At 35.4% G+C, this 144,179-nt stretch overlaps 6 protein-coding genes and 2 long non-coding RNA genes across 9 annotated transcripts; 6 read left to right on the top strand and 2 right to left on the bottom strand.

Annotated features, from left to right (window-relative positions):
* The first annotated feature begins 63,954 nt into the window (after window positions 1-63,954).
* LOC111983118 (protein SOB FIVE-LIKE 5) lies at window positions 63,955-65,712 on the top strand. The gene is made up of 4 exons (XM_065768163.1): window positions 63,955-64,836; window positions 64,964-65,041; window positions 65,142-65,215; window positions 65,353-65,712. The coding sequence occupies exons 1-4, from the start codon at window positions 64,411-64,413 to the stop codon at window positions 65,384-65,386; spliced, it is 612 nt and encodes a 203-aa protein (XP_065624235.1). The 5' UTR covers window positions 63,955-64,410; the 3' UTR covers window positions 65,387-65,712.
* Window positions 65,713-90,310: 24,598 nt separating this feature from the next.
* On the bottom strand, window positions 90,311-91,228 carry LOC112026443 (uncharacterized). Its single transcript, XM_024059130.2, has 3 exons — window positions 90,929-91,228; window positions 90,755-90,801; window positions 90,311-90,657 (listed from the first exon to the last, which is right to left on the bottom strand). Exons 1-3 carry the CDS (start codon window positions 91,143-91,145, stop codon window positions 90,523-90,525), a joined length of 399 nt encoding a protein of 132 aa, XP_023914898.1. The 5' UTR covers window positions 91,146-91,228; the 3' UTR covers window positions 90,311-90,522.
* Window positions 91,229-105,754: 14,526 nt separating this feature from the next.
* LOC112015653 (putative disease resistance RPP13-like protein 1) lies at window positions 105,755-106,677 on the top strand. Its single transcript, XM_024048087.2, has one exon. The coding sequence runs from the start codon at window positions 105,793-105,795 to the stop codon at window positions 106,675-106,677; it is 885 nt and encodes a 294-aa protein (XP_023903855.1). The 5' UTR covers window positions 105,755-105,792.
* Window positions 106,678-109,644: 2,967 nt separating this feature from the next.
* LOC112015654 (putative disease resistance protein At3g14460) lies at window positions 109,645-111,411 on the top strand. The gene has a single exon (XM_024048089.2). It carries the CDS (start codon window positions 109,645-109,647, stop codon window positions 111,409-111,411), a length of 1,767 nt encoding a protein of 588 aa, XP_023903857.2.
* A 3,617-nt stretch (window positions 111,412-115,028) lies between these two features.
* Window positions 115,029-117,406, top strand: LOC112015667 (uncharacterized). Of its 2 annotated transcripts, XR_010626878.1 has the most exons (7): window positions 115,029-115,241; window positions 115,444-115,549; window positions 115,632-115,909; window positions 116,056-116,171; window positions 116,267-116,330; window positions 116,563-116,620; window positions 117,263-117,406. It is a non-coding gene; the product is annotated as an uncharacterized LOC112015667 (long non-coding RNA). The 2 variants fall into 2 exon arrangements; XR_010626877.1 differs by lacking the exon at window positions 116,056-116,171 and having other exon boundaries at window positions 116,230-116,330.
* Window positions 117,407-119,385: 1,979 nt separating this feature from the next.
* LOC112015650 (thylakoid lumenal 19 kDa protein, chloroplastic) lies at window positions 119,386-120,114 on the bottom strand. The gene has a single exon (XM_024048085.2). It carries the CDS (start codon window positions 120,040-120,042, stop codon window positions 119,518-119,520), a length of 525 nt encoding a protein of 174 aa, XP_023903853.1. The 5' UTR covers window positions 120,043-120,114; the 3' UTR covers window positions 119,386-119,517.
* A 4,476-nt stretch (window positions 120,115-124,590) lies between these two features.
* On the top strand, window positions 124,591-127,975 carry LOC112015656 (putative disease resistance RPP13-like protein 1). Its single transcript, XM_024048091.1, has 3 exons — window positions 124,591-124,664; window positions 124,952-125,699; window positions 126,158-127,975. The coding sequence occupies exons 1-3, from the start codon at window positions 124,591-124,593 to the stop codon at window positions 127,973-127,975; spliced, it is 2,640 nt and encodes an 879-aa protein (XP_023903859.1).
* Window positions 127,976-130,820: 2,845 nt separating this feature from the next.
* LOC112015649 (uncharacterized) lies at window positions 130,821-131,728 on the top strand. Its single transcript, XR_002883244.2, has 2 exons — window positions 130,821-130,908; window positions 131,438-131,728. It is a non-coding gene; the product is annotated as an uncharacterized LOC112015649 (long non-coding RNA).
* The last annotated feature ends 12,451 nt before the right edge of the window (window positions 131,729-144,179 follow it).

Raw genomic sequence — 144,179 nt, 5'->3', positions numbered from 1 at the left:
GTTACCAACCTTTTTTCTTTTTTCATTCTCTTCATCTCCCTCATCTCTTCACATTCTCTCCAACTCTCCAATTTCCATCTTTTCTCTCTACAAAACTCCCTACCTCTCTCTCATTTCCTCACCATTTGTCCATGACACCTAAGTCCAAGAAAACTTCCTATGTGGTCTCTAGTGATGCCTTCAACCTCACACGCTGGAATGGAGTAGTGAGGCTGAATGAGTTCCCTCCGTTGACATATAGGCCATAAAATCATCTTTTAAAAGGTGCAAGGATTGGATTGGTAAGTTTTTCAAACTTTTCTCATTTTCCTTTGATCTTCTATTTTAATATGTTTTTGGACATGTAAATGCTTGGGTTTTGCTGTTGTCAACATCTCGCGGCTCCTTAACCACCCATTGCGGTGACGTTCGCGTGCCTACTTGGTCTTGGTGAGAGAGTATGATGGTATGGAGGTGTGCTATACCTCAAGTGTGTGATTGGAATTTGAGTCGATTTTAAGGAAATTACCAAGGGTAAGTGATGTTGCCATCAATCATTGGGTTTTTCTAAAGTGTGATTAGTCACTTGACTCTATTTGATTTTATTACTGATCTCAGGCTAAGAAAAAGATCGTTTTTTTCCTAATCTAATGTAGATGGGTAAAAAATCTTGATTCTTGAGTTCGAAAATTTGGTTACATGTGGGGAAGGTGTTATGTACCCCACAATGCTTGTTCGTAGATAGTCCTTTATTTTGACAAAATCATAATTTAAGGACACTAGTAGTTGAAAACAGGCTATTGGCATTAGCTTTCTGGGTTTTAAATGTATTGGGCTTTAAGGTTTGGCTTTGAAATGGGTGTGGTCTTGATCGATGCTTTCCAAGTGTGTTTGGAATTGTTGCCTAATTTCTATGGTGAAAATCCGGTAGCATTTTGCTTTATTTTGTGGCGAAAATCCAATAGCGCTTCGCCCCAGATGCATTATAGCACACAAAACACTATTCTCACCAAGCTTTCGATGTGAGAATACGGCAATAGGGATGCCCCATTTTCACGGTGAAAATCCGGTAGAGTTTCGTGTTTGGTGCGCTATGGCGCACTAGCAGGGTTTCGCGTCTGTGTATATGGTGCTTATCGACATGCTTGTATTGTGACAAGCTGAAGCTCTTTAAAGCATCAAGCATGTTGATGCGTGTTGTATACACATGGAAACTAATGTCACTAGGTGACATGGACTGGGAAAATTACACCGTGATGATTGTGCACACAATATAACATGAATATGCACCTATGACAATCGCCTTAAGCACTTACCCACACTATAAGGTCAAGAGCTCTTATGACTAGAGAGGGTTACTCCATCATACAAAGTGCACAATCATCCATACACAAGTAGATATAGATATACATAAATCATGCATAATGCTATCACACAGAGTAGGAAAGTAAAACAGACATTGCCAATGTTCCAAGGGTATAGCCTAGCAAGGTACAAGAAATGTAAAATAGACATTTCCATACCTAAGGAACATGACCCAAGCAAAAAGTAGGAAAAGTAAAGGGTACAAGGAGAGGGGGAATCCTAATATATGCTCTAGAGAAGAGGCTTAGGGAGGGAGATTGGACATAACCACTCGAGGAGGCTAGGCCTCTAATCTGCTGAACATTGGACTCTTTGGGGCTTGCGTGCCCTTTTGCTCACACCTAGGAGGTCGTGCCTTCGCTCCAAGTGTCCTTGCTCCATGTGTGTACATGCAAAGAAAAAAGAGACAAACCAGCAGATAAGCAAAGAAAGAAATAAAGGAGAAAGGAGAGCATGCTCAGAACGCACTAAAAAAGAGAGTCAAACGGGGGCAAACAAAGCATGCTAAGCATGTGAAAGGAGCAAACAAACGTGTTATCAAACAAAAGAGGGTGTCCTAGGAGGACAAATGTAGGTTGGGATTGACTGTCCATAGTTTCAGTGGATTGGAGTATGGATGATGACACACAAACTCATGTATGAACATGTAGGCAAACGTGCAAAGATGCATAGAAGCAAGGAAAGCCAAACGGGTGGCACAAAGTAAACGAGGCAAGCATTTTAACATCGCATGGAGTGGAAAAAAGTGTGTATCAAGCACACCAACACCACAGAGGTGTCTCTCATAAGTGGTTATATCCAAACAAGCCCTAGGAGGGACAGATGCAACCACACAAAGTAAGCGGCCCTAAGGACCGACAAGCATAAGCCCACGGAGGGTGCAAAGCATGGCAAAGCCTAGATTTAGAGAGGCTAACATGGAGATAAAGCATAGAAGCAAACAAGCAAACATGGATATGCATAAAGAAAATGATCTAAACCTTTTGATATATGCCTAGGTGTGCAGATGTAGGCCTAGACCACAGGGTCTAGATCTACACCCCACCAATAAGGGCCAAAACACAAGAAAGAGAGACATTAAGGGACAAAAGGGCTATAGAAGCACACAACATAGCAACCAACATAGATCTAAGCATGTAAGCATGGAACAGAGCACATAAACACATAGATCTAAGAATAAGGATGTGGATCTAAGCATAAACATGTAGATTTAGGAATAAACATAGCAAAGAACACACAGGCATGTCGATCTAAGCATAAACATGGCAAGGAGCCTAAAATCATGTGGATCTAAGCACAAACATTAAATTTAGACTTATCATAGCCCAAGAAGGCTAGGCCAACAACATCAAAGCGATAAATCATGACATAAGTAAGGAAACATGCTAGAAAAACTATAAAAACATGCTAGGAAGCAAGAACATGTTAGAAAAAGCAATAAAAACATATTATTAAGCAAGATATGGCTGCTATAAAAAGGAAAGGGTGTGGATTGTAGCTAAAAAGCTACATCCACACCCGTAAACCTCAAATCCAAGGTATGGAACTAAAGAGAAGAGGATTAGGTGCAAGAACACTACCTTGATGATTGTAGAGAAAAGAGTAGAATCAAAGGTGTTTGAATGTGTTTGGATGTGTTTGGGAAATAAATTATAGAGAGGAGAGAGAGAATGTGTTTGGATTTTTTTTTTTTTTTAATTTTTGCAAAATGAGGGGTCTGGGGGTATTTATATTGGAAAAATGACCCTGGGCTTCTAGCGCACCTTGTAGGGCCATTGGCCACCTTATTGACATTAGTAGTTTTAGCTTTTTCTTGGTCTAGGTTCTGATGTGTATTTGAAGGTCTTTCTAGACTCAGATTGAGCTGATCTTGTTGTCCTTGGAAAGCTCTAGATGTCTAATTTCTAGACCACTAAAGAAATTGAAATTCTGATTGTCAAATCGAAAGTTATGGCCATAGGAAGCGTGTTATCGTGCTTTGCATAGTTTTTTGGATATCTCAACCGTTTTAACTCTGATTTCAACCAATGAATAGTTCTTGGAAAGGGAATTTAATAATCTTTGCAATGACATTGGTCCTAACCCATTATGATGGTCAGATCAAAATTAGAGTTTTTGGTGCTCCTGAGTGTCAACCTTGGGTCAAACTTGGTTAAAGTTGACAAAAATCATCAAGTAGCTCGAGTTTGATGTAGAAACATGAAAAATGTTATTTTGGGATGATTTTGACCAACTTTGACTTTCAGTCAACCCAGGGTTGACTAGGGCCATTTTGGTCAATTTGACTTGAAATGGCACTTCAAGTGCTCTGTTGCTCGTATGGGTTACGCCACGTCAATCTAGATGTTTTTGTGGCTTTGTGTAGAAAAAAATTATATTTTTGAAATTTTTAGAGTCTTCTCAGGATCAGATTGAGTTGATCTTGGTGTCCTTGGAAAGCTTTAGATGTCTAGTTTCTAGAATACTAAAGAAATTGAAAATCTGACGTTCGGATCAAAAGTTATGGCATCAGGAAGTGTGTTGACATTAGCAGTTTTGGCTTTTTCTTGGTCTAGCTTTTGATGTGTATTTGAAGGTCTTTCTTGACTCGGATTGAGTTGATCTTGGTGTCCTTGGAAAGCTCTAGATGTTTAGTTTCTAAAACACTAAAGAAATTGAAAATCCAACTATTAAATCAAAAGTTATGGCCTTGGGAAATGTGTTGAGGTGCTTTGCACGATTTTCTAGATATCTCAACTGTTTTAACTCAGATTTCAACCCATGAATAGTTGTTGGAAAGAGAATTTGATAATATTTGTAATGGCGCTAGTTCCAACCTGTTCTGATTGTCAAATCAATCAGAGTATCTAGTGCCCTTGGGAGTCAACCTCTGGTTAAACTTGGTCAAACTTGGTTAAAGCTGACAAAAATCACCAAGTAGCTTAAGTTTGATGTAGAAATATGAAAAATGTTATTTTGGGATGATTTTGACCGACTTTGACTATTGATCAACCTAGGGTTGACTAAGGGCATTTTGGTTAATTTGACCTGAAATGGCACTTTGAGGTCAATCTAGATGTTTCCGTGGCCCGTAGAGAAAAGATTATATTTCTGGAATTTTCGAGGTCCAACACGCAAATCAAGGGTGGAAAAAATATGGCGTCTATAGCTGTGGGATGGGTTTAGATGAAAACCTGATATCTTAGGAGGGGTAGGAGCATGTTTAGGATGAGTTTTGATCGAAGTATGATTGAAAATATCGAAGAATGACCCACTATTTGTGCTCATGCATACTTAGACTCAAGCCTACATACATAGCTTTCGTTTATATGTGTGTGGCCAGTCTTCATGCATATGTGGGCCTGTTCATGCGTATGTGTATTTGTTCTTGAGTTCACACGTATGTGGTTTCCAACTTGCGTACGTGTACCTAGTGCCTGCGTACACAGACACGGACTTGCATGCCTATTTTAACTTCTGGTTCATCTGTTTATTATCCAGATGCAAATCTAACACCTTTTGTTCATCATTGTGCAGACTTTGCCCCCATTTTTAGGTAGCGGAAGAAAAAATTGTGTGGCAACATGGTATAGGGTCCTTAGTACAAAAATAAGGGCCCATATTCATGCAGTAGGCTTTGAGTCGATCATCCGCCTATTACTGGTGAGATCCGCCAGCCCCATTCTGGTGCAAACTTTGGTTGAAAGGTGGTGGGACACTACCCACACCTTCCACATTGTTGATAGGGAGATGACTATGGCTTCCTATGACTTCCACCGCATGACCAATCTTAGATGCGATGGGTGTGGGCGTAAGGGAAGGGAAATAAAAATGGATCACCACTTAGTTATATGGTCTAGAAACCATGAATATAGTGTCCTTTCGAGGAAGGACATTTGATCTTACTACTAGAGTTTAGGTTCGGAGTCTAGGTACGCTCTTAGAAAGGTGTTAGGCACCCAAGATCGCCCAAGATCGCCCAATCTTAAGGTTGGCCTCCCTTAATTGTGACATATATCCTAACCCTATTAACAACCATTTAAATACTGTTAGGACATATGTGAATCATTGTTAGGAACATATATCAATATAGAATTGGCTAATCTTTTGACAAAATGCACTTTACTTGTAATTGGGTAGATCTAGGATGTGTTTAATGCTTCAAGGAACAAGATTTCAAGTAAAAGTGTTAAAGTCATGAAAGTCTATCCAAGAAACAAGTGAAGAAGTGCTGGATTTTAAAGCTCAACAGCTAGTATCTATTGAGGTTTAAAAGGCTGCTAAAGCCCGTTTCTCAATAGTTAACTTGACAGATAAGCTATCTATTGAGGTTTATGAAAATCATTTTTTCAGAGTTGATTTCAATCCAATCCATGAATAGACGTTTGGGCTTTCTTTTCTCACAACCCTAAACATATATAAGGATTGTTTTAGGGGCCGTCACAGCAGATGAAACTCAATGCAAAAGTTTTTCATAAGCATATTGTGAACCGAAGACATACGCCTTAGTTCATCTTCCTATATAAGAAGCTGTTGTGTTTGTACACCGTAGGGTTTTGTAACTAAGGAGTTTCGTGATCTTCATCGTGTGATGAATTGAAGAACTTTACAGCTAACATCTTTCTCAAGTTAGTGAGTAAGCCGCGTACTAGGATCCGCGCATCGAATTGGTTGGTCACGTACTAGGAGTCGTGCATTGAAAATGAGAGATTGTTATTACAGAACAAGTCCAATTGGGTATTGGGGTAAGGGTTCAACTGTAGGTTGGTATAAGGTACTTAGATTCCTTTACTTGTAACCGTTTGTTGTGATAATAGTGAATTCTCGGGAGTGGTGACCTTAAAATCACTTGGTGGGGTTTTTGCCATGTAGGATTTTTCCATTCGTAAACAAATCACCGTGTCAATTAATTTTCCACTGCACTTTAACTTAGTTGGTGATTTGTTTGTGCTACCACACGTATTGCATGCTAATTGAATTAATTAATTAACTTGGCTAATTAATTTGTTAATTCATCACAAAGGGTCAATACATTCTTGACTTATCAAATACTTGTATTCTAGACTCACACACACACATACACACACTAACATGCATCTAGCAAACAAGATGGCATCTTTAACCCTAAACACATACTTATCAATCTATCCAAACAAAAGAGATCCAAACATGTAAAAGAAAACCCTAGCATTCATCTAAAACAAAACAGCAACTTAAACATGGCAGCAAGCATATCATCCAAATATATATATATCAAAAACAAAATGTTAACATATTAGAAACCCTAATCATACATCTAGAAACCCTAACACAAATGCATGAACATTGCTAATGCATGACTTACCCTTTACTTACCTTTCAGCGATGTAGCACCTATGGCATCAATGCATGAACATGTGAGTGAATGGCATAGCATTAAATCTAAGAAAACCTTAACTTAAACCCTAATCCAATCATGTGATAACAACCAACATGTTAAAAAGGTAAGAAAACATTTTTATGGGGGTTAAAAACATGTGAAAAAGAGGCTATGCAGACAAACATGTGAAGGCAGAACAAAACAAACAAAGAATTATGGTTTTCTGGGTAACAGCATCACACACACTGGAATAGGTTTGTGTACGCATAAGTTCAGCCTGCGTGCACAAGCTAGATCATGGGTACGTAGATCCTTACCCAGAAACCTTAATCAACACAGAAACAAAGCAAAAATGAAAAACATGAAATCTAGCAACCTATCATGCTTGAAGACAGAAAGAAAACCTAAAACTAACCTAAACAAACAAATGTAAACATAAACTAAGCAACAGAAATAGATTAAAACAAAGCTTAAGGCGGAAAAGAAAAAGAAAAGTTTTTAAAACATACCTTAAAGCAAAAGCTCCTAGGCTTGATTTTTGAGCATTCACCTCAGTCAAATCTATCATAATTCAATGAAATAGTGATTAGTAATCTTAAACTCCAAGGATTGAGACCAAATAAGGACCCAATCAAATGAAAAGATACTTGAGGGTGTTTTGTGAAAAAAATCCCTTTTAATTCGCTATTTCCTAGAAAATCTTAGGTTTTTCCCGTGGGATTTTTGTGTGTTTTAAAAACGTATCATGTAAGGCTTTTTATAGTGGAAAAAATGGGTTTTGGAACAGCTCCTAGACGATGTGGGATTCATTCCAAACCTCAGCCATTATTGCAAAAAACTTGTCTTTCTTATGCTTCTAAAACCCTAGATGTGTAAGCAAGAATGTGCTTGTGTATGCATGCTTTAGCGTGCGTACGTAGGCCGAAGGCGACTTTGGTCATTTAATTTTCTAAAAATAATTTTTTGCTCATTTAAAAGGTTATATTTTTCATTTTAACACTACTCAAGTCAACTTAATATATGATTGGGCTCTAAATTGGCCTTGGCCCTTAGAGTTTGAGCATCATTGGGGAACAGGTGCCCAAGTTGTATGGGGTACAAAATACGATGTCTACAATGGGGCTTTCATAAACTTGGAGGGTGAATCGGGCATTTGGTTGGGCATTGACTTGCTCTAGAGGAGGTACATTACCGAGACAATCCACTATTTTGACATCGAGGCGGATTATAGGCCTCTCTCACAGGTGATGGCTGAAGACTATGCCAAGATGGCTAAGGCCTTCTTACTGTACCTTCTAGGGGCATATCTCTTGGCCAATGAAGGGTAGACGGTGTCTCTAAGGTGGTTAGCCTTCTTTTGCGACTTTGGGGAAGGTTAGGAGGCCAATTGGGGGCAAAAGTGTCTTGCCTACTGATAGGCCAAAAATGAATTGACCCCTTATGATGAATTAATTGATTAATTAGCCAAGTTTAATTAATTAATCAAATTAACATGCAAATGCGTGGTAGCACAATAAATCACCAATTAAACTAAGTATGCAATGGAAAATAAATTGACACGGTGATTTTTTTATGAATAGGGAAAACCAATACGGCAAAAACCCCACCGGGTGATTTTAAGGTCACCACTCTTGAAATTCCACTATTATCATAACAAGTAGTTACAAGTAAAGGAATTCCAGTACCTTATACCAACCTACAGTTGAACCCTTACCCCAATACCCAATTGGACTTGTTTTGTAGTGACAATTTCTCCTTTTGATGCATGGCTCCCAGTATGTGACTAACCAATTGCACGAATCGCAGTACGCGACTTCAATCACTAACTAGAGAAGGTTGTTGGCTGCAAAGTTCTTTAAACTCTTGAAAAACTTTGCAAGAAGAGAGTTTATGGCAAGTAGACTTTGACAACCTATATTTCTAAAACACTTTTAAACAAAATTGATCAAGGCATCTTAGTGTGAAATAGAAATAATAGATTGCATACACGTAATAAGAAGCATGTGCATAAAGAGAGTAAAGAAACAACACATGTAAGGGTAGGTGAAAAAAACATACATCAACATATAAAGAAAATAAGTAAAATGTATGTCACTAATGGTCACAAGACCCAATGTACAAGAATAAATGTATCCAAAGTAGAGAAAAGAAAAGATACAAGTAATCCTCACTACATCCCTCAAGATCCCCCTAAGAATGACTACTCTCATATCCAAAACTACTTCCCCTTTTTGTCATGAGTGACAAAGGGTAAAAGTGTTAAGTAGACATCTCATCAGTAGAGCTAGCATCTCCATCATCATCAGAAGCATCATCGTCATCACCATCATCATCATCATCCTCAGCCTCAACCTCAGAATTAAAAGCCACTGGAGGAGGTGGAGAAGAAGCCCCAGAAGCGAAGCCACCCATGATCGCCTGCCGTTATTTAATACAACCAACACGAACATTCATTTGATACAGCTCTGTAGAAAGTGTATCAAGGCGAGTATCCATGCGGTAAAGCTGTGCCATGATGTCTCCGAGTGACACATCGCTTGTAGATGAGGAAGGAACGAATGTGGATGGAGCAGATCGAGATGGAGCCAAACAGGAGGGAGGACCTGCTGAATCCGACTATCGTGCCCTAAACTGCGCAACGCTACGTTTAATGGTAGCGGCGTCTATAGCACACATGATAAAGAAGTGATCGAAAGAGGGAAAGGAACAGAAAAATGGCATAAAATCCATGTGATAGCCGAAGGGATAATGAGCTTATCATGGGTAGCCATATCCCTAAACACATCTATAATAGAAAGAATAAAATGTGAAGGAAAATCTATAATGGGGTGCTTTAACAAAAAAAGCAAAAATTGAGTACGAGGCTCTGTGATGGAGTTATAGTGAGAAAGTGGGTGCAATACAAAAGTCATCACCATGTTCATGAATCTAGGACCTTTAGTAAAGGGCTTACATGGTGTAAACTGACGATCACCCCAATCAAATAGGCACTTGCAGAAAGTAGACATCATCTCGCTTTTTGGACACAGTCCCCAGACGCTCATAACTGGGGTAGTCAGGATGCTCCACCCTTGGGACACAGAGCACATCCACAACAAGCTGCAGTGTGACAGCAATGTGCGTACCTCGAATGCAAGTATGAAAGAGAGGTACTAAAGAATCAAGTCCATCTCCTGGATCAGCATAGAAGGACATGTCGGGAAGTCACATAGTGACTCCCAACCTCGACTGTGAATGACATCAATAGGTTAGTGTCAGTAAAGTTCGCCAAAATGACTCGGCGTTCCAAATGAACACCTCGCCAAGAAAAGTTCTCTGAGAAGTCCTTTCAATCATCCTCATCACAGAACTGAATATGAGAAGGAGTAGGATCCGATGAAGATGATGCCCCAAAACAAGGAGGGTTCCGAGACGGAGCAGACTTACGTTTAGGTGTCATAAACACAACTAACGTAAACAGAAAAGAGAGGGAGAGAGAAAGACAATCAGAAAAGTCCTAAGCAATTCAAATATATAAAAATATATTGAAAAGAGAGTACGTCTGCATGGGAAATGCATGAACATGTGACATGCAATATAAAATTCATCATGGGCTCAGCCCAATCCAATCCTACTAGCACACAAAAAATTTGCACACATCTAAATGCATGATAATACTGTTATAATGCTAATGTGATGCAATGCATGAGATTTTAAACTTATTTAAGCAAAATCCCATCCCAAAATTGCAACAATAACTCATCAATTTTGAAAAACCCAAAAAATTTTCAGAAACCCCAAAACCTAGGTTCAAAACATGAAATGCATGTAAAGGAGAGAAAAGAAACTTACCAAGTGAAAGAAAAATCTTGAAAATCACTTGGAATTAAGGTTTGCAGTGAGAGAAAGTGATTTGGGAGGTGAGGAGACAAAGCTATCGAGAGAAATGAAGTCCGAATTGCACAGAACCTATTTATAGAACCTCAGTAAATCTCGATAGATAGAGGTGTCGAGACATTTGTCGAGGATGGTGTTGAGAAAACAAAATGTCGACAAATGTAGCTGTCGAGGGACAAATCAACAAAAAGCTAAAAAGAAGCTCAATTGATCCACCAGTTATTGAGAAGCTATCAAGGAGACAGAAGCTTTCTCGATCGATCCACCAGCTGTTGAGAAGGATTTGAGATTGCGATAAGAATTAGCTTAAGAGCTCGACAGATATCTAGGTGTCGAGAAGCTGTCAAGGTTGCTTAAAAACAGTTTTTCAAGAAGGGAAAAACACAAATATGAAATGCAATCAAGCATGCAACACAACCAAAGATCCAAACAACATTTTAAGCTCTCTAATTCATTTCTCAACAACAATTTTAAGCACAAAGATTCCAAAAACACACACACACACACAACATGTCTAACCAATTTTATATTTCAAAAATAAGTCAAGATAGTTTAGTGAGCATACATTAACACATGTAAACCTTGTGATGGCCAAATCACATTGTACCTGCACATGTATCAAGAGTAGCAAAGAATATTACGTGTTGTGTGTGAAAAAAATCGCAAGATTGCATAAGTGTATACATGTTATGACGATTTGAGATATGAGAAAATCACTTTAACTCACATATAATCATAACTGTTTGAGAAAGACTATCACCTTCAAGGTACGTCCTATAACTCCCACATCTCCTATAATACACACTTGCAATCATATATAAAGCACTTTTATTCTTTTTGCTTTTTATTTTTCTTTGTATATTTTTCTTTTTAAGCAAATCTTGCATAGGCATATAAGAGATAGAAAAGAAATACATAATTATATTAAGCATTTGACATTCCAATTTTGCTATGCTGAAGTACACAAATATCATTGACATTGCACTTTTGCTATGCCGAAGCATACAGGTGTCATTTCATGATTGGCGGGCAACGATGGTGAGATGGTTATTTATGCCTTTCTCTTAGAATTTTCTAGTCTTTCCCGTCAAAAAGAGTGATACGAGTGTTAAGTACAAGAGATAACTTAATCTTACTCATCAAAAACAAGAGCCACAAAGCTCACTTGCTTAGTTGTGCATAGAGATGCTCATCTAAGTTACAAAAGATACAAAATTTAGAAAACTTTGTTTTAATGGCCATCCAAGGTATACAAGTACCAAATTACACAAAACACACACTGCTTTTATAATTTTTTGATTTTTATTTATTTATTTTATTTATTTTTATATCAAAAACAAAATAAACAAAACTGAAAACAAACAAACAAAAACATGTTAAACAAAGCAAAGCATAAAACTAGACTAACTCAAAATAAAAGCAAAAGGCACAAGTTATCCGAAAAACTAAAACACGAAGAGAGAGAAGAAAGTGATAGAATTACTTGGAGTCCTTTTCCTTCCACACCTTGGAAGAACCATTCCGTCTAGCAAATCCTTGATCCAGTGGTGAGGGAGAAGAATTGAAACGGTTCAAGTTCAAAAGGAACACAAAGGCTTTGAGAAGATATCCAAGAGGAGCAAGAGAGGATTGAATTTGATTCTGGCTTCTAGATGCTATCATGCCATTGGTCTGTTGAGTAGCTAACCACTTATAGCAATTTGGTTGAGTATGACTGGCAACTCCACAATGATGATAGAGATGTTGCTTCTTCTGCTTAGGCTTTTCAGCCCTAGGGTTTTTAACTTCTTTCTTATCCTGCTTAGGGGATGCTCCTAAGATAGATTTACCCTTGTCTATTTTATCACTAGATAAAACAGTTTTAACATCATTGTTCTCAATTTCAACATTATTACTAAGGGGAATAAAAACAGTCATACTAGTAGAAGAAATATTAGAAGAAGAGAGACCATACCCTAAACCTATTTAATCAGAAGCAGATTTCTAAAGACTGAGCATCTTATCAAGCTTTGCACTTAAAGTCCTTTCCAATTGAGCTTTGACTTGATATAGTTCTGCTTCAAGCTTCTTGGTCTTTTCAATAAAGAAATTGTTTTTAAACCTCAGTGCTCCAATTGTCTGATTGGCTTCATCAAATTTTGTGGAAAGCTCTTCATGATCAAGTTCCACGTCATTGAGCTTCTTGGTGGCCAGCCTATAAAGTTTCTCATGCTTTTCAGACACTTTGTACAATTTCTCACTGACTGTATGGATAACATCTTGATCATCCATCTTCTCAAACTTAGACTCCACCAAGTCCTCTTCTTTGTCTACGTCTTTAGTAATTCCCTCAGTAGGATTAATAGTGGCAGTGAAGGCATTCAAGATTCTATCATCCTAATTGTCGGAATCATCCTCAAGCTTGGTCTCACTTAAGGTAGCAGCAAGTGCCTTGCTCTTCCTAATGCTCTTGAGATATGTAGGACACTCTTGTTTCATGTGATCGAAGCCTTGACACCCAAAGCGCTTAGGTCCTATGGGAATAGTGTACTGACCGTCATCCCTAGCATCCTTCTTTCCTTTGTCTTAGCTCTTGAATTGTGAAGAATTGGAGCCTACGGTCCTTGTCAAAGTCTTTCCCATTGGCATTCCTCATGAAATTCTTGAATTGCCTTGTAATGTAGGACTTCATTTTAGAATCCTCATCATCTGAAGACTCATCAATGTCATTGCTCTTGGCCTTCAATGCCATGCTCTTGCCCTTACCCGACTTGCTAATTCTTGTTAACCCTAGCTCTTAGGTCTGCAAATTACCAACCAGCTTTGTCAAAGGAATCTTGTCAATATCCTTTGATTCCTCGATTTCTGTAATCTTGGCATGGAATCTCTCGGGTCGAGATCTGAGCACTTTCCTCACAATCTTGGGTTCAGGAATGGTTTCCCCAAGATTGAAAGCTGAGTTCACTATGTCCTTGAGCTTGGCATAAAACTCATCAAACGACTCATCCTCCTCCATCTTGATTTCTTCAAAGCTTGTAGTGAGCCTCTGAAACTTTGAATCTTTGACAGCCTTGGTTCCCTCAAAGGTTGTCTAGAGAATGGTCCATGCCTCCTTAGCAGTTTCAGTAGAGGATATCTTCTTGAACTCCTCATTAGTGACCGCACTGAATAAAGCATTCAATGCCCTGCTGTTGAAGTTTTTTGCCTTGATCTTTGCATCATCCCAATTGGATGGCGCTTCCTTCGGCTTGGTCTAGCCAATCTTTACAGCTTGCCACAATTTCTCATCTAAAGACTGCAAGAAAGTTTTCATGCGTACTTTTCAATATGCATAGTTAGTGCCATTAAATAAAGGAGATATAATTAAAGACTATCCTCTATCCATGAAAAATAGGGGTCAATGGATCAACACAATAAAGATTAACCCTAATCAGAGTGTGTCTGCTCTGATACCACTTGATAGGTCAAAAACGAATTGATTCCTTGTGATGAATTAGTTGATTAATTAGCCAAGTTTAATTAATTAATCAAATTAACATACAAACGTGTGGTATTACAAACAAATCACCAATTAAACTAAGTATGTAGCGGAAAATAAATTGACACAGTGATTTGTTTACAAATGGGGAAAACCAATACGGCAAAAACCCCATCGGGTGACTTTAAGGTCACCACTCTTGAAATTCCACTATTATCACAATAAGTGTTTATAAGTAAAGGAATCCCAGTACCTTATACCAACTTATAGTTGAACCTTTACCCCAATACCCAATTGGACTTGTTTTGTAGTGACAATTTCTTCTTTTGATGCACGGCTCCTAGTACGTGACTAACCAATTGCGCGGATCCCAATACGCAACTTCAATCACCAACTAGAGAAGGTTGTTGGTTGCAAAGTTCTTCAATTCATCCATGATGAAGATCAAGAAATGCTTGGTTATAAAACCCTACGGTGCACAAACATAACAACTTCTACAAGAATGATGAACTGTCACAATTTGCTTGAACAAACTTTGCTCAACACTTATGCAACTTGTGCCCATTTTGATGGCCCTTAAAATAATCCTTTTATATGTCTAGAGTTGTGAGAAAAGAAAGCCCAAACACATAATCAATGATTAGAGTCAAAACAGATCTGAAATTCTAATTTTTATAAACCTCGACGAATGCTTATCTGTCGAGCTGCTGTCGAGCTCGGGGCTGGAACAACTCTTAAATCTAGATAGATGGCTAGCTGTTGAGCTTTAATGACATGCACTTTTTAGCTTGAAACTTGGATAGACTTGCATAATTTCAACACTTGATCTTGAAACAAAGTTTCTTGAAGTATTAAACACATCCTAGATCTACCCAAATACAAGTAAAGTACGTTTTGTCAAATGATTAGCCAATTACATAAAATAGTGACATATGTTCCTAACAAGTGAATCACATATGTCCTATCACCTACTTGTATTCTTCCTTAGACACAGTTTGTTAGGGAACTTTGCGTTAGCTTGTAGGGCCTTGGACGCTCCTTGAGGTTAATTCTCTTTTCTTTTCTTTTGTAGCTCATGTACTTTACGTTAGTTCTCTTTACATGTTATTTAGGTTTAAAGAAAACTATAGCTCATGTTCTTGCAAATTGTATTCATGCCTTTGTCATGCAAACTATCATCTTGCAAATTGTAGCCATTCATCTTGCGAACTATCATCTTATAAAATGTCATCTTATTAATTTCTTTCCAGCATTGGGCCGTTTAATACGGTCTCATTGCTTGAGGTACAAAGGTAGATTTGAAGAGCTTCTTTTCAATTAGGGCTCATTTCGTGGGGCTATCGATGAGGCGAGTTAGGAATTCCATGCCTCTTGTTATTTCTCTTGCATGTTTCTTAAGGTTTTTCTTCTCTAGCCATATGTGTTGTCACAAGTCATTTGGAGCCCATGGGCCGGCCTCCCTCTTGTTGCTGCCTCAGACTTAAAGGTGGTTGCTCTTGTCACGTCTGGGATCACTCAGCCCTTCATGACTGCTGGCTTGAGGGTACTCTACCTGTCAGAGAGGGTACGCTATCAGTTAGTGGGTGAAGATGCCCCGCAGGATCTAATGGACCCTCCAGAGTTTATGCTTGCTCCGCTTTCCATGGCGGATGCTGAGTATCAGTTGTGGAGGAGTGGCATTCCCTATACCTAGTGGGTTTCAGATGAATTGGACTATGAGGAGTTCAACAGCACTCACCTCATGCCTTTCCTCACTATTGCAGTATGTGCTCTCCCTTTTCTCATTCATTTCTATTTTTTTTCTTTGCATTGCTTCACATGATGATGTTTAAATGGGATACCTATATTAAGCTAGCCTTGCAGTTGGTGCTCCCATTGACCCTTCTCACTTAACTTAGTCGGTCTATGTCTATGGTCCTGATGGTTTTGCTCATGAGCGTGCGGTAGGCTGCAACACAAATGTCATGGGCTACCCTTTTCCTGAGGGTACATGTGTGGTGAGTTTTCCTTCATTCTTGTCTCTTTCCTTTTCTATTCTTGTAATCCCCGACACTTGCTCTAACATTTATTTTCTTTCAAAATCCATCCCATTGTTTAGGAGCATGAGGAGTTCCTAGATGATGATGATGGTGATGGTGATGGTGATGGTGGTGGTGATTCAGAGGCGACTCCTTGTTACCAGCCAAGGAAGAGGCGCTTCCGGTGATCCTGCAGACAGATAGACATAAACACAACACTTTCTTTTTACTTCTCTTTCTTTCTTTTAGCATGTATTTCTACACTTTATCTTTTATTTGAGACATTGGCTTGTATTTAAGAACATCTTTTACATTTCTACTTTTATTTAGGGCATGTACTTTGAAAGTTCAAATATCATTGAAAACACTATGAACGTTTAGACCCCCAAACGACAAATTACCAATTCAAATTTTATATCAAACAATATATGTGTGAAAGAGATAACAAGCTTTTAATAGAATTGATAAATAATCTAACCCATAAATAATCACAATCACAGCAGTAATTAAATGGTAAAGATAAAGGGAAGAGAGATGCAAACACAAGGACAACACACGATGTGTTATCGAAGAGGAAACCGAAGCCCTCGGCGTAAAACCTCTCCGCCACCCTCTAAGCGGTCAATAGTCCACTAGAAAATGTAGTTAGGATACATGAACAGCAACAGACCCTCCAAGCCTAATCTATCCAGGTACCTAAGCCCTCTAAGCTTCTTGCTTCAACGAGGTTGTGCTAAACCTTTTTTCTTTTCTAGCTTACCAGATTCCGCTACAAACCATAGCATTAACCAATAATCATTGGTCTCTTCCAAACAGCTTCCCTTAGCACCAAAAGAACCTTCTCACAAACGTAGGTATGGTGAGAAAAGGATTTGGTCAAGAAACTCTCAAGGATGTATCAATGGAGAGGAAGACAGTAGAGGAATTTGAAGAGTCTCTTTGTGAAGATTGTGGATAAGGAAATCTTGTTTTTCTCTAGGGTTTCTCTCTCAAAATTCTCTCTGGAAGCTCTCTACATTTCGTTGGAATGAGGGGTATTTATACTAGGGTGAGAATGGAATGCGAAGAATCAGTTGTTCCCAAACAGGGTGTTCTGGCGACTTGACCTTGCGATTGGGTTGAGTCGCGAGTTTAAGCTGCGAGCTAACGTCCTGGCCAACCTGGGACTTTTGTCTTGTAGTGCAACAGTTGGTGTGACTCTTTAGTTTCTAGCAAGCTTAGCATGCGTGCAACGTTTGGTGACTTGCAAGCGGCGAGCTACCCGCGAGATCTAGTCGTAAGTCCTTGCTTCTTCGCGCAATCTTGAGCATTTCTTCACACTCCCTCACTCACTACCCTTACAAGATTCCCACCTAAATACAAGGTTACTAATTGCTAAAATACAAGCAAATTTGGCATGGAATAAAGCTAACAAGATGGTTGATTAAATTTAACCTTACAATCTCTCCCTTTGGCTATTCCGTGACAAAACCCTACAATAAACTCTAGACTTAACGCGTGAGTTGGGAATAGTTGAAAAACTCACTCATACCTAACTCTAGAATCTGTGAAGCTTTTGAACCATAAAACCAAAACATCTCCTAAAACACAATAACACAATAAGTTCATTGTATGCAGAAAACTTGTAATGCATATAGAGCAAGCACAATGTGATCAAGCAAAATGGAATAAAGTAATAAATCATGACTTGACCGAAAAAGCAATCACTGTAAGATAGTGACCACAATGCTCATTCTCACTTGGAATGAACATTCGGGCATTCAAGCTGATAAGCACAAAGAAAATCACTTGAATAACCAACACTCAACCAATGCACAGTACAAGAAGTACGTACATTTTGGAATAAAATCCTACAAGGGCACAAGAGTGAGAGTACTTAAGGAAAATGCATAACATTTAGCTTGAAGTACAACGCAACAAAGCATAAAGGCTGCATAAGCATGGTACAAACCATAAAAGCCTACAAATATGCATAGAAACAAACCCTAAAAGCTTACAAAAGCAACATGGGTACAAAACAATAAAAAAATACTGAATAAACATCATTATAAATAATAAAGACCATGAGTTTAAAACCATAAAAACAACATATTAACCATAGTGTATCAAAAGGCATTAAACGTAAAGCATTAAACATAAAGTAAAACATACATGCTCCCCCTCAAAATGGCACTCCCCCTCAAGAGCTGCCGCCTCAAGAATTCTCCCCCTTTTTGATCGGAATGGCCAAAGGTTTAATATTGGGAGTTAAGGCTATCAAACTTTGCTGAAAAAACATTTAGCTGATCTTGAATTGCTGCCATCCTTTCAGTATGCTCATTCTGAACTTCTCTAAGTCCATCAATCCTCTCCAGGATGATCTGGAGTGCATCTGAAGGTGTAGCTGATGAGGTTGAGGCTCTACTCCTCTTGCTTCTGCTTCTGGGTGTAACTAATTGTCCTACAGCTTCTGCTTTAGTTTCCATAAGATCCCCTTCTCCTTGGTCACCCTCCTCATCATCACCTAGAAGATGGACTTGTATCCTTGTGAGGATTAACTTGTTTATGGCTGATAGAAGAGCCATGAGACTAATATCTTAAGGGATTGCAACACTTTTTGCTCTAAACAATCTCATAAGTAGACTAGGAAAGATCAGCTTGGGCATAGAGGTGGTTTTACTCTCTTCCACAATAGTGTCAAATATGTGGGAGCTGATGTCAATGAAAGTTTCCTCCTTGAGCTCCATGAGAAAGATTGCTCTTGCATTTGGCAGTGTAGTCATCTTCCTTATTGAATGTAGGTTGTACATCATTATCTCATGTCAGTAGGAAAGTCAGTAGTGTTGATACATCTCTTTTCTTTAACACCACCAATTCGAGCTTAAACAGTGTCTAAAGATAGCATCCTGTCTTTTTAGTTGGTGAACTCATGATCTTCTAATCCCTCAAGCCCTAGAACCACATCAATATCATGAGCATCTATGGTGAACTCATGTCCTCTAATCCAGCAGTTCAGCTCATCTTCCCTGATGATCACATTTGCATAGTACTCCCTTATCAAAGGTTCACACACAACTAGTAGGTCACCTAGTAACTTCTCCCATCCTCTGCCTTCAAAACATTCTGGAATGAAAGTGTCTTTCAAGTCATGTAGATCCACAAACCTCTCCTAGATAATAGTTCCCTTCATAAAAGAATCTCTGTATCTTTCAAAATGCTGGACAGACCTAAACAGAGTATTGTCCATTTTCAGCCTTTTGTCAGCCTTCTTTACAGCAGTTTTCTTCTTTGAAGGTGTGGGAGCCGTCTGTAATCAAGAAGAAAAGGCCACAACAAGACATAGCACAATGGATGAATTCAAACATTAGTAACAGTTAAAAAAAAAAAAAAATGTTTGTTATTACCATTTGGGCCAGAAACAGTAGAGATTTAGATAGTAAAGAGGTATCACAGATCAAAAACGAATATAACACTATATTAACAAAATAATGCATATCATATTGTGACATAGAGCACATTTTAAACAACCAAGAGCTCTTTAGAGCACAAACCCAACCACATACTTGAACAAGTAGAAATTAGTTGAATAGAAGCAGTGAAAACCAGATTAAACCAAAGCAGAACATATGACAATGAGAAATGACATCATGAGAATGAGATGATCAAACCAACTCAGAGCAGGCAATAATCACAATACATAAGCAACATACTATCTTTAGTAAATAAAGATAATAACAACCATATAGAACTGGCTAAACCCACACACAGAGAAAAACCCAGTAAATCTGAACCAAAAACAACAAGAGTAAGAGAAAAAACAAGCAATCACCTCTAAAAAACTAAAACATGATAACACACATGTTTAGAATACAAGAAACAGAGTGTAGCCAAGACCAAAACATCAAATCTCAACAATCATAAACCTAAACCAAGTTCAAACCCATTATATCTCAAAAACTCACAAACACCTCACAAAACAAGAAAAAGATGCTCAAATCAAGAACACTGAAGTGAGAAAGAGAAAACCCATACCTTTTTCTTGATGATTGGAGTAGACATGATGCAAAAATGAAAGCTTTTTCGAGAATGACACGAAGTGTTTGAGAGAGAGAAATGGAGAAGACAATGAACAGTCATTGAAATTAGAGGGAAAACTGTAAAGATTTTGAAAAAACTGTCCTTAAAATGCAAAATACGCGTTTTTCGCGATTGGATTAAGTAGCCAGGTAAGCCGTGAAACATATAGAAGTTAAGATTCCTGAAAACTTTTCTAAGTCTTTTTCGCGACTGGAAGCTCTACCTGCGAGATAGTCAACAGGGGAGTCGCAAAAATATCTGTGTACCCCTTGCGACTGGACCTTCCACCCGTGAACAAGTTGCCACACTAAGCTGCGAAAAACATAAAAACTCAAATTTTGAAAAATTTTCTAAGTATTTTTTGCAACTGAGACCTTGACTCGCTAGTGAACCGCGAAAAATCTCGGAGTGAGCTCGCGACTGGGGCATGTGACTGGACCAACCCGCGACTGAGTCGCCAAAATAGGGCAACACGATTTTTGAAATTTTTTTTTTTGACATTTTTGTAAAAACAAAACACTTTCCAAAAACAAGCTAAAACACTTAAAAATCTTTTTGTGTTTGATCAACAAAGATTAAGCTTGTGAAAGCACATTTAAACAAGTACAATCACATAAATGAATATGGCATTCATTAAGCATAGACTTGTGTGTTGTGTGTGAATATAAAAAATGAGATAGTTCTTAGTCTAATGTGAAGCTTCAATTATCAATTCAAATAAGGCATACATAACTAGCACTTGATAATGTCACCCATCTCAATTATAGAAATATGCATATATGACCTCCCACATAAACTTGAGTACATTTTTTTGAAACTTTTCATTTGGCTCCATATACATCATATCATATGATCATTTTTGAATCAAAACATCTCATTGTGAGATCAATGCTTGAAATTTTCAATATTTCAATTTGATGAGTTAGCCTTGGCTTTTTGGGCATCATATATTTTATTTTGGTCGCTTTCCCTTTTTCCTAGTCAAATACTAGTATGTGCGATAGGCTTTTGCAGCTCAATATCTCTTTTCATTTGGAGATTTACATTTGGTGAGCTCTTTAATTAAAAGCAATAAAATAAAAGTGGGAAGATATATAGGCACAAGTCTATGCATGTCTCGAGATTAACAAAACCATTCACTAATTATTCATGACAAGGTTGAAGATCTATTTACAACAATCACATAGATTTCAAGATTTTTCCCACAAAGAAATGAGTGCATATGAGACAAGCTAAGCTCGTAGATGCACAAAGCCATTAGTACAAAGGTATAAGGCAAAACATGCTTTGATACAAAGCTCAACAAAGTTGATCAAACTTTTTGGATTTTATACTTTTTATGTGTTTTTGGATTTTTGACATAAATGTAAGAAAAGATTGATAAAAAACAATATAAAAATATTTTAAAACAAAACAAATAAACAAACAACAATTCAACACTCAAAAGCAAAAAGTATACAACCAAACATAATCACAAAGTATAGGAAGAATTGATGTATAGACATGCTATGATGCTTATGCATGAGTACGTTTCGTCACCCACACGTCACGTGCATTTGGGGTGATATCTTTGACGGATTGGGTACGAAAGTTAGGACTGTCAAACCTCTTTGTGAAGCTTTCTAAGCAATTTGTGAAGGCACTGATCATCTTCATCATGTCCATCATTCTGGGATCATGATTTTGACTTCTTGGTTGCTCACCACCCCAAGACCTCTTGTTATTTTTTCTTCCCTATGATTGAAGAGCACTTGCATTGTTTAAAGCTCTTAGCTTATGACAGTTGGGTCTGGTATGTCCTTGCAATCCGCAATAGCGACAAATATGATTTGTTCTAGGACCCCGTTGTAATTTTGGAAGTGATCTTCCTCTAGCTTCATGTTTGACTTTTAATGGGTTACGGACTATATTGAACACCCGTTGATCAGCCACATTTTTCTTCTTTTCTGTCTTAACTTTATCAGGAATAGACTCTTCTACAATTTTCTCTTTGGCCTTCACAAACTTCACTTCTTTGGTGACATTGGCTGATGAGCTACTCCCTCCGGTATATCCCACTCCAAACTTGTCTAAGACTGATTTTTGATGAGCAAGCATTTCATTGAGTTTCTTGGAGGAGACACGATCTACCTTAGCATTTGCTTGAAGTACTTCATGCTCAAGAAATCGAATTTTTGAGTAAACTTCTAACAGTTCTCCATTCATTTTCTACACTTCACATTTAGTCTCCTTGTATTACACTAGAAGAGTTCTGTAATCTTCCTCGGCCCTCTTTATCTTCTTAATGGCTGCGTCAGCCAACTTAGCATATTCATCGGTTTTCTCAAGGAGTGAGTTGTAAGTCTCTTGCAGTCCCACTGCTTCTCCAACTTCCTCATCTTCAGACTCCTCAACTATTCCAATAGACTCCAAATTAGAGTGCTCACCAAGCTCCTTCACAAGTGTACCCAAATCATCTGAGGATTTCACATGTGCAATGGTCATGAATGTGGAGTAGTTTCCTTCTCCATCACAGCTTTCCTCCGAATCAAAATTTGATGAATCTAAGTCACTTAGAGTAGTGGCATAAACCTTCCCCCTTGATTTCAAATAGTTAGGACATTCTTTCTTGAACTGTCCATGTCCGTTGCATTCAAAGCACGTGATTCCCTGTGAAGATTGGGATCCTCTACTATCTTTCCTTTGGAATTCCCTTTTCTCCTTCCCGAAATTCTAAAATTTCCCTTTGTCACCAAATTTCCCACTGTTCTTAAGTTTTAAGAACTTCCGGAAGTTTTTCACAAGATACGCCACATCTTTATCTATAACATCTTCTTCCAAAGAATCATGAGATACCACCCTCTCATCTATTGTCTTAAGAGTGAGAGATTTGCTCTTCTTCTACGTAGGCAGTGACAATTCATATGTCTGTAAAGAACCAACTAGCTCTTGAACTTTCATATCGTCAAGATCTTTGCTCTCTTCAATAACTGTTACTTTGGCACGAAAGCTTTCCGGCAGTGACTGAAGGATCTTCCTTACAATCTTAGAATCCTCCGTCTTTTCTCCCAAATTGAATTTGCCGACAACCACCTCATTCAACTTACTATAAAACGAGTCGAAGGACTCATCCTCGCTCATCTTGAGCTCCTTAAAGTGAGTATCAACATCTATAGTTTGGTGTCTTTTACTTTCTTTGTTTCTTCATAAGTAGTCTCCAGAATCTCTCATGCTTCCTTAGCAATAATGATATGTAAAATCCTGTGAAATTCTTTTGGAAAAGACACCACAGAAAATGGCATTCAAGGCTTTACTATTAGCATTTGCCGCTACAAGAGCTGCCTTATCCCAAATGGATTTGGCAACCTCCGGCTTAGTCCAACCCACTTCAACTGCATCCCACACAACATCATCAATAGAACACAAAAATGCCCTCATACGGACTTTCCAAAATGCATAATTATTACCATCAAAGAATGGTGGCACATTTAGAGATTGAGACCTATCCATGTCAATGTGGGGTCAAGGATCGCATAAGGGTGATAAACAATCTAAACCATAAATAATCACAGTCACAGTAGTAATGAAATGGTAAAGATAAAGGGAAGAGAGATGCAAACACAAGGACAACACACGATGTGTTATCGAAGAGGAAACCGAAGCCCTCGGCGTAAAACATCTCCGCCGCCCTCCAAGCGGTCAATAAATCCACTTGAAAATGTAGTTGGGATACATGAATAGCAATAGACCCTCCAAGCCTAATCTACCCAGGTACCTAAGCCCTCCAAGCTTCTTGCTCCAACAAGGTTGTGCCGAATCTTTTTCTTTTCTAACTTACCGGATTTTGCTACAAACCATAGCATCAACCAATAATCATTGGTCCCTTCCAAACTGCTTCCCTTAGCACCAAAAGTACCTTCTCACAGACGTGGGTATGGTGAGAAAAGGATCTAGTCAAGAACCTCTCGAGGATGTATCATTGGAGAGAAGAAAGTAGAGGAATTTGAAGAGTCTTTTTGTGAAGATTGTGGATGAGGCAATCTTATTTTTCTCTAAGGTTTCTCTCTCAAAATTCTCTCTGGAATCTCTCTACATTTTGTGAGAATGAGGGGTATTTATAATAGGGTGAGAATGGAATGCGAAGAGTCAGTTTTTCCCGAACAAGGTGTTCTAGCGACCTGACCTCGTGATTGGGTTGAGTCGCGAGTTTAAGCCATGAGCTAACGGCCTGCCCAACCTGGGACTTTTGTCCTGTAGTGCAACAATTGGCGTGACTCTTCAGCTTCTGGCATGCTTGGCACGTGTGCAACTTTTGGCGACTTACAAGCGGTGAGCCACCCGCGAGATCCAGTCGTGAGTCCCTGCTTTTTTGCACAATCTTGAGCATTTCTTCACACTCTCTCACTCACTACCCTTACAAGATTCCCAACTAAATACAGGGTTACTAATTGCTAAAATACAAGCAAATTTATCACGAAATAAAGCTAACAAGATGGTTGATTAAATTCAACCTTACATACTTAATTTACAACTTATAGGGATAATTGCACAATTATATGCAATTTTGCTTTTCTTGATCTTTGATGCTTGAAAATTTGAGCTTGAGTGTGCCCTGAGTAGTCCCTTAGGTTGTAGGAATCATAAGAGAGGTTTTGGTGGAGGAATCACACTCCAAACAGGAGAAGATGTATGTGCACACATACTTCAGCATAGAAACCCTAATCTAAGTTTTCTGATTCTTTTTCTTTATTTCCTTATGTCATATGCCTCTGTTTGGGCTCCTTTCTATGTTTATGAGTCTCTATTCCTGTGTTTAATTGTTTGTTTGCCTTTAACATGCTAGATTAGGGTTTTCTTTTCTTTTCTTACTTAAATACCATGAACATGCATTCACATGTCCATTCATTAATGCATAGGTGCTGAGATGCAGTAAGGTAAGTAAGGTAAGTCATGCATCCACATGAACATGCATTAGATATATATTTAATGATGAGTTGAACACACTTGGTTGGATGATGTGTTCTTGATGTCTAAAATATAATCACATGTTTCTTTGATGTTGCCATGTCTATGTGTCTGCCCTTGTGATATCTTGTTGTTTACTGTCTTGATGAGATGATATGATATGCATGATAGATGTATGATAAGGTTGATGTGAGTTGCCATGATAGATGTATGTTTGGGTTTTTGGGATATTGATTGCTAGATGTATGCTAGTGTGTGTGTGTGTGTGAGTATAGATAACAATATTGAACGAGCCTTTAATACAATTAAGATGTAAGACACAATGACTGGAAGCCGACCTATAGGTTGGGTGGGGTTGGGTGCTTAACACTTTCCCATCCCCAAACCTAAACTCCGAACCCATACTCAAGTAGTAAGATCAGTCCTTCCACGTAAGGGCACTATTTTATGGTTCCTAAACCTAATCTAGGAGGTGAATCCATCTTTTCTCCGCCCCAGTCCACTCGGTCGAGACGTACTCCCCTTTCCTAAGGAGAAAACTGTTGCGCCCACAGAGGTCATGCTGTATAGCTCACTAGGTGGTACGTGATTCAAGTTTGTATATGTTTAGCAGTCATGGCAACTCTTCACAAAGTCTACACAATCAGTCTCTATCATATTCCAATAGTACCCCATCCTTAGGATCTTTTTGGCTAACATTCTCCCATTCATGTGAGGGCCATAAATCCCTTGATGAACTTCTTCCATGACACTTTCCGCTTCTTCTTTCTTCAAACAACAGAGGTGTATAACATCATGAGATCTCCTATAAAGCTATCCTCCATATAGGATATATTGCATAGCCATCATCCTAATCGAATGTTCTCCCTTATCAGCACCATCAGGATACACTCCTAATTCCAAAAATTTCATGATGTCATAATACCAAGGAACCCTTTCTTCTTCTATAGCCAAGACTAAAGACTTGGTTTTCCCCTTGTGCATTGGTTCATAACTTTGTTTAGTCTTAGGGTCGTATCCATACCTTTTTGGGTATCTCAACCATGGAGGCTAAGGTAGCCAAGGCATCTGCAAACTGATTCTGAGCCCTAAGGATGATAGTGTATTCAATCCTACCAAAGGTTTTGGTCAAGTCATTTAGATATTGTTGACAGGGCTTTAAATGTTGTTCCTTTACCCCCTAACTCTCGAAAGGCTTCCATACCGGCAACACAAGCCTCATATTCTGCCATGTTATTAGTCGCCTTAAACTTCAATTTAATCACCAAATGCACACGAGATCCATCGGGGGTGAGCAAAAGTACTCCTATCCCATTCCCATATTAGTTCACAGCTTCATCAAAATAAATTTTCCATGCCCCTAGTTCGACATCCAAAATTACCTCTTCCTAGAAATCCTCTTTTCTGTTGTCCCTTTCTTTGGGGTTCTTGGCACAAAAATCTAACGTGGCGCTCCCTTTGATTATTTTTCTGGCCACATACTTCAAATCGAATTCTGCTAATAGGATTAACTGTCTCGACAATCTTCCACTTAAAGCGGGTTTCTTAAACAGGTACTTCAATCCATTTTGGCTACTATCTATATCTAGAATTGTAGAATGATGTGTCTCAACTTCTGCACAACCCACATGAGTGCAAAACATGACTTTTATATAGGTATGTATCTAGTCTCATAATCATGGAACCTTTTTCTTAAATAGTACATTGCTCTCTTGTTCTTATCATTGTCTTCTTATCCAAGCATGCTTCTGACCGCATCTCCTATGATAGAGAGGTATAAGAGTAGTGGATTTCCCTGCCTTGGGGGTACTAGGATGGGCGGATGGAGAAGGTACTCATTGATAAGTTCAAAGGCTTTCTAACATTCATCGTTCCATGCATAGGGTTCATTCTTTCTCAAGAGCTTAAAGGTGGGCTCATAAGTGGAAGTGAGTTTGGCATTGATATTTGACGGGTCAACTTTTATCCCTCTATCACTTACCAAGAAGCTGAGCAATTTCCTAACTGTTACTCCAAAGGTTCACTTTCGGGGGTTCAACCTCAATCTATACTCCTTAATCCTTTCTAAGAATGTTCTTAAATTAATGACATGACCTTTTTTATCCTTGGATTTCACGATCTTGTTATCAACATACATCTCAACCTTATTGTGCATCTTGTCATGTTACAAGGCTGTAGCCATCATTTGATAAGTTGCTCCCCCATTCTTGAGCCTAAACGGTATTACCGTGTAATAATAGATTTCTCATTCTATAGTGAAGGTGGTCTTAGTCATATCCTTAGGAGCCCTTTTGATTTGGTTATATCCCAAGAAACCATCCATAAAAGACATCAAGGCATAGATAGCTGTGTTATCTACCAAGACATCTATATGCAGAAGAGAGAAATCATCCTTAGGGCAAGCTTTGTTTAAATTCATGAAATCCACACACATCCTTACCTTTTTATCCTTTTTTGGTATAGGCACAACATTGTCGGTCCATTCAGCTTTGTGTATGGGTTTGATGAACCCTAGTTTCAATTGCTTTGTGACCTCTTCTTTGATCTTTAGGAGTCATTTAGCTCTTATACACCTTAACTCTTGCTTAACAGGTATCATGTAAGCATGGGTATCAATGTAGTGTTGAGCTATCTTGGGATCGATGCAGGGCATATCTTTATAGGACCATGCAAACACTTCTTCAAATTCTGTGAGAAGCTCTTTGAGATCTTTTCTTTCTTTTTCATTTAGGGTTGAGCCAATTTTAATTAAGCGTAGATTCTCATCATTACTCGAATTAATATTTTCAAAAGTTGGTTCCATAGGTTTAAATTTCTTTTCCAATTGTTTATTAATTTCATTTTCAAATTCATTAGAATCATTTAAGTGCAGAATTCCAATATTATGTGACACATCAAAATAAGCCAAATCATAATTCATCTTATTGAAAATGTTGAAAAGTACATTGGAACTTGCATTAGAAAATTTCTTTTCCCCATTCTTAGAAAACCCAACCCAAGTCCAATTATTAAGGTGTCCTATAGCAGGCATGATAAAGGTAGAAGGATCACTTGGCTCTACATTGGCAACGGTGAACACATCCCCCTCCATCTTCAGCATAGTCTCTATTGCTTCAGCATCCATGTAGTCCACCCAATTGACTTCTTCTTGAACTTCCATGATCACCACAGTGGGATTCTCCTTAAAAGTAAGCTTTTCATTGAAAAAATCTCCTGTCTTGGATACAAATTTCCTTCCTTACCTACCCAAAGTTCGGGAAAGCTGCAAAAAGGAAAGTCTCCTTCTTCTTTCACAAAGTTTCCATTAAGAGTACCAAGATTCTTCTAGATTCTGTCGGCATTCAAAGAATCCTAAACCTTCCTTGGTCAGTTGAGTCTTGAAATCAGGGAATTTAGCCACCCTTTTTCCTTCTTTCCCAAGACCCATTCCAGGCATATACCCCATGTTTTTCATCATTGCAATCACCTCATGGCTACAATATGGAAGTAAGTCCATAGTGTATCTTTCATCTTTCAATCCATAGTTTTCCATGTTCAGAAACTTAAAGCCACTCATTTGAAGCTTACTTACTCCCTCTTTAAGTCCACAGATGGGAACTAGGATATCACCATCACCAATTACCATAGCAATACCTCCCTTCCATGGGATTTTCATCTTTTGGTGTAGAGAAGAAGAAATAGCCCCAATGGGATGAAGCTATGCCCTTCCCATGAGAAGGTTGTAGTTAGGGGTGATGTCCATCACATGGAATTCCACGATTGTCCCCAATGGACCAATCTTACAAGGAGGTTTGAAAGTTCCAAAAGGGCATATATTCAATGCGGACCCATTATCAATAAGTACCATTGGAACCTTGGCACCTATGCACTCAATGGTGATTTGCAATGGCTTAGTGTAAGTGGCTCCTTCAGGAGGAAGTTCTTCATTGGAAAAGGCAAGGAGAGGATAAAATGGGGCTTCAACTCCTATAAGAGATATCACTTCTTGTGGCATGGTTTCTATGGGTACTTCCTTTCCATTCAAGGCATTCAAGAGAGTGCTATGATGCTTGTGAGAAGCCATTAGCAAGCCCCATACAAATATATGAGCTTGAACCTTTTTCAATTAAGTCAAAACTCTGATAGGCCAAAAACGTATTGACCCCTTGTAATGAATAAATTGATAAATTGGCCAAGTTTATTAATTAATCAAATTAATATGCAAATGCGTGGTAGCACAAACAAATCACCAATTAAACTAAATATGCAGTGGAAAATAAATTGACACGGTGATTTGTTTACAAAATGGGAAAAACTTACATGGCAAAAACCCCACCGAGTGATTTTAAGACTACCACTCTTGAGAATCTACTATTATCATAACAAGCAGTTACAAGTAAAGGAATCCCAGTATCTTATACCAACCTACAGTTGAACCCTTACCCCAATACCCAATTGAACTTGTTCTGTACTGACAATCTCTCCTTGTAATGCATGGCTCCCAGTATGTGACTAACCAATTGTGCAGGTCCCAGTACGTGACTTCAATCACCAACTAGAGAAATTTGTTGGCTATAAAGTTTTTCAGTTCTTTACACGATGAAAATCGAAAAGATGCTTGGTCACAAAATCTTACGGTGTACAAACACAACAACTTCTTCATAAGAAAGATGAACTAGGGCAAATTCTGTCCCCGGTCACAATTTGCTTGAACAAACTTTGCTTAACACTTGTGCAACTTGTTCCACCTTTGATGGCCCTTAAAATAATCCTTTTATATGTCTAGGGTTGTGAGAAAAGAAAGCCTAAACATACAATCACGGATTGGATGAAAAACAGTCTTGAAAAATTGAACTTCATAAAGCTCGACAGATGCCCTATCTGTTGAGCTAATGTCGAGCCACGGACTTTAATAGCTCTTCAAGGCTTGACGGATGACTTGCTGTTGAGCTTTAATGAACAGCACTTTTCAACTTGAATCTTGGACGGACTTACATGGTTTTAACACTTGATCTTAAAACAAAGTTTCTTGAGGCATCAAACACATCCTAAATCTACCCAAATACAAGTAAAGTGCATTTTGTCAAAGGATTAGCCAATTACATAAAATAGTGACACATGTTCCTCACAAGTGAATCACATATGTCCTAACAAACCCTATCTTCTTCCTCTTTCTCTTCCTTCCCTATCAGTTCCATGGACTTAGACCTTTCTCTAATGTCCCAATCAGGATGATCCTTTTCCAAAAAGGATGGCTTGTAATGTTTCCCATTCCTAGTGATGTTTGCCACACTGTCCTCCACAACTCTTTTCCTTAATTTAGTCATTCCTTTAGGGAGTATCCCCTACATAGTCACTACATTCTTCAAAATCTCATCCTCATCATCCCATATCCCTTGGACTTCCACCGCATTAACCTCTACGATTTCTATCAATTTTGAACAATTCCACTCAATCTTATTTATTTGCACCCAGTTCTGATATGGAGGGGGAGAATAGTGATAATTAGGCAATGGGTTCTTCCTAATGTTCGGCTTGGTGATGATGTTGGGATTTGAAAGAGCTCTATGAGGTCTTGTATTTCGTGCTTGAGGCAGAAACAATTGTCAGTTTTATGATCAAATTTTTGGTGGAAATGGCAATACATTAATGTTTCCAAGTAGAAGGTACAGGATTAGGCATAAGTGTGGGATCTAGAGGTTTGATGAATCATTTGGAGGATAAATTTTCATATGTTTGGTTAAGGATCATTCCTAGGTTGTATAATTCTTGGCAGGCTTTCTTTGTGTAGCTTAGGTAGACTAAGGTTTGTTGGGGTATGATGGCACTTACATTCACGGGATTGAGTGCTTTAGAAGTAGCTACTCCTTCCCCATATGTCTTCTTGATTGGAAATTTGCTCTCCTTTTTCCAATTGTCCATTGTTGATAGCATCTTCAATCCTAGTTCCACAATTACGCAATTCCTCAAACGAATTAATAGGTGATGACAAGAGGCTACTATTATAAGTTGGAATCAAATTCATGATAATCATGTTGATTTGGTCTTTCTCATTTAGCCTATTAACCATCCTTGATGCCTTTCCCTTCCACCTTGTCATATATTCAAAGAATGTCTCCCCTACTCCTTGCTTAGTGGTCTCCAAGTCCTTTAGAGTCACATCGATCATGGTGTTGAAGATGAATTGATCCACAAACAACTCCATTATCTCATTCCACACCTTGGTCTTGCTTGGATTTAAGTTATAGTACAACCTTAATGGACATCCCATGAGTGAGAGGGGAAATGCATGCAAAGTTTGTTTCTCATCCAATCATTTCATTGCAGCAATGCTTAGATACCTCCTAACATGTTGTTTTGGGTCTCTAGTTCCATCAAATTTTTTTTGCATCAGAAATCTTGAATTTTGGAGGTAATGCAATGGGAGTTTTTGAACTTATGCCTCCCATCCCATGGGCCTTGTGAAAGGCTAGTTTTATCTTCTCCATCTTTTCTTTCATGGCCATAGTGTCCACGGTGAGTTTCTCAAATTGCTTGTTTCTTTCATAATCGGCCTTATCTCTTTCATCCTAACCTTCCCTTTCTTCATCATCATGAATTTCCACATGTGTGGTATTTTTGAGCATGGCTTTTTCTAGTTTGGTGAGGTGACTCCCTATCTTCTTAAGAACTTATCTTTGTTCTTCCATTGCCTTGAAAATCCTTTTTGCGGTCTCATGATCAATTGGAGCGGCCATTGTTACTTGTGATTAGAGCTGTCCATCAACCCATTTGACCTGATCCAACTGCCCAACCTAATCCAACCCAAAGACCCATGGGCAGATCTGAATCCTTAAACGAGTTAAGTGCGGGTCTGATAAATTTAAAAATAAGTTTTACGGGTCGATTTCAAGTCTCTTGAACTCTAACCCGTTTAAACCAACCTGGTTGCCTATAATTTTAAAAAGAATCTTTGACCTGGGTTACCATCCACTGAACACGCCTCAGCAGTTAGCCATCAACCCCTTTCCCAAAAACAAAAAACACACCTCAAACTTGTTAGTTTTAGAAAAGCTCTCTCTCTCTCTCTCTCTCTCTCTCTCTCTCTCTCTCTGATATCTCTCTCAAATTCTTAACCCTAGCCTTCTTACTGCCACCATCTCCTGTCGCTGAGTTGGGTTCTATTGCTGCCCCTAACCCTAGCCTCCATATTGTTGTCATCGTCGAGTTGGGCCTATTGTCGTCGTCGCTGACTCAAAGGTTAACTTGAAACTCCACATCTTGATGAATCCTTACTCTAATCTACTTGAAATCTCCTCTAATCTTTGCAATCTATGGGTTAGTAAATGAAAGTATTGTTTTTTTTTTTCTTAAAAAAAAAATTGTATTGATTTTGTGGATATGGTGATAGTGGGGGAAGGATTGGTGGTGGTGGTGGGGGTTTAGTCTTATCTACATCTTTTTCGTGTTAATCTTATGGATCTGTTGTTTTTTACTTGGTTTGTGTTATTTGGATTTTAATTTCTTTGTTTTGGGTTTTGATTTCTTTTTTTCTTTTTTTTTGGGTTTTTTTTTTTTTTGGTGCTATTTGTTTTGGTTTTTGATTTGTATCTTTTTGTGATTCAGACTTGAAATCACCTGATGGTTCTGACCCATTCAACCAATGACCATGCCACCGGGTCCGACCTGAACTTTCGATTGGCTGCGGGTCCATATTCTGTTCACCCAATTCAATCAGGTCGGGTGCAGGTCAACCCAAAACCCAATCTGAACCGACCCATGGACAGCCCTACTTGTGATGATTCTCCTTCTTGAAATACTTCTTCTTGATGTTTGTCCTCAATCTTAACCAAGCATCTTTCGTGTTCCTCTCGGACCCAAATAGGAGTGGGGACGTGTTTTCTTGATCTTGGTAGTGCAATGGTGCTTAAAAAGAAGTCCCATCTCTATTAAGTCCATGTCCCATTTAAAAGATCATTTTTTTTAAAAAAATTTAAATGTTTTTAGAAAGTCTTCAAGTCCATTTTAATGAAGGCCCAATTATAAAATCACTCTCTTTCCTTTCATGAACCTTGCCCCTTATTTCATTTAGGCTTTAGTCTGTTTACAATAATGCTTTCATTTTACTCTCATGTGCTTTCATTAGAAGGTACTTAGAGATTTTCAACCCTTTGCCTCAAATATGGGCCTACAACATTTTCATCACGTTTGGGCTCTTCCTTTTCATTTCATTATCATCATCTCTTTCTTTCTTTCTTTCTTTTTTTTTTCTTCTCTCTCTTTTTTATTTTTTATGTAGCCCTCTAGCTAGAAGATATTGTAGCATTTCCTTCAAAGTCCACGAAGTTCTCATCATTTTGGGCCTAGACATACAACAAGGGGGCTCAACATCAAGGAATTTCATGTTGACTTGTAGGATGTTGGAAGCTAAGTCCATAGCATACTTGTTACCTTAAGCCCAATGTTCTCTTTCTCAAAAGGCCTTTTTGATTTGGGCTTATGATAGCAATTAGTCTATGGTCTTATGAACCTTTCAAGTTAAGATATGCCTTCAGACTTTGGGATAAACCCCTTATATGTAAGAACTTCTTTTCTTTTATCCCAAACATCTTACGGTACACCATAACTTTTGGGTCATCCTTCAATTTTACATCTTTTATTTTTATTTGTCCTTTAGAATTAGTGAGCACAAGATATATGGTTGATCAAACAAGAGATATAAAGGGTACCCTCTTTTGATAGGATCTAGGATCTCTTTAAGTGTGGGTAGGTTTCTTAAAAATAAAGAGACAGACCAATAGGTCACTCACAACTAGGTGGGCCATGATTCCAACTGAGGGCCTAAGTAGACCTTTCTGGATTGGTGGCAAACTATTAACGTGCTCAAAGCCCATCATAGGCAGTGGCACACAATGTGAGTTGGTGGGATGAACTTTGAAAAATTTTGGCTCGAATGGAGCATATTCATCTTCCCACTCATCACTAACCAAGGTAAAAGGACAAAAGAACCAAGTGAAGTGTGTGCAAACAATTATTGAACAAGCCTTTACTAAGATTAAGAAATAGGACACATTGAAATCAAGTGGCCACTGTGAGCACAACACGCGATGTTGGGGAGTACGCCTCGGCCAAGTGGACTAGGACGGAGAAACAAAGGAGTTGTCACCTAGTTTTATTTTCTAGGAACCATGAATATAGTGCCCTTTCGTGGAAGACGGTGGAAGGATCAATCTTACTACCAGAGTATGGGTTCGGAGTTTAGGTATGGGGATGGGAAGGTGTTAGGCACCCAACCTCACCCGACCTATGGGTTGGCTTCCAATCATTATATCTTATGTCTTAATCTCATTAAAGGAATGTTCAACATTGTATACTATACACATACACACACACACACAGAGTAACATGCATCTAACGAATCAACATGGCATTAAACATTCCATAACCCAAACATACATCTATCATGCTTCTCATCACATTACATCCAAGGCAAGAACATGTATATATCAAGGCAAGAAACATGGGCAACAAACAAATCATGTTATCATTCAAAGCATGGCATATAGACTTATATATACATGTTCATCAAAGGAAGTTAAAGATCTTATAACAAATAAATGCATGTTCATGTGAATGCATGACTTACCTTATTGCATCTTAGCACCTATGCATCAATGAAAGGACATGTGAATGCATGCTTGTGGTATCAAAGCAAGAAATACAAGGAAAACCCTAATCTAGCATGTTAAAGGTAAACAAACAATTAAACAGAGGAACAAAAACTTAAAAAGCATAAAAGGAACAAAACAAAGGCATATGATGTAAAAGAAAAGAGGAAACAGGAGCAAAAAACTCAGATTAGGGTTTCTGGGCACGAGTATGCATGCTCATACATAGGCCTGCATATGCAGGTTATGTATGCATACTTTGAGCTTGCATACGCATCCAGGAAGCATGCGCACACAAACACATCCTGAAACACCCTATTTTAGAAAACAAGAACACAAACAGAGTAGAACTTTAAAACGAGAAATCTAGCAACCTAACATGCTTCTAAACATAAAAACTTCTAAACCCTAGGCTAAACAAACATATCTAAACACAAACAAAGGAAAGAAACAAGATTAAAGCAAAAATGATAGGAAAAAGGGTTAGAACATATACCTCAAAACAAAAAGTTCTTTAGTTTGATTTCGAGCGTTCCTGGCAGTTAAATCTATTCATAACCAAACAAAAATGATTTGTAAACTTCAAAACTCAAGGATCAAGACCAGAAAAGGTCCCAATCAAAATAAAATTGACTTGAGGATATTTTATGAAAAACTCCCTCTTTGATTCACTATTTCTAGTGAATTTTTGGTTTTCTCTTAGGATTTTCGGTGTGTTTTTGAAAAATACCATGTAAGGCTTTATATAGTTGAAAAATGAGGGTTTGGAATGACTCTCAAATGATGTGGGATTCATTCCAATCTTAGTCTTTATTGTAGAAAACTTGTATTTCATAGGTTTTTGGAACCCTAGCTGCGTGTGCAAGTCTGTGCTTGCAACCTACGTACGCAAGCCAAGGGTTTCCTTAGCCTTTATTTTCCAAAAATAGACTTATTTGCTAATAAAAATTTATATTTTCCATTTTAATATCTCTCAAGTCAATTTGTAATATGATTGGGCTCTAAACCAACCTTGGGCCTTAGAATTTCGATATCATTGGGGAACGGGGGCCCGAGTTGTAAGGAGTACAAAATGCGGTGTCTATAATAAAGAGAAAAAATTGGAAAAATCAGTTGCAAGCAGGAGCCGGGAGCTCAAATACATCGTATTTTACATAGCTTGGAGGGTTGAGGAGTACAACAACTATTTTTTTTAGTGGAATTCGTTTGGTTATATAGGTCTCAAACAGTGTTTTTTTTTTGGTCTGATTTTGGGTTTTCTTCACGGAAACACGTTACAGTGTTTGGGTGTTGTGTTGTTTATTGGGACTTTGGTATTATAATTATATACCATGAACATGTTAATTGGCTAATTATATTGACAATTTGGCTTAATTTTGTAATTAGCTTAAAATTGACACACTACAAAAAAATTGGCCTATGGCCGCGGTTGAAAAACGCGGCTACAGGTCACAAAATCACGGCCATAGCCTATAGCCGCGTTTCCTTAGGCCGCGCTTCTGAATGTAGCCTAAAACGCGTGACTATAGCCCTCAGAGGCTGTATGGCCGCGTTTTTTGACCGCGGCCTAAGTATAGGTGCTATGGCCGCGTTTTAAACGCGGCTTAAGCACTAGCCCTACAGCCGCGTTTTAAACGCGGCCTAAGGATAACTCTTAGGCTGCGTTTAAAACGCGGCTGTAGAGCAAGCCACATACGACCGCGTTTTAACCGCGGCCTCAGGACTAAGCCTACGGCCGCGTTTTAAACGCGGCCTCAGGACTAAGCCTACAGCAGCGTTTTAAACGCGGCCTAAGGCTAACATAGCAACATAGCAATTTGTGAATAGTGCTACAACATAGCAACAAGGAACCACAATGATCGACTAGCAGTATGGTTTTAGAATCAATTCCCGTATTATGCACAAATAAATGTCTTATGGACTTATATATTGTTGCTGTCATGATTTTTTATGTTACCAAATGTGGTCTAAATTTGCTGAATTTTATGATTAGTTACAACTGTTTTCTTATTAGCTTGCTATACTTTTTGCACAAATTATTTTATTTATGGATATGCTTATTTACCTATGTTGATTTCAAGGGAGGGTGGCACTGACAAATTGTTACTTTCTAATTGGAAGAGTTAAGAGTTCCAATATGGTCAGTATATTTTGTTTTTAGTATGTTTAATCTTTTTAGAATATTTGAAAATGAACCAAATGCTAAAATCTTATATTGGGTTTCATGACTTAGTTTTGGGTATTTTGGTTGGGTTTTAGTTTTTTGGGTTAGGTTTGTATTTTGGTTTGGGTTTCTATATCAAAGCCAGAATTTTTTTCCTTTCCTTCGATTTGAATATAACTAAGATTTATGACTTAGTTTTGGGTATTTTGGTTCAGTTTTAGGTTTTTGGGTTAGATTTGTGTTTTGGGTTTTGGGTTTCTGTATCAAAGCTTTGTCTTTTTAGTTTATATTCTCTATTTGTCTTTTAACGTCGTGAATGATTTCAGGAATATAGGACTAACGCAGAAGATCAACCTTAAGTTGAACAGTGGACCTGTCAAGGTAAAAAAGAACCTTTGTTTGGGTTTTTTTAATGCTATAGTTATTTAATTTTTTTTTTTTTTAAGAATTCCATAAGAAACTTTTATTGAAAAAAACACATATGCTCCTGTACCTTCAAGAAAGAATAGCAACAAAAGCCTCCAAAACAAATGTATTTACAAAAACTTAACAATACTACTAACCCATCTAACAAATTATGTGCCTAGAATTAGTGATAATTTGTTAATCTAGTTACAGATTTTAATAAATACAAATGGATCCCTCCAATCTCGGATTGAAGCTTGATACATAATCTCTTCATGCTATAAAATAAGTTGTCGTGTACCACCTACGATTTTTTATTTTTATTTTTTTATACTGTTTCTTCAATAATGTGTATGTGTTTTTCTTTCTACTATGCATTTTAAATTTTATACTTATGTGGGAAAGGGTCAAAAAGAAAGAAAGAAAAATTTAGGAATAGGGAGGACATGGCATGTGTACAGTGTCTCAGGTGAATTTGGAGAACTATGTTGAATCATTCATACACTAAGAAGTTTCTTCCTGCCTAAATTTTTTTTTTTTTTAAAAAAAAAAAAAAAAAAAAAAAAACTATGAAATTGATGTAGAAATAATAGTCTATCTGAAGTGAAGGAAATGTCTATAGTTAATGAAAAGAAGGAATTTTAGCACCAATTATGTTCTCTACTGTATAAGTCTAACGAATTGATGTGTTTAAATTTGTTCAAATTGAGATTTTAGATGCAATTCCTCCAGCATGTATGTGCTTCAACTTTGGACAGATTTTGTAAAAATTTCTAAAGAACTATTTGAATTACAACTTTTCAAAAAAATAAAACTACTTGAATTATAAGAATTATGTGCTTTTAATTATTAATAAAAATTTGCTTGACACTATAGTGCTTATGACCCATTACACACTTGAAACTTCCATAGTGGAAATTTGGTGGCTGGGATTGTAAGATGCATTCTTAGAATTCGGACTACAAAAGATGCAAAGTGTAACTTGGAAGGGAAAAAATATGTATTTATTTTTTTTTGCCAATTTTTTTTAGGTTCTTTTGTTCTTTTATGGCTTTTAGGGATTTAATTTAGATGCTGTTTGTGTATTAAAAGTTGCAATTGTTAACTATGTTCGATGCATTTTTATCTATTTAAGAATAGAACATCAATCTTAGGCATCTACATTCCAATTTGGATTTCCCTAGCAGAGGTGTAAGTGATTTTGTTGCTTAGTGCGTGTTAGCTATAAAAGATCTTATAATACTTTTAAGTACATCCAAATTCCTTTGAACTATCAGCTATGGTTTCTCTTATCAATTAGTTACTCTATCACAATCATTTAGATTCAAACCACCAAATTTAGAGAATTTAAGGTGGTGCTTTTTTTCCATAAAGGTTTGATTTTGGTTTTTCCACATTTAAATTTTGCTTCTAAAAGTGTTTCTACTAATAGAAATTAAAATATTGTTTTTTTGTATCTATATGTTGGAATTTTATCTATAATATTATTGAATATGCTCTCCTTAGATTTCGTGATTGTTATAGATCAATGGAAATAGTTTGAATGGATTATGAATATAGGTGCACTTCTACTATTGAAAGAATTTTTTGGAACGTGGGAATCAAAAGGTTGTATTAGTTCCTATCTTTTCAAAGGTTATGTTTAAATAGGTCTTCATTATGATATTTCCTCGAGTAGGACAACAATCACCTTTTACCACACCAAAGAATCCAATTTGTTCCTTTTGTGTATACCTTTGTAGTTGGCATGTGCAAGATGGACTACATTTGTGGGGTTTCATATGTGCTATAGTTTTTGCAGGTGAATGGTGATGTCTCAATTCATCCAAGTGAAATAGAGCTGGCACTTCAGTGCATCATGGCCAGAATATGGCTAATCTAACTAAATTGTTTTTTGGTTAAAGAGATCTTAGACTTAATTTCCTGCTATTGGGGAATTTTGGACTTTTGGCATTGTTATTGAACCTGACTTTATATTACACAATTGTCATTTTTGTTTTTTGAAGTGATTGACATCAACAAGCCTTCATTAAAAATATTAACTGTTGTACATCATGCTGAGTGCCTTAAATATTGTTAGAAGCTTTTGGAACTTCAAAAAAAGATGGGAACATGTTTATAGGCTTTAATATTTTCACCCAAATGTATTTTATTGTATTGTTATGTTAAATTGATGGTATTTTAAATATGTTAAATGTTCCCGCACATTGTGCGAGTTAAATGCTAGTTATAATAATGACCGATCACGAAGCCAATATATTCTCACATGCAAAAAACAATAAATCCTTAGCAGAGCAAACCAAAACAGAGTGAAAAAAAAAATTAATAATTAATAGTTTATATTAATAATTCATTGCAATAAATATTTAATTCACTCACGGAATTGTACAGCACAAGGAAAAGTAAAGGAAAAAGAGTTGAAGAGAAAAGAGGAAAAAACAGAGAATTTAAAATGGACGAAAGTACAAAATTTGAAAACACAAATTCAAACTATACCTTGTCTGCTCGTCTTACTATTTGTTCTCAAACTTGGGTTGCTTCAAAAGGTTCCTTTACACCTACAAATTCACAAAAGAAAAGAAAAAGAAAATGAAAACCAAATAATTTATGGAGCTCGAACAGAAAACTAAGAATTTAACTTGAATCTGAATCATCAGGTACTCTCTCCTTGGTAATTGAGTCTAAATATTAATTGTCATATGTGTGTTTAATGTAGTTAGTCATCAATGATACATCTATATGACCTAATCTTGTTGTATTCTCATAAATTCACTAAGGTATTTACAAACCAAGCTAAAATAAGGAATATATTTGTATAAGCTCATATTAAATGAGCAGTTGGGTTGGAAAATATTTGTAGTCGTTGACAATTCTCTCGTATATTTCAATATTGTTATATTTGGTTCTGCAAAACTTCGCCAAGAATTGGATATTCCCCAAGTCTAACCTTGTAAGCAAAAGAATTAAAAATCCATTCAACTGCATGACAGCAAGAACCCTAAAGAAAGATCAACATAGCACAAAAATCCATTCAATGCAGTGAGCCTTTATATTCAACGCATAGGGTATAGGGACATCTTTTCTATTTTGTAAGATAAAACCTTCTAATAAAACCCTATAAACCTTAACTATATGCAGTGACGTATTGTCTGAGTTGCAGTCATCTCAAGATGGAAAGGACAAAGGCAGAAAGGTGGTGTTTGGTTTGTTTATTTGTACACAATTTTATAGTAATGTAAATTACTAAAAGATTCACATTACTATTAATTATTGTAATGTGATTACCTTATTAGATGGTGGAAAACCTATATTCCGTACACATGAGAATGACTAAAATGGACATATATTTCCCGAACTCTTAATTTTTCGAGTGAAAAATAGCAATCATGACATCCTTCTTGTCTGCATTGTTTCTTTGTAGTGGGTTTCCTAAGGACTTGTTTTAGTTGTTACCCCTATAGAGCAATGTGTTCACTTTAGCTGTTAGCAAATCCTAATCAAATTGAGCATGGAATCACTCAGGCTTGGCTTGTTAGAAATTAACTCAAAACTCAAGCTCAGGCTTCATTTGGTCGATGTATAAGCCTTGATAAGCTTGTACTTGTCAAATAAAGAAGCGTAGAGGAGCTTAATAGTTAAAGTCAGCCAATATATTAAGCATTAGGTTGCGCTAATTTAGAATGTCTACGTAGTAATTTCCATTGAACTTACAAATAGTCACTATTCACTTACTACTAAAAAGGGCAGAGATTGGATTTTAGATTATATCAGTCGAGTAGGCTGGACTGGGATTATGGGAAAATCTCTACAAATTCTTCTCTTCCCTCATCCATTTCTTGTTTTTACTTTCTCGCCTTTCCCCCATCTCTCACGGATATCATAGAAAAAACGAAATGGAAAAAAAAAAAAGTTCCTAATCAAGCTGAATAAAAAACTTGCTCTTGTCTTGGTTAATCCTATAGGAATGAACAAAGAATTATCTGGCTAACTCAAGTTGCAGTCTCTAATCCATAGAAAATATGCAATGTGGAAAAGTATGGTGAATGTGTGAGGTTTTCTTTGAAAAAAAATTATAAGAACAAAAAAATCTTTTTCAGAGTTTCATTATGTGTACGATGGCATTTTGTACTACACGCAGTTCAGTTTCCCCTTCCCTGTACAACTTCATATATGGACATAAGATAAATTCCCTGATGGCACTTTATTGCTCACAAGTTTCATCATTTTAATTAAGGAAATGAAAAAAAAAATTAATTAATTAAAAAATAAAAATAAAAAGAAGAAGAAGAAGTAAATGGTTACACGAGGTGGGACTAATTTTATTTGTAAATGCACAAGCATAGAATGGGCAAGAAACAGAAATTTTCTAGAACATTCTTAACTATATCCCCATTTTGGAGTGAGGTAAATATATATATATATATATATATATATATATTTTAAAGCTTAGAATTTCCTTTTTTTTTTTTTTTTTTTTTATATTATCAGTTTAATCAGTAAAGGGAAACTACATTTACTAATGTGTTGCACATAGAAAACACCATAATGCAACAAATAAATTAGACACATTGGCAATTTAAGAAAGCATTAATTTTATCTGTTCTTGTGGTCAAGGCCCGTTAAGGCTTTATCATCTCTGTTCTTGATCAAATTAAGGGCCATTTGATCAAGAACAAGTACAAATGCAAGCCTGCAGCTCACAGTTGAAATATGTGTTTCAGTAACTAATATAGAGAAGAGGAGTAAACCAGTTACCAGGGAATTAAGTTTAGCATTATGTCAATGCACCAGTATTGTCACCAATTACTAGACTTTGAAAAACAGAGGCTGGCTCATGAAGCTTCAAAACTGAGGGGAAAAAAATCAAGAATTGGGTAGAGTAGAAACGCAGTGAATGAATCTCTTCTTAGTTGACAAGTTGGGTTTACTGTCTCTCTCTTCCATAATTTTTGAATACTCATATAAAAAAAAAAAAAAAAAAATTGCCTTTGTTTTTAAACTGATTTTGTCATATTTCTTGGGTTACAGTCAACAACCTACCCTCAATTTTGAGTTTAGTAAGGAAGAATTATCCTGGTATATCATGTATGTTATCACTAATTTGTTTCATGAGATTAGGACACCAAATTTGATTGCCAAATATCAGTTGGACTTAAGATTGCTTAGTTTTGATTTTTTGGATATGGGTTGGCTGGTTTAGTTGATTTGGTCCTAAACTGATGGGCTATGAAGCACGGGTGCGTTTCGGGACTCGGGTGCGGGTGCGGGACTCGGCAATTTTTGAAAAAGGTGGGTGCGGGTGCGGCAGGACTCGGCGATTAAAAAATTATTAAAAATATTTTTATTTATATTTTTAATATATTGCTAAGCCAAGTTCGCAGATTCACTCACAAATCACAAGTCACATATTCACAAATTACTAATAAGTTATAACTATTAACTAAATAAAAGTATAAAACTAGCAGTGGCACTGATTTATCTCTGGATGTTTGCTTGATATTGGACCATGGACCAGATGGTAGGTGGGAAGTTAAGTGGTCCAAAGTCTAGGAAGTGGGCCAAAATGTTAAGCCCACAGAAGATTATTTTAAGTCTTAGCCCCATTCAACCCAGTCAAAGCCAACAAGTCCACACTTTTAAACCCAAGCCCATCTTTGTCTGGCGGCCCAAAACAACAGCTCACTTCCTCCTCTTCTTTTCCAGCACACGAAACCAAAATCCCTGGGATATCTTGCTTCCTGAAGCTGTTCTCGGTAGCTGTCCGACACTAGCCCACTCGACAAAGGTCACCGATGAAGCCGATAATGAGATTATCGACTCCGATGAGACCAGGAATGCATCGGCAAAGACCTCCGATGGTGAAGAGAATTTGCAACGAGACATCCAATTGATTCTTCAGCGCGAATCGGACCGAGTCCTCGCCGCGTCGGCGCGAGTCGGCGAAAAAAAAAAAAAACCACGTGGCAGACGCGGCCCGACACGGCACCGACGCGGGGTCAGCGGCGTCCCTCGCGCGTCGCCGCGTCGCACCGCGTCCGACGCGGGTGCGGCGCCTCTGGCGCCGCGTCCGTGCTTCCTAGCTGATGGGTTTGTGCCTTCTTATTGGGCTTAGCTTTGAGTTTGTTTGAAGCTGTATGGTCTTGTGAGAGTTGAGTTTAATTGATGAAGGTGTTGACTATTGGGGCTAGTATTCTTAATAAATAATGTTCCGGGTATAATTTTCACAAGTCATCCATAGGCAAGAGTATATTCAGCAAAAAAAAATCCATAGGTAAGAGTATGGTGAGGTGGTACTCGTGTTTTCTCCTCTCACATTCGTGTTAAGTCTCAATAATTAGATTTAGGCTTTTTTCAGGCAGAAAAACCACCAGTTGTGCTCTGACGTGGTGGCCCGGTGGCAGAGATAATTAGACCGGGCTGTGGGGATGAGATGCTAAATCGGGAAGGAGTTAATTCCCCTGATTCTCAGGAAACAAATCAGCGGGAATCAATGCCTTTCTATAAGCATACACACGTGGAACCTAAGGTCAATGAGGAAGTTACAGACTAGATTAGAGGGGGAATATCTGCTGAGCTGTTTGAGGAGAAATTAGAGGAGATAAACAGGGATTTAAGGAAATTTGACACGGCAGCATAGATTCAGCCTATTTCAAACTCTCCTACGGGTAAGGAAAATTTCCTGCAGTCAATGACACTTAATGAAATCTTCTTGAGAGCCTCCCAAGCACGTGCGACCTCATTAGGCAGTAACTGTGTCCCACTTTCTGCTATACCCGATACCACAAACACTCACACAGTAACTTCAGCTACTTGGAAACGACAAGTGAGACATAATTCAGGTAGTGATGTTATCATGGAAGATGCAGTGGGTTCGAAGAGGAGTGTTCATCCTACTGGGGGTCATCCGGAGTTACAGAAAAAAAAAAAAAAAAAGTTGTTTCTCGGGTTGGCAAAGGTGACAAAGAGATATTGGCGGAGGCTGGTCATATTAACAGGTGTTCTTAGAGCAATTATTAATAAACTATTTAAAAAAAAGTTTTAAAACCATTTATATGGGAAATATAAAAAGCCATCAACACAATTAATTTTTTTTTTCTTCTTTTTTAAAAAGTTTTAAAATATATCTCCTGAATTAGTGCCATTAGGACATCCATTAACTTTTCCCTTTTTTATATAGATCTTCTCTATGAACAATAACCCTTAAACATTGTTTGTCACATAGAATTAGCTAACATCTAAAACCTAATGCTACTATAGCAACGAAATTTCATAATGAAAATGGGTTTCAACCATTTGCTCATTGTATATTTTTTATATGAATTATGTGTTTAAATTTATTTGATGATTCATATAGAAATTTATGAGCGTATACTAGTTTGCGATTGTGTTTGAAAGTCACGAACTGTTTGGAAAAATATTTATGGGGAAGACAGTGAAATTGAAGACAGACTTAATAAAGAAGAAGGAAATCGATAATATAAGTTTAATTTGGTTCAAATATAAAGCCTCAAGTAAAACATAGATATAAATTTCAATTAAAAAGGAAGTTCAAACCCTTGATACTAATTACATTTCTTATCTGTCAAGGGCTTTCTAGCTTAATTGTCATTTCTCCATGCACAAAGTGCTTAGGTTTTAATAGAGAAAAGAATTCACATTATGGGGTTAACAACATATTGTAACTATCTAAAAAAAAAAAAAATTGTTATATTTCTTGTCTCTTTCATGGTTGTATATTGATTGAGGTCGAGTATACTTGTAAATTTTTTTTCTCCAACTTCCATTTTATTTTACTTAACTAGTGCATAATGGGGTCAACTAACTTTTAAGATATATATATATATATATGTTCAATTTGATGATATTATAAAGTTTTATTATATATAATTTTTAGGTAATCTGTGCTTCACATGGACATATAACTATCTCTTGACCATCAAGTCTTACCACCCCTTTAACTCTATTTCTACTCACTCAAAAGCCTACAAATTCTCTTTTAGTCTTTCTTAATTGAAAGCCTAAAAAGAAAGTCTTTCTAAGGGCTGCACACACCACAACAACAACGACGAAAATAAAAAGCCCCATTGATAGAGACCATCTTAATGGAAAAGATTAAGTTATTACAAAGTAGGCTTGCAATGTATATCAAGCTAACTAACAGGCTAGCACCAACACTTTGGCTCATGTGAAGGCCCACCCATTTTTGGCTTCCAAAAGCAAAATAAGTATTTGTAATATGCTTCTAAATGGCACCTAGACCATGACCTCTAGTAAAAAAAAATTTGTCCTCTATCAATATATTTACTAATTCAAATGATATCTGCACAAGTACTAACAATTAAATAAGTTGACTCTAACAACCAGCCTGACCTGACTCCAATAGTGGCAAATGTAACATTATCTTACTAGAATTTTAAATTCGATTCCTCCCACCCTGTGGACATGGGTACAGTATTTTTGAACCATGTCGTTAACATTATCTTAACAAAGTCATTGACTGTTCTTATGATCTCATTCTGTGTTCGGTTCTAGCAAACACACAACAAAGTGATCTCATTCTGTGTTGGTTTTGGTGTGTTCTTATGATCTCATTCTGTGTTCGGTTCTGTTGCAGTTCTATCTACAACTCCTTATATTCTGTGTTCGGTTCTACCAATCAGTTTTGTTGAAAACAAAACTGATCTCTTCAATGTGGTTGCAGATGTGGTTTAAGTAAAAGCTAGACCTAACCACACCAAAACCAACCGAGTCACAACTGTATTTTATATTTCATTTTAAATATTATATATATACACACACACAAAGAGGATATACCTTCAGAAGCACCAAATCCTATCAAAGAAGTAAAAACTGAAACAATTTATGCAAGTTGTTTTGGTATGTGCAATCTACACGAACCATAGTTAGTAAAACATTGTAATTGAAAATTATAAAATACTTGCAGACCTTGTATGTAGTCCTCCTATTCAGCTCAAAAATACCTTGGATTACCGAAGTAGGGGTGAGATTCAAAACCCTAGAAATCGAAGCATAAACAAGAGAAGTTAAAAGTTGCAACCCAAAGACCCAGATCGTGAAGGAAAGAGAGAAATTTGAAGGAAAGAGAGAAAAGGGGGGGAAACTTGCCTAAGTCGACTGGGTGCTTGAGAAGTCGCCGGAGTTTTTTGAAGATCGATCTCAGAAAGTGGTACGGCGATGGTGTGTGAGATGTAGTGGCAGGAGTGAGATTTAGTGGGTCGGCGATGGCGAGTGAGGTTGAGGATGAGCGAAATCAGGTTTTTGAGAGCTGAGAGCTGAGTGATTTCGAAAGAGGGTTTTTTGAGTCGGAGTGATTTCGAAATAGGCTGAGTGATTTCTAAGGATGAGGGCTGACTGATTTTTGTGTTTGGTATTTATACAAACCCTAGAGTCGCGGTTTTAACATGCGGCTATAGGGTTGGGCCTGAAGCCTCGTTTAGAAAACGCGGCCTGATCCTTACCTGAAGCCGCAGTTTCAACACGCAGCTTTACACCAAAGTTTGGGCCGCGGTTTTAAAACGGGGCCATAGCTGGTCGCGTTTAAAATGCGGCCCAAGCCCAATAAATCGAGGTTGCAGAATTAGTCTATGGCCTTGTTTCTAAAATGGGGCTTCAGGTCCGGTCTTTAAGCCCCGTTTTAAAAAACGAGGCTGTAGCATAGCCTATGGCCGCGTTTTAAAAAACGCGGCCCAAAGGCCCCGCGTTTTGTAGTGACACAAGCTGTAAAATTAGAGTCTAAAGTGTATTCTCTCAAGCTCTCAAGTACACTGTTGATAACCTTGGTGCAGGGGGAAAAATGAAATATATTTAGGGTAGTTTTATAAATATTGTATCAATTACTATTTCAATTTGGTTAAGGGAACAATAAATATATTGAGAATAGTACTAATGTACCATTTTTGAATTTCTGTAATATATAATATATATTTGTATTTTTATGAATTAAAAATACATAACCAAGAGTCTTGTAGTGCTACTAATTCTTCATGATGTTTCCAACAAAAACGTCCTCGCTTTAGAGTGTAAATACCCCTACTCAAATTGTAACTATCAAATTATCAAAAAAATTAAAATTAAAATACATACGTTCATATTTGGTTGAAGCACATATTCATCCACTTTTATATGTTGTCCCATTACAAGGTTTACGTTTTTTTTTTCTCTTTGGAAAACAGGTTTACATTTTTTTGCACCTTCTAATGACCAGCATTCGAATCAAATTAACTATCTTTTTCATAAGTAGTGACGTAATAAAAATGATTTAAATAACATTACTTTTAAATAAACTTATCACTAATATTAATTTTATTAGCACTACCAATATGCCATTTCAATTGTTGTGAAGAATAATTTAAATGCTCGAAAGAGTAGCAAACAAACAGTTTTACGCTAAGTTGTTTTGAAGTCAAACATTAGTAATTTATCAACCAAAAAAAAAAAAAGGTCAAACATGAGTAGATCAAATTGTCCAACACCATATTAACATTTAATTTTTAATTCATTATTTGAAATACATAGTGAAATATTGCAATAGACATTAGAAAGCCAAAAACTTCACAGTAATTCTGTAGCTGAATTAGTACATTTTGATATTTTTAAATTTCAATTGAGATATTTAAAATTTAAATTATCCCGTTCTCAAATATTAAATTATCAAAATATTAAGAAAAAAAACTTCAGAGTGGGAAGTCAGTTTTATTGCCAAATCCCAAGTGAACAATCCACGTTTTTACTTAATGCAAAAAATTGCATCTTCTCTTTAGAGTCAATTTGGATTATATATTGAAAACTTACTCTTTGGAAAATGATTTGTAAATGTTTGAGCTTTTTGATGTTAATGAGCGTGATGTTTTTTTTTAAACAAAGATTTGCCATATGGCAAATCAGCCTTTGTTTCTTTGAAAGTGGTTTATAGGTATACAACCTATTGAAAGTATCTTATTGGATAAGAATTATGCATCTTCCTGTTGAGTCACATTGTAAGTGGGGTTCCAATTTGTTTTATGTGGATGAAATTCATATAGGAGATGGGTCTGCAAGGGCAAGGGTGCTTGTGCAAGTGGACGTCGTTGAGTCTGAGTTTTACCAAACTATCTATAGCCTTCAAATTTTGTTTCTCTCCTTAAATTGTGTATCTAAGATCAAGGTCATGTATATTATTTTTATTTAGACAATTGATGTTTTCTTTATTCATTACTTTTCCATAAAAATGTATCTTATTGGAGACTTTCTTAGTTTTTTGTAATTAATTAAGTGGTGATTCTATTATAAACCCCTTAGATAAAAGGTGTCAATTATCAACAATTGAATCTCGAATCTCGAATCTGAGATTCAAAACCAAGGCATATCTTCCTTTATCCCTTCCCTCCTGTCATGGTTCTCGCTCACACCTGGACATGGAAGTACTACAAAAATGCATAGAAAGATGTGCCAATTTCAAGGTTACAACTTAACAACAATTGCTTTGCTGATGATTTTGATGGCTTTCTTGAAAATTGATATTTAAAATGAAGAAATGGTGCAAATGGTATATGAAAATTTTAGTAGATTGAATGGCCTACGAGACAATGCTACCGAGAGTAGTGAGTTGTTTATCACTGTTGCTTCTACCTCAAGCAACAGATTCTTGACTTGCTCGAATTTAAAGAGGGCAAGTTTCTGGTTACATATTTGAGAATGCCACTCATATTTAGAAATAGACATGGCAAAACGGTCGGGTCGGGTTAATCGGGTTGTGAGTCAAATGAGTTACAGGTCAAAACGGGTCATTTTAAACGGATTAAAAAGGGGTTCGGGTCAATCGGGTTGTGGGTTGGGTTGACCATAATTTTCACATGAATTTTTTTATTTTTTATTTTTATAAAGAAAACAAAATGTATTTGCCATTTGGAAAGTTATGCAACAAATTACTTGATGTAAAATGCATTATTTTGAATTCACCACTTATATTAAGAATGAACTCAGTTAAACTTATTAATACTTATTCAATAATTTTAAAATTATACAAATCCTAACATTGCTATCTAAAACAAAATAACACAAAGATAAGTAAAACAAATACACAAGTTTTATTTCTATACAATATCAACATTCCAAAATATAAAACAAAATTATAAATGACTTATTGGATAACTCATTTGATAAAGAATAAAAATATATAAGAAATTTATAATCTTGAAAATTAATTTTATAATCTATTATTAATTATAGTTGGTACTCTATTTTAATTGAGATATACATTAAAGTTTGATTGCTTACTTATTTATATACAATCTCTTTTATAAATATCATATCATTGTTAAGCAACACACATTTTAGGAAATATCATAATTTATTTTGAAAAGCCGTTTATTTTGGACATAAATTGTTAAAAAATAGGTCTAAGCATTCATAATTTATGCTAATTTGATTCTTTAGCTTCACTATTTTCACACTTATGAATGTTTCTCACACGTCTACAATTTGAAATTTATGTTTTTAACTCTACTGTAACCAGATTATCTTGGCATGTACTTTACTATTTGATATCTAAAAATCTTTACTCATTACAGAATGTTTAACTATTTATCTTTCAATTAATTTGCATGCAGTTATGTAAATGTATCAATTGTTTCTTTAAATCTCACAAGAAACAATTAAACCAATATTGTCTGAATTTTACTATTTTTTTTTAAAAAAAAGTTTTTAAAAAATGGTTCAGGGCCGGGTCGGGTCACGGGTCAACCCGTTTTTGTTTCAGGTAAAAAAAATTGAGTTCGGCTCAGGTATTTTTCAAGTCGAGTTGGGTCAGATCAGAAAATTCTGACCCATTTTGCCATTTCTATTTAGAAAGCTCACCAAAAAAAAAAAAAAAAAAAAAAAAGATGGTAACTAGATTTGGCACCTTGTTAGATCAAAGCAAGTTGAGCATGGTAGAGATTGGGAAGCAAGTTGAGCTTGGTAGAGATCGGGAGAAAAGCCAAGTTGATATGGACTCTAGGAAGTTTTGGGCAGTACTCTCATGTGTTGGAGTTTAGAATAGCATTAAAACTAAACTTCTCATAGTAAGGTGTAGATGTAACTACTCAAGCAAAGTGCTAACCACATTTGTGCTTATACCCCAAAATGATTAGTCAAGTTATGATTGGGCTTTCCATAATCACTTATAAATCCAAGATCTATCTAATAAACACCTAATATAAGACTCAACATACACTGTACAATGCATACTCAAACAATCCAAACCATACAGGTCTCACGTTAGAATTATTATAGTCCTCTAAAACAATTTCCAAACATGATGGGACATTGCTATGGAAACTCAATGTCTTCTTTGTAGATTGAGGACAGAGAGCATATATTACTTGTATTTTGAGTGTTTTTTTTTTTTTTTGGAAAAGTATTCGGAAGACATTGATATCCTAGTGTCTAATAAAAAAATCCTAAAATATCATTGGGAAGATATTGTGTCCTGGGATGAATCTTAGTTGAAGGGCATAGTTTGAAATTTCTTTTATGTAGGCTTTAATTGTGATCTACAATTTACCATGTATGGAAGCAAAGGAATGCAGTTCTTTTATTAATGGAGGATTAATTCTGATGAGGACATAATGAGGATAATTAGATGGGAGACAAAAATTAGAATAGGATGCAGTGGACAATTTTATACCTCTAAAGGAATGGGCTCTTTATTGCCTTTGGGCTCTTTCCCTGTAAATTATAAAGCAGATGCTTATTTATAGGGAAAGAACAAAATTGTGATGTATCAAATATGATTCATTTTGACATAAATTTCACGCAGGAACCTAGTTAAATGAGTTTTGCTATTACCGCAATTTGACTCATAGGTTTTACCACAATTTTCTTACATAGCAGATTATGATTGATTATCTATTATTTTCACATGAATTTATCACACTCTATAACACGCACGCGTTAGCCAAAATTGTGCAATCATTTAAAAAAAAAAATTGGGTAATTGGTTTGAAAAGAATGTGAAAGGGAATTGGTTTGAAAAGAATCTTTGTCCACATCCGAAAAGCAGGGATAAAAGGCCGGGCAGCAAAAAACAAGGAGGAAGCGGAAGCCCCGTTGAAACGCGGCAAGGTCAGTAGTGGTGTGCCCTCGTACGTGCATCCGTACCATGTACTTTAGGTACGCGACAAAATCATGATGGATTGATTGGACTTATCACCGAATGGAAAAAATTATATGGATGGGTCTCAGCCCTCACATCATGCCACCTTGTCTCTCCCATGTCTTTCTTTGCTGTCCATTTTCAATAATTTTTTAACCTTACACCTACACTTTCACACATTCGTTGCCCCATTTTTCTTTTGGTGATTTACTGTTTTATTATTTTGACTCATAATCTTTTGCGTACCTAACATTTGCGCTTTGTCACGTAACATAATTATGTATGACAAGTTGTGTGAATAAGTGTGTGATATTATTATTAGTTTGTTTCTTATTTCTTAGTTTAGTACCAGTTAGCTTAGTAGAAGTATGGGCTGCACCATTATATTTTCTACTAATTCAACAAAATTTATAACTCATAAAACTCTTACTAATTTTTAAACTATTTATGATTAAGGTGATGGATTAGTGCACTTGTTTTCCCTTTGAACTCATAGGCACTAGACAGTCGATAAAAATTTTTGCATCCCCTTCCACGGTAATTTGATCCCATTTTTTCTCAATAGCAATTTGAAGAGTCCATAGAACCATTGCAGCCTCAGCTTGTAAGGGAGAGCACAACTCATGAAGTTTAGCCCATACCTGAATGACTTCTCCATTATCATCTCTAGCTACTATAGCCAAAGTGGAAAACTCATGGGAGATTGTAGCATCTACATTCAACTTAATCCAACCTCCCTGCTGCTATTGTTGATATTCGCAGGGCCGATTTTTTTTTTTTTTCCTTTTTTTCTTAGTTTTTTCTGTTAATTAAGAACTAAATATTTGTGGTTCGCATAAATTGGGTTGGATTAGCTTCTAGCTAATTTCAGTTTTCAACAAAATATTTTAAGGTTAAGAATTTTTCAAAAATTCAATCCTTATAGATGAGATTGGGCGGTCAAATTAGGGTCATTTTGTTGAACTTAATAAGATGCATTTTTTTAGTGTTGAGTAAAATATAAAAAAGACGATTAGTAATTAATATTTCAATTAAAGGAGAAATTTTAATATACACTTAATTATGTTTATTTTTTAATGTACTTATGCATATGTATAATGTTACAAAGTAGTTTTATAATAAATTATGGACTTTAATTATATTTGAAATTTAAAATTTTAATACCTTAATATCACATAAGTAATATTAAATCTTTGTATTTTAATCATTATATAACTTCCTAGCCAAAAGAAAAAAGAGAGAGGAATTGTTACATACTTATGTTACTGAGTACAAAATAAATAATTATATAATTTGTATTTATAATTTATTTTATGCAAAATCCTCTTTTTGCATATGATATTTTGAAATATAAAAGTTTTTAAAAAGAACTACCCCGGGCTAATATTGGTGTTTAGAAATCTTAAGTATGTGAGAATCACTTAAAATAGCCCTAAGGTATCAGTTAGACTTAATAACCTTATGAATGTCATGAGACATTGGTAATCATTAAACCAATTTCTTAAAAGTGTGTTTGGATGGGAGAGGAGAAGAGGGGAGTAGAGGGAAGAGGATAGATGGTTAAGGTTTATTAACCATGTTTGCATGTTTTTCAAAGTGAGAGAGGAAGGGTTTCATGATGGCATTTAGAGGAGTAAGATATCCCATCAAACTCCTCAAGTTTTATTACAAAAATTGAGGAATTTTGAAGGGGGAATTCCACTTATATCAACATTTTTCATTTTTGTAGGATCTCAAAATAAATAAAAAAGAGTCACTTTGGCCATTATAATGTTAATTTATATATGCCTCTTTAAATTGGAGAGAGAGAGGGAGAGTAATTGTCAATTTATATGGGGTCTTATTATTTTCCCTTATCCCCATTTTCTTCTCATCTCCCCTTCTTCTCCTACTCCCCTCCTTACACTCTCCTCTCCCTTCAAATTTCAAAACACATAAATTCAACAAATTTATGTTTCTATTGCCAATCATGATTGATTGCTTTTAGTTTTACTCTCACCATGAATGGACCTCACCCGACATCTTGAGGTGCCAGGAAGCTAAGGGGCTGGTTGGTTTATAAAAAATCATAACTCATCACTCCTTACTCAATTTTTATCACTCATCACTCTATAAATCATCACTTATCACTAAAAAAACCACAACTTCCTAAGGTGGCATGTTTGGCACTTATTTCTAATTTTGATAACTCAAAAAATTTTACTTTTTTTGTGGGACCCATGGATTAACTTAGTTTAGCTTTTACTTCTTATTTCTTTTTCTTTTTTCCCTTCAACCCCCAATACCCAAACTCACTACAGCTGAAAAAAAAAAAAAAAAAAAAAAAAAAAGACCAAATTTGACTACTTACATGTTGTGGGTCTCTCAAATATGTGTGTATTTACCAAAATGCCATCATAACTCTGTTTCCATAACTCAAAAATACCTAAAAATTGTTTTTAATTTTCATAACTTATCACTCGAAAATCAGAGAATTGAGTGATGGAAATAAAATTTGGAAAAAAAATCCAAACAAGCTTTCTCTTTGTGGATCCCACAATTTTTAAGTGATGAGTAATGAAAACAAAGTAACGAGTGATAGAAACACAAAACCAAACAACCCCTAAGGAAGCCTAGGATATCTCTCCCAAATAGGTCTCATCCAAAAACTCACATTTTTGGGCAAAATAATAAACTCACTTGCTATATTTGACCCAACATAAAAGATCTTAGAAAATATTGGTGTTTGAAATTTGATGACCCATGAGTTGACACTTGCCCTTTAGTTGAGTCATATGTCATGCATGAATCATGATTAAAGTTTTGAATATCAATTTGAATTGGCTAGTGGGAGGAGATATTTTAAGATTGATATGCATTGATATGTCAATTCAAGATTACCGCTTTATATATGAAAAGAGAAGAAATTGAAAAAAATCTTGTCTAATATCTAACTCCAATATTTTTTATTCTCTCAATACTCAATTTGAGTGAATTTGAAATGAAAATTATTCTAATTTAATTAATTTTTAAAACTTTTCATTTTATCCTTTTATTTTTATTAAAAAAACAATGTTAATAGAGGAATTGTGTATTTGTTCATTTTCATTCTTTTCCACCTTAAACAAAGTAAAAGACATCTTAATTGAAAATAAATAAATAAATTGAAGGTTATTTAAAAAATAAAAATTCTTTAAAAAATAAATTTAAATCTAAATATATATATATATATATTTTAACTCAACGCTAGTCACTACTGTCCTTTAATCGAGCCCCTACAAAAATACCAAAAAATTCATCACAATTAGTATCTTCATTTGGTATCTTGAATTGTATGGAGCAGGTTGGATGTGATTGTCATTGGATGAGTGTTTTGTGAAGGCATGTACTAAGTCCCACATCAAGTTTTTCCTAGTGCAAATGTGGTTAAGTATATTTTACAAGTAACTTTGAATGGTCATTAGCCCCATTTAAAAAATGTTTCTACTACGGTTGAGAGGAATTGAAATTACAAGATTTATATATAACATTTCAAGCTTTTGCTTTCCTGCTTAGAACTTTGTGGACATTAGACTGAGCCTAGGAATAGCAATTTCTTTTACTCATCTTCCATTTATGGTGTTCGTTGGTCACATACAAAAGAACACAGCTTAAGCTTATTATCTAGCTGTTTCTTCTTCTTTACTCTCTTTCTTTCATTTTATTTTTATTTTTTTATTTTTGTTTTTTGTTTTTAAAATTTTGCTGTTCAACTAATCTCTGAAGGTTCTACAAGTAGTTTATCCCAAAAAAAGAGAGAAGGTTCTACAAGTACAGATTGATATGTAAAGAAAACAAGATGTTGAACAGTGACATCATCTTATCATTTTCCAATCTTACAAAGATGGGCAAAACCTTATTATTGCTATTTGCTAGCTAAGATGTGGGGTGAGAGAGGAATACTATTGGGTGAGGGGAAACCTCTGGATCGATCCATCCCTTTCCAATGATGTGATGTCTTGTTCAATGCTTTCACATAACAAATCTCACCACGTACATTATGGTGTTTCATAATATATATATATATATATATATAACAATTCTCATCACGTATCGGATAATGATCACCTCTCGAAACATCCCTTACATGCAAACGACAGATAGAATAAGATCATTCTCCTCTTTGAAAATTTGTTGTGTGAATTATTTTGAGAGGATTGTAATCTGTTGGTGCATCTACATTTTGTTTTTTTCGTACAAAGTTTATCTTTAAACCTGTTTGGAATAATTTCCTTTAACCTATTATATATGTGGCGTTTTATAAAATCGTCCATGTACCCTTAAATTCCTTCCCTCCTGAACTTCCACACACCTTGTACATGGAGAGGTAATATTCCGCCACATGGTGGGTTCGAGGAGTTTTTATTTAAACCAATTTGGAGGTAAACATTTTCTTGTTTTTCTTCTTACACCATTTCTTAACAACGTATCAATGTGATACTTATCTCAACCCTTACCACCGGTTACTATTTGAGTATTTAAGACAAATTTCAAGACATGCATTCATAAACCTTAATTCCATTAATATTCTATTTATTTTGAACAAGAAATTAAAGACACGTCACTAAAAAAATTGGACTTAAAAAGTTTTTTAAAAATAGGGACTTTGTCATCTTCAAATATATATATATATATATATATATTTGGATGAGATCTAAATTGTTTCATTTTAAGGGAAAAAAAAATTGAAATAGTTAAAAGTCTGAACATAAAAATAATATAAGCTATAGTTGTCAAAACCATTAAACCTAGTATTACTATTTTTGTGTGTGTTCTAAAAAATATTATTCTTTACTCTCTCTCTCTCTCTATATATATATAAAGAAAAAAAAGATATACTATAAAAAATGAGCTAGTATTCAATTTAAACATAAATGATAAATGTACAATTATACCAAAGATTAAATGAGTAGAACATTATGATTAAGAACATTTATTCAGGTATAGATTTTTTTTTTAATATAAAAATGTTTGAAAAAGAGATATTTAAATTGTCATTTTGACTACTAACTTTTAGTTAGTTCCACTGGTAAAGTTTTTTATGGTTGAATAAGAGATCTGAGATTTAATCCTTGCCTACATCAAAAATTGATTGGTGTTTTGATATTATAATAAAAAGTTATTATCGGGAGCAGATACAATAAGCTAAAACTCTCTAAGAGAGAAAAAAAAAAAAAAAAAAAAAAAAAAAAAAAAAAAAAAAAAACATTAGAGCCTCATAAATAAGTGCCTAACTTAAAAGAAAGTATGATTGTTTGATAAAAATAACTTAGCATTAAAAAATGTAGACAGTTTAAATAAGACCGTGTGTTTTGGTATTTTTCTAAGAAAATCAGTCCATTTTGTATGGTTCAATCGGTTTTTTTTTTTTTTTTTTACAATTTCGGTATTTCTTCCTTGCACGATTCATTGAATAAACGGTTCAACCGTGGATTCGGAAACTTTGAAAAAACCACTTGACAATATATTTTGTTTCTTATGAGTAAAATTTGGTAGCTTTTATTACTATCATTAACTTTCTTGGATCTAATCTATATATATTATGATATAAAGTATAAACTCATCACTTCATGTATATTGGATCCGTGAATTATGAATTAAAAGAAAGAAAAATAAAAAACTCATAAAAGTTTTGTTTTGTGATTTATTTTGCATTTTTTATTATTATTATTTTTTTTGGAGCAAAACTCTCATTTAGACTTGTTCACTCTGGTGGGGAGGCAGTGGAAACAGCATAATCGGCTCAGCCTAGGGCTATTGAAAGCCCCAAATCGGAAATTGTCAAATTTTGGCCAATATGAGCTAGATGTGACATGGACAACTTTTGATACTTCAATAGAGAGAGAGAGAGAGAGAATATTCATGGGTTTGATAGTAGAAAGAGTTTCGATTTGGATGTGCCTCAAGTTTATTGGTTAACTCTTTATTCTATTGGATATGTTTGGATGGCTATTAATAATGAGTGATCCAAGGGGGGAATTTCACATGACTATTAAAATTTCCTTATTGTGATGGGAAAATTATTAGGTACTCCCAGAGTAGCATAATTGTGTAGTCCCTCCTCTCACATAAATGATGGGTCTTATCATGAATTTAATTAGTGAGATCCACCATTTATGTGAGAGGAAAGAGTACGCATTTATGATACTCCGAGAGTACACAATAATTTTCCCTTGTCATGGGCCCTCTAGATTTATATTACAATGGGATCTTAATTCTTAAATCAAGAATTTTGTGTCACAAGAGTATTTTTTAATTTTGAAGATTTCTAAAAATATATGAAGAAAACTATGGTTTAAATTGTCTCTTACGTGTTGCAACAATTAAATATATATATATATATATATTAGTAGGTTTTAAGCTGAGCATTTTCACAATCTTTTGTTTCAATATGTTTATATGTTTATATTTATTTATGTGAATTTGCATGTGAAGATTCTATCAATATATAAATGTGTGAAGATCATTACAAGGGAAAAATACAACCCACAGTTCAGGTTTGGGCTAATACTAGTCAAGTTCAATACATTTCAAAACAGACTAACTTGATCTATAAATCGTTATCCATATTTCTACTATCTATCATGGTGATTAGAGGTTAAATTAGTTAGTTTTGAAATGTCTTGAACTTGACTGATATTAATCCAATCCTCACTGCTCTTGTAAGGATTTTACCCTAATTATAAACATACAAGCCTTCTAATTAATTTAGGGGTGGCAAAATCAACTCAAACTCATTTGCCCACCTAATTATTAATTACGTTAAATGTGTATTAACTCAACTAAACCCAATTAACATTAATGTTTATTGTGTTTTAACTAGGTATTCAATTAGACCCAATTATGATCCAAATATCATTTCTACAAATCACCCAACTTTAAAATACCCCAAAACGACTAAAAATTACCAAAATACTCCCTAAACTTTAAAAAAAAAAAAAAAAAAAAAAAAAAAAAAAAAAAAAAAAAAAAAAAAAAAAAAAATCAAATACTTCCAAAACTTAAAAATGACCAAAATACCCATGAAATCTTTAAAAAGACCAAAATACCCCCTAAACCTAAAAAAATGACTAAAATACTCCCAAAATATTTAGAAAATGACTAAAATACCCCTAAAACCTAAACATTGACAAAAATATCTCATAAACCTAAAAAATGACTGAAATACCCCAAAAATTAAAAAATGAGCAAAATATCCTGAAACCTGAAAATTACCAAAATACCCCTAAACAAAAAAATAAATAAATAAATAAAAAGACTGAAATACCCCCCTAAACTTCAAAATGCCACCGAAACCAAAAAATTGACCAAAATACCTCATAAATCTAAAAATTACCAAAATACTCTAAAACCTAAAAAAGACCAAAATACCCTCTAAACCTAAAAAATGATAGAAATACCCCATAAATCTAAAAATGACCAAAATAACCCCAAAACCTAAAAAATGACCAAAATACCCCTAAAACCTAAAAATTACTAAAATACCCCTCCTAAACCTAAAAAATGACCAAAATACTCCTGAAACCTAAAATTACCAAAATACCTCATAAACCTAAAAAATGATCGAAATGCCTCTAAAACCTAAAAATGACCAAAATAATCCTGAAACCTAGAAAATGACCAAAATACCCTCTAAACCTAAAAAATGACCAAGATACCCTCGAAACCTAAAATTACGAAAATACCTCCCTAAACCTAAAAATGACAAAACATCCCCAGACCTAAAAAATTACCAAATTACTCCCTAAACCTAAAAAATGACCAAAACACCCCTAAACCTAAATGATCGAAATACCATCAAAACCTAAAAATTAACCAACTAAAAAATGACCAAAATACCCTCAAAACTTAGAAAATAGCCAAAATACCTCGAAACCTATAAAATGACAAAAATGCCCCTTAAACCTATAAGACTATAAAAACGCACCCTTAACTTAAAAATGACCAATATCCCCCATAAAACTAAGAAAATGACCAAAATACACCCTAAACAATGACCAAAATACCCCCCTAAACCCAAAAAAAAAAAAAAGACTAAAATACCCCTAAAATATAAAAAATTACCGAAATAGCCCCAAAATCTAAAAATTAACAAAACAACCCTAAAACCTAAAAATTAGTGGCATTCCCTCGAAACCTACAAAATGACTGAAATACTCATAGAACCTTTAGTTTTACGAAAATACCCTTGAAACATCGAAAATATTCCAAACCTCTATTTTGGTAATTTTAGAGGCTTTGGGTGTTTTTTGTTCATCATATAGGATTAGTGGTATTTTGATCATTTTAGATATTTTAAGGGGAATTTTGGTCATTTTAGAGTTTCAGTGTATTTTTAGTTTTGGATTATTTGTTGTTATTTTAGGGGTTTAGGGCTGTTTGGATGGCCTATTTTCGTAACTCAATTCTTAGTTTCCATAACTCATAACTCAAAAATGGTTGGACCCAAAGCGAGAAGTCCGTTTGGGAAGGCCATTACCTTGTTTCCATAACTCTGTTTCCATCATTTAATTCTCTAATTTTTGAGTTATGAGTTATGGAAACTGAAAACACATTTTGGCTGTTTTTAATTTCCATAACTCATAACTCAATGGCATTTTTGTAATTAAACACACATGGTGGGACCCATTACATTGTATTGTCAACTCAATTTCCTAACATTGTCTCCTTCTTTTTCTCTTTCTTTCTTCTCCTGGGTTCGGTCTCCATTGTTCTTCCTTTTTTTTTTTTTTTTTTAATGATCAGCTCATCTTCATCCCTTTGCCCAGTCATGCCGACCAAGCCCCCACCTCATCCAACTCGTGGCGAACACAACGACAAAGTTTTGGGCTTGGGTTTTTTTTTTTTTTTTTTCCTTTTCACTATGTTAACATGGATGAAGAGAAAAGCAAAGAAAAATAGAGGAAAATGAAGAGAAAAATGAAAGGGAGAGGTAGGGAAAAGGAAAAAAAAAAAAAAAAAGAGAGAGTGAGAAAGTCAACTGACATTGGGGTCAGTGAGTGCGGCCACAAATAGTGTGAAAAATATTGAGTGATGGGAAGTGAGTGATGGTGCCAAACAGCCTTGGTATTTTTAAGTGATGAGTGATGAGTGATGAATAACGAGTGATGAGTGATGAGTGACGGAAATTGAGTGACCAAAAAAAAGCATCCAAACGGCCCCTTAGGGTGTATTTGGGTCATTTTAAAGGTATATGGGTATTTTCGTCATTTTACAGGTTTGAATGTATTTTGGTCATTTTTTAGGTTTCATGAGTATTTTGGTCATTATTTAGGTTTAGAGGGTATTTTGGCCATTTTATATTTTTAGGGGTATTTTGGTCATTTTTAGGTTTTGGAGTATTTCGGTTATTTTTTTATGTTTAAGGGGGCATTTTGGTAATTTTTAGATTTCGTGGGTATTTTGGTCATCTTTTAAGTTTAGGGAATATTTCGGTCATTTTTTAGGTTTAGGGAGTATATTGGAAATTTTTAGGTTGCAGAAGTATTTTGGTCATTTGTTTAAGTTTCAGGGTATTTCGGTCATTTACTTAGATTTGGGGGGGGGGGGTATTTTGGTCAATTTTAGTTTTTGAGGGTATTTTGGTCAATTTTTAGGTTTCGGGAGTATTTTAGTCACTTCCAAGGTTTATGCGGTATTTCAGTCATTTTTTAGGTTTAGAGAGTATTTTGGTAATTTTTAGGTTTCAGAGATATTTTGGTCATTTTCTGTTTCAAGGATATTTTGGTCATTTTTTAGGTTTTGAAGTGTACTTTAGTCATTTTTGGTGGGTTTTGATCATATTTGGTCTTTTTCTTAGGTTTAGAGGGCATTTTTGGTAATTTTAAAGGATTCTAAGAATACTTTGGTCATTTTTAAGTTTCATGGGTTTGGATTTACCCATAATAATTGGGTTGGGTTGGATTCAGGTTAAAAGTAATTAGTTAAGTGGGCTATAAATGGGTAAATGAATTTTATGTATCCAACCCAATTTTACATATCCCAAACTCACCCATTTGACACCCCTAAATTAGTTGCATTGGTGATGGCTAACATTGGCAAGTGTTGCTATACCAAGCTCAACAGTTCGGAAAATGATAGAAAATTGTTATAAACACAATCATGAATATAATTCTAATCAACATATTGAGTAATATATTTTATGTGATTCATGGATAAGCTCAGCTTTCACAACAAAAAGAAAAGAAAAGAAAAGAAAAGAAGAAGAAGGAGGAGGAGAAGATAAGTCCAGTGCGTGACTGCGTGTACTTGATTTCGGCCGTTATTTGACTGTCACATGCGTTATAGACTTTTTAACCTTTTTATTTTATTGAAATGATAACCAAAAGTCTTGATTTTCCGGCGCATGTGCACTTAATAAGCTTATAATTCTAAATCTAATTAGGCACCACTTGTGATATATATTAAAATTATAGGACAGAGGGGAGTCTTGTCATATTTATACTAGGCCAGTAAACATAGGCTTGGTGAATTCTCTCTTTTTTCTGTGTGTGTTAAAAATACTTAGAATCCTCCAAAAAAGAAGAATGTCTGGTAAATTCTAAAGCAGATAGACTAATTATATATTCAGTTAATACCAATAAAGAAAAAGGACAAAAATGCATATAGAAATAGCAATGTTCATTAAAAATAATGAAAAAAAAAAAAAAAAAAACAAATAAAAGTGGGCCTCCATGAATATTATTTCTAGTTCAGCTGAAAAATTTTACAAACTAATATTAAAAAATAAAACTGGCCATTTAAGTTGTTATTGATATTTCCAATTATATATATATATATATATATATATATATATATATTTTTTTTTGGTTTTCATATATTTTTATAGATTGGTTATAAAGAAGGAAGAGATGGAATTTTAACTATGGATATCAAGCACTAAAAATGATTTAATTATAAAGAAGGAAGAGGTGGAGTTTTGATTATATGATTAGTTTCATCCTTATTTGTTACTTTCAGGTACCTTATTGTTAATACTTAAATTAATGATCACATAATGTGATCACATGAAATTCTTGTTGATCTGGAGGAGGTCATTTATGAAACAGTAATCTAATTGGTGGATCCCTAGATGTGTACTAGACTCCAAACATTGTGGTCATAATTTTTTACAATATGAAGATATTTTTATTTAGTTATTTTATAATTCATTTGTTATAAGTGGGGGATGAAAATTCAAACCCTAATTCTCTTTATAATAGAGACCAGATTGATAATAACAATTACAAGGCTTTTGACTACAAAATTATGATATCATGAAGAGTATATGTGAAGTAAGGACTTTTTTTTTTTTTTCAAAAAAAAAAATATATATATATATATATATATATTTGTCTGAAAAAGAGGAGGAAAGAATGACAAGAAAACAGGAGAAGACCATTTAGGCATATTAGTTCATGTTAATATTCAAGGCCTAATAAAAACAAAAAGAAGAGCATTGTAATGCATAGATATAGGGTTCAAGGGGAAAAAAAGTAATCACAATGAAAAACAAAGGAAGAATTTTACATTGGAAGTAGTAACAAAGGATCACCACACAATTGACAATTTTATAAGCAAAATTTAGTAGAACAATTTAAGTTGAAGTGCGTGTACACGTGCATACATGTGTGTGAATATGTGGGAGGCCGCATATGCATATGCACACGTGCCCACATGCGTGTGTGAGTTCTTAGAGGCTGAGTAATTTTTGGCAAAGGAGAGAGGCTCTCTGAGGTTGTGAATGTGATGGCATGTGGATTCATAAAAACCCAGTCAACTGCACCACACTTACACTCCTTGCCCCAAGAAATTTCTACAGTCTGCACTCCACTCATGTTCTCATGCCTAAAACTTCTTTTTAAGACTCTCCCAAAATATATTTTACATGGTTTATTGGGTTAAGGGTAGAGGAAGGAAGAGAGAGCCAGAGCCTCCAATCAGAAGACATGCAGTAACAACAGTAACATGTATAAAAACAAAAAATTAATGTCACTTCTTTAGTTCTGACTAGCTAGAAAACACTTCCAATTCCCCACTCCAATTGATTAAAACTCTACACATGCAATGTTTCGGAGAAGGGAAAAGAGAGGAGAGTGAAAATATTAGAAAGTATCTGCTGTTATATATAGTCAAAACAGCATTATTCCTTTCCAAATTTGTACAAAAAATATATAATGATATAGATATGTACTAAAACCTCTCTAGGAGGAAAATGTATGTATGAAATATATCAAATGTGGATTTAATACCTCTAATTAGAAAGAACTTGTCAAGAATGACATAGTTTAGTCTTTTTTAAAAATTGCGACGGTTAAAGAATCAAAATTGAGTTTGGTTTCCAGTTGTACAAGTTTTCTTTTTTGTTTTTTTGTTTTTTTTTTTCAGTTCTTATTGGACCGAATTAGGTCCAATTCTCGGTCTGTCGAGTTTTTTAAAACCATAAAAATAACCATATTAATTAAATTAAACATTGTCACACTTGCAGTCGGTTTCAATTGATTCAGTTGGTAAAGTATCTTATTTTTCATCGATTATTTGACACACGAGGGACATTATAGGTCATAGGTGTCCAATATATGATATACCATGGAAGGGGGAAAATGGACGTGTACCCGGTATTGTTAAGAGGGTACACAGCGCCTCGCTGTCTAGCATGTGAAGAAGTGGTGGCTTTCCCTTCTCTCTATCTTTACATGCACCCACTATAACCCACCCAACTGGCAGATTTGATTCATTCACATAGGTGAGAGTCAGGACAAAACTAGTCTAGGATTTTAGTCTGATTCTCTTTGGTTTTTTTTTTTTTTTCCACCCCCACTCCCCACTCCTCTATTGCTCTATATCTTACTACTACATTATATAACTTGGTGAATACCAAAAATAGCGAGACATATGTACATCCTCTCTCAATGTCCTTGTAGATCAGTGCAAGAGAGTAAGGGAAAGTGACTCTTACTATCTAACTATCATATTGTCTATTTTTATTTCTCTTTCTTGATAAAGAAAGCTTATTACACAGATTATTTCTCTCTAGGAAAGTGAGGGGAAAATGAATGTCTTGGCTTCAGAATGTAGCAGTGGGTGTGAATCTGGTTGGACTTTGTACTTAGAACAATCTTATCTTTCTCCAAATAATCCACGTAGAGATACTGGGTTTGTTAATGGGAAAGCTAGTTTTTGTGATGAATATAAAGATAAAAGAGATAAACAGACTGTAGAAATAGAAGATGATGATGAAGAAGAAGAAGACTTGTCTATGGTTTCTGATGCATCTTCTGGGCCTCCACACTTCCCTGAAGATGAAGGTTACTTTAATGGTGATAATGGGTGCGTTTATCCTACATCTAGACCCTCCACATTGGCCAAGAACGTTGGGAAAAGGCAGAAAAGCAAAGCACACCGACACCGTGAAGATCAAGAAATGAGTGCTTTTCTTGATGACACTGCTAGCTCTCCTGTCATCAACTTCTCCAGGGTAAGTAACTTCACATATATATCTCTCACAAACAATGTTGAATCAAAATATGGTATGATTGCAATTAACAGTTTATTGTTCATGGGATTTATTTATTTATTCTAATGGCTTCTTGACAATTTACCAGAACAATCTGACCAATAATCAAGCTTCAATGGTTAGTGTCTTGGATTTTTCACAAGGTTTCTCAGCAACTCATTTCGAGGTACTTTGCCTAAATCTTTCCGGGTTTTGATTAAAACTTTTATTTCTCTTCTGTAACTGTTGGAATCCAAAGCATGTGAATAATTCATGAATTCTTGCAGGGGACATCAGCATTCCAACACCACTTTGGTTTCTTACAGTCTTCCCTATCTGCAAACCAACTTCAGAACACCCAGTTGAGTAATTGTTATTATTCCTTATTTAAAATTTAATAGTGTAGTAGTCTTAAAAAGTTTCAATGCTTTAGCTATAAACATGTCAATACTGATTCTTTGTAATTATTTAACTGAAAATTTCCTTCTTTGTACACAGGTGGTTTGAAGGGAAGAAATTTGGAATGAGATGAGGTGATTTCACTACTTGTGTTGCTGACGTTGTTGTTGTTGTTAACTCTACAGAAGCTGCTCTGAATGAAATGATGGAATGGTCTTCAAAGTAAAAGGAACTTGATCTCAAAAGGGATCTTGTTCCTTGCCTTTTCTTTTCTTTTCTTTGCTTTTAGCTGTCAATGCTGTGGTAAACAACCTGAGAGGAAAAGATGGAAATAAATTTCTAGTTTGCAAAATTTAATTTCTTGTCAAAGAAGGGTACAAATCAACTGTGTCTTTAGGTGGTACTCTCTTTGCTACCTTGCCAGCTCTTGTTCAAAATGGAGCCCCATGCACTCTTCTGCCTCCACAGTACCACCTGCATCTTTATAATTTATTGGCTAGAAATAATTCAAATAACAATGAGAGGAAAAGTTGAAGATATTAGCTTTTGGTATATTTGCAATTCAGTAGAGCAAACCTTAATATCTGCTTCCAAAACTTATGGGAAAATTGCTTTGGAGATGGATGTTTTTTCATAACAGTGCAGTGAACATTTGAGGCTTATTATATTTTCAGCATTTTTTTGGTTTCACAATTGCAGTAATTAGTGCATAATAAAAGTCAGGTTACTCCAACTATAACAAGTCATGTTAATAATCGTGAAAAATAGTGTCCCTAACATTACTAATTTGCTAGTATGTTTTGCCTCTTTTTTTTTTTTTTTTTTCACTTTTTTTTCCCAACCTTCTACAAAATAAAGCCATATATCACATATGTCATGATCACTGACGCTTGTAGATTGCAACTTCTAAATCACCTTCGTATCTTTCACGCCCTGCTTTTCTCACAATAAAATTTTTAAGAAATCTTACAAAGGATATCAATCTTCCAGCAAAAGAGAGAGAGAGAGAGAGAGAGAGAGTACTGACAAAGAATTATCATGTACTTTTGAGTAATCCATTTTACTAATCCATCTGAGTATTCTAGATGCATGCATTTGTTATTTCTTTACCACATAAATTTAGTTTTTTTCAACAAAGCAAGACAAAATGAAGTACTATGCTACCGAACTCCTACTGGCTACTCACTAAAAAATATGATCCAAAATATATGCTATAAATTGTCACACACTTAACATTGATTAGGTGGGATTCTTGAAATGCATTAATGAAAAGCTCACTATCTGTTGAAAGAAGAATCAAATCTTAGATAAGGCTTGCACACTAACAAGGACAAGACACGTCTTTGAGAGTCCAGACAAGGGAGAAAAGGTTGCATATCTATTCTCATGGTTCCTTTTCTCATATTAACACATAATTTACGCATAATATGCACATGAAAATGTGACAGAAAGATGAAAAGTTTATAATGGGTGTGATGGGCAGTGAGTACAGGGTACAGAGATGAGAAAAAAAATGCCAAAGTTAACGTGAGAATATTTCAAATGCATCTTCATGACCCTTTTTAGAGACCAGGAGATCCTGCCTGAGATCTTCCTGACCTAATGGAACATGCCCCATTTTGTTTAATATGTCATCTTTATCTCATTTGGAAGGATCTTGTATTTTTAATTATGTTAGATTTATATGTATATGTATTTTTTGCTCCTTCCAAGTCTGTCTGCTTTGAAGCTGTCATTGGACTTGATGTCATGCACAATAATGTGTCTTCCCCTTGATTTCTTTATTCCTCTAACTATTCCCATAAAATAAATTGGGTTTCTGCTAGAAAGATTGGAAAAGGTAAAGAAAAGATAGCACTTGGGAATTTAGGATGTCAAATTCTAATCCCTGCCCACATGTTCTTTTATCATATTTTAATTCTCAAGCTCAGTAGTGGAAGTCTTCCATGTAGTCAATAAAATGCAAATAATAATAATAATAATTTGAAAGCTGAGCAATGCTAAAGACAAATTAGACAAATAAAATAAAAGGTGAACATAATAAGTCTTTGCATGCCTCACTGCGCGCATTCCACCATCATATTGGATAAGAATCTAAGAGGTATGGGAGAAACTTCTTCTGCCTTTTCAACCACCGCCAAAACAAAACCTTCAATTTTCTGTAACATTATGAGGGGAAGGGAGGGTCTTTGTTGTTTCTTACATGTGTCTAACTCTAATAACTAGTTCTGTCTCCAATGTCATTTTAGCTTTGAGTGTTCCCATTTCTTAAGACAACAGTCTTCACATCCCTTATCAGATCTCTGCCATGGACGCGAATATGTTATGAATCAGCAAGCATGAACACGCTTGGTTCATTGTCACAACCAACGGTCTAGCTTGCATTTGCAGGTAAAAATACATAGTGAATCTAAATCTAAACAAAGTGTGTGCTAGATTGGCTATATATATATATATATAGCCAGCTGTGATTCCATTGCTTTAATTAACAATGTGATGTTTCTTGTGATAGGACCAGAAATTTAATGTAAACTCTATTATGATATAGAGAAATGTTATGTAGAACTTTCACAACAAATTCAAAATGGTAAGTTGTTACGGGTTATTATTGGTGAAAAAAAAAATGTAATTTCGGTAGTAGGAATCAAATTAAAACCTGTAATAACTTACCATCTATTATTTGTTGTGAAAATATTATAAAAATATTATGGACACAACACTTTTTTGTGATATACATTACAAATAGTAAATCTTATAAAAATAACACAATACACACACTAGTATACATATCCTATGTTCTATACCTATAGTAAAACTTACAGGAATAACACAATACACACACTAGTATACATATCCTATGTTCTATACCTAAGCAGAATTGATTGTTTGCTGTCCTCTTTCCTTGTTTATGCATAACACTTCCAGTATTTAGGATCATGTCCAAGCCAAGGTTTGAACATGAATTAATTCTTTCCATAAAGAGTATGAGAAGCAATATTAAATTATATTCACAATAAAAATGAAGTGACTATCAAATTGTCAAGAATTTCATTGCCGACAAGAATTTGGAGTAACAAAGTCCTGAAAATGACCTAAAAATCTCTTAAGTAAAACCCCCATAGCAGTTCAAAATTTAACGTATAAATATTCCTTTAATTATATCTCTATGCTTGGTTTGGGAAGCGGGATTTAAAAACACTTAATAAGTTTTTTTACTTTAAATTCAATCCAGCTAAGCACAATTTGGATCTTCGAGACTTAAAAGGGTCAAGATCAAATTAAATTTGATGCAACTTTTTTTTTTTTTTTTTGGTTACTTCTTTTAATAACTATTCATAAAAAAATAAAAAACAAAATAAAAAATCTTTTAATAACTCTCTATAAAATTAACATTTTGAAAAATCTTATTGTTGAATTACTATTCCTACACATGCCAAATTTCAAGTTAATCATAAATTATTTACCATCCAATCATAAACTCATATTTTATATGTAATTTAAAATGCAAAAAACTTGAAATTTAAACATTTTATAGAAAAGATAATTAATTAATTATAGATTGTTGATCAACTTGATATTTTGCTGGGATTGAGAATATAAAGCTCCATTTGGGTAAGTTGCGTTTACGTTTACTTTTTGGTAAGCTGTGTTTTTGGCTGGTCCATGGACCAACCAAGTGCAAATTGTGGGTGAACAGTAAATTTGAGCAATAAAAAAATTTTGCTACAGTATTTTTAGTAATAATTTTCAATTTTCAGCAAAATAAGTGATATCCAAATACACACTAAGAAGATAACGTAGTTCAACAATAAATTTGTTAAAAATCACATTCAATAAAAACACCAAGTATGCATATAATATGCATGTATAAATTAGATATTCAAGGAGCAGGACTAAACTCCCTCAGTTATTCTTATTGCCCAAAGTAAAGTAAATATGGAGTCCAATAGATCCAAAGACGTACTCTATGAATCCGATAATGTGAATGACAGCAGTAGCAGAGCGCATAATTAAAACTAGTAAGTTATCCATGCGATGCACATATAATATTGTAATATTTTATGTAAGATAGTTTTGAAGAATGTTGTTTATATATTATAGCATAATTGTTATAAAAATTTATTAGTAATGAGTTCGTCGTATGAAGCGACAATTATAAATTGCATACACATAACTATTATAATTATTCAGTTCAAGGAATGAGGAAAAAAAATATTTAGAGGAATATTGTAAAATAAAGTTGTTACAAAATCTCTCTCTCTCTCTCTCTCTCTCTCTCTCCTTAATTCTAAAAAATTCTAAAACAAAATACATGCCTTAAACACTCGCAGTCAAACTCAGCCTTTACAAAAACCATAAGTCCAAAGGAAATAAATATTATTCATTTTTTAAATTTGAAAAGTCTTGAAAAATTATACCAAATGAAATAAAAATTAAATATTTATTTTGTTCTTATCTTAGATGTGGCATTTGAGAATATTTCAATTCTCTTTGCAAAGAATGCTAATTCTATTATTGTTATTCACGGGGTATCCTTTGTCTATGTAGTGCTTCATCATGTGTTGTAGAAGTGCTTTACAATGTTTAAGGAATTATAGACATCAACATAAAAGAAAAAAAAATAACACTATCCTCCAAACGTCAATGTTTAATCAAATCTTGTTAAAGCTCAAAATTAAGAAAATTTTCTAGTGAGTACAGTTAGTGCAAAATTCAAATTTAGCAACACTGTTATTTTTTGTATGTATCCCAACCTAATATTATAATAACCTTTTGCAATATGCAGTCACTTATCAGCCAAAAACCATAATGGTTGAAAGTGATTCTTAGAACATATTTATGGATGCCCTCATAAAACTTTCAAATCTTCATCATACATAGAATATTTTGTAAATTTACATAGTAAACTGCCAAAGATAATTATGTATATGGATACTCATACTCCTTTTCAAAAGCTGAATTTAAGAAACCATATTCTAGATTGCCCTCACAACAATAACTATAGTAGATTTTGCTACCACGGGTGCCACCACATTTGCCAAAACTAGTACCACTGTCGCTGCCACCGGTACAATTGTGGCAACTACAGGTGCCACAACCTCAACACAATGAAAAATTGGGCACCAAAAAATATTTTTTTTGACAATTTTTTTTTTTCGTTAAGATGTCACAAACTTGTGTGTATCGCTATGAAATAAAAAGTTTGATATTGTCCTCTATTTATATGTTAATTAGATGGAAGAGACCTGGTTAGTGATTAGCCTAGTTTTGTTGGACCAATGCACCTCTAATGGATTCATCTACTTTTCATAAATTCAAATACATGAACTTGCTTAGGAAGATTAACAATTTTATGATAATTCTTTCAATTTACCAAGAATTTCGTAACTACCATTTCTGCTATTTATTACTATTCAGTATAAGATCATGTCTACAATCAATGATTCAACATAGAATATTAACCTCAAGCCCAATGGTTGATTGTCAAGGTTAAAAAAGAACCTTTGCTTTTAGAAAATTATACCAAAGGTTACGAAAAGTCATTAATAATTAACACCCTCCTATCTTATCTATTACTTGAAGTTTAATTAGTAAATTACTGATGTTGTATCTAAAAAGAGTAATAAGTTAATGATAATGCATTCACACCCCCCCCCCCCCCCCCCCAAAAAAGTAATTATGACAATTCAAAAGATTGTTGTGAGAGTTAAATTCTCCTTTCAAGAAGTGTACCACTTGGCAGAACCTCAGAACTGGGTCATAAGGTTTAGGCTTGGGCTTTGCATAAATTTTAAAAGTTATTTTCTTTTTTTTAGAGAATTACATTTGGTCTACTTATCAAGCGCAATACATATTGGATATAACCGTGAAAATAAGAGGCTGTTTGGATTGGGGCTAACACATTACTCAAATATCATCACTCAAAACTCATATCTCAAACTCATTACTCATATCTCAAAACTCTATTTAACCAACAACCTAAAACTCAAAATTCTTTGTTTGATTCATAACTCAGATTTTGTTCCTCTTCACTTTTTCCCTATTTTAGTAGAGCTCACACCCTGCCAAATACTTAGAATAGTAACCCACGTGTCCTCTCAGCCCATATAAAAATTGTTTAAAAACAATTTCCTTCTCTCCCACACACTCTGACTCTAGCATTTCAATAAATACCCTTCTCCCCAAATCTCCAATACTCTTCGAATCCATCTCCAACACCTCCAACACTCTCCAATTTCCATCTCTAACACACTCCATCAAATACCCATCTCCCTAATCTCCAACACACTGCATATTCCATCTCTAGCACGAATACCCATCTCCCCAAATACCTATCTCTCGAAAACAAAGGCCCATCGAAAGCAAAGTTTGAAGCTTCTATTCTTCTCCAACAAAAGTCGAAGACTATCTCTAGCAAAAATCAAAGATTATTGGTGAGTTTTTTTCGTTTCTCAGTTGTAGTGCTCTGTTGGTCTTCATTTTGTCTTCTTTCTCTGCCCTGAAAGGAACATCGAAATTCATGAATGGGTTCCAAAACTCATATCTCTATTTACTTTATTATTTTTCCACATCTCTTTTTTCCTAATTTATGACTTCATGACTACTGAAAATTGTGTTTTAATTTCGTTTGTGCAGGGTTGAATTTGTTTAGCTTTTGGTGACTATGCTCTGAAGTTAGGAATGTGGGTATTTGGTTTCTTGAGTCTATGCTCTGAGGTTAGCAATGTGGATATTTGGTTTCTTGTGACTATGCTCTGAGGTTAGGAATGTGGGTATTTGGTTTCTTGTGACTATGCTTTGAGTTTGTCTAGATTGTTCTCATTTGATTCTACCTCTGTGGTTTTGTTTGTTTTTACTATAATTGTTATCTGGGAGAGTAGTACTTTGTATTAACATGTAGCACTCTGGTGAATAATTTTCATAACATTTTGTATTAATGGAGTTAGTTTGGTTGAGATGCTTGCTATAGTGACATTGGTTGTTTTGAGCAATTATTAGGAATTGGCAGTCCTATATTCTTGCATAATCTATTTTCTTCCATCGTTTGTGTTCACTATATGAAAATTTTGAGCTGCAATAAGGAGCTAATTGGTTTACTTTTACAATATTCCTTGCAAGCATATGGCAAGGGGAAATTAAAATACTTCTTATCTTGTTAATTTTTTAGTTAGTTGGACAGCAACACCTGCAAACGTGGCGCGGAAACAGCACCTATCTTGATAGCAAAGTTCAAGAGGTTGGAGAATGAGGCAATGCTTGCTATTGAGGGTGAGAAGGAAGCACTTGCATCACTTGAAGAAGCACAAGAAAGGGAAAGAGTTGCAAACCAAAAGGTTGAAAAATGTAAGGTTGCACAAAGGATTGCTGAAGAGAAGATGAACACGTATAAACAAGTTATAGTCCTCTCATGGGTGTTTTTTATTGTATTCTACCTATTTAGTACTAGGTTTAGGGATGTTGGAAGGACTCAATTGTATCTGCCATGACAGTGTAGTGTATGTAATAGGCAATATGTAACCCATTGAGTTTGGACACATGACTCCAACAATCTGCTGTTACATTTGACATTTTAATTTAACATAATGACTCCTTTATGAATATCTTTCTCCCTGTTAATTTCAGCTTGATTTAAAAAGGTATCCTAGCTATTGAGCCCCATATATAAGACTATCCTAGTGATACAGAAATCATATTAAGTAGTTTTTCTTAGTATACCAAGCAAGAAAAAAATAGTTCAAGGCAATAAGTATAGCCCATTTGCAGTTAAGGATGATAGGAAGATTGCATAGACTTTTTTATCTATGAAAACAATACAAGAAATGGAAAATTTACAACAGCCATTACTGTGAAGTTGCTGTAAATTTACAGCCCTCTTCCTTGTTTGATGCTTACAACAAGTAAAAAATTGCAGGTTCAAGCATCGATTACTGTGAAGCTGAGCAGAACTCTAATACCACCTAAAAACTTGTATCCATTATCTTTAACCACAAATTTATTGATAGTGTCACACCAATAAGTTGCCAACCCAATTATGATAAATTGTTCCCATATCCCTTTGACAACTCTCAAGTGAACATTAACAAGTGGATCTTCAAGCTCATGAAAACAGAGGAATATTCTAGGTCATATATTATGGGAAATACATAACTTAGCTACCAAGCCCCATTCCAAAGACTCCAACAATCTGCAGGTTCCAAGATACTCTAATTTAGCAGAGTCCAAGCCCCTCACAGAAGACTAAAAATGCCTAGAACCTCATAGATTTGCAGCCAAACATAACTATAGCATCAAGGTTTGCAGCCAACTAAAAATTTGCTCAATTATTATTAGAGTATCAAGATTTTCAACCAAATATACAAAGTACCAGCACATTCATAACTTCCATTGTCAAACTACAGGATTAGTTCATAAGTTACAGAAGACATTGTTAACAATTCTTTGACAATGAATATATAATAATACAACCAGCCTAATGAGTTCTCATCTAACATAATATAACTTATATATTTAGTTCCAGTGCCAATAACATATACTGACAGCAAGATATATAGTCCCAACAACCCACCAAAATACTCCACCATACAAAAGACATTGTCAACAAGGCTTTGACAATGAAGATGCAATAACAACCTGCCTAATGAGTTCTCATCTATCATAATACATCTATCCATATATATTTATATAGAAGGTGGCAAGAACATATACTGCTAGATGGCTACATAGTCCCAACAGCCCAACAAAATACTCCACCGTGCAAAATAGCCACCCATAACATATTTCCTGATTAAATGTTGACAACGCACATAATCATCCCACATGCGGTCAGCGATATCATCTCTAAACTGATTCATAGCTCACTTGGCCTGGTTAGACATCTCCCTAACATGCCTTCAAGTTGTTGTACTACTTGATGCTCCTACAGATCTGCCATCACTATTTTGGCTAGCACCTTCTCCAAGATCGACAGTTTCCCATATATGAAATAGCTCATCAAACCAGCTGTTAATGCAGATGAAATTGTGCACAGCACAATAAGCAGAAATGATATACTACTGGTGTAAAGGCTTCAAGTTCAGCATCAAGCTCAATATGGTAAAATGGGCCTTCAAGACGCCAAAACATCGCTCAATGACCATGCGCAGTAAGGAGTGCCTATAGTCTATCATTTATTATATCCACAAACATCCAAATGTGTTTTACTTAGTATTTAAATTTAAAACATGCATACCTTCTGGTGGCCGTGGAAATTCATGCTTTGGGTTCTCAATGGCTTCCTCCTATACCCTTGAGTCATTTGCACTACCTTCCCAACCTGAATGAACATACGTAAACTACATGTCATGATCACATGCACACATCACATTAGTGGTGATAGTACTTTTTCTGCTCCTATAAGCACTAATTCTGCCAATTGGAGCTCGAACACTGACATGAATTCCATCAATTGCTCTAATGCATCTCTACAACATAATAGAAATTAAATATAAAAAATATCACATTACTCCAAATCACAAAACTCAAACATTTTATACTATTTTTTTTCATAGTGCTAATTGGCCTAGTGAGTACTCTTACTATATTGGTACTGCATCCCGTGTATGTAAGACAAAAAATTATGAACTGAACCACTATGACAGCCAAAAAAAAAAAAAAAAAAATTACAACCTTACAAAAGAAGTAGCATTGGGTGGTATCTCAAACCATGGGTGATACTTGTTCACTTGGAGATGTCGTGGGAGGCCTATGACAGTGGGATCAGGCTTAATCAAGTGCTGACCATAGGAGTAGACAGCCCGTAAAACCCTTCAAAATTTATGACTCATTGTCTCTGTGGAATGTTGGAACTTGTCTGCAACGCACCATATACGAGTGTTATGTCCAATAATGTACAAGAACATGGCAACCGATTCTTGCACATCAACACAACCCTTTCCTTCTATTAGATACTCGTGCTGTTTCAACTCATCAACCAAATGATAGAACAACGGCAAAGGCATACGGAACATCTCAAAGCACTGTTGTGGATTTCCATCTTTGACCTCATCCATGTAACCATTACCAGTCAAAATGCTTACGCGCATAGGACGTTTTTCGTAATGTCATTGTACATAAGATGCCATCTCCCCCACCAAACCATTTACATAGTTAAACTCCTCCTTACTATCACAATCCGAATCTGAATCAGTATCTGACCAATCATAATCTGTATCATCCTCGCAGTGGATGGTGTCATGGTCAAGATTGAGGCAGCTGTGCCCAAGATCGTTGCAAAACTCATGCATCTCAACTTCGCAGTTAAAGAATGGATCATCCCAATCATAGCTTCCATTGAACTGCTCCTCATCTAGGTCCGAGTAGTCCTCATCAAATTCATTGTCTCCATAATGCATCTCATCATCATTGTTGAAGTAGGCATTGTCAAAGTCATAAGTCCAAAATAAGTTAGCATCATTGGGGCTAGACATTATGACATATAAGCTGCAATGAAAAAGGATTAGTATAGATGAGGCAAAGATATAGAGTTGTATGAAATAGACAAAGCGTATAAAACAACAATTATGAATTCTTAAGTATTTAATATTACATAACACGATATAAATAGAGTTTAATAAACATGACAACAAACCAAGCCAAGTCTACAACAAACATTATAGATCAACAAAAACATAATAAAGTTTTCTGCCATTAGGATAACATCCAGAAACAAACCAAAAGATGGCTCACCAACAACACGTCTTAAACATGTTTTAATAAGTACAACCACCTCCATGAAACCACCATACAACCAGACCCAAATTACATAAACGAAATAATAGCACTAAAGATCAATTAAGATTCCGCTTAGCAACTATTTCCATCCAATTCTTCCTCCTATGCTCTGGCATCCCCATGAACACCACCCTATTCTCTTTGGGGTGTACAGTCGTGGAAACAGCCAAATACACATCATCATCAAGGTCCTCATGTTGATTCAGAACTTCAATAGCTTTTCCCAGTGAGCATGGATCACCAATAGCAGCTGATTGGCCAAAATGTTCAGAGCTACCAGTTGCCCGCCCCTTTCTTTAAGAATACCTCTCTCTTGTCATTGCAGTATTCTCTTGTAAAGCCACAATCATTTCACTTGCTCTATTTGCTTTCTTGGTGTTAGGACATATGTGAATCATGTTAGGAACATATGTCATTATAGAATTGACTAATCCTTTAACAAAACGCACTTTACTTGTAATTGAGTAGATTTAGGATGTGTTTAATGCTTCAACGAACAAAGTTTCAAGTTCAAGTGTTAAAGTCATGCAAGTCTGTCCAAGAATCAAGTGAAGAAGTGCTGGATTTTAAAACTCAACAGCTAGTATCTATCGAGATTTAAAAGGTTGTTTAAGCTTGATGCTTGACAGGTTCTCAATAGATAGGGTATCTGTTGAGATTTATGAAAATCAATTTTTTAGGATTGTTTTAAGGGCCGTCACAGCTGATGCAACTCAATGAAAAAGTTTTTCATAAGCATATTGTAAATCGAAAACATATGCCCTAGTTCATCTTTCTCTTGAAGAAGTTACTATGTTTGTACACTGTAGGGTTTTGTAACCAAGGAGCTTCATGATCTTCATCACATTGATGAACTGAAGAACTTTACAGCCAACATCTTTCTTAAGTTGGTGAGGTAGCCATACACTGGAATCTGTGCATCAAATTGGTTAGTCACGTATTAAGAGTCGTGCATTGAAAGGAGAGATTGTTACTACGAAACAAGTCCAATTGGGTATTGGGGTAAGGGTTCAAGGTAGGTTGGTATAAGGTACTAGAATTCCTTTACTTGTAACCGCTTGTTATGCTTGTTGTGATAATAGTGAATTCTCGGGAGTGATGACCTTAAAATCACCCAGTGGGGTTTTTACCATTTAGGATTTCCCCATTCATAAACAAATCATCGTGTCAATTTATTTTCCGCTGCATTTTAACTTAGTTGGTGATTTTTTTATACTACCACGCTTATTGCATGCTAATTGAATTAATTAATTAACTTGGCTAATTAATTGGTTCATTCATCACGAGGGATCAATACATTCTTGGCCTATCACTTGGCAACCTTCTTCCCCTTGGCATTCGAATCTTGAAGCAGACGTTTGTCAGCACATTGCATTTGGTCAGGACAAGGGCAATCATTCCTAGGTATTCCCTCAAGGCTCAGGCTGTAGTAGTCATCATGACCAAGCGAGGTACGACAAACATCATTGGTAAGTTCCTCCTCTAGGACACGCTCTTCATCACTATTTGGGGCTAGGGTGTTAAAAGAGATTTCAAGGGCCCCAGTTGTAGTATTGGGGGCAAATAGTTGCCTCAGTTTGTCATAGTCGGGACAGCCCATTGCAACTTAAATAATGCTCCCAAGTGTAGGATTGTCGCAAAGTAATAACTCGGAAAGTCCGAGATCGAATCCACAGGGAAAAGGGAATTGATTAGCAAACCACAAAAGAATAAAACTAAAATAATAAAGTTTAACTAAAGAGATTTTTGATAGTTTAGTAAAGGTAATTTAAATTGAGAGAAAATAACAATATATTAAGGCGTTAAGGTTTAGGGATTCACACACAACACATCTATTGGTAGTCTTAACAATATTTATTTTATAACTCAACTAAAATTCATACTCCTGATCTTAGTTGGATGATTTAACAATAAAAACTCAAGAATTAATTTTCTAAAGTAGTTTCATGCAATTGATTGATTTTAGGCAAAACAAAACTAGTGAATTAGTTCGCAGGGAATACTAAGTATTTAACGTGCCTAGGATCTATGATAAATCAAAGGATTATACAGAACTAAACAGTTTTCTAGATGAGTAAAACAATCAAAAACATAAAAACATATGCATTAAAACCAATAAATAATTGTTAAGAACATAACAATAAACGGTTGGGTTTCACCCCTTGCCTTAGCAAGACTTCTAGCAAGCCATAACACAATTAGAACTCTAAAAACTATAAAGAAACTTTTAGAAAACCTAAATTATGTTCTACAGCAGCTCTCCTCTGAATTTTGCCCTAAAAAGCCTTTAAAATGGTCAAGGAATCTTATTACAAGTTGAATTCCCGTTTGGAGAAAATCTTAGGTTTTAGGTTTCACTTAACCGAAGTTTTTGACCCATTTAACTTCAGAATTAGGACTTTTGGTAATCTACAAAGTTTTAGCCCTTTAAGTTATCTTTCCGGCCCAACTTGAATCATCTCGATTGGATATCTGAGCTCAAAGTTATGCTCCAAATACTAACTGGTGCACAAGCTGGAATCCTAATCTTAATTAGACTTGGATTAGGTGCAAATTTCCTTTGATTCCTTGCTCCAATTGGACTTGAATTTAATTGGGATGACCTTCTTTGACTTCATCATGGCCCTTGTAAAATTAAAGTTCATTAGCTTTCTTCTTTGCACAAATCCACTTATTAAATTTCATTATCCTATAAAAGAAAAATTCATGCATTAAAATTCAATTAAGCACAAAATTTATTATTCAGCATTATTCCAAAATCAACTATAAAATGCATGAATTAATTCAAAATAAGTATGATAATGCTTTTTAATAATGATATAAATATGCAAAATTAAGCTATTATTAGAGCTCTTCTTCTACAGTAACAGTGCCTTTGGATCTCCCTAAAAAGAAGTAAAATTTCCATCAAACAACAGGCCACACGAAATAGAACTGGGAAAAAAATTATCGATATGCAAACACAAATGGGGTAAAGAATGTACCGCAACAACATTTGTCCACACCTCTTTAGAACCGGTCACAGTTTGTGTTATCTCATCCCACCCTAAGCCCGTGTGATTCAAAAGCTATCCCCATTTTCGTTGTTTTTCACTTAGCCTATTATGCTTTTAAATCACCTTCTTAGTGAGCAAATTCTTCCTAGTTTGGGTATTGAGCTGCTCGGTAATAGATTCCCAAACAGGCATCTTGAACACACCATTTTCCATATTCCCTTTGACTTGTTCATCGAACACAATCTCAATAAAAATTTGCTCAATGTGGGGAGGCCACATTTTGTCATTCGCATCTTGTGATTCATGAACCATCTAATACAAATATCCTAGCACATAAACAAGTTAATTTATAGAATATATGTTGTAATAATGTGGAAATGTGGGTCCTTTTAGCCTTTTGAAAGACCAAACAAAATTTTTGCTTCAAAAATTATTTACAGCAAACAACCCACAACACCTCCACTGGTTGCTGGTTCAAACAAAGACCCACATCAAGCAAATTAGAGTTTTTACAATATACCATAACATGTATGAAATAAATAATTTCAGGTTTTCCACATCAACGGTTGCCGAAGTATAAAATTTTCACAAAACCCATAGATGTTCAACAAAGTACATAGGAGAGACACAATCAACCAAGTTAATGAAATTTTTCCACAAAATTTATATTAAATGAAACAGAGCATATTGGGTTTATAGAGGGAGAGAGGGAAAACGTTTTTACTTGAGCAGTACAAGGATCAGATTCTCAAACCAGTGTTAGCGCTAGTATCGAATGGATGTGTTGGGGTGTGCTTGTTTCTGGCTGGGATGGTTTCTTCTTCCTCTCGGTTTGTGCTAGGTTAAGAGTAGCCTGTCAAAATATGGAACAAGTGAGAGGTCTGAGCAATAAAAGAAAAGGCAAAAGTTTTGAAATAATGGTATGTCGGTAGAGGTAGGTGAAAGGCGTTAATGGAGAAGCAGTAAATGGAGGAGTAGGAGTAAGTGGAGAAGGTGTAAATGGAGTAAATGGAGAAGTTAGAGGAGTAAAGAAAATAGAGGAAAACATAGGCCATAACTGAAGTTGGAGCATTTGGCACAACAAAAGTTTCCAACGGCTCTGAGGGTGATGTAACAATACACTGAAGAGGGGCCCACACATTTGCAATTATTTACTCAAAATGCCACAAAACTCATTTCTCAGAAAGTGAAAATAGCCTCTGAGGAGTTCACATTTCTCATTCTCAAAACTCAAAATTTTGAGATATTAGTTATGAAAACACAAACTAGAAACTGAACCAAACAATATTTCAGCTAGTGGGTCCCACGGACTTTGAGTTTTGAGTTAAGGTTTTTGAGTTATGTAACTGAAAATAGGCCAATCCAAACACCCTCTAAGTTACTCTAATTTATTAGGTAACAGTTAAAAAACCTTACAAAAAAAGGTTAAAACTAAATGGAAGCTTAAAGCACCTCATGGCAAGACCTTATGCACTCACGCATGAGATCTCATTTATATATATATATATATATAGATAGATTTGATGGTGTGGTCAGGAGGACGATCTGCAAACAATAATTCGTTAGGTCATGTAAAGAGTGAGAACCTCGAGAGCTGCATATGTGACATGACGCCAATCTAGGAATATAAGTTCAGTAAGACTACGGAGTTCTGATCTTTTTACCTAAGCAATGCATATGGAAAACCTAGAATGATGGAGGACCACAACAACAAAGCATTTAGTAATGTAGTTTTTATATGGAATTAAAATGTGCTACTTAGCTTATAATCTTTGAATTTTCATTTATTCTAATAATTTTCGTGTGAGTTGGGAATTTGTCATGGTTCGTGATTTAACGTCATGGTACTTTTTGAAGAATGAATACATTTTATTTATTTATTTATTTTTGGGTGTGTGTATTTTGTGTTTGTCTTATGTTGCTTGAATTAATTCTTATTATATCGGTTATAGGGGTGTCCATAGGCCGAGTCAGATTAGGTTTGGGGTGTACCTATCACTTGTCTTGACAATTTCAGGTATTGAATTACGCCACCCATTATTGATCCAAGGGTACATAGGTCACAAATTACCAGATCTTATCAAAATGTCATCAATCACGGCAGAACTACCATGTCCAGCAGAGACTAGATGGATCTCTCCAAATTCGGTCGATATCTTACTGGAATCTCAATCAATTGATAAAGATTAGTAGCACAAAATAAAGAATGACGGGGGATAGGCGAAGGTAGAAGGGGCTTGTCGGTAGGAGCGGGCTCACTAGATTTTGAAGGAGGAAAACGACGTCAACCCCCGCATTCATAAGATCAGTCAATTTTTTTGGGTATGGGTTACTGATAGACGGCCTAGTTGGTTGATGCTAACTAAGAATGTTTTTTTTTTTTACTAACATATGCTCTTATTAGTAAACTATTTTAGAAAACTTTTTATGGAAAAATGAAAAGTTACAAACTTTTTTGACAATTTTTTCAATTCTGGATTTCCTATAAAATATTTCCAAAAACAGATGATCATACATTAACTGCCTCTCTCTCTCTCTTTTTTTTTTTTTTTTGCTTGATGCTAACTTACATTGGTTGGCTTGGAATAGAAGTACTCTATTCATTTTAGGATTTTGTAAAGAAGCTTAAGCGGTTAAGCCCACCTTGTCATGCTTTGTTATTGGACACACACGATAGTAGTCTTTTATATATCAGGTTTAGAGAATTAAGAATTTTTAAGGTATGCTAACTATGGTGACTTGGTGAGATGGACTTTTTGGATGTATTTGGGCTTTGGTTTTGATTAATTATGTTCTTGGGTAATTATTTCTTCTATATATTTTTCTATTTCTCTTTTGCATAAATCTATTATAATTGACTAAACAAGTTTGGTATCAAAACTTATGCTATGTCAACAAACCTGAATCAGAGCCATGAATTTTGTTGTTTTTCTTTTCCATTGAAGGGCTATTCTAGTTTTGTTTTTGGAATCTTTGTTCAAGAAATTGACTTTTCCAAAAGCAATTATGTCTATTTTGGTTGTGCAATTATATCTGTTTACTTGGATTTCTCAGAACGATGTTAAATGTCTTGTCGGCAATGAAATTAATTTTAGATAGAAAAATTAGATAGGAATTAGGAAGAATGTGTTGGCGTTTTAGTTTGTGACAAGACAACAAAAGACACCTAAGCCATGGCATCACAAACTTTTGTGAAATTAGAAGGTGTAGAATGGGCAAAATTTGCTAGTTGGACTGATTTTAAGAATTTTTTGGGTGAACAGCACACGCGTGAAACTAATTCGTCAGTTGGACTGTTTTTGAAAATCGAGTTTAAGAAAATCGAGTTTCAACCCATTTTTCTCTTGCCCACACCCTGTCAGTGACTAAAAAAAAAAAAAGTGGAAGTCGAGTTTAAAAAACTCGAGTTGCATTTGCACAGAAGTCGAGTTTCTTAAACTCGACTTCCACTTTTTTTTTTTTGGAAACAGTCTAACTAACGATATAGTTTCAAGCGCATTTTGCTCACAAAAAAACTTCTAAAAATCAGTCTATTTAGCAAATTTTGCCGTGTAGAATGATTAGGTTTCATGCATGTGTGCATGTGAACGCACGGTTGTTGGTGTGTACATATATAGAATTGGAGTTACGTTACTTACACATGGTCTTTTCATGCATACACAAATTGTGGCCAAAACCTTAAAATATGTTATGAAAATCAAATTATGTCATCCCAAACACATTTTGAACGCAATTTAAACACTTCCTACACATGTTTTATAGTAATGTTTTGGGGTTTTTGAGCCCCAAACCCTCCTACCTAAAGAAACTCCCCAGAGCCATTGAAAATGTTATATTCTTTTTAAAAGTCAAAGCCCTCACTTTTCTCTATATACTATGAAACTCCGAAGGAGTATTTTCTCTCAGAAGCAGGATTTTCTTTCTGTCCTTGTAGTCTTACTAATCTTCTAGTTTTCTTGGTTGGGTAGGAATGCATTTAGAGGTTCTGTTCCCAAATTTCTAAAGACTAAAGGACCGGTTAAAACCAAGCTTAAGAACCATTTGAGCAAGGTACGTGCTTCCATATGTTATGATAGTAATGAGAAACTATATACTTATCGAAAGATTTCGTTAAGTGTCAACAGATTAATTCATTTTCAATAATTAAATGGACCAAAGTGGATCGTACTTGACCAAAACAGACCGAAAGGGCTGAAGTGAATGGAAATGGACTAAAGTGGACCCAAGTAGACTGAAGTAAATTGAATTGGACCAAAATGAACCAAAATTGACTAAAATGGACTGAAGTGGACCAAATGAACTGAAATGCTACACTGATGTAGCTCAATATGAGCATAGTAACAATAAATGCTACGTTTCAACTTTTAAATATTATATAGAATATAGACGTTTTATACTATTTTCCAACAATATCACATTCATGGTTTTCAGACCCAAACCGGACCGGGCAGTCCAACCAGGTTAACTGAGAACCGAACTGAAATTCGATTTTATAAGCATAGAAAACGAGGCATGCCTATTAATTCTATGAACCCCTTAAACCGGAGTTGGACCGCACAGTTCATGCAGAACTGTGGCATGAACTATGCGGTCCAACCCTAGTTCAAGCATGACTGTTAGATAAGAAAAAATCAAAAAATGCGCTTACCAGGTTTAGAACCTAGGCATGGTCAGAGATGCAGCTGAAGCCTAACCACTCATCCAAACTTGCTCAACAATAACCAAAAAAAAAAAAAAATACTTGAAGTAAACTTAATGCAATTTTTTTTAAAAATTTTTTATAAAAACAACTTAACACAATTATATTCTGCTTAATTAAATTATCCATCTCTTACAAGGAATAAAAAAAAAATATAATTAAAATCCTTCAAAGATATTCAAGTTTACTTCAAAAATTAATCATAAATTTTAATGTTTTCATGGTTATTATTTTATTTTTATTAATTTTCTTATTTAATTATTAAATATATGCTTAAATATCATTAAATTTCCCTCACATATATAGATATATTAGTTAATTTTGCTAGTTTTATAAATTTAATATCTATATTTAGGCTTTAATTAATTGTGACATTATCACGGTTCAACTCCGGTTTAACCTCGGTTGGACATCAAAAATCTTAAACCTCTTTCTTTTAGGATTCAATGAACAGTCCAGGTTTCAAAACCATGATCACATTCCTGCTTTGGTATTTAGTAAGAGCTTCTACAATTTATCAACACACATATATACCATTATTTGGTACTTGAATATAAAAAAACTCTTAATTTATTCCATTGCAAGAAAATTTCAATATATAAAAATTAAAAATTAAAAAATTAAAATAGAGAGAAAGGAACATAAAGGGAGAAAATATTGTGAAATACCACATGGGAAGTGGCAAAAACTTGATATGCATACTAAAGAGAAATAAATACCTCAAAATCCCAATGAGATCTGCAAAAGAGAAAATGTATACATTTTCGATGGGCTCCTTTTTCTTTCGCTACGTGGCTTCGTGGGCTTGTCCAAATGGCATTTACTTTTTCCGTTAATCTGGAAAGAAGGCTGCTTCATTGTAAACCGAAAAGAAATTATATTTTGGGCTCTAACATAAGATAGCCCATTCTCATTGTTTAAACTTCTTTTTGAGTCTGTTGTGATTACAAAGAACGCTGTCTCGACATTAATTTTTTTTAGAAAATTATTCATTTTTTAGAAAGTATTTTCTGAAAAACTATCTTATTTTTTGGTATTTTGTAACAACCTTAAAAATGGACTTGAGAACGTTTTATGGTATTTGGTATTCACAATTTTTATAACATTTCTTGTATAATTTAAAACATGTATAATATGTGTATTATGTAAACCCACCTAATGTAATCAATATAAATTAATAATAAAAAAATCAAGAATGAATTTGGTTTTCAAACAAAAATTTTGACAACGGATACAATCAAAATTAGCTATCAAATTTTCATGATCTCATATACTCATCTTGTTCATATATAGGAACAGTAACGTGCATAATATATATATATATATATTAACCATATTTCTCTTAATTCAAAATAATCATTATACCCATAAGTTCCATTTTAAATAGTTCAAAATGCCACATAGGCCAGATAGTTTACCGGCAAACTAATCCACTGCAAATAGTTTGATAAATACTTAAAATTGTTATAGAACTATTGATAGATCTGTGAGGAGAAAAAAAAAATTTATTAAAGAACAGTGTTATAGAGGGGAGAAGAAATAGGGAGAAAAAAGAGAAGAGAGGTAGATAGAGAGAGAAATCTGTGGGAAGAGAAGAGGTTAGAGGGTGTGATAGTGAGAGTGTGAGAAGAGAGAAAAAAAAAATAAAGAGAAGAGAAGACCTGAGAGAGTTTATTGTGAGAAATGTTGAATGGGCAAAAGAAAATATTGTTTCCTAAATCAAAAGAATATAATATTTATAAGAGTTATGCACCGCATGCGAGAGAGATTGTTTTCCTTTTTCTTTTTTTTTTCTTTTTTTGGAAAAACAACTTATAGAAAATAAGCCTTATTTTTATAAGAGTTTTCTATTGACTAAAAATAGTTTTCCGTTGACTAGTGTTTTTTATGTTACCAAACACTGACAATTGTAGAAAACTATCTTTATAAAAGGTTTTTTAGCAAAGCAAACAGAGCAGAAGAGTCAACCAATCAAAAAAATTGGCCAAGGCCCCTAGACTAAGGAACCTTATTAATGGTCATCCGCTTCAAAATTAAAATAAATAAATAAATAAAAAGTATTTCTCATCCCAACTTGTAACGACTTTGCCCACTCGATGGAATTATTGTGGAAAAAAAAAAGGGTTGGTGCCAAAGAAGAAAAAAGGTTCTTGTTTTAGGCCTAGTAAAGGAGAACTACCTAAACTTGACAAATTAAAAATTATACCTGTTATACATTTTATAATAAATTTTAAAAAATAAAGTATATATAATACCTCATTACAAAACAATTATATATTTCCACACATCGCATGGATCTGCGACTAGTTTTATATATAATAGGTACACCGTACACATGAGTCTCAATAATTGGACTATGAGCTTTAAAATTTTTGGATTATGTCATCCATTTTTCTCTACTTGCTTTGTGGAATACTTAACTGGTTAGTTGTTAAACTTAAAAATTAATGTATTATCCAATATTTATTTTTAAGGGGTTTCTTTGTTTTCTAATTTGCTTTGCAAGATGGCCTGCTTAAAGAAGGCTACTAAGCATTAGCATCCGGGTTTGTTAAGCAACATTTATTTTACATCTTCAAAATCTATTTTATCTATTTCACCATCTCATTTTTTATTTTTACAAACAACTCATTAAAATAATATAAAATATACCAACAAATAATATTAAAATTTTGGTTTCTCTCTTTTCTCTTCCATCACCCTTTTCTCTCTATCTTTTTTTCACTCTCTCTAGCAAACTCACACAACACCTTCCACCATGATAGGCCAAGAATGTATTGACCCCTTTGATAATCAAATTAATTTATCCAAATAAAATTAATTAGATTCAATTACATGCAATAAGCGTGGTAGCACAAACAAATCACCAACTAAGTTAAATGCAACAGAAAATAAATTTGACACAATTAATTTGTTTACGAATGGGGAAAACCATCGAGGCAAAACCCTACCAGATGAATTTAAGGTCACCACTCCCGAGAATTCATTATTATCAAAACAAACGATTACAAGTGAAGGAATCTCAGTACCTTATACCAACCTACAGTTGAACTCTTATCCCAACACCCAATTGGACTTGTAATGTAGTGACAATCTCTCCTTTTAATGCACGACTCCCAATACGTGACTAACCAATTAATGCACGGATCCAAGGACGTGACTAGCACATCAACTTGAGAAAGATGTTGGCTACAAAATTCTTCAATTCATCCACATGATGAAGATACAAAAGTTCCTTAGTTACAAAACTCTTGGCGCACAAACACAGCAGCTTCTTCAAGAGAAACATGAACTAGGGCAAATTATCTCCGGTCAGAATTTGAGTGAATAATCACTTTGCATCAAGTTGCATCACCTTTGACGGCCCTTAAAATAATCCTTATATATGTCTAGGGTTGTGAGAAAAGAAACCCTACACAAATAGCTTGGATATGCATGAAAAACAAATCTGGAAATCTGAATTTCGTAATTCTCGATAGATACAGCTTCTATCGAGAGCTGTTGAGAATCACATATTAAATCTCGATAGATACATCTGTTGAGCTATCTGTCAAGTTTTAATGAACAACACTTCTTCACTTGATTCTTGGACAGACTTGCATGGCTTCAATACTAGACTTGAACTCTTGTTCCTTGAAGTATTAAACACATTCTAGATCTACCCAAATACAAATAAAATGTGTTTTCTCAAATGATTAGCCAATTTTATATGATATATGTTCTAACAAGTTCTACATATGTCCTAACACACCAAGACTCAGCCACACTAAGCCAAAAACACCAATTCTGTCACCACTAAAATTACCCCAAAAAAAAAAACTACCACCACCACTGAAAATCCTTACCACCACTAAAACACCCACAGACCCACCAAATCCGACCTAAACTCTGAACAATCGCATCTAAATTTGACCTAAACTTTGAACAATTGCCACCTAAATCTAACCCTAATCTGTAACCCCCAACCACCATCAACAAAATCCTTAACACCATAAGAAATAGGATCAGCCCCCACTCTGAATCAACCTAACCTAAACCCAAATTAGTCAAACTACCACCACTGGTCTACACTACCATTGTGACCTATTGCAAACCCATAGCCTAAAGTCACTAACTAGCCTTGAACAACCCACCACAGACCCATCGAAACAAATCACAACCATCGAACCCAAATCCATTTCAAAACTGCAGGCCCAAATCCATCGGAACTTCTACCCAACCTAAATCTGAAATTGCAAACCCAAAGAACGAACACCATCGAAACAACTACACCCATACCACCGAAATTGGAACAAATAAAAAAAATCACACACCCATACCAGAAAAACTATAAAGAGCATCAGGCCAGAGAAGAGAGATTCACCAATACCCAAATCAAAACAATTACAAACAGTTGTTGTTTCGCTGATCTCCGAAGATGTCGATGATCCGACCCAATCACCATCCAAACACAACCCAAACGCCCGACCCAAACAACAGCCATAAGTGCAAAAAGAAGACAAATTCAAAGAGTGAAAGGCATTGAGCGAGAAGAGAGAAAGGGAGAAGTGTAGAAAAGAAGAGAGAGAGAGAGAGATTGAATATAATATATTATTTTTGTTTACATCCGAGTGAATAGTTGGTTCTATATATGAGAACCAACTATTCATAGATGGCAAAAATAAATCCATTCCCACACCGAATGTAGCTGAGTTTTAGCTTGTTAGTTGCTAAAATAGCAACTGTGGGTTTTTACACCCCCAATGCTAGTGCTCTAAGTGGAGTAAGCCTACATCAATCAAATTGACCCACCATATTTGCTTTTCTATTATGGCCCGATCACTTTTAGGGCTATAAAGTATATAAACAAACCAAGTCATTTATGAATAGTTTAGGTTCGATTTGGGAAAAAGCTTAATTATGTTTTATCTAGTAAACGAACCAAACTCAAACATAATAATTTGTTTGTAAAAGAGCTCATGCATGTGCATTAGGGTTGATATATATATATATACACACACACTCTAAGTACATGCGTCGCGTGTGCTCAGATGTTCTTTTATTTATTTATTTTTTTGTAAAAGTCAATAATTTGTATATATTATAATTTAGAAATATATATTTTTATTTTTCAAAAAAAATAAAAAGGACAAATTTTAGGGAATAAAAAGAAGAACGTGAAGGAAAAAAAAAATCCTAAATTTTAGGAGTTCGCTTTTTGAATTCAAAATTAAATTTGTTATTTGATATTTATGACCTTATTTCTAAGAGAAATTACCCTTCATTAATGAGAGTAGTTTTTGAACCATATAAAAATCCAGTTCAAAAAGAAGAATCATCTTTTATATATATATATATATATATATATATATATATTACTATGAAAATCAAGCTTGATGGGCCTTATATATATATATATATATATATATATATATTACTATGAAAATCAAGCTTGATGGGCCTTCATATGGACATACTAATTAAGTTTTCACAACCCCATTTGTATACTTAACTTTTTTAAAAACGCATCAAGTCAAAGTCTATTGTACGATTCTCAATTGATTGAGAAGGAGTCTAGATTAAATCTCGGTCGATTGAGGATGTGTCAAACATGTATTGAGATTCCAAAATTTCTCTTTCTTCTAGCTAATCTTGGGTTTTTTGTCTTGGACTCACAAATATACATTAAGACTTGACATTTTTGTCATGGTTGTCAACACTTAATCTATTGATATTAACAATGTGGGTAAAAAATAAGTTAATCAATTAGCTCGTGAAGAAGCTTGAACTTATTTGATAATAAAATAAACTAAGTTTGAACATACAATCTAAATCATTGATAAAATCAAGCTCGACTTGTATTATTATTATTATTTTTTTTTTTTTTGAGCTAGGCTTGTATTTGGAATAAAAAAATAAAAAAATAATCCTAATCATTTAATACTTGACTTTTTTGAGAATCATTTAATACTTGACTTGGTTTCGTTTAATGCCCTAGTTACTCAAGGAAATCCAATCCCTTCCTTCTCTTTCATATTCCCTCCATCTATGGAAACTTTCCCAGCTGTGATTGCTTTTGGTCTCAGAATTAAGTTGGAACTTGACGGAGCCTGACATTGCTTTTGATAGCCAAACCTAATCTGGGAATAGAACGCCTAATAGCATATCAATCACCTAAAGCTATTTCACCTGAATTATTACCTCGACTATTGAACAATGAACAGCTGAACGGAGAAGGATTTATAAATCGCTTTGGGTAAATGAAGTATTTTTACAAAAAGTTGCGCAGAATTAAACCGTAGAAGGCCCTTCGTTGATAAGCAAATCATTACTCATTGAACTGTTACGGTGTTACTACATAAGCAAATCATTTCATTTGAATTTCCATGACAAAAATGAGAAATATAAAATTTTATGCTTGTTTCAATAACAGTATATCTACTGTAATTTCCTCTCTTTCTGGAGGTTCTGGCCTCTGACTCTAGAGTTGCCTTTCCTCTTGCAATAAAAGTAATTTGCTCATGATAATAATAGTTAAAAAAAAAAAAAAAAAAGCTTGTTTCAATTCAACAAAGCAGGATTTGCACAAATTTCCAATTTCAACTGTTGCAAGTCTTCTCATATATGTCAATTCCAATGTTAACCAAAGGAAGTATCATCTACTTGACATTGTTATACTCAAAACCCAAGATATAGAAATCCTACCTACTGATATTGGTCTGAAATCACAGTACATGGGGTGCTAGACAAGAAAAATTTGTTGTTACCAAGAACATTTTTAAGCAGCTTATTATATAGCTTCAAGAAATAATTTGAAATGTCATTTCATTTGTTCCTTTTAAGCCAATCAAGAATGCCCTTCTCTGATTCTGTAAGCTGCTGCCCTTCTTTCCCATTCAAAGATCCTTCCACAAACTCAAAGTAGTCCTTGTAATTACGCTTGTAATAACTGTCCAATCTCTGCATTTTAGAAATGAAATTAGTACACTTGTTTTGCTATAAACTAGTCATTACATTTACACCTAAGTCTAGGAAATCTGAACAGGAAAACATTTACCTCCTTGTTATTTTTGGTTTTGTTTTCGTCTGACTTCTTCAAATACTCTGATAAGATTATCAACTGCTAAGTAATGTAGACTATAGACTGAAAAAAGAAAGTGCGCGCATGGAACCAAGAAAATAACCAAAAAAGAAAGCACAATGGAAGCTAAAGAGAGAGAATATGGGATACTTTGAAGAAGCTCAGTTCTGGAGTCAGTAATTTGAGTAGCAGCAAGCACTGTGGACAAAAGGAGGCCTCTCCTTGCTATGTCTGTAGAGGTAGAGTTGGTGTTGGTTGAGGTTGGTCTTTTTCTCTCACTTCTATGAACTGCCTGCACGTTTGATGAAGCATACTTGTTCACTGTGGCAGTCAGTGCCATCAGAATACTTTGGCCTATTGAACTCATTATTAGAGAGCAACCATTACAACTCTCTCTCACTCTCTTCCTGTCCTTTAGATAAGGATGAAGATAAGGCTTCCTTGGTCCGTCTAAATTTGCGTAACTCGCATGATTCAAATGACTAAATTTGTAATTTTCTAAATAGACCCTGCAAACCCGTCCAGGCCTACATGAAATAAAAAGGTATGAGTAATAGGAATATAGAGCAGCCCAAACAATCTTGTATCCAATTTCAACCCAACCCGGCCGGATTGAATTAACTCGATCCTTCTATTATATAATTAAAATTTATACTTTTTTATTTTTTTTATTAACGCATTTTCATGTTTCTAACTTTTTATACTGAAGTAATATTAAAATTTTTATATCGTAGATCAAAATATTAATGGCATTTCTTATCAATTTGACGCATAAATATTTTCAATACCCAATTTATTACTAACGTTGAACATTTTTTTTTTTAAGTTCAATATAGATTTTCTTATTAATTAATTACTTATTTTTCATTATCTAGCACGTTATATTTTATTATTAAAGGTGAGTTTAGGTTAACTTTTCTCTTTTAAGATTTTTTTAAAAAAGTATATTTGCTTATTTATAGTTTTTTAAAGTCGAAAAATTTTGTAGTATTGGGAAAAAAAAAAAACGATTTCAATGGCTTTTTGGCTATTATTTAACCATAATAAATATGGAACCACGATCTTTTAAGGTGGGTCCAAATTAGGTAATGTTCTCCTATGTGGGGAGAATAAATAAATATGAGTTTTTTCGACAAACCGAGAAGGAATGAATAAAAAATTGATTTCAAAAGTGCCAGCTTGAACAAATTTTTTATTAGACCCTCTACTCCATCTCATCAACTCATCCCTTCTCTCATCTCGTGCCATGTCAAAGAAATAATTTTTCAACATTTAAAAAAAAAAAAAAATAGAAACCAAACAATCTGAATACTATGAGACTTAACACAACTAGATGAAAGGACAATATTGAACATAAATGAAAGTTAAAGGATTGAAAAGAAAACTTTAAGGAGAGAATTGAAAGCGAAAAAAAAAAAAAATTTTGGGGTGTAATTTATAATTTAAACTAAAAACAAATACATTATTATCTACCACACTTTACTCTACTTTAAATCTTTTCACGCCTAGGAAACAATGTCCTTAATAAGACGTTGGTAACTACCATCTTTTTATTTAACCCAATGATATATGATTTTATTGTTTTGTTTGTTCTGAAGTAAAATATTTTTTGGCGTTTGGTTTGACATATAAAAATTTTCAAGTAAACCATCAAAACTGATGGCTCAACACCAAAGTTATTAGCATCGGAAGTTCAATGACCAGATTACTGGAACCAGCAATCACTACAAAAAACTGGACCTATAGAGGTGTTTGTGAAACACCGCTATAGGTACTAAAAATGCCACTATAGGCCCATTTTGGCTATAGTGGCGTTTACAAATGCCACTATTGTATTACCACTATAGGACCGCCCTATAATGGCATTTGCAAACACCACTATAGACCAATTTTTTTTTCTTTTTTTGAAAAAGGCTATAGTGGCATTTGTCAAACCTATAGTAGCGGTTGACAAACGCCACTATAGCCTTTTTCAAAAATAAAAAAAATTAAAAAAAAAAATTGGTTTATAGTGGTGTTTACAAACGCCACTATATGTCTATAGTGACGGTACAATAGTGGCGTTTGTGAAACGCCATTATAGCCAAAAAAACCACACAAAAAAATTTTGATTACCAAAAATTAATTTTTGGTAATCAAGAGAATTTTTCTTTTGACGTGAAAAAGTTTTTTTATTTGAATTAAGATTGTAATTAAATTAATATTACAATTTTAATTAAATTAAAAGATACAAAACAAAATACATAATTAAAATAAAATACAAGCACTATAGCTATCCCAGCAAATTCAAAATGAAAACACAAACCCACCTTAAAAAATTCAAAATCAAACACAAAATGCTCACATCCAAAAAAAAAAAAAAAAAATAGCAACTCCACTCCAACAAATTCAACCACCACAGAACAACCTGCAAAAAGAAATCATCAAATTGATTAGAAATCTCATAGACCCACGAAGAAGAGTTGACAGCAAATAAGGAATACACTAGAATTATTATCAAAAAATAAATAGACCAAAACAATCATAAATTTTGTTTTTTTTTTTTTTTTTTAAATGCTTACCTACAACTATACAACCAATGGCGTCAAACACCATCTACAAATTTGAACAAAATCAATAAGCTGCAACGTCATCTGAAAATCCAAAATCTACAAACATTAACACCACCACAAATAAAATAAAAGAAATAAAATCAAAATGGAGAGGAAGAGAAAAGTATCAATTCAGGTGTGAAGTGAAAGAAGAGTGAAAGAAAAAGAAAAGAAGAAAGATGGAGGAGTGGAGACAAAGGAGAAGAAGAAGGAAAGAAAAAACAAAACAAAAACAAAAGAGAAAGGAAGTTTGAGACTTGGCGTGGAGAGATAAGGGAAAAAACAAAAAAAACAAAAAAACAAAAAAACAAAAAAAAAACAAAAACAAAAAAAACAAAACAAAAAAAATACAAAAGAGAAATTAAGGAAGTCCGAGGCTTGGCGAGGAGATATGAGAGAGTGGGGGTAGGTGGGGGTTTTAATGTTTTTTTAAAAAAAATTTATATATATATATATATATAAAGAAATGATAAGTATGTGTGTGTGTGTATATAAATGATATATCTACAATATTTTCACAACATTTTTACAACAAATTTTTAGTGACAGATTGTTACTGATTGTTATTGTAAGGGCAAAAAAGTAATTTTAGTGTTAAGTTCAAATTTGAACCAATAACAACTAACCACCTATGATTTGTTGTGAAAATATTGTGAACATAGCATCTCTCATACATAAATATATATATATATATATATATATAAAAAGAAAAATGATATGTCAACAACATTTTCACAACATTTTTACAACAAATTTTAAGTGGCAGATTGCTACTGGTTGTTATTGTTAAGGCAAAAAAGTAATCTTAGTGTTAGGTTCAAATTTGAACCAATAACAACTAACCATCTATGATTTGTTACGAAAATATTATGGACATAGCATCTCTCATTTAAATATAAATATATAATAATATATACATTTTAAATAAATATATTTATTTATTTATATTATATTCAAATATTTTGGAATATACCATAGAATATTCTAGGCATATTCCATAGTTTTCTTCCACTGAAACTCATTCGTTCAGTTTTTTTTTTTTTTTTTTTTCCAGAATATTGTAGAACATGCACGTTTTGTTTCTTCCACTGAAACTCATTCGTTCAGTTTTTTTTTTTTTTTTTTTTCCAGAATATTGTAGAACATGCACGTTTTGGACCTATAGTGGCATTAACCAAACGCCACTACAGATTCCCTATTTTATTTATTTATTTATTTTTTGGTGCTAGGGCTATAGTGGCATTTCGCAAACGCCACTATAGGTAATACTCTTACAAATGCCTATAGTGGCATTTGACAAACACCATTGGAAGGGCCTATAGTGGTGTTTGTCAAATGCCACTATAGGCCCTTATAAGACCAGGAGCTATAGTGGCGTTTTAAAAACACCACTATAGGTCGTTGAAAATGCTATTATAGACTCATTTTTTAAAACGCCACTATAAGCTACCTATAGTGACGTTTTTTACAAACACCACTAAAAAAAAGCCACTATATGTCTAGTTTTTTGTAGTGAATTAAAGCAGTGGCTCTAGCAACTGGACTGCCAATGATCGCCATCAAAGTGGTATTCTTGATGACCAAGCCGCCAACATTGGTTGACAAAACGATGTCTTCAGTTACTGGACCATTGGCATCTAGCCATCGGACTGCTAACATCGATCGCTAGTGTGGTGACTCCAACCATCGAATTGCCAACACCAATCGCCAAGGAGGCGTCTCCTACCACCGAACCGCTGTCATAGATCACCGGACCGATGACCTAGCAACCAGATGGAGGAGGGGAAGTCCCTATGTGTGTTCGGAAAATGTTTTACTAAGTTTTCAAAGGTAAAACATTTTACAACTTTTTATAAAAAATTTACAGTTGTTGAAACCAATTTTCGCGACACATTTTGTACAAACCCAATTCAACCAAGCTCGACTTCCTTATGGGCTCAATTCATGTATTATATTATATTTTATTCTTTTAAGCATGGCCCAAGCCTATGTGACTTATGGGGGAAATTGAGGAAGTGTGGTTTGGAGAGTATGGGTCGGTTCCTTTTAGACCTTTTGCATGAACCCAACACATGCATGCTACCAAGTGGGCAAGGGACACTAGTAGCACCTCAGGCACATAGAGGTATTGTACCCAAAATTTCCACTCCAAAACAACTTTTATACTCTGGCTAACTGTAGCCCAAAGTTTTTGCCCCAACCCTTTTTTCCTTTAAAAATAGTTGGCTCTCATTGACCAACTTTAGCTTCTAGCTCTCATTTAGGTGAGCCTCCCAATGGTCTGAAATAACTGAAAAAATGGGGAGCCAATGAGAGTTTAGTTAAACATAGCAAAACAAGTTAGAATTTCCTGACCCGAACTGACCCGACCAAAACCTAATTTTTTTTACTCGAAATAAAAACGGATTGACTTGTGACCCAACCCATGTTTTTTGCAAGTCGACCCGACCTGAACTCAAACTATTTTAAAACTTTTTTTTGGGTAAAAAAAATAATAAAATTAAGACAATATTGGTTTAATTGTTTGTTATGAGCTTTAAGGAAACAATTGAGACATTTACATAACTGCATACAAATTAATTGAAAGATGAATAGTTGAGCATTCTATATGAGTAAAGATTTTTAGAGATCACATAGAAAAATATATGCCAAGATAATCTGGTTATAGTATAGTTAAAAATATAGATTTAAAATTATAGACATGTGTGAGAAACATTCACAAGTATGAAAATAGTGAAACCAAAGTATCAAATTAGCATAAATGATGAATGCTTAGACCTATTTTTTTAACAGCTTATGTCCAAAATAAACGGCTTTTCCAAATAAATTATTATTTCCTAGAATATGTATTGCTTAACAATGATATGATATTTATAAAAGAGACCATGTATAAATAAGTTAACAATCAAATTTTAATGTATATCTCAAATTGAAATAGAGTGCCAGCCATAATTGATAATAAATTATAAAATTAATTTTCAAGATTGTAAATTTCTTATATGTTTTTATTCTTTGTCAAATGAGTTATTCAATAAATCATTTGTAATTTTGTTTTATATTTTAGGATGCTGATATTGTGTAAAAATAAAACTTGTGTATTTGTTTTACTTATCTTTGTGTTATTTTACTTTAGATAGCAATGTTAGGATTTGTATAATTTTAAAATTATTGAATAAGTATTAATAAGTTTAACTAAATTCATTCTTAATATAAGTGATGAATTCAAAGTAATGCATTTTGGATCAAGTAATTTGTTGCATGACTTTCCAAATGATAAATACATGTTTTCTTAAAAATAAAATAATAATAATAATAATAATAAATCATGTGAAAAATACGGGTCAACCCAACCCGAACCAACCTGCAACCCAACTGATTTGAACCCATTTTTAACCCGCTTAAAATGACCTGTTTTGACCTGCAACTTGATTGACCCGACCCAACCCGCCCATTTTGCCATGTTTAGGTTTAGTCAAGCATTTCGCAAATCATGTTAAAAGCATGTCAAACTCTTCCCTAAATAAAAGCAACCCAAGCCAAGACACCAAATTAGTGTCGTGGGGGATAAAAGTCTCTTCTACTACAACACCTAAACATTAGCAACATCCTAAACTCTATATAAAACTCTCTCTTCAGCTCAAAAATAACTTTGTTTTCCCCCCACAGAGCTGAAATTTGAGACCAAAAGCCCATTCAGCCAACTAACATTCTCGTAATTCTGAAGTTTATGGGTGGAAATATGGGTACAGGGGAACCTTCCCTCTCTTCCTCACAGGCTCTCTCAATTTTCTCTTCTCGTTGACTGTGAGTTGAAGTTTTGGACTTGTGTACTTTTTTTTGTATTTTCTTGTATTTCAGTTATAGCATTTTCATTTCCCTCTTGTTAAAACACCATTAACCTTTTGTTCATTATACATTTGAAAATTTGGACTTGATTCTCCAAAAATAAACATTTTTAAAGAACCCAAGGGGAGATTTGGGCTAATCTTGCATATTGGCCCTTGTCGCAAAATCTATGCCAACATTTTGGTGACTCCGCTGGGGAGTCAAGTAGCTGAAACAATAGGGATTATGTCTCTAAAGATGCGAAATCAACAGAAGATGATGCTATCAACGCCAACTTGTCATTCCAAAAGGCATCAAATGATGTCTTGTTACCACAAAAGGAGCATCATGATGTAGGTTAAGAAGTAGTCCATTTTCAGCTTGTCAACATGCTAAGGACACTCTTAAGATATGATAAAAATCCACTCCAACCTTATAGAAACCATCCGAGAAGAAAAAAGACTTTAAGGATGGAGGAGGAACTAACTCTCTTATTCATGGGAAAATTTTTCTTCTACTCATTTATATACTCTTTTAGCTATTATACTTATAGATGAATCATTATATATCTCTTGCTTTACATGAAATTTGTGAAAAAATTTGTTGTAGCTTGAAAATGTAAAAATGGTGAGCCGCAAGTCCAACCGCGAAGGAAATGATAGCTCCGACCAATAATCAACAAAGTAAAGCTCTAAACATCAATTTCAAACCAAGAACCTCCACGACAACGGCTAAAAGCTCATCCTCAACACCTTCTCAACACAGGTTTCCTTTATTGTTAAGTTGTATTGTTGCTAAGTTAGCGCCAAGCATATGGGGGCTACCGCGTTGAATATTTTTGGTGTCACCACTAAATGAAGTCTTCACCAAATAGCTGAAGGCCATAGCTAAATGACCCAGTGCAAGTCACTAGATATTCCATCTACCAAGCCATGAGGTAGTAATGTTCCATACGCCAAGTCTTGAAGTCATACGAGCGATAAACAATCATCAAAGCACACTTAAGCTAAGACTCTCAAGCATTATCTTTGCTAATTCTTTTATATATATATATATATATATCATTTAAACCATTTCAATACTCTGGACTTATTGCCAAAATATTTTCTACAAGTTATTTGTGCTAATGCTTAGCCATGACTATCATTTACTAATGTGAATTGCATTTGCACTAGGGCACAAAACAAAAACCTTCTTGGAACATCCAGCAACGAAGAAAATCTAAACTTAATCCTCTGTCACCCAAGCTGTGACATGCTCATGCACTCCAAGCCATGACAAGCTCACGTATCCAAAGTCATGACATATTCGTACACATCAAGCAATTACATGTTCATGCATTTCAAGCCATGGCAACTTCTTGACCAATCTTGAATTCAAGATTATACTCGAAGAGAAATGCATCCATGTCGCCATCCTCAAGAAAATTTCTCTTGGCACGCACCTTTGAAACATGCTTTGCTAGATTTTGCTCTAAACATTGATGTAAAACAACTCAAAGATCACAAGCTTGTTGCTGGAAATCCCTCCCAATGATTTTCGAATGGAATCTTAATATCAATGTGGAAACTCGATATAAGCAGCATAGAGGCTAATGAGAGAAATTGTTGTGCTAGGGATGCGACAACCCTATACCAACGTTTCTAATGCTTAGCCCATCATTATCCAAAAATTAGAAGCCAAGCAAGCAAATTATCGAGCTGCTATTTGCAGTATCATGTATCTTCGACGAAAAGGCTAACCAAAGCATGGAAAAAAAAATTTGTTGTGCTAGGAATGAAACAACCCTATATTGACATCTCTGATGCTTAGCCTATCATTGTCCCAAAATTAGAAGCAAAGTTAGTGAAATATAGAGCTGCTGTTTACAATACAATAATATTTTGTCTTCCATACAGCAGATTGGAGGACCCCATTTTTCAGAATTCATCTTGGAGGAATATAGAGAGTACTAAGGGAGGAATAAACCCCACTGACAACTCTTGGCGATGGGATACCATTGGTTTGACATAACCAAATTTGCTAAAGTCGCCACACTTCCAAGTGCACTCCAAGCTTATACATACACACCATATAAGCCTTCAAGACATGAGCACCCCATAGCCTTTTATATTTTGGGGCTTGATCTCACCATGCTTGAGCACCCCATACACACCCTTGAATTACTTTGTCACCACTAAGTAATTCACTAAATGGGCGGAAGAAATTAGAATCAAGAAAGCAATGAGAGTGGCTATAGTCAACTCCATCAAGGAGCATATTATTCGTCGCTTCGGCATCTTGCACAAGATCATAAGCGACAACAATATATCTCACTCATATCAATCTTTGAAGGCAAGGCCTATGAAACATTAGGAAGTCGACAAACTATCATATTATCTAAGCATGGTGAGACCCCTACATGCGAAGGTTCAATGCCTTCAATAAGGTAGGGAAAGCCAGTGCTTTCTCCTAATAAAAAACCTTGCGAAGTGGCAAAAAAGCCAATAAATCACTATTATGTTTCGGTCTTTCCATGCGAGGGTGAAAATACTCTTAATAAGGTAGGGAAAGCTAATCACATACTTTCTCAATAGTGAGCCCTATCAATTGTTGGGAAGCCAATGAAACATTTCAAAATAAAGTCCTACCAAATGATTAAGAATCCAGTGAGATGTCATATTATTCATACGTGGTAAGACCCTTACTGTGTAACGCTTTCAACAAGGTAAGGAAAGACAATATTTTCTTAAAGGCAAGCCTTATGAAGCGGTATGGAAGCCAACACAACATCTTATAATTCAAGCATGGTGATCCATTACATGGTGGACATAATCATCCCTAAACAATTATGGGAAAATCAACGCAACAAATCACTATTTCTTTGCCACGTGGTAATTTGCTATATGCAAGGATAAAACCCGTCCTCAAGAAATTAGCAAGCCTATGCATTATATGTGAGAACATAATCGCCCTATGAAACGGTGACAAACAAATGCACCATGAGCCACAATGCGCGAAAACGCAGCTGATGACTTGCATAATTTAATATAATTTATCACTTCTCAACTTTAAACTTTAGTCTAATTTTATTTATTTTTGCTGATTTTAGACTTCATTATTGTTATTTAAATTTTATTGCAGATTTGAAGAAAATGAAGATCCAAAATTTAGAAGCATATCGTCTAAGGACTCTCAAATTTAAATGAAGATTTAATCAAATAGAAGAGACGTGAAGCAGCTAGAGAAAATATTCGGTCTTGGATGAACGGAACTAAAGGAAGATTTCTTTTTGGCTTTCTAATTGGCATGCAAAGCGGGTCCCTCTTGGTTTTTATGCATGTGATTTAACTTGGTCTTAATGGACGCATGCACGAAACAGAGGGATGGAGTTGGCTTTTTGGCTGCAACAAATTTTCTGCTAGCCTTTAAAAACGCAGGGAGGATGCTGAGAGAAAAGGGGGGGAAAAATGAGAAGTTGCGGAGACTGAGAGGAGATTTTTTTTAGAGTTCATTTTCCTTCCAATCTTCTCAGAAAAATTATGGTGAATTCATTTATATGGAATTTAATTTTTAGCATGAACTAAATTTTCTTTATTCTAGGAAAACGATGTAATCTAGTTTCGAACTATGCTTGCTTTTCTATGTTAATTTGAATTAATTCTCTTCGTGTTTGTCTAACTTATTCTGAGCTTATTGCGTCTAACTAACTGGCCATTAATTAGATGATTTTGATCTTGTGATTTGCTGTCGAAAAAGGGAATTATAGGATAGACCTTGAATATTTCAGCATAGGTAAATATAAAGATCGAAAGACTTGTATGAACCTATGTAGTATTTAAATTGTTGGTCTTAATGCTTTCTTGCTTTATTAAAGTACATACTCTTGTGTAAAATGATGAACAAGAATGTTTCCAATTGACTGTCGAAAGAGGCTTCTAGATGAATTTGGAGATTGCTAACAAACAGAGAGAATCAAATTCAATTAGCTAGATGAGTAAAGGATAGTGAGGGATTAGGTGAAATCGATTTCCTAGAAGTTTTCTTCCCATTAATTTGATTTTCGAGAAACATTTTTTTTCCTCTCCATATTTTCTTTAAATTGATTTTATTTTAAATTCCAATTACCAAAAAACCTTAGTGACTTCTCTAGATAAAATTGAGATTAGCATAATTTTGGTATTTGTCAAAAGTAAGTTACCAATCCCTGAGGACGAAACTCTTCTCATCACTTTACTATAAAACTACGATACTGTGCACTTGCAATTTTGCACCAATCAGTAGCCCATATATAAGGGCTTTTTGAAACTAACGAAATAGAAACCTAATATATGTTAAGAATAAGTCAACTACCAAGCGGCAAGCCAAGTTTCATTATACATGTGCTACTGTTTATGAAACCAAATCTGCCCAACAATAGAGCACTGAAAAATCATGCACAGACAGCAAGACATGTGCTTAGCCAAACCCTATTCACAAAGGCATGACAACCAAGCAACATGACCACTAACTTGCCTTAGAAAAGGCAAAGTCATATTAACAACATATCCAATCAAGAGACTAAGTGCATGTGGACAATCTATCAAGAGACTAAGTGCATAAGTCATTCTCAAGAGACTAAGTGCATGTATACAATCTATCAAAGCTATGCTACTTAACCATAAGGTGTGCATGACCTTTCTAAGCAAGCTTTTCTCAACATACTCAAATGGTCATAGTCATACAAGAGTTGTTTTCGCAACAAAAAACATGCTCATAAGTCATAGCCTATCGAAGAAAGGTAGAAACTCATTCTCAAGGTACAAAATACAAACTATTCACATCCTTGAGATACAAATCATTCTTTTCATTCCAAAATTCAAAATTACATGATGAGACATCATATATGTGTTTCTTTGTACAAAATACAAATTGTATTTACTAACCATGATAGCACAAGCTCAAAGTTTCAACAAATACTAGTACATAGAAGTTGTTCTGTACAAATAAGTGGGCTGTCCACAAAAGCGAAATACAAGAGAATATGTTTCCAAGGCAGCAGCCTCTATTACACATTACAACCAGCTCGGGTTCCTAAGATTTCATAAAATTTAAGAAACAAAAGAAAATAAAAAGAAAGGGGGACTCGAAGAAGATCAAGTCTTTCAAAAATATCCAAAACTATTGCATTTGAAATACTTATTTGCAATTGATTTCTCTCGAAATTCAAACTCCAAGTTCTTTTTTTTAATATCTAATTAAATAAGCTGATTGTCACAAGAAGCAATTTGAACTTTAAGGACTCACTTGATCCATGTATCAACAAGGCAGTGATAGCATCTTCTCATGCTATCATGGTCTATTTTGCCCTATCAAGGCCCAAGACACAAGGGCTATTATGGATGGGCAATACCATGATAAAAAAATATGCAAACTATATGAAATCACTAATTTTGGCTTCGCCAACACTTTCCTCATCATTACAACAAGTATGAAGCAACAACAACTTGTGGCTATGCATTTTGAGTCTCATTTGCCACAAGAACACAATAATGAGGGCTACCAACACATACAACAGCTATATCACACCCTTATACTACATCACTAAGCGATATCTTCACTTCGTTCCATGTCAAATGCGCTATCCTAATCCGGCCAGCAATATCACTGCCCATGGTTACAGCTTCATTGAAGCAAATCTTAGCAAATACAATCTCACCAAATTGACCAACAATCAAGCAACTCAAATATTGAAGCATCCCTGATGTGATCTAATTTGTATAGAGGTTCAAGATAGACTCTCATTCATCATCATTTTCTCTTATAGACCCAAGTCATAATTACAGTCAATTATCTACTCATTCTGCTTCCAACCCGATAACCAACTCAAAGTCAAGTATAGTCACATTGCAAATTAATTTCTATGCCTTGCGACAATCAGAATCAGTGGGAATCAGCTTCAACATTAGCTTTTGGGTTCAATTAGAACAAATTAGCTCACCAAGATTTGCGTCACATCCAATTTATCAAACTTGCGCCAAAAACCTTGTCGCTGCATTCAATGTCATTCTCCTACAACAAAACCTTGCCCCTTAGTGACAAAGGTTCTTTTCTCTTTGCTGACTGCACCGCTTCGCCAACATCAGTACCAACAAGTCCATGCCTATGGACAGCAAGCTACAGCAAATCTTTGTTGACATCACTAACGGAGCTTTTCACTCTTCACCAACAAAGATCTCCTCCATCTCACCGCCACCATCTCACTGCCTGCATTCAACAATAATGGTGGAGGATAGAAGTTACCTTTCTAGAGAAAGAACCTTACAGGTCCTCTCCAGCCATGAATCCCCCAATCTCAAATCTCTCTTCTATTCCTAAAGAGTTCAAAAAGGAAAGAGATGATATTATGTGAAAGGTGGCATGTCAGTGGAGAAGAAGAAAAGGCCACCAAAGGAAGCAAAAAAAAAAAAAAAAAAAAAAAAAAATAAAACAGAGATAAAAATGAAATTTAGTTTAGCATATAAGACGATGGGAAAAAGAGAACAATAACAATTTCTCTTTGATGAAAATGAATAACACTCTTACTATAAAACAAAGACCAAAATAAAAACATCACATTGAACAAACATATTGAGAGTAACATTCCTACAGTCTAGAGAATGGCAACCATAAAACAATTTATAACAAACATGATCAAATGCCCAACTCAAATAATTTTTTTTAAAATATAAATAAATATATATATATATATATATTTTAATAGTTTTAATACCATGAAAACTCAATCTCGTTCATAATGAAAACTCAAAATTGAACTACGTTTTTTTTTTTTCCTAATAATGAGATGGGAATAAAAAAAGAAAAATAAAGAAAAAGAATAATACAAATAGCAGAACTCATTTTTAGTTTATACCCTTTGGACTTGGGCTACCAATGTTCACCTCTCATCTGCTTTAGTTTCGTTTGCAAGCTCTAGAGTCATCATCTATCTCTTGCGCTCACTTGATTGGGTTTTGGTAGACGAACTTGAGCCATGACCAAAAGAACGGAAAAAACACTCAAGAAACTATCGCATTGAAGGCCATACCAATCAATTTGTAAACAGAGAACAATTGAAAATTTATAGAAAAAAAATGAGAGGTGAGGAGGTTGCAATCTATCGGTGACTATAAAAATTCCATATAATAGCGGCATCTCAAGAGTCTGGGTTAATGGAAAGACACATGATAGATGTGGAGATAAAGTATTAGTGACTATAAGAATTCCATATAATAGCGGCATTTCAAGAGTCTGAGTTAATGGAGAGACACATGGTAGATATGGAGAGAAAGTATTGGCGACTATAAGAATTCCATATAATAGCAACATCTCAAGAGTATGGGTTATGGGTTAATGGAGAGACACGCGATACATATGGAGATAAAGTAACACCTGAATTTAAAAAGAAACTCAATAAATGGCAATCGATAAAACAAAAAATAAAATAATAAAAGAAAATAAAATAAATGATGACATGGTGCTGACGTGGCTTAACTGTAGCGTAGCAACATTAAACGCTGCGCTTCAGCTTTTAGTAATATATAGATATAAATAGATATAGATATAGATATAGATGAGTAGTTTATATTATTTAAATGAAATAGTAAAAAATATAGAAGTTTTGATGTTTGATGTATTTTAAAGTGGAATGGTATAATAAATAAAGTAGGTTTTTGAAATGTTAAATGCTAAAAATTTTAGCATTCTTGATAAGGATGCTGCGTGTTGCATTTTCAATCTTTCTTCGGTACTATTTGTGAGCACTCCACTAATAATGTGTTCAGCTTGTCGTATTACATTTTCTATTTCTATCTTGGCGTGCTGCATTTTTTATCTTTCTTCCTACACTATTTGGGAGGGAAAGTCTTATTACACAGCCTGATCACCAATCGAGAAAGCAAAAGAAGAAACAATAATAAAGATTATCCCCTTGGTTACTTTCATTTCCCATATTTCCTTGTTCCTTCTTTTCCACGAACGAATCATGTCAATCATCGGAGAGGCTGCTTTATCCGCTTTCTTTGAGGTGCTGTTTAAGAAGCTAGCCTCCTCTGATTTGTTGAAGATCATTCAGCAAGAACAACTTCATGCTGAGCTCAAGAAGTGGAAGACATCGTTATTGAAAATCCGTGCGGTTTTGGATGACGCAGAAGAAAAGCAGATGACAAGCAGGTTGGTGAAGATCTGGTTGGATGAACTCCAAGACTTGGCTTATGATGCAGATGACATCTTGGATGAGTTTGCTACTGAAGCTTTGCGACGTAAGTTGAATGCAGAACCGGGCACAAGTAAGGTACGGAATTTCCTCCCTGCTTGTTGTGTAAGTTTCCATCCAAGTTTTGTTATGTTCGATGCCAATATGCGGTCCAAGATTGAAGATATCAATACAAGACTGCAAAAAATTGTGACAGAAAAGAATGACCTGGGATTGATAGAAAATATGGGGGAAGGATTAGAACAACAAGATCATGGGTGCCCACAACTTCTCTGGTGAATGAAAAACAAATTTATGGAAGGGATAAAGATAAAAAGGCTATTGTTGATTTGTTGCGAAGCCGTGAATTGAGTGATGCTCAACTCTCTGTGATTCCCATACTTGGTATGGGGGGATTGGGTAAGACAACTCTTGCCCAACTAGTCTACAATGACGATGATGTGAGCTATTACTTTGATTTGAAAGCATGGGCTTGTGTTTCTGATGATTTTGACATTGTAAGGGTAACAAAAGTAATACTAGAATCTATCATTGCTCCCGAGACTTACAATGTTAATGATTTGAATTTACTACAAGTCAAATTGAAGGAGAAACTATCTGACAAGAAGTTCTTGTTCATTCTGGATGACGTTTGGAATGAAGACTACAATGATTGGACTAAACTACGTAGTCCTTTTGAATTTGGCGCACTAGGAAGTAAGATTATTGTCACAACTCAGAATTATGGTGTTTCATTAACAATGGGAACTACTCCAACTTACGAGTTGAAAGATTTGTCCAATGATTCTTGTTGGCGTGTATTTACTCAACACGCACTGGGGGCAACAGACTTTACTATGCATCCAGAACTTGAAGAAATTGGTAGAGATACTTTAGATAAGTGTAAGGGTTCACCTTTGGCAGCAAAAGTATTGGGAGGCCTTTTACGCGCTAAACATAGTTGTGATGAGTGGAAAAATGTGTTAAACAGTAAGATTTGGGATATTCCAGAAGAGAAAAGCAATATTCTTTCAATTCTTAAATTAAGCTACGAATATCTCCCTTCACATTTAAAAAGGTGTTTTGCCTATTGTTCTCTATTCCCAAAGGATTATAAATTCAAGGAAAAAGAGCTAGTCTTGTTATGGATGGCAGAAGGTTTGGTTCAAGAAACAGAAAGAAACAAGCCAATGGAAGATATTGGAAGTGAGTATTTTCAAGATCTACTTATGAGATCGTTTTTTCAACAATCATATAGTGATGAATCACTCTTCGTCGTGCTCAATGGGTAGTAGGAGACTTGTGCTATGGATTGGAAGATGCATTGTGTGGTAATAACCAATCTGATATTTTTACAAAGGTACGCCATTTCTCTTACATTCAATCTATGTATGATGGAATTAAAAATTTTGAAGATTTCCCCAAAGATATGCATCTACGAACCTTCTTGTCGTTACCAATAAAAAATTGGGGCTATTTAACAAATAACGTTCCTAGTTGTTTATTGCCACAATTAAGATATTTAAGGGTATTATCCTTCGGCGGATATCAAATCTTTGAGATACCAAATTCAATTAGTGATTTGAAACACTTAAGATACCTCAACCTTTCTAACACATCAATTAGGAGTTTACCCGCGTCAACAAGTTCTTTATACAATTTGCAGACATTGTTATTGAAAGGTTGTTCTCGCCTCACAAAGTTACCAGTGAAAATTGGGAATCTTGTTGTAGGGGCCTTTTTTACCGTGTTGGGCTGGGCCGCCCCTTTGTGGTCGTAGGCCCGAGTGTTCTAGGTTGCGGGAGTCGAGACCAGTCCAATTGGAACTCAACTTGGCCGGTTTGTGCACAAGCTAGGCCTCATCTGCCAGGCGAGTGCTTGTGGCAGACAGTGCTGTTTCAGAAAAGCTTGCGGCAGACAGACATAATTGATAAAAAACAGAGCAAATTTATTCTGGAATGACTAGATAATTCTTTTAACAACGAATGACCGAATGGTTCATAATATGAATAATTTTGACATGTAAAGTAGTAAGAGCGAAATGGAAATGAAGATTAATCAACGAATAAAGGGGATAAACTCAGTTCAGTCCGTGGGGGCAAGGTCAGGGAGGGAGAACGCCTCTTCTCAAAAACGATTAACCTCCGAGGAAAAGAAAATTCCTGCCTTGGAAATTAATGAGTTTGAGGGAGGCGGACTTGAATAGACAATGCCCAGGACGATTCTAGAAGATAGCAGGGATTCGAAAGGGAGAGAAGGGAAGGGACCTATCGGTGCATGCCACTAACACTCGCTCTTTTTCTCTCTTTCTTTCTTACTTTTCTAGTTCTTTCTTTGTGATTTCCACAATGGTGGTTTTTAGTATTATACTCCTCTGTTTTTCTAAGTCTGTTACAAAGTGTTTTTTTTTCTTTCGTTCTTGTATTGCTTTCTTGCTTGTTGTCCCCCCCCCCCCTTTTGTACCTGGCAGAGGCTTCCTTTACTCCTCTGTTTTTCTAAGTCTGTTACAAAGTGTTTTTTTTTCTTTCGTTCTTGTATTGCTTTCTTGCTTGTTGTCCCCCCCCCCCCTTTTGTACCTGGCAGAGGCTTCCTTTATAGTGCTTGCCGTGACTAAATTTTACCATTCTACCCCTTAACCATCTTTGTTTGGTCTAGGCGTACTCGCCAGCTATTACTGCTCCGTCTGCAAGTTCCTTTATCACAGACACAGACAACCTTTTGTCCGTTAGTTTGCCATGGCACTTCTTCCTGACGTGGTAATATCTCTCTCTCTCTATATCCCTCATGGCATGCACCTATTAGTTTCTACTCAGCCTTGCCTCTTTTGGGTGGTATGTCATCCTAGCAGGACGTATCCCCCAAAAGAACTTGAGCAGGAACCTCAAAACAGGCCTTTCCCTCTCCCTACCTCCAAACCATGCCCTCTTATCTTTGACCCACGACCCCACCATGTCCTGTATTGGCTGGGTACAGGCTGGTGGTGCCTAGGCCTTGTGCGTGTATGTTTCAGAAATCTGCCTGCTATTCATGCATCTGTCGTGTGCTGGACACTTTGTTTGTATTGCCTGCCGTCCGTTCTTGGTTCTTCCCTAGTTGTTACTCTGGTTTCCCACTTTCGTAGGGTCTGGGCTTTACCGAGTACTGGGCTTTGTGTTCTCTTCAACCTAATTTTTTAATTGTCTTAGTTTCCCATCGTGTTACTCGGCTTTTCCTGCCGCAGCGATTTGTTCCTGTTGGGCCTCTTTTCAAGCCTGCCATTCCTTTCTTTCCTCCAGTGGCTTAATATGGCCACCGGTGTTCTCGCTTGTGGGCTCCAATGTCCCTTTCTTTTCTCTTGGGCCTATCCGGCCCATTTACTTCCTTTGTACCTCCTTGGTCCATTTACTAACTTCAAATCCCATGGGTATTTACTAACTTAATTGGGCTTCCCTGGCCCAATTTCCTCATTCTCATCCTTGGGGCTCATGGGCTTGCCATTATCCCTTACTTTCTTTGTTTACATTACTTCAGGCCGCCGCAACCCATTCTCACTTTTTTATACTACATACCGCCCATGGGTGCTGTTTTCTTTCTTTCTGGGCCTTTTAGGCCCACTTACTTCTTCAAGACCCGTTTATTTATTTTAAGGGCCTGTGATCCATTATTCCTGCCGTTTGAGCCCAATGATTTCTTCTTAGCCTGTCGCTTATCTGCTGCCCGCATCTCTGGGTTGGGCTGCCTTCTGCCTATTTCAAAAAATGACCCTCAACACTTGTCAATCTTTGACATCTAGATATTACAAATGCAGATTCAATCAAAGAGATGCCAATGGGAATAGAAGAATTAAAAAACCTAAAAACACTATCCAATTTTATAGTCGGGAAAGATATTGGATCCAAGATAGGAGATTTATTGAATTTGAGTTCCTTTGAGGAAGACTTTGTATTTCAAGCTTGGAGAATGTGCTTGATGTTGAGGACGCAAGAAATGCCAATTTAAATGGTAAAAAGGGTTTAGATGCATTAGTGATGAAATGGGAGCATGCAATAGGTGATATACAAGACACATGAATTGCAATAGATGTTCTTAATATGCTTCGACCTAATATAATGGTGAAAACACTTTTCATTGAGGGCTATGTTGGTACACAATTCCCAACGTGGTTAAGAGATCCTTCCTTTTCTAATATGGTAGAGGTAAAGATTGATAGATGTGGAAAATGTATGTCCTTACTTGCGGTCGGACAACTACCCTCTCTTAAATACCTTGTTATTTTAAGAATGGGTCGGGTGCAAATTGTTGGTCCTGAGTTTTATGGGGATGGTTGCTTGAAGCATTTTCAATCATTGGAGACCCTTTGCTTTGATGATATGCAAGAATGGCGAGATTGGATTCCTTGCAAAGATGAGTATGAAGAATTCCCTCACTTGCATGAGCTTTCTATCTCTCGATGCCCCAAATTGCAAGGAAAATTGCCCCGCCATCTCCTATCTTTGGTAAAGTTTTGTATTCATGAATGTGAGCAATTGTTTGTTTCAATTCCAAGCCTTCCAAAGCTTCACGAATTTGAAATTGTGGGATGCAAAGAGGTGAAAAAGAGCACGGTTGAGTTATGCTTGCTAAAGTCTATGGTTCTTTCTATCCCAGATCTGAAAAGCTTGACGGAGGAGTTCATGCATGGGTTAGTGAAGGTAGAAAATCTGACAATAAATGATTGCAAGGAGTTGACATCTCTATGGTTAAATAGGTTCATGTCCCTTGTAACACTACATATGATATCGTGCCCAAGTCTCGTCAACATCAATTGCTTGACGTCTACGTTAAGGACACTGAAAATTGTAGGTTGCAGTGCTTTGAAATCCTTGCCAATGTCCAATTGCACATGTATAGAGTATGCAACTATTGAGGAATGTAATTCTTTGATGTTCATATCAAGAGGCCAGCTACCTCCAACTTTGAAAAGGCTAGAGATAAATGATTGTGAGAATTTGCAGTTTGTGGTAGACAAGGGGGAGGCTTCTTCTTCGTCACCTTCTTCTTTATTGATGAATGAGGAGAGTCTTTGTAGCAACTTCAACTGTGAATCTCTTCTTGAGCACTTGGAGATTAGAGATTGTCCATCCCTAAAGTACTTATGCGACCTACCTGCCACACTTAAACACCTTGACATTTGGGGATGCTCAGAGTTGACATCCTTATCATTTAGAAACCAGTTACCTACCGCCCTTGTAAGCCTTATTGTATGGTTTTGTCCAAAGCTAGAGTCAATAGCAGACAAGTTACTCAATAATGCGTCTCTTGAACAGCTTGAAATTTGGAATTGTGAAAATCTTAAATCCTTACCTGAGGGTCTACACAAATTGTGCCATCTCAATAAGATCGATATAAATAGGTGTCCTAGTGTTGTTTGCTTCCCAGATGGAGGGTTGCTCCCCACCAGCCTGAGAGAGCTTTCAATTAGAGACTGTGAGAAATTGGAGGCCTTGCCCAATGGCATGCACAACCTAACCTCGCTTCAAGAGTTAAGCATATGTGATTGTCAAAGCCTTAAGTCCTTTCCGGAAGATGGTTACCCCTCCAACTTAACATCACTTAGGTTGAAAGGTGTGAATATCCGTAAACAAGTATTTGAATGGGGATTCCACAAACTCATATCTCTCAGATATCTTTGCATTTATGGTGAATTTCTAGATTGGAAGTCGTTTCCTGATAAGGAAGATGGGAAGATAGTGATGATGTTGCCTACCTCTCTCGTTGAACTGAGAATTGTAAATTTTCAAAATATAGTATTCCTATCCTCCAAGGACTTTCAAACCCTCTCTTCTCTTCAACGACTGTCGATTGTCAATTGCCCTAAACTTGCATCCCTCCCAGAGAAGGGCCTGCCTACCTCGCTTGTGAAGCTACATATTAGATTGTGTCCTGTGCTGAAACAACACTGCAAGAAAGGCAAAGGGCAAGAGTGGTTCAAGATTGCGCACATCCCTTACGTTGAGATTGATGGCAAGTTGGTCTATGAGCTAGAGGAGGAGGAGCAGGAGCAATAATTGTGTAAAACAGAGACGAAAAAGTACAAATATTTCCTCCTTCCAGGTACAACATTTACAAAGGAAAAGTATATATATATATATATATATATATTTTTTTTAAATCCTAAACGTTTTGGTAGAAGAATTTGTACATAATAGTGCTTGTTACATTGTTGATAAAGAAAAGTTGATTTCTACAATAAACCCAAATGAAAGAACAAATTGGTATCCCTGTGTGGATTAAAAAAAAAAAAAAAAAAGTTGTTGTCCTATAGTTGTGCTACCCATTAGAAGACCCTCATTGCAGAGATTTTTCTTTTCAGTTTTGAACCCACTCAATTGAAGAGCCAAGCCCGTGACTATCAAGTGCCGTAAGTTAACCACTGACAAGGTGAGCTATGGTAATATCTGACGCACCTTATTTTGATGGTGATGATACTTATCCACGAGATTTTGTCAACTGGATAAATGGGATGGAACAATTCTTTGAGCAAGCAAATTGGGCAGATAATAAAAAGGTTAGGTATGCCAAGTTGAAGTTAAGAGGTCACGCACAAAGGTTTTGGGAGAAGCTTGAATATTTCCGCTATGTGGATTATGAACCTGCCATTAGTGTGTGGGAAGATATGAAAGAAAAACTTTGTAATGAGTATTTGTCACCATACTATCGAGCTAAGTATCTACCCCAATCTCAATCTCAGTGTGGTACTTTTCAAGTTGAAGCAAATACGATGAATTCTTATCATCATCATTCTATTTCATGTCCTCGACGCACTTTTGAACAATCTACCAAGGAAATATCTACCAGGGAAGTAACGGAATTAACTGTAAAGCTCATGAAAGATATTCAGGACAAGATTGCTCAACGCAAGAAGACTCAATCCGATTCAATTGGGAAACCAAGGACACTAGATCACAATGAACTTCTTGCTGCCCCAATAGAAGGCAACATTGATGATGATATCTTGGTCGTTGAGAATCCTCTAGCAACACCAAAGCCTAATGTTGACACAAACGTACATGCCTCGACAAGTGTTGCTTTAACATGCGTGCAAGGAAATGAGTCTATTGAAGAGCAGCAAGGTGAAGAGATGGTGCCTAAAGAGAGTATTATGTTAGGGGGTGCACATGATGTGAAAGTTAAAGTTGTTGAATGTGCTTCTGATCAACCCTCCACAGTCCTTGAAGATCTACATCTTGGTGAAGTCGAAGAGGTTAAAACTACAGTACTTTCTATGGTTCATAAGGTTCAAGACGAGATTATACAAATACCACACATTGATTTTGTTATCCCAAATGAGTTTGATGTGGTGGAATTCACGGTTTTTGTTTTCCCTGTGCTCCCTAAGGTGATTCCAGATTTGAAGCAAGTGTTACTTGTCAGCATCCTAATCCTTCAACACTTTAGAACTCGAGGTCGAGTTTTCTTCAACCAGAGGAGAATGATGCGGGAGACACAAGAAGATTATTATTTAGTATTATTTATGTTTGCTAACCCATTGTATTTTTATGTTTTAGGTCTATTAGTTTATTGGGTTTTTAGTATTTTAATTTAAAAGTAAGGTTATTTTTGTAATAAGGCAATTAGGGTTTCCTAGCCAATTAGAACTAGGGTTTAGTAATCCTATATAAACAACCTATTGTACTCCTTGAGGAGATAGTTGATATTTTGATGAATGAAAACAATGGCCGTTTGGTCTTTCTTTGGTCTGGTGCTGACTCCAGGTCTACCCTAGGTGCTGACTCCTAGTGGTTTCCCTGCTTGGTGCTGACTCCAAGCAAGGCCTAGGTGCTGACTCCTAGGTCATATCTTTTATTTTTCCGTTATTTCAGTTTTGTTCTGGTTATCCTGCGTCACCCTGCCATTCAGTCCTAAGGATCATACACTACCCACCAAACTTTACCAACTTGTAAATTGTAATTTTTCTCCTTTTATGCATGTATTTTAATGAGAAGACTTGTTATGCTTAATTCACAGCTTTAGATCACAGTAATGATGGAACTTATTGTTTTTGAAACTCTTTTATGTGAGGGATGTATTAGTTTTTTAAATTATTTTTATGTGAGGGATGTATTATAATGTTGCTGCTTGCCTTTTTCAGTAGCATGTCCTGTGGCGTTCAAAAACACACTCTTTTCGACATATGGAACTCTCCATGTGGTTATTTGACAGTAAGCTTTTCGTGGCTTACTGCATTGAAGTTTATGGCTATAAACAGTCTATGTTGAACATTTTATTCTATTTTGTTAACAGAATTTTATGAGGTGTATTGTAAGAGTAACCTTGACTAATTTAGTTCCTACTCTTTTTAGCTAAGCAACTATGACTAAAGGTATGTATTAGATAGCTCGTATTGCTATTTAAACAACACAGGTCCAGGGTTGCTCTCATTAGTTGGATACATCACATAGTTGTCAATTGGAGATTATAACGTGTAGCTTGACCTCTCTTTCACAAAAGTCAGAAGTGCCAAAAATTAGTTAGTCTCTGACTCTCTGTAATTGAAATTTTATACATCTTTTTTCTAATTGCTGTTGTCCAAACAATTGAATTGTTTATAGGAATTGGGAACCTTATCACTTTGCATCAGTAGGATTTGGGGACTGTGAAATTAGATGATGAGAGGAGATTGAAGGAGAAATTGGAGCTGAGAGCTTGAAATTACGACCAGGTGGAGTATCAGTCTGACTGGCGCAAAGAGAGGGAGAGCTCGCAGAGTAGCTACAGAAAGCTTCTGAAGACCAAACTGGAGAATTGGTTGAGAATAAAAGAATCACTTGGCATTGCACATTATACATAAAAAGTTGAAATCATAGCTTTAAGATCTACCTACCACCATAGTGAGTACAGTGGCGACGCCACGTTCAGGCCAGGGTGTTCCCAGGAACACCCTGACCTGGAAAAAAAAAATTATATATAATAATTAAGAAAAATTTATTTGTTTACCCTTAAAAAAAAATTAGGAACACCCTCATCCAAAATTAGGAACACCCTCAACCAAAAACAGATTTCGGGCCTAAACAAAAACTCTTGATTTCCCATACAAAATAATGAAAATATAAACCTATAATCCAAACAAAGCAGATATAGATCAGTAATGGAGGTGAGGAGAAGTTGTGTTGGGTAGAGGCAGCTTGAGAGAGGAGCATGGAGGTGCTATTAGGGATGAACGATGCTTGTTGAAAGAAGCATGGTGGCCACGTAAAATGATGCTTGAGGAGAACATTGAGAGAGAAGAAAAGCTATAACTAAAAAAAAAAAGCTGTGACTAAGAAATAAGGACGAAGAAAGAATAGAAGAAAGAAAAGAGGAAAGTGATCTGAAGAAAAATCTAGAAGAGACAGGCACGTGTGAAAGGAGAGGAAAAAGGTTAAAGGAAAAATGCACATAAGTTAAAAAAAGAAGAAGAAAAGCTTTGGGGGTTTCTGGAACTATAGGTCCAACGTTTTCTCTAGGTCGTGCTTGTAAAGCTCTTGGGCTGGGTTTCTTTCTGTTTTTTCTTTTGTTTGTTTTTTTTTTTTTCCCCCTTCTAATTAATATACTTCAACCATTTCAGTATTAAAAAAAAAAAAGAAAAAAAAAAACCTGACGTAGAAAACAATGGGAAATATGCATGTATTTTAATGAGAAGACTTGTTATGCTTAATTCACAGCTTTAGATCACAGTAATGATGGAACTTATTGTTTTTGAAACTCTTTTATGTGAGGGATGTATTAGTTTTTTAAATTATTTTTATGTGAGGGATGTATTATAATGTTGCTGCTTGCCTTTTTCAGTAGCATGTCCTGTGGCGCTCAAAAACACACTCTTTTCGACATATGGAACTCTCCATGTGGTTATTTGACAGTAAGCTTTTCGTGGCTTACTGCATTGAAGTTTACGGCTATAAACAGTCTATGTTGAACATTTTATTCTATTTTGTTAACAGAATTTTATGAGGTGTATTGTAAGAGTAACCTTGACTAATTTAGTTCCTACTCTTTTTAGCTAAGCAACTATGACTAAAGGTATGTATTAGATAGCTCATATTGCTATTTAAACAACACAGGTCCAGGGTTGCTCTCATTAGTTGGATACATCACATAGTTGTCAATTGGAGATTATAACGTGTAGCTTGACCTCTCTTTCACAAAAGTCAGAAGTGCCAAAAATTAGTTAGTCTCTGACTCTCTGTAATTGAAATTTTATACTTCTTTTTTCTAATTGCTGTTGTCCAAACAATTGAATTGTTTATAGGAATTGGGAACCTTACACTTTGCATCAGTAGGATTTGGGGACTGTGAAATTAGATGATGAGAGGAGATTGAAGGAGAAATTGGAGCTGAGAGCTTGAAATTACGACCAGGTGGAGTATCAGTCTGACTGGCGCAAAGAGAGGGAGAGCTCGCAGAGTAGCTACGGAATGCTTCTGAAGACCAAACTGGAGAATTGGTTGAGAATAAAAGAGTCACTTGGCATTGCACATTGTACATAAAAAGTTGAAATCATAGCTTTAAGATCTACCTACCACCATAGTGAGTACTATATTAATTGAACTATCTAGTAAGCCCATCTCCATTATTATTATTATTTTTTTTTTCCTTCTAAATTTTTATTGATAGTGAAACATAGAATTTTAGCTTTTTATTTGATAATTTTGTCTATATCAATTTCATTTCAGAATTTCAGCTACTTTACTATTGACATTGGATGTAAAGTGAAATATTTACCCTGCATTACATTGATTTTTATTGGAATCTTGGAGAGAAAGTCGCATTAGTGAAATTTGAAGATCAGGTGATAAACTTTTGGGTTGTGATAGACTGATAGTTTCTTATCATTGTTAACTATGAAGGTCTATTGCTGATAATTTCTTATCATTTTCCACAAAGATCATGTTCACTTTCAAAGATTTCAAAATGGACCTATAAAAGAAGGGACACAACAAAAAAGGAGGTTTGTGCCATAATTCAAAAATATTCTTCTCAGTTTGCACATGCCCTTTATGAAAAGTTGATTCCTGTATAGGTTATTTTCCATCTCACTTTATTTATATTTATAGTACTTCTTAATTTGTATTCGGGCACATATTAGACCCTCCCACTATATTACCCAAACAATCAATTTTTTTTCTTATTTAATAGTTCTATTTAGTTAATGTGAATTAATAGGAGGGACTTTGTTGCAGACATTTAATGAAAAGAAGCAGCCTAGCTATTTGTAAGGATCCATCCCCCCGGCAGAAGGTATAATGTTGAAAACAACACCCAAGAAAGAATTTGTATCTTGCTGAATATACATAGTTTTTCAAAACAAAGTCTAATTATAGGATAGATATGAGATTTATATAGAAATGGAAAACTTTGGCTTATATTTTTACTCGTTATTTGAATTTAAGTTAGTTTTAGCATGGTGAGATGATTCACATGATTATGTTTCAGTGTAAACAACCTTCCCTACTATTCTTTGATCTTTGAAAATAAAATTTCAATGTTGATGATGGACCTGGGAGAATGCTTAAGGCACATATTATTAGCTGATTGTTTAATCCTTTTGTTTCCATGTTCCTCTCTGCTGCACATTTTATGGTCTGCTCAGCATTGTGGGCCAGTCTCCAGTGAATTTATAGCTGAGGAAAGAAAATCCCAAAGGGCAAACAAACAATGAACTTTTCATGTGTGTTTATGTAAAGTGCCTCTTTCTTTGGTCTTATCCATCTTTTAAAACAACAAGAAGTTAGAGATAATACTAGAAATTTGTGTTGGAAGCTGATATGCTTTAATTTTCTTTTGTTTGTTTTAATTTAGTGTATGCCATAATGTCACATAGCAGTATAGAACAAAAACCAAGGTCTTTAGTCCTCAATTTTTATATTTGTAAAATTTCAGGCAAGTTGTTCATGGTCATTCGAGCTAGAGGAGGCTAACCCGTTATTAGGTGTTCAAAACCAGTGAGAACATGTAAATGGCAAAGCAATACATCTCATTTTGCAAGTCTAGTGATTACAATATTTTTTGTCTTCATTTCAATTCAGGTATATAGTGCCACTGCTCTACGTGGTTTTGTTTTGTTTCAGTTTTGGTCTTGTTGAATAGGATATGCCTCCAATTCTAACTGTTGATAATGAATTTCTCCACGGTATCTGCAATTTTCTATAACATGCTTTTGGAAGCAAGAACTTCGTAATGCCATAAGCTTTCTCTTTTCTTATGTGATTTCCCTGCCCTTTCAGTCCTAAGGATCTTAGGCTACTACCAAACTTTACCTACTTGTAAATTGTATTTTTCTCCTTTTAAGCATATATTTTAATGAGAAGACTTGTTAGGCTTACTTTACAGCTTTAGATCACAGTAATGATGGAACTTATATAGTTTTTGAAAAAAAAATTCTTGGGAGGGATGTATGAGTTTTTAAATTCTTTTTGTGTGAGGGATGTATTATAATGTTACTGCTTGCTTCTTTCAGTAGTGTCCTATGGATTCAAAAAACAGGTCTTTTTGACATATGAAAATCAAATGAATGTTTAATTTTACATAGTTGTCATGGAACTTCCATGTGCTTATTTGACAGTAACTTTGTTTAGCTTACCGCATAAATGTTTACGGGTATACCCAGTCTATGTTGAACACTGCACTCTATTTTGTTTAACATTGAGGTGTATTATAAGATAACCTTGGCTATTTAGTTTCTACTCTTTTAGCCAGTACCTATGATAAGCCAACGGGGACTTGTGAGTGGTAAGTGCTGGGCACTTTGTGCAACCACCTAGGATTTGAGTCTGTCTGCCCACAGGAGTTTGTTGGTGGGCAAACTTAGAGGGGGGTGTACTCAATGAGATGACTCCACATAGGAAAAGGCGACCCTTCAGCTGGGTGGATGTCTAGCTTGGCTCCCTGCATAAAGGCCCCTATTTTTCATTCTCCAAAAAAAAAAAAAAAAAAAAAAGTACCTATAACTAAAGGCATGTGATAGCTCATATTGCTATGTAAACAATACAGGTTCTCTTTATTTGTTACTAGAATCCCAATGCTTAAGGGCTCTCTTTAGGTGGATACATCACATAGTTGGGCAATTAAATCAATTGGTGATTTATAACGTGTAGCTTGACCTCTCTCTCACAAAAGTCAAAAGTGCCAAAAATTAGTCTCTAAGGGCCATTTGGTAGCGGTGTATAAGTACAGGTTTGAAATGATATGAAAATTTTGACTTATTAAACATTGTAAAAATACGTGTTTAAAGTATTTATAATGCAAAAAATGTGTTAAATATTTTAAAACGTGAAAAAATATAATTGTGAGTTTAGTAGGTGTATGTGTTTTTTTTTTTTTTTTTGGTTGAAAGGAACTTTAAATAAACTAAACAGCCAAAATGGCTAAGTTAGCGGCTGAATGCCTACAAAAGCTTTCCCCACTCTCATCCGAATATACTAAGGCTAAAATATCATCAGATGGGAGAATATCAAAAATTACAAATTCTTCTTGTAAATAACATCCTTCGCATCAGCACATTTGTTTGCCAAGAAGAGTTCTAACGCATCATACTCCTTGCTGTTTGATTGCAGATTATTGCTGGACAGTATGTGTTTTTTTTTTTTTAAGTGATTACTCTACCATAAAAGTATGTCATTTTATTTAAGGAGGGAGAAAAAGAAAGAAAAAAAAGAAGGGAGAATGATAGATGATGTGAAAGAGGTGGGACCATGGGAGACAAAAAAAAGATAAAAAAAATAAAAAGGGGTTGAAGCATGAGACTCCTGTTTCGGTTATGCTTGATCAAGTGGGTCACATAATTTTTAATTTATTTATAAAATGATCACTCAATAATGTTACTTGAAAACTATAGCAATGTAAATTAAAAACTAAAAATGAGTTCTCAAAATATATGTTTTAAATAACCTAATTTGAGCATTGTAACTCAGTTTATTCTTAATAAAATATCATTACCAAACACTTTTTTTTTTTACCTCCACAAGCCTTGACGCTCTGTAATTGAAATTTTATACGTCTTTTTTCTAATTTAATTTTTTTTTTCTTTTTCTGTTGTCCAAACAATTGAATTGTATTTTAGGACTTGGAACCTTATCACTTTGCATCGCAGTGTAGCCACAGAAAGTTTCTGAAGACCAAACCGGAGAATGGGGGTGTCAAGTCCTGTCGGCACTTGCCATCAAGTCCTGCAAGTATACGTTTGACAATGCCAAGTTGTTCAAAACCACAGCTAGCTGTCTAAACCCAGCAAGGAAAGTGAGGTACTCACTCTCTGACTTCTTCTTTGGGTTGTAGAACTCACTGTCAGTTCCATTGGTACCCTTCTCAACCTTTGAAACTAAGCGTTCTTTCCAACCATCTGGGACTTCATAGATGTGCTCGGCTGAGTCTTTCTTGCTTGAGTTGCCACCATAGCCACCATAGTTAGCAGCACTAGCAGCAGTGCCATAGTAGAGCTGGCAGGTTGGAGTGTCAGCAAGTGAAGGAGGAGAGGTAGTTAAAATTGCGGTGGCAAGGTCTGTGGCAGTTAAAGTGGTTGTTAAGGTGGTGGTTAAGGATGATTTGGAATTGGAAGGTGGGATATGGAGGTTAGGTTTGGTTGAAGGTGGAGTTTGAGGTGGTTTTGTAGGGTTTGTGGTGGTGGAGGAGAAGAGGGCTGAGGGAGAGAATATGGTGGCCATGGGATTGGATGGATAGGTGGGCGTGGCTCTGTTTTTTGTGTTATCTTCTACTGATGTTTGAAGATGGTAAGATTTTTGCCTTATCCAAGGATATGGCAAGAGAGGTTGCTTTAACCAACATTCGGGTGGCCTAGCTGGTTAGATACCAAGTCAACAAGTTTCAAGACTTGAGTTCAACTCTCAACAACTAGTTGTGTGTTGGTGCTCCTTATACCCTATCTTCATCCCGAATAATCCAAATGATAATAAGTAAGTTTCTCACGGACCAGAAGTATGGGATCTCACCCGAGAGCGGATAGAGTGTTACTACGGTTATGCCTAGATAAGGAAGCTGTACTTATCGCCCCCTGTACCCACTTTTTTTTAGCAAAAAAAAGGTCGCTTTAGGATGCAAGATTGATATCACTTGGCAAATGGCAATTATGTGGATGTAGGAATTAGGCCACTGCCTATTGCACAGCACAAGGATTAGTCAATATGGATGTTGTATCAATAAGTACAAAGATTGAGAAATATTAAATATATTACAATTCTTATTTTATAAAAAACATAATAAATTAATGTTATTATAAAAATAAAAACAAAAGGTAAAAAACATAATAAAATAATGTCACAATTATTTTTATGTGATTAGACACATTATTTTATAAATGTTATAGAGTAAAATTTTTCCTATCTTATCATCACTTTCTCTTCATTTATTATATTGTTTGATTAAGTAGTATCAATTATATTCTTTCATATTAATTAGGAAGTTTTTTTAGTAAAATTTGTCATAGTTTGTTCCTAAGAAAAAGTAAAAAAATTTTGGTTGCAATTTTAGAGATTTTAGATGATAGGTTGCAAGCTCCTACTTTGCATGACACGGGTAAATCCTTGAGTGTGTGGGTGAGGCTACTGCCCATATGGCCAAAAGACAACATGCAAAAGGGGTACTGTGTGACGCATCATTCCCTGCTGCCCATGGGGGGATAGATAAATCCTTGAGGGTGTGGGTGAGGCTAGGCAGCGCCAATAGACCACATGTCAAAAGAGATACATGTCATGCTAGTGTGTTTCGGTTCTTAGTGACATTTTCGTCTTGGTGGCACCTTAGGTGAAGTTTCTAGTTTTGAAATGGTATTGAATATTTTTATTTCTCACAGTGAATTAAATATAGTTTCATAGTTATTTTGGAAAGCTTGGTGCTATATTATTTCTATCATTCTTGTCATGTTGTTAATGAAATTGATTTTGCATAAATTAAATGAAAATTTCCAAATTATAGCATGCTTTGTAAAATGCTTATTATCATGAAACTTGCATTTCCCCCACCCTATTAATTATGCTATTTACTAGGTTTTAACTTATTCCACTCTCTAACAATTTTACAGATAAATTTGCTATACCTCGGGCACGGTGCTTGTTTTATCAGTGGTGATTAGAGCATTATTGAGAGATTTATGCTATGATTGGTTGGTGACTCAACTTACTAAATTTATCGAGACCATAGCTAATTCTATCGGAGGTTGGGCTCTTGAGATTTGTTAGCCTTGGACATAGTAGGCCTAGATTTTGTCATTGAGGTTGCCTATCCTAGGAAGAATGTGATTATATGTTGATCCACTTGGAGTTTTGGAATTTTATGTATACTAGTTGCAGACCCGCGCAATGCGCGGGATAATTTTGATGTCATATTATTTTTTGTTAAGTAAAGAATGAGAATGATAGTTGAGATTTATAAGTAATAGTCCCAAACTCATCTCACAATAATGTGATTACATTGTAATATATATAATAAATTTTATGTAAGTGAAGAAGTCTTTATCTTGATTTTGTGTTTGTGTGTGTATTTTTTTTTTTTTAGCAAAGAAACATGTTGCATTTTACTTTCAATTATTATATATAACAAAATATTTTGTAATACGTTAGAATAGTGTGAGATATGTATCAAAACACAACACAATTAAAAACTGGAAAATGTATAATTTTTATTAGAACATGAAAATGAATCTTGTTGGTTTCATATGAAAGCTAACATTATTTTGCATTTTTGGAGAAATTACTGAGCAATTTATCCAAACTTTGTTTCCATTTTATCACATAAGAACTATTAAACAAAATTATAATAGTTTCTATTTTGATAATCACTAAACTCATGTATGAGAATCAACTATTACAAAAAAATTTCTCCCCAAAACATATATTGAATCTTGTTGGTTTCATATGAAAGCTAACATTATTTTGCATTTTTGGAGAAATTACTGAGCAATTTATCCAAACTTTGTTTCCATTTTATCACATAAGAACTATTAAACAAAATTATAATAGTTTCTATTTTGATAATCACTAAACTCATGTATGAGAATCAACTATTACAAAAAAATTTCTCCCCAAAACATATATTGATTTCTATTATTCCTTTCCATACAATTTAAAAAATGTGAACAACTAAGGAAGCTAAATGTGTAGTTGATCGTTTCTGCAAAAAATAAAAATGTGTAGTTGATCTTAATCAATCAATAAATAGCATAAAAGGGGTAGGGGAAAGCAAACGTAATCACAGTATAATTTTTTATATATGTCCATATTTGTTTTTGTATAATAATACTCTTGCTTTCTAAAATATTCATGGTGCAACTGTATCTTGTTTGATCTCTCCCAGTTCTGCCACTTTAACCCAACTCACAACATATAAACCAATGATCATGAAAAAGGACCTAGCAAAATGAAGCCAAACACAATTTCTAATTTTTAGTGATAATAAAAGAGAGATTAAAAGATATCACAAATATGTAGTGATAATTAAAAAAAAAAATTCCATCACAAATACTATACTTATTGGTTTTAAGAGAGATTAAAAGAGAACAAATCTATATATTACTAAAAGCTGAAGCGTAGCATTTAATGTTGCTACGCTCATATTGAGCCACATCAGCAGCCATCTCATTCCCATTTTCTTTTTTGAATTTTCTTATGCATTTAAAGTCCAATTCTTATGCATTTAATTCCACCATAAAGCCCAAGCCCACTCCCAAAACCTTTTCAACTAAATCCCTTTGTCAAACCTGATGTTTTTTCACGGTTACAACTTATCCTGTACCCTTTCCTTCTGTTACACGACTCAAAGTTCTGTCTCCAACGTTTTCATTCATCGTTTCAGGTTTAGTCCCTTCCCCTTCCCCTTCCCCTTCCTCACCTCTTATTTCTCACGGTTTCAGCTTCTATTTTACTGTTTCACTCACAGTTTCATCTTCCTGTTCTACGGTTTCAGCTTCTGTTTCGGCTTCTAATTGCAGCCTCTCTTTCTTCCTTCCTTCCTATATAAATACTAACGTAAGCGGGTGGTTCAGTTGAGATATCCCTACATCCCAATTTCTTTTGTGCTGTATTCTTTTGCTTGATGGTTTTTTTTTTTTTTTCCCCTTTCTACGTTTGTTTCTGCCTAGGGTGTTGAATTTGTTACTACTGGGTTATTTAATTGGAGCACTGCTTCTTTTGGGTATGTTCTTTATGATTTTCTAGCTATATTGAATCTATATATTAAATCTGTCACCTTTTACTATTCCGTGCTGTGCTCTATTCTTTTGCTTGATGGTTGTTTTTTTTTTTTTTTTTTTTTTTGGTTAATAAAATTTCCTTTTCTAACCCAAAAAAAAAAAAAAAAAAAAAAAAAATCAGAGTCAGATACTACATTTGGTATCTTCCCACCCTTTAATGCTTTATGCTTTATGCTTTGAAAGCTGCGTAGGGTGAAAAAAGTGTTTCACACCGAGACCACCAATTGAGAAATCAAAAAAATAACAAAAACACTTGCAGTTTTCTTGAACGCTCACAGAACAAAGTAAATCCATCTTCAGTCTTCAGTCTTTGACTCCTGACTCAATTTTCTGAGGAGTCTCTTTGGCTACTTCATTTCCCATATATTTTCTTCTTTCCCACGAACGAATCATGTCAATTATCGGAGAGGCTGCTCTGTCCGCTTTCTTTGAGGTGCTGTTTGAAAAGTTAACCTCCTCTGATGTGTTGAAGATCTTTAAGCAAGAGAGACTTCATGCTGACCTCAAGAAGTGGAAGACAAAGTTACCGAAAATCCGTGCAGTTTTGGATGACGCAGAAGAAAAGCAGATGACAAGCAAGTTGGTGAAGATCTGGTTGGATGAGCTCGGAGACTTGGCTTATGATGCAGACGACATCTTGGACGAGTGTGCTACTGAAGCCTTGCGACGTAAGGTGAATGCAGAAGCTGCTACAAGCAAGGTATGAAAGTTCATCCCTACTTGTTGCGTGGGTTTCAATCCAAGTTCTGTTATTTTCGATGCCAATATGCGGTCCAAGATTGACAAGGTTGATGCAAGACTGCAAAGAATTGTGACAGAGATGAATGGTTTGGGATTGATAGAAAATACTGGGAGAAGGACTAGAACAACAAGATCATGGGTGCCCACAACTTCTCTACTGAATGAGGGTCATGTTTACGGGAGGGATGAAGATAAAAAGGCTATTGTGAAGTTGCTGTTGAGCCGTGAATTGGGTGATGCTCAACTCTCTGTGATTTCCATACTTGGTATGGGGGGATTGGGCAAGACAACTCTTGCCCAACTAGTTTACAATGACGATGTTGTGAGCCGTTGTTTTGATTTAAAAGTGTTAAACTACCGATTGTCCCAAAAGCTTAAGCTTTTAGGAAATGGTGAATTTAATCACTTAACCATAAGTCTAACACTCCCCCTCACTTGTGGGCTTAAACTTCCCCTTAATAAGTGGGGGCCCAACAAGTGGGAATTTAACATTTTAAATGGGAGGTAGAGTAAAGCCAGGAATCGAACTTATGATCTCCTGCTCTGATACCATGTTAAACTACCGATTGTCCCAAAAGCTTAAGCTTTTAGGAAATGGTGAATTTAATCACTTAACCATAAGTCTAACAAAAAGCATGGGTTTGTGTTTCTGATGATTTTGACATTGTAAGGGTGTCAAAAGTGATCCTACAATCTCTTATTGCTCCTGAGATTTACGATGTTAATGATTTGAATTTACTACAAGTCATATTGAAGGAGAAATTATTTGGCAAGAAGTTCCTATTCATTTTGGATGACGTTTGGAATGAAGACTATGATAATTGGACTAAACTATGTAGTCCATTTGAATTTGGAGCTGCAGGAAGTAAGATTATTGTCACAACTCGAAATTATGACGTTTCATCAACAATGGGAACTACTCCAACTTTCGAGTTAAAAGTTTTGTCAAATAATGCTTGTTGGCGAATATTTACCCAACACGCATTGGGGGCAACAAATTTTACCATGCATCCAGAACTTGAAGAAATTGGTAGAAAAATTTTATGTAGGGGTAAGGTTTCACCTTTGGCAACAAAAGTACTTGAAGGTCATTTACGCACTACAAACAATCATGATGAGTGGAAAAATGTGCTACATAGTAAGATTTGGGATATTCCAGAAGAGAAAAGCAATATTCTTTCAATTCTTAAATTGAGTTATAAATATCTTCCTTCACATTTAAAAAGGTGTTTTGCATATTGTTCTCTATTCCCAAAGGATTATGAATTTGAAGAGAAAGAGCTCGTCTTGTTATGGATGGTAGAAGGTTTGGTTCAAGAAACAAAAACAACCAAGTTGATGGAAGAGATTGGTAGTGAGTATTTTCGTGATCTACTTGTGAGATCGTTTTTTCAATGATCAAACAGTAATGAGTCACTCTTCGTCATGCATGATCTAATCAATGATATAGCTCAATTGGCAGCAGGAGGCTTGTGCTATAGATTGGAAGATATAGTGGGTGGTAATAAGCAATCCGAGATTTCTACAAAGGTACGGCATTTCTCTTACATTTGATTTGTGTTTGATGAAATCAAAAGTTTGAAGTTTTCCCCAAAGATAGGCATCTACGAACCTTCTTGCCACTACCAATTGAAAAGAGGGGCTACTTAACAAATTATGTTCTTAGTTGTTTGTTGCCACAATCAAGATACTTAAGGGTATTATCCTTAAGTGGATATGAAATCTTTGACCTACCAAATTCAATTAGTGATTTAAAACACCTCAGATATCTTAACCTTTCTAATACTTCAATTAGAAGGTTACCAGAATCAATAAGTTCTTTATATTATTTTCAGACACTGATATTGAAAGGTTGTTCTCATCTCACAATGTTACCAAAGAAATTTGGGAATCTAGTCAATCTTCGACATCTTGATATTTTAGATGTGAATTCAATCAAAGAGATGCTAGTGGGAAGAGAAGAATTAAAGAGCCTACAAACGCTATCTAATTTTGTTGTGGGAAAAGATATTGGATCCAAGATTGGAGATTTAATGAACTTGGAGTTTCTGCAGGGAAGGCTTTGTATTTCAAACTTGGCGAACGTGCTTGATGTTGAGAATGCAAGAAAGGCCAATTTAAATGGTAAGAAGAGTTTAGATGCATTGGTGATGAAATGGGAGTTAGATGATTTACAGGATGGAACAATTGCAGAAGATGTTCTTAACATGCTAAAACCTCATAGAACAATGAAAACACTTTTCATTGAAGGTTATGCTGGTGTGAAATTCCCAATGTGGTTAAGATATCCTTCCTTTCCTAATATGGTGGAGCTAAGGGTTGACAGATGTGGAAAATGTGTGTCCTTACCTGCTATAGGACAACTACTCTTTCTCAAATACCTCGTCACTACAAGAATGGCCAAGGTGCAGAGGCTTGGTCCTGAGTTTTATGGGAAAGGTTGCTTGAAGTCTCTTCAATCCCTAGAGACACTTCACTTTGAGGATATGCAAGAGTGGCAAGATTGGATTCCTTGCAAGGTTGATTACGAAGAGTTTCCTTGCTTGCGTGAGCTTTCTATCTCTCGATGCCCCAAATTGCAAGGAAAATTGCCCTGCCATCTCCCATCGTTAGAAAAATTTTCTATTCATAATTGTGAGCAGTTGGTTGTTTCAATCCCAAGCCTTCCAGTGCTTCATAAATTTGAAATTGTGGGATGCAAAGAGGTGAACATAAGCAAATTTGAGTTAAACTTGCCAACGTCGATGGTTCTTTCTATTCCAGATCTGAAAAGCTTGATGGAGGAGTTCATGCCTAGATTAGCAAAGGTAGAAAATCTGACAATAAGGGATTGTAAAGAGTTATCTCTGTGGCAAGATCGGCTTAATTCCCTTGTAACACTAGATATTAGATCAAGCCCAAGTCTGGTCAACATCAACTGCTTGATGTCTACTTTAAGGATACTAAGAATTGGAGATTGTAGTGCTTTGAAAACCTTGCTGATGTCTAATTGTACATGTCTGGAATATGCAACTATTGAGAAATGTGATTCTTTGACATTCATTTCAAGAGGAAAGTTACTTCCAACTTTGAAAAGGTTAGAGATAAAATGTTGTGAAAAATTGCTGTTTGTGGTAGATGAGGAGGGAGAGGCTTCTTCTTCGCATCCTTCTTTATTGATGAACAAGGAGAATCTTTGCAGCAACAGTTACAGCCATGGGTCTCTTCTTGAGCACTTGGAGATCAGTGATTGCCCATCTCTAAAATGCTTATGGGACTTACCTACCATGCTTAAACACCTTGAGATTCATGATTGCTTAGAGCTGACATCCTTGTCATCAAGAAACCAGTTACCTACAGCCCTTAAACGTCTTGTTGTAAGGATTTGTCCAAAGCTAGAGTCAGTAGCTGACAAGTTACAAAATAATGCGTCTCTTGAACATCTTGAAATCTGGAATTGTGAAAAACTAAAATCCTTACCTGAGGGCCTACACAAACTCTACCATCTCGATAAAATCGACATATGGGGCTGTTCAAGTTTTGTTTCCTTCCCAGATGGAGGGGCACTCCCCACTAGCCTGAGAGAGATTTCAATATCATATTGTGAGAAACTAGAGGCCTTACCTAACCTCACCAGCCTGAGAGAGCTCAAGTTTGTTGTAGTGCTTCCATGAGCTATTTAGGAGATGCAGCTAACTAATGATATTGGATCCTGATTTTAATTATATGTATCAGTTCCAAACTACCTCCATTGTCAATAGAGTTGATACTAATTTCTTTTGTAAGTTCAATAGAGCTTACTATAAATGGACACTCAACTGGAGTAAGGAAGACATGTTAAGTGGACAAGATTATACATGTTTGTTTGTTTGGACAATCAGATTAGTGTTCATATCTCCCAAAAAAATCGTCCAAATAGTTTGGGGGAAAATAAGGGCTTGTATAATTTTATTTTCATGGATTATCTTGATCTTTTTAACAACTGGGTTCCACTCCCTGGAAATTCCAATCACATGTGAACTTTTTGTGCCACTATGGGATGGTTTCTGCTCCTTAATGGCTTTAGGCGTATTTTGATTATTATTTGCATTTGTTTCAACACTCAAGAGGCTTTTAAAAGACTATGCTGGAATATTTGCTACTGGAGATGAAGTTTACCTAGTTTGGTTTCCTGCATCATCTTTGTCCGTGCCCGCAAACTTGTATATACAATATGCTACACTGTGTGCAAACATTTGAAGAGTTAGGGTTTTGGAAGTTTCCACCAATGTTTTATAGCTGTTACAAATGCTTTTCCCTTTTTCTCTATCTACATTGAATGTACAAGGTGCCTAACCATGAACACATAATCATGCACCCTAAATCTGTTGAAATTAAATTTAAAATTGTTGGGAAAAGTTCTATATAATTGTGAATAAATTTTAGCAAGTAGAGCAGAAGCACAACCATTCAAAAACACAAAGGTTTGCATGGAAACCCTTTCTCTTTGAAAGGAAAAATCACGAGACAAACTCCGAATAATTTCATTATATTAAATAAAGATTACAACACTTAGAAATACAACTTGAGCAAAAAAAAAAAAACTCTCTTTTTCTTTTCACTCACTGCTCTCTTCCCCACTATGTATCTCTCACAATTTTCTCTTACTCTCTTTATTTTTCTCTTCTCTTTTACTTGCTCTCACTCATGCAGTTCTTCAATACTGCACTGTCTTCAGTCTCACTCACTCACTCACTGGGACTTCTCTTCTTCTTGCTCATTGGCCGAATGGCCTCACTTTATATTTCTTCATCCTTTTCTTCTTTTCTTCCTTCAACGTGCCTCACAAGTTTAACATCGCATCTTCATTTACGTGGCTTGACTTTTGTACATCCCTTCATAAAAGTTGCTTGACTTTTGTACATAATTATAAAGAAAAAGATGAACCCAATTCTTCTTTTTCGGTCAAGCTACTTCAGCAAACCCATTTCACTTTACTTACTTCTCAGCACTTGTCCAACCACCTCTTTAATAAAGTGTTTTATCAAGTGTGGGCTAGACCTACAGTGCTATGATGCACCCAACAAAAATTGATCACTGCATAGAGAAAGACTAAAAGAATGGCCATTGCTATGAATTTTCATTTTACTACCAAAATGTTCCAATATTGGTAGGGGCTCCTTTGCTAAGGAAGTCGTCAACCATCTTGAAGTTGGTCTATCTTCTACAACCAAACAAAGATTTTCTTTTGCTAGCTTATAAATCTATTACAACCTTAAGTATTGGGACCAACTGACAGCATAACACAATATAAAATAGCAGAACCCACTTCTCAATCTTTAAGATTGCAATCTGAAGATGGTTCTTCTCCCATACCCAAACCATGGATTATGAGACATGAAGGCACCATGCTCAACTCTAAGCACTAAGTTTTTGACTTCAGTATAGAAATATACATAATTGTGCTGAAGTCAGTATTTTGATGCAGGGAATGTGATGTGCTTTTGCTTAGGCTAGATTGAATTTGGGAATGCATTCTAATCACAAGCTATGTCACATGGGACATATGAAATACAGCCCTGAAGCTTTGCTTGCCAGGTGCCATGTCACTCCCTCGTGCCATGTCACCATAGTGACCATACCATGTCAACATCTTCCATGTATTGCATTAGACTCGCACCTTCCACATATTAAATTAGACTCTAGCATCAGTCTTCTACTCTACACAGTGCATGACATGCTAGAATTTCAATTCCTAAAATACTACATAACAGCAGCTTGCATGGATGGTTTATGAGTTAAGGTGTTTCTCTTAATGTAATGTAATGCATTGCAATTTTTTGCAGGCAAATTTGTTTCTAGCTCCTCAGATTCATGCAGCAATTAAAAGGCATGGTAGTGCTAATTCTATAATTAATGTGCCAGTTACATTTGATTTGTAGAAAACATATATAATTTATATTAGTGGGAAAAACGTTGCAGTCTTGAGTCTTGTAACAATTATTTTTCCTTCAGAAAAACCACTAACAAAAGATAAAGGTTAGGGGTTGATTTTCAATGTTCTCATTACATATATTAACTTCATCTTCAAACTGCTTTAATGCCAAATTGTTCTTTGACCTCGGCCATCAAGAGTTTGTGGAATTACAGTAGTTAAAAAAAATTTATGACCTTGTATAGTCTACTTCTGTCAGTGAAAATCTTGCTTCTGGTCTGAGATGTATGAATTTCTGCATCCTCAAGCTAGAATTGTTGCTATGGATATTTTTGGATTTATTAGTTATGCATTGGTTTACCCATTTGTTGCTTCTTCTACCTTGTTTAATGATTATACAGCTACAAACTCTCTCTCTCTCTCTCACACACACACACATGCAGAGAAATATGCATGATAACACCTATATTTAGTAATCTTGAAATTTAGGGCCTACTTTAAAATTCATTTCTATCTGTATCTGCTGACAGGTTTCTCCTTTTTTTTTTTCTTTTTTTTCTTTTTTTGAAGACTCAATTCCCTTTCTTATCCAGATTGAATTAGGCATAAGCTACCGGCTTTCCAAGATGCTATGCCAGAAAAGCAACTAGATACTCCTCTGGCAAGTGCTAGTTAAACCAATGGGTTGAAAAGGTACGTATAAACATTGTAGAAATCAGAAATTATTAGACATTTCTTATTGATTATGTGTGTCTAGAATGTTTGTTATATATATAGGCACACACACATGCACATGTGGCCGATCCTAACTAATCTGTTCAGGATTTATATCAACCCTAAATTTGGGATTAAGGTTTTGATGTTATTGTAGTATATATGAGTTTGGTTCAGCAATGAATGATGTGACCTCCACGACCATCGAGCTTGCTAAATATCAAAATTAAGAACTATATCATCTAAAAAATGGTCAAAATTATGGTAAAAAATGTTTGATAAGCATATGGAGGACATGTAATCCAATGTTAGACTTGAGAAAACATTAATTAACCTAATTGAAAGTTTTGAAGTGATGTAATATCGCAAAAAGAGACACCATTTGTAACTCGAACCACAACAATACCGCACACATCCTAGAACCGAGGGCTATATATATATATACACACATATATATGAATTTTATTGAAATTGTTTTAAGATTACGCTTCCAATCTAAAAATTACAGCATAAAATGCCACTGCTAGATGATCAAGCTTCGAGATAGAGCTTTTCAAGGCATATTTGTATAAAGATAAAGGTGCTGTGATGAAGGTTGTCACCTCATGGAACGTGGTGGAATAATGTGAATAATAATAAGATGGTGAGCTGATGCATACAATAAATGGTTTGGTTACCTGTTTGAAGTTCCTTGAAGTTCAGTTTGCTTTTGTATCCACTAAAATTATAGTTTTGTTTACCTGTGTGTTTTCTTCCTATTGTTTACCAATAAAATATCATATTTTTAGCAGAAAAAAAATGTGTTAGGACTTCCTTAGAAACTCTTTTACAGTTCATTTATTAACCAAATAAAAATTTGCAGTAACAAATTTAGATGTAGATCGTGTCCTTTGAAAGGATGAGACGACGTACCAGTTGGCTAGAAAGACCAGTAAATTAAGAAAGACGGTGGAGCTTTTATTTTAATTTTTTATAAATAATATGTGAGAGGCTTATTTAACCATCCACAATTGGGAAGGAATATCAACTTGCATTTGAGAAACGATGGTTAGAGAGTAGTGAGCTGAAGTGCCTCATTCATTCAATTTATATAATGCGAGTCTTTCCCTCCAGGAGATGGTTAAAAACTCAAAGCTTGCATAAGCGTCTTCTTCTTTTTTCTTTTTTTTCTTTCTTTTTTTTTTTTTTTTGGGTGTGGGGTGGGATCTGAAAAAGGATCTATATTAAAATGAAAAAGAGAATTATGAAACAGAAACTTGAGTTTACAGAAAACGGGATACAACATTAAGAAGCAAGGTGGTAAAACCCGATGAAAGTACAGGATCATGTACATTGCTTGTGCGTGACCAATTGTAACACCCCAAATATTTTTAAAGCAATTTTCTTTTGAAAGGGAATAATATCTAAATTGGAGTTTATCTTTTTAGTTGTGTGTTTAACTATTTTATGGAGGACTTACGAATACTTAAATGATTTATGGGGCCAAATGAAATATGGGAGGAACCTTATGGGTGAAGTGGTAATTTATCGCAAGATATTTTGGAGGCAAACTCGTAATTAAGCTCCTCCCATAAGTCACCCCCCCCCCCCCTCTTCTTCCTCATTTTCATGTTGGTATCTCTCTCTCTCTTGACTGGCTGCCCCTTCTCTGTATATTTCTATCCTTCTATCTCACCCACCCACCCAAACACACTCTAGCTCCCATCTCCTTCATCATTTCTTTCCCCTCTCTAGTCGAAATCTCCTTATTAGGGAGGATTATGTTTGCATTGATTCTCCTACTAGAGCCAAAACTCCATGAGATTTTGGAGTGGATTAAACCCAAGGTAAAAATCTAAGCTTTTATCTCAATTTTTCTATGAAATCCTTTGGGTTTTGCTATTTAATGACTACTATATATGGTGAATACTTGATGGGTTTTGGTGAATAATGGAAGATTAGAGGGTTAAGATGATTTGGGTAGCAATGGTTTTGTTAAAATCCGAAAATTTCTTATCATTTGAGAGTTCTTGCTTTGATAAAAGGTTTTTGGTTGATGAGTTTTCGAATGGGTATTTGAGGGTTGGTTTGCTAGATCAACTAGATGGGTCTTGTTGTTGCATATGTTGATGTGAGTTGATTTTAGAGTGTGTTTCCTTTGCATTTGAGTGACTTTGACATATGTGAATGTGGCCATTTGCCTGTTGCGTACCAAGTGTTTGATAAGTTGTTTATATGAGATTTTGGGTTTGATTCCTTGTTTTTAATATGTTTTAAATCTAGTGGTTTTAATGTGAGTAAATTCTCAAATAATTTGGGCTAGTCTTACAACTATACCAATTTTCCAAAGCTATCATGACATATTTGAGTCAGCCACAATGCATGATTTTTAATAAATTACGAAAAAATCATTTTGGGCTGGATTTTCTGTGGTACATTGTATACATATGGGGGAATATTCCCTTAAAGTTTTGAATTAATCAGATAACTTTTCATTGACCAAACAATTTTTACAAAATGACTGCCCTGCTATGTACAGAATCTGAAAGTAAGACTAAAACACTGAGAAATTGTGGAATTAATCCCAAACATTGGTTGATCTTATCTTAGCTTAAATATATTATTTAGTAACCAAAGAGATTCATGAGTATGGTATATTATCTTATGATGCACATTAGTGTGGTAACGAATTTAAAATATTTTGGTTGTGTCAACACTATGAGTTTCTTGGATGCTTGTTTGGTTCCCGTTTGGGTAGGGATACTTGTCTTGGGATGGTCAAGCTAGGCTTAGGTTTGATTTTTTAGGGAATCCTTTCCGATTTATGGAGACAAATTTGATAGCATAATTTTGTAGTAGACCTTATTATTAATAGGCTTGATACTTGTGCTTCTAGGTTCCAATGTACTTGGTGATGGAACTAGTAACTTGATTGGTTGAATGCGGTGCCCAGTTGAGGTAAATTTGGATTGGGCTGGTGAGGTAAGTAGCTTTTTAATGGAATTTTGGAAAATAATCATGTTCCATAAATGTTGTTTTGGGTTAAATACATTTTGGAAAATAATTCTTGAAACTATGTTTCCTAAAAAGATTTGTGTTGTGACCCTACTATATGTGATTATATATGAAAAATGCATCATGTTTAATATTTGCATGTGGGGAAATGCATGAATATTTGGCATGGAAAAGAAAAGTATCATTGAATTCATTTGATAGTGGATTACATGGACTTATAGTATTATTTGGAAATACTAAAGATGTTTTGTCTTAAATTGTATTATTTGGGAAATTTCTGTAAAATATTTATGACAAGAAATGGTTTTGAGGACTTTGAGAATATTGTGGATATTTGTTTATTGAAATATCTTATGAAACTACTTGGTTTGCCCTTGTGCTATGATGTTGGTGATTACCTTGTTCTTGTGACAACGTCTTGGTGACGTGTGATTACCCTGTCTTCGTGACGACAAGTCAGGTTGTAGGCTCCCACTTTGCATGACACAGGTAAATCCTTGAGTGTGTGGGTGAGGCTGCTACCCATATGGCCAAAAGACCACATGCAAAAGGGGTACTGTGTGACACATCATTCCATGCTACCCATGGGGGGAAGAGGTAAGTCCTTGAGTGTGTGGGTGAGGCCAGCAGGGCCAAGAGACTACATCCAAAAAAGGACATGACGCATTATCCCTTACTGCCCATGAGGGGATAGGTAAATCCTTGAGGGTGTGGGTGAGGCTAGGCAGCGCCAATAGACCACATGTCAAAAGAGGTACATGTTATGCTAGTGTGTTTGGGTTCCAACCTGTTTGTGGCGGTATGATGTCTTAGTGACATTTTCATCTTGGTGGCACCTTAGGTGAAGTTTCTAGTTTTGAAATGGTATTGAATATTTTTATGGCTCACAGCGAATTAAATATAGTTTCATAGTTATTTTGGAAATTTTGGTAATATATTATTTCTATCATTCTTGTCATGTTCTTAATGAAATTTATTTTGCATAAATTAAATGAAAATTTCCAAATTATAGCATGCTTTGTAAAATGCTTATTATCATGAAACTTGCATTTCCCCCACCCTATTAATTATGTTATTTACTGGGCTTTAGCTCATTCCACTCTCCAATAGTTTTACAGATAAATTTGCTATACCTCGGGCACGGTGCTTGTTTTATTGTTGGTGATTGGAGCATTATTGAGAGATTTATGCTATGATTGGTTGGTGACTCAACTTACTAAATTTATTGAGGCGATAGTTAATTCTATCGGAGGTTGGGCTATTGAGATTTGTTAGCCTTGGGGATAGTAGACCTAGATTTTGTCATTGAGGTTGCCTATCCTAGGAAGAATTGTGATTATATGTTGATCCACTTGGAGTTTTGGAATTTTATGTATATTTGGAGGCATCATTTGTCATGGACTCCACTATGAATGTGAGAGGAGAGAACATCATTTTTCGTAATCAGAGAGTACCTAAGAATTACTCATTTGTATGATATATATACACACCAGTATGCCAAGAACTGAAATGGCGCATACTTCCCATATACATGTTCAATATCTCTCTGTACCGTTTGAAAGGTGGAATTTCTCACATGGACCTTCATTAAGAAAACGTCAATCATATTCATATGTTTATTTTTTCAACGGTAGGGGTGGAATTTCTCCATGCATTAAGAAAACATCAATCATATTCATATGTTCAGTTTTTCAATGGTAGCAATGACAAAAGCATGAGGAAGAACCAAAAGGGTACCTTTCTTAGATGCCGAATAGTTTCAGAATCTGTTGGAATGACATGGTAATATCCCATGCACATAATCACATTGGCCCATGTAAAAGTACCAAATCCATCAATTTCTTTCAACTGTTTAGCCAACTTATCATAGTTGCTGGATTTGGCAAAGCTTGCTCCTTTACTGGCCTCTTCAAGTTATGTTAGTTGAATCCTGCCTTCAACAATATCCCAGGCAAGTTTCAAAATGTGACTTGCTCTATACGCAAGATTGCATCTTGAAGCTAGAAAGCCTTCGTCAAGGTTTGCTAATTCTATTGGGCTAGGAAAATTTCCAATGGTATCATAGTCAGAAGCAATGTTGTGTGGTTCATCTGCAGCCTGGCAAGTTTTGTAGTTTAGACATGAATAATCATCATCATCGCCGTGTACAATACCAGCTGGAACACAGTCTGCTTTAATAGACCCAGAATTTGTAAAATTCGTTGAAACCTTGGACTCTTGTGGTATGGGTGTGTTGGGAATGAAGTGGTCCTCATTGGGTTTTGGGGTATTAAAGTTGGCACTTGCAGCAGCAGCTGCAGAATCAGCCACATATAATAGACTGGATGATTGAGGCTGCAGTTCCAACTGAAGCTCACAAAGGGCTCTAGCCATGCTTAAAGTCCTGGACCACCTATTGAAGTCTTATTAGTGTTAATTTAGCGAATCTAGTGGTCTAATTACTAAAAAGAAAAAGACTAGTGATTTTGAAGTTTTTACTCTCTTTGTCAAAAGAGTCATATTTATGGTCCAAGTTATATCAGAGGAGTGTATAGTTTGGTTTCTAAAATGGGGAATAGTTGTAAGTATATAGTAGTAGTAGTAGATTTTTTGTTGGGGAATCCATACGTACTATGATATCATTTTTGGTAAAGTGTGAGATATGAGTTAGTACTACTACTTATTAGTACTTACATAGTAGAGGTCATTAATTGACACGAATGGGAAGGCAGAATGTCAAACAGTTGGCAGGTATGGGAAATGAAAGCATATGTGTGTGTGTATATATATATATTTATAGAAAAATGGAAGTAGTAAAAGGAAAAAGAGACTGACTGGCAGTTGCAAAGGAGCATGCACTTCACCATGTCTTCAAACAAGGTAGGAGACCTAAACACCCTGCCCACAAAGCTGCTCTCCTTCTTCTTCTTCTCATTGTTGTACATATTTCGAAACTCTCTCACAGCTCTCTCTTCATCTTCAGACAAACGCAGCATTCATGACACCTAAGCCAGCACTGATTCTCGATGTTGTCGGGAGAGACTGGGAGAGTTATGGCAATAAACGCGGACATGGAGTGAGCGAGGGGCCCACTAGTGTTGAGAAATACGGACCATCACTGATTCTGAATCTGAATCTCCAAGACTAAGGGAAACGGATCCTCTCCATTTCCCTTTGAAATGGAGAGGCTCCATTTCACAGTAGAGATTTAAACCAAAAAGATCCACGCTCAAAAATCATCCACGTCATTTAAAATTTAAACCAACACTTAAATCGCAGTTCAGGGAGCTTAACTCAAGTTTAACTCAACTGGACCAAAAAAAACCTCACTCACCAGCCGTTCAAACTCTCTCTCTCTCTCAAATTTCAAAGTTTAAACTCTTTCAACCTCCCTCAACTCAAACCCATTAGCAAAATCAAAGACAAATCCTTAGCAGAAAAATCCTTAGCTCACCAGAGATCCCAACACCCATACACGCATCCTTTTTAGACCCAGATCAGAGAGAGAGTAAGGGTTGGGGTTTGGAGAGAATCGAGTGTAGAGAAAGATTTCAGACCCAAATCGGAGAAGGTTAGAAGTTGATGATCCTTCAGGTTTGATCTATGGAAGGAAATGAGATTAAGAGACAGAGAAAGAGATTTTGGTCGAAGGAGAGAAGAAGCTGAAAGTTCAATATGGGTATGAAACACCCTTGAACGTTTAGACCCCCAGATACAAAAATACCAATTCAAGCTTTATATCAAACAATTCATGTACGGAATATGATAACGAACTTATAATAGAATTGATAAAACAATCTATGCCAAATATAAACACATCCACAACAATAAATATATGGCAAAGATAAAGGAAAGAGAGATGCAAACACACGGACAACACACGATGTGTTATCGAAGAGGAAACCGAAGTCCTCGGCGTAAAACCTCTCCGCCGCCCTCCAAGCGGTGATAAAATCCACTAAAGAATATAGTTGGGATACATGAACAGCAGAAGACCCTCCAAGCCTAATTTACCCAAGTACCTAAACCCTCCAAGCTTCTTGCTCTAACGAGGTTACGCCGAACCTATTTCTTCTTTAGCTTGCCGGATTCCGCTACTTGACCATAGCATCAACCAATGTATATTGGTTCCTTTCCAAACTGCTTCCCAAAGCACCAAATGGACCTATTCACAGACGTGAGTGTGGTGAGATAAGGGTTTGGTAAATGACCTCTCAAGGGTGTGACAATGGAGAGGAAGAGAGTAGAGGAATTTGTAGAGTCTCTTTAGATGAAGATTGGAGATGAGGCAATCTTGTTTTTCTCTAGGGTTTTCTCTCACAAAATTCTCTCTGGAAGCTCTCTCAAAATGATGGGTATAAGGGTGTATATATAGTAGGGTGAGAAGGGAATGCAAAACGTCAGTTTTTGCCAAACAAGGCAAGTTGGTGACTTGATCTCGGCCTTGACCAAGTCGCGAAATCAAGTCGCGATGTAACGGCCTGGCCAGACTGGAACTTTTGTCCTGTAGCGTGACAGCTGGCGCGACCCTTCAGCTTCCCAGTGTGCCTCTCACGTGCCAGCATTTCGCGGCTTGCCAGTCACGATCCACCCGCAAGCCCTAGCCGCGAACCTCTGTTTTTCTTGCACACTCTTGAGCTTTTCTTCACATCTTCTCACACACTACCCTTACAATTTTCTCACCTAAATACAGGGTTGCTAAGTGCTAAATTACAACCAAATTGATTATGGAATAAAGTCAATTAAATGGTTGATTAAATTCAACCTTACAATCTCCCCCTTTGGCTATTCCGTGACAAAATCCTACAACAGACTCTAGACTTAAACGTGAGTTGGGAACAGTTGGAAAACTCACTCACACCTAACTCTAGATTCTGTAAAGCTCTTGAACATATGAATAAGTAACTCCTGAAACACAATAACATAGCAATATCATTGTATACAGAAAACTTAATATGCATATGGAACAAAATAAGCATGATCAAGCAAAGATGAACAAAAGCATATAAACAGTAATTCATGGCAAGATCAACACCAGTAGTCACTAAGCAAAAGTGATTACTATGTTCATTCTCACAAGAAATGAACATCCGGACATGCAAAAATGATAAACTCAATTGAAGAGTATCATTTGCAAGTCCAACACTCAACCAATGCATACAAACATATATGCATCTAGGAACAATCCTACACGGGCACAAGAGTGTTGTACTTAAGGTAATGCAAAACATTAACAAGTACCAAAACACAAAGCACAAAGGCTGCATATGCAAAGTTTTTGCAAATACATGGCACAAACCATACAAGCCTACAAACCAGTGCATAAGAACAAGTCACAACCCTCAAAGCTTACAAAAGCATCAATGGGTACAAACCAACAATCAAACAGTGCTTAAAGCTGAAAAACATCATACTATATAAGTAAACACCAAAGATTCACAAGTGTATCAAACTTAAAGCACAAATATTTAAAACGGACTAAAAACCAGTGTATCAAACTTAAAGAAGACACATATTTGAACTCCCCCTCAAAAAGAGCACTCCCCCTCAAGAGCTGCCCCAAAAGTTCTCCCCCTTTTTTACCAGAATGGCTAAAGGGTCAGTGATCCTGGTTGGTATGAATGCTATCAAACTTGGCAGAGAGTACATCTCGCTGGTCCTGCATTGCTGTCATCCTCTCTGTCTGTTGATTCTGAACATCGTGGATTGTATCAAGTCTCTTTAGGATGATTTGAAGGGTATCAGGAGGTACAGGTGATGAGGTAGAAGGTCTGCTCCTCTTGACTCTTACTCTAGGTGTGGAAACTGGTCCTGCCCCTTCTGCTTCAGTCTCCATAGGATCACCTTCTTCATGGATACCCTCTTCTTCTTCACCTAGAAGACGACTCTGTATTCGTACTAGAGTAAATTTGTTGATGGCTGATAGAGGAGGCATGGGACTGATATCTTGTGGGATTACAACACCCTTTTCTTTGAAAATTCTCATAAGAAGACTTGGAAACACCAGCTTGGGTCTCGAGGTGGTTTTAGTTTCATCCATTATTGTGTCAAAAATGTGGGAACTGTCAATAAAGGTGTTTTCCTTAAGATCCATAAGAAAGATGGCTCTGGCATTCGTCAATGTAGTCATCTTCCTTATAAGGTACAGATTGTACATCATTATTGTTGTTAAACACCTCATGTCTTTAGGAAAGTTAGAAGTGTTGAGACATCTCCTTTCTAAAACTCCACCAATCTTTTTCTGGACAGTTTCTAGAGAGACCATTCTGTCCTTGTAGTTCGTAAATTCATAATCTTCTAACCCCTCCAGTCCTAAAACCTTATCAATGTCATGAGCATCCAAGGTAAACTCCTTTTTCCTCACCCAGCAACTCAATTCTTCCTCCTTTATCACAACATTGGCATAGAATTCTCTGATTAGTGGTTCACACACTAAAGGTAAGTCACCCAGAAGTTTCTCCCAGCCTCTTCCTTCAAAGCATTGTGGAATGAATGTATCCCTCAAGTCATGCAAATCCACAAATCTCTCCTGGATAATTGTTCATTTTACGAAGGAATCTCTGCATCTCTCGAAATGTTTGACTGATCTAAACAGGTTGCTGTCCAATTTTAATCTTTTATCAGCCTTCTTAGCAGGAGTCTTCTTCTTAGAGGATGTGGAAGCCATCTGTAAACACTCAGAAAAGTCCACAACAAGGGCACAACACAATATATGGCAGTATACTCAAATTAGTAACCATGTAGTTATAAGGAAGACCAGAGTATTGAGCAAAAACACAAACCAAGAATAGTTGATAACAGAGAAATAAAACATAACATAGTAATCACAGATTAACTAAGTTCAGTCTGTAAAGATGTAATTTTCATACAGACAGATGAAAGCAACTGTCACTGAAACTTAACCAAAAGAACATGGAATGTGCAAGATAATCCCTAGAGGCAGGGTCACACTCAAGATGTGTAAATACACACACAGAACAGATTGAACCACATAAACAAGGTCATACACATGGCAAACACAAATTCATTTAGGGAAACATCACAGAGAAACACAAATTTCATTTAGGGAAACATCACAGAGAAACCAACAACCGTATACCCAATGGGTATACCCATTCAAATATCAAATTTCAAGCATGAAAACCCATGAATGAGAAGGTGAAAACATGAAAACCCATAATGGAGTAAACCCAAGAAACTAGGCATTACCAAGAGAGAACAAACCAAACCAACAAAACAGCATTTTTAAGCATAAATGATCAGAATACCCAAATAGCAATCCGAACAGTAAAACACATAGATTCAAGAATATATTACATAAAACATGAAAATGGAGTGAAGAACAAGACAACCCATACCTTTTTCTTGAAGATTTATGCAGAAATGATGCAGAAATGGAGGATTTTTCAGTGATAATCGAAAGCTTTGAGAGAGAGAGTGTGAAGAAGACAATGAACAGTCGCTGAAAATCGAGGGAAAATTGAAAAATAATTTTAAAAACTGTCTTCAAAAACGCAAAACACACATTTTTCGCGACTTAACCAAGTCGCCAGTAAGACGCCAGGGCAAGGCGCGAAACACTATAAAGGTAAGATTCTAAAAAAATCATCTAAGTGTTTTTCGCGACTGGAAGGTTTAGTCGCAAAGGAGTCGCGAACTGAGCCGCGAAAATCTCTAAGTAACCTTCGCGATTGAACATTCAACCCGCGAACAAGCCGCGAAAAAGAGCCGCAAAAAGAGCAAAACTCAAATTTTTCAAAAATTTTTAAGTCTTTTTCGTGACTAGAATACTGACTCGCCAGTAAGTCGCGAAAAATCTCTGATTGAGCTCGCGACTGGGGCTTGTGACTGTGTCAACCCGCGACTTAGTCGCCAAAACAGGGCAACACAATTTTTGAAAACAATTTTGCATTTTTGTAAAAATAAAGTACTTTCCAAAAACAAAACAAAACACTCAAAAATCTTTTTGTGTTTGACCAACAAAAATTGAGCATGTGAAAACACATTTAATCAAGTACAATCACACAAATGAATATGGCATTCGTTGAACATAGACTTGTGTGTTGTGTGTGGATATCAAAAATGAGATAGTCCTTAGTCCAATGTGAAGCTTCAATGATCAATTCAATCAAGGCATACACAACTAGCACTAGATCATGTGACCAATCTCAATTATAGAAGCATGCATATATGACCTCCTACAAGAACTTGATAACAACTCTTTGAAGTTTTTCATTTGGCTCCATATACAACATATCATTTGCCATTTTTGAGCAAGGAAACTCTCATAGAGAGATAGATGCCTAAAATTTTTGATATTTCAATTTATGAGATAGCCTTTGGCTTTTTAAGCATCATACATTTCATTATGGTCGCTTTCCCTTTTTCCTAGTCAAATACTAGTATGTGCGACAGGCTTTTGCAGCTCTATATCTCTTTTCATTTTGAGATTTACATTTAGAGAGCTCTTTTAAAGCATAAAAATAAAGAGTGGGAAGATATATAGGCATGAGTCTATGCATGTCTCAAGATCAACAAAACCATTCACTAATCATTCATGACAAGGTTGAAGATCTATTTACAACAATCACATAGATTTCAGAATTTCTTTCACAATGATATGAATGCATGAGAGACAAGCTAAGCTCGTTAAATGCACAAAGCCATTGGTACAAAGGTACAAGGCTAAACTTGCTTTGAGACAAAACTCAACAAAGTGATCAAACTTTTTGGATTTTCAAATTTTTATGAGTTTTTGGATTTTTGACACAAAAACAGTAGACGAATGATCAAAAACAGGAAGAATGAAAAGCATTTTGAACACAAACAAACCACACATTAAACTAATACTCAAAAACACAGTGCAAATAATCAATCATATCCACAAAGCATAGGAAAAATTGATGCATGGACATGTTATAATGCTTATGCATGAGTACCCTTTGTCACCCACACGTCACGTGCGTTTGGGGTGATATCCTTGACGGATCGAGTGCGAGAGTTAGGACTTTCAAACCTCTTATTGAAGCTCTCCAAGCAGGTGGTGAAGGCACCGATCATCTTCATCACGTCCGTCATTCCTGGATCATTGTTTTGACTTCTTGGTTTCTCACCACCCCAAGACCTCTTGTCATTCCTTCTTCCTCGTGACCGAGGTGCGCTTGCATTGTTGTCTGCTCTCAGCTTTTGACAGTTGGATCTAGTATGCCCTCGTAGTCCGCAATAGTGACACACATACTCAGTTCTAGGACCCCATTGTGGTATTGAGAAAGATCTTGCTCTAGTTTCGTGTCTGCCCACAGATTGATTTCAGGGCTTATTCACCATTCGTTGCTCACTCACATTCTTCTTCTCAGCCTTAACATTCTCAGGGATGGTTTCTTCTACAGTAGGCTCTATGGCCTTCACAAATTTCACTTCTTTGGTAGCTTTGGCTGATGAGCTACTTCCTCCGGTGTACCCCAATCTGGACTTATCTGAAAAATGTTTTTGAGATGAGATAACATCTTCTAGCTTTCTGGAGGAGACCTTTTCAATCTTGGCTTGTGCTTGCACCATTTCTTGCTCAAGGAATCTTACTTTGGTGTAAGCTTCCGATAACTCTCCATTTAGTGTCTCAATCTCACATTTAGCCTCTTTATATCTAGCCAGTAGACTTTTGTAGTCCTCTTTAGTCCTTTTCATCTTCTTTACCGCCGTCTTTGCAACCCTTGCATACTCACCTGATTTCTCAAGAAGTAAAGTATAATTCTCTTGAATACTCAAAGTACCTTCATCCTCTTCAGCTTCAGATTCTTCAACAACTCCAATAGATTCCAAATCAGAATGTTCACCAAGCTCCTTCACAAGTGTATCCAAGTCATCTGAGGATTCCACATGAGCAATGGTAATGAATGCGGAGAAATTTCCTTCTCCATCACAGCTCTCATCAAAATTAGAATTGGATGAGTTCGAATCACTTAAAGTAGTGGCATACACCTTTCCCTTCGATTTCAAGTAGTTTGGACATTCCTTTTTAAAATCCCCATGCCCATTACATTCAAAACATGTAATTCCTTGTGAGGATTGGGAATCTTTACCATCTTTTCTTCGGAAGTCTTTCTTCTCTTTTTCGACACTCTGGAATTTTCTTTTGTCACCAAATTTTCCACTATTCTTGAGCTTTAGGAATTTTCGGAAGTTCTTTACAAGATACGCCACATCTTTATCTACTGTATCCTCTTCCGAAGATTCATGAGACACTATCCTCTCATTAATTGTCTTAAGAGCAAGGGATT

Source organism: Quercus suber, unplaced genomic scaffold (assembly GCF_002906115.3).
Source record: "Quercus suber isolate HL8 unplaced genomic scaffold, Cork oak 2.0 scaffold_897, whole genome shotgun sequence".
Taxonomy (NCBI): domain Eukaryota; kingdom Viridiplantae; phylum Streptophyta; class Magnoliopsida; order Fagales; family Fagaceae; genus Quercus; species Quercus suber.
The sequence above is the reverse complement of the archived record's forward strand: the minus strand, read 5'-3'. Positions and strand labels throughout refer to the sequence as shown.

Bases quoted from the DNA above. Each gene is read 5' to 3' on its own strand.
- LOC112015654 (XM_024048089.2), top strand. From the start codon at position 109,645: ATGGGTCGGGTGCAAATTGTTGGTCCTGAGTTTTATGGGGATGGTTGC.
- LOC111983118 (XM_065768163.1), top strand. From the start codon at position 64,411: ATGAATGTCTTGGCTTCAGAATGTAGCAGTGGGTGTGAATCTGGTTGG. The intron at 65,042-65,141 runs GTACTTTGCCTA...GAATTCTTGCAG, and splicing joins TCTCAGCAACTCATTTCGAG to GGGACATCAGCATTCCAACA. The intron at 65,216-65,352 runs GTTGAGTAATTG...CTTTGTACACAG, and splicing joins AACCAACTTCAGAACACCCA to GTGGTTTGAAGGGAAGAAAT.
- LOC112015656 (XM_024048091.1), top strand. From the start codon at position 124,591: ATGGGGGGATTGGGCAAGACAACTCTTGCCCAACTAGTTTACAATGAC. The intron at 124,665-124,951 runs AAAAGTGTTAAA...ATAAGTCTAACA, and splicing joins GTGAGCCGTTGTTTTGATTT to AAAAGCATGGGTTTGTGTTT. The intron at 125,700-126,157 runs GTGAGATCGTTT...TATTATTTTCAG, and splicing joins AGTATTTTCGTGATCTACTT to ACACTGATATTGAAAGGTTG.
- LOC112026443 (XM_024059130.2), bottom strand. From the start codon at position 91,145: ATGAGTTCAATAGGCCAAAGTATTCTGATGGCACTGACTGCCACAGTG. The intron at 90,802-90,928 runs GTATCCCATATT...TAATCTTATCAG, and splicing joins CAGAACTGAGCTTCTTCAAA to AGTATTTGAAGAAGTCAGAC. The intron at 90,658-90,754 runs GTAAATGTTTTC...TCTAAAATGCAG, and splicing joins AAACCAAAAATAACAAGGAG to AGATTGGACAGTTATTACAA.
- LOC112015650 (XM_024048085.2), bottom strand. From the start codon at position 120,042: ATGGCCACCATATTCTCTCCCTCAGCCCTCTTCTCCTCCACCACCACA.
- LOC112015653 (XM_024048087.2), top strand. From the start codon at position 105,793: ATGGGGGGATTGGGTAAGACAACTCTTGCCCAACTAGTCTACAATGAC.